The 107,233-nt window shown below is 34.8% G+C and overlaps 15 protein-coding genes and 2 long non-coding RNA genes across 38 annotated transcripts in view; 8 read left to right on the top strand and 9 right to left on the bottom strand.

The window, feature by feature from the left end:
• The first annotated feature begins 10,221 nt into the window (after nt 1-10,221).
• On the top strand, nt 10,222-13,616 carry LOC138942419 (uncharacterized). The gene is made up of 3 exons (XR_011448311.1): nt 10,222-10,439; nt 10,692-11,453; nt 12,416-13,616. It is a non-coding gene; the product is annotated as an uncharacterized lncRNA (long non-coding RNA).
• On the bottom strand, nt 11,943-12,732 carry LOC138942420 (uncharacterized). Its single transcript, XR_011448312.1, has 3 exons — nt 12,412-12,732; nt 12,109-12,301; nt 11,943-12,027 (listed from the first exon to the last, which is right to left on the bottom strand). It is a non-coding gene; the product is annotated as an uncharacterized lncRNA (long non-coding RNA).
• Nucleotides 13,617-25,511: 11,895 nt separating the features above from the next.
• Nucleotides 25,512-28,292, bottom strand: Ykt6 (YKT6 v-SNARE). The gene is made up of 4 exons (XM_070312637.1): nt 28,069-28,292; nt 27,068-27,263; nt 26,695-26,966; nt 25,512-26,561 (listed from the first exon to the last, which is right to left on the bottom strand). The coding sequence occupies exons 2-4, from the start codon at nt 27,255-27,257 to the stop codon at nt 26,421-26,423; spliced, it is 603 nt and encodes a 200-aa protein (XP_070168738.1). The 5' UTR covers nt 27,258-27,263; nt 28,069-28,292; the 3' UTR covers nt 25,512-26,420.
• Nucleotides 28,293-28,804: 512 nt separating this feature from the next.
• On the top strand, nt 28,805-31,392 carry Ing5 (inhibitor of growth protein 5). 2 transcript variants are annotated; one of them, XR_011448314.1, is made up of 5 exons: nt 28,805-29,040; nt 29,347-29,796; nt 29,904-30,082; nt 30,392-30,549; nt 31,041-31,389. XR_011448314.1 is itself a non-coding variant. In XM_070312662.1 (4 exons), the coding sequence occupies exons 1-4, from the start codon at nt 29,004-29,006 to the stop codon at nt 30,491-30,493; spliced, it is 768 nt and encodes a 255-aa protein (XP_070168763.1). In that variant the 5' UTR covers nt 28,805-29,003; the 3' UTR covers nt 30,494-31,392. The 2 variants fall into 2 exon arrangements, 1 of the variants encoding a protein (XP_070168763.1); XM_070312662.1 differs by having other exon boundaries at nt 30,392-31,392.
• A 42-nt stretch (nt 31,393-31,434) lies between these two features.
• On the bottom strand, nt 31,435-34,505 carry LOC138942430 (beta-1,3-galactosyltransferase 6-like). 2 transcript variants are annotated; one of them, XM_070312660.1, is made up of 3 exons: nt 34,028-34,505; nt 32,350-32,862; nt 31,435-32,146 (listed from the first exon to the last, which is right to left on the bottom strand). In XM_070312660.1, the coding sequence occupies exons 1-3, from the start codon at nt 34,051-34,053 to the stop codon at nt 31,861-31,863; spliced, it is 825 nt and encodes a 274-aa protein (XP_070168761.1). In that variant the 5' UTR covers nt 34,054-34,505; the 3' UTR covers nt 31,435-31,860. The 2 variants fall into 2 exon arrangements, with proteins under 2 accessions (XP_070168761.1, XP_070168759.1); XM_070312658.1 differs by lacking the exon at nt 34,028-34,505 and having other exon boundaries at nt 32,350-33,564.
• Nucleotides 34,506-36,143: 1,638 nt separating this feature from the next.
• Nucleotides 36,144-38,688, top strand: LOC138942427 (facilitated trehalose transporter Tret1). Of its 2 annotated transcripts, none has more exons than XM_070312655.1 (4): nt 36,144-36,350; nt 36,709-37,276; nt 37,348-37,546; nt 37,886-38,688. In XM_070312655.1, exons 1-4 carry the CDS (start codon nt 36,287-36,289, stop codon nt 38,504-38,506), a joined length of 1,452 nt encoding a protein of 483 aa, XP_070168756.1. In that variant the 5' UTR covers nt 36,144-36,286; the 3' UTR covers nt 38,507-38,688. The 2 variants fall into 2 exon arrangements, with proteins under 2 accessions (XP_070168756.1, XP_070168757.1); XM_070312656.1 differs by lacking the exon at nt 36,144-36,350 and adding an exon at nt 36,371-36,448.
• An 836-nt stretch (nt 38,689-39,524) lies between these two features.
• Nucleotides 39,525-71,037, bottom strand: LOC138942429 (WW domain-binding protein 4). Its single transcript, XM_070312657.1, has 8 exons — nt 70,876-71,037; nt 69,814-70,067; nt 42,150-42,357; nt 41,968-42,069; nt 41,671-41,742; nt 41,243-41,480; nt 40,455-40,794; nt 39,525-40,033 (listed from the first exon to the last, which is right to left on the bottom strand). Coding segments are annotated over exons 2-8 (1,182 nt in total). The 5' UTR covers nt 69,816-70,067; nt 70,876-71,037; the 3' UTR covers nt 39,525-39,813.
• On the bottom strand, nt 55,311-62,336 carry LOC138942431 (calmodulin-lysine N-methyltransferase). Its single transcript, XM_070312661.1, has 2 exons — nt 60,737-62,336; nt 55,311-57,760 (listed from the first exon to the last, which is right to left on the bottom strand). Exons 1-2 carry the CDS (start codon nt 61,388-61,390, stop codon nt 57,401-57,403), a joined length of 1,014 nt encoding a protein of 337 aa, XP_070168762.1. The 5' UTR covers nt 61,391-62,336; the 3' UTR covers nt 55,311-57,400.
• Nucleotides 71,038-72,058: 1,021 nt separating the features above from the next.
• On the top strand, nt 72,059-75,410 carry LOC138942324 (post-GPI attachment to proteins factor 2). Its single transcript, XM_070312477.1, has 4 exons — nt 72,059-72,582; nt 72,879-73,125; nt 73,222-73,434; nt 73,522-75,410. Exons 1-4 carry the CDS (start codon nt 72,391-72,393, stop codon nt 73,647-73,649), a joined length of 780 nt encoding a protein of 259 aa, XP_070168578.1. The 5' UTR covers nt 72,059-72,390; the 3' UTR covers nt 73,650-75,410.
• Nucleotides 73,485-78,442, bottom strand: L2hgdh (L-2-hydroxyglutarate dehydrogenase). 4 transcript variants are annotated; one of them, XM_070312459.1, is made up of 9 exons: nt 77,882-78,434; nt 76,990-77,134; nt 76,177-76,372; nt 75,629-75,841; nt 75,198-75,389; nt 74,851-75,122; nt 74,503-74,682; nt 74,154-74,436; nt 73,491-73,652 (listed from the first exon to the last, which is right to left on the bottom strand). In XM_070312459.1, exons 2-8 carry the CDS (start codon nt 77,073-77,075, stop codon nt 74,241-74,243), a joined length of 1,335 nt encoding a protein of 444 aa, XP_070168560.1. In that variant the 5' UTR covers nt 77,076-77,134; nt 77,882-78,434; the 3' UTR covers nt 73,491-73,652; nt 74,154-74,240. The 4 variants fall into 4 exon arrangements, with proteins under 4 accessions (XP_070168562.1, XP_070168560.1, XP_070168559.1 ...); XM_070312458.1 differs by having other exon boundaries at nt 76,990-77,119; XM_070312460.1 differs by lacking the exon at nt 77,882-78,434 and adding an exon at nt 77,377-77,667 and having other exon boundaries at nt 76,990-77,119.
• Nucleotides 78,443-78,895: 453 nt separating this feature from the next.
• Nucleotides 78,896-82,448, top strand: LOC138942323 (protein-L-isoaspartate(D-aspartate) O-methyltransferase). 9 transcript variants are annotated; one of them, XM_070312473.1, is made up of 6 exons: nt 78,896-79,452; nt 80,100-80,210; nt 80,318-80,474; nt 81,027-81,252; nt 81,598-81,689; nt 81,813-82,448. In XM_070312473.1, the coding sequence occupies exons 2-6, from the start codon at nt 80,161-80,163 to the stop codon at nt 81,993-81,995; spliced, it is 708 nt and encodes a 235-aa protein (XP_070168574.1). In that variant the 5' UTR covers nt 78,896-79,452; nt 80,100-80,160; the 3' UTR covers nt 81,996-82,448. The 9 variants fall into 9 exon arrangements, with proteins under 9 accessions (XP_070168574.1, XP_070168572.1, XP_070168576.1 ...); XM_070312471.1 differs by having other exon boundaries at nt 78,897-79,452; nt 80,311-80,474; XM_070312472.1 differs by lacking the exon at nt 78,896-79,452 and adding an exon at nt 79,546-79,944.
• A 751-nt stretch (nt 82,449-83,199) lies between these two features.
• Nucleotides 83,200-86,408, top strand: LOC138942325 (protein-L-isoaspartate(D-aspartate) O-methyltransferase). 2 transcript variants are annotated; one of them, XM_070312479.1, is made up of 6 exons: nt 83,200-83,761; nt 84,143-84,282; nt 84,545-84,770; nt 84,877-84,962; nt 85,038-85,235; nt 86,324-86,408. In XM_070312479.1, exons 1-5 carry the CDS (start codon nt 83,701-83,703, stop codon nt 85,212-85,214), a joined length of 690 nt encoding a protein of 229 aa, XP_070168580.1. In that variant the 5' UTR covers nt 83,200-83,700; the 3' UTR covers nt 85,215-85,235; nt 86,324-86,408. The 2 variants fall into 2 exon arrangements, with proteins under 2 accessions (XP_070168580.1, XP_070168579.1); XM_070312478.1 differs by lacking the exon at nt 86,324-86,408 and having other exon boundaries at nt 85,038-85,525.
• A 141-nt stretch (nt 86,409-86,549) lies between these two features.
• Ent1 (Equilibrative nucleoside transporter 1) lies at nt 86,550-92,817 on the bottom strand. Its single transcript, XM_070312457.1, has 15 exons — nt 92,319-92,817; nt 91,076-92,208; nt 90,681-90,996; nt 90,301-90,588; nt 89,717-90,206; nt 89,289-89,440; nt 89,108-89,189; nt 88,861-89,033; nt 88,407-88,501; nt 88,242-88,292; nt 87,901-88,133; nt 87,267-87,504; nt 87,071-87,156; nt 86,792-86,991; nt 86,550-86,710 (listed from the first exon to the last, which is right to left on the bottom strand). Exons 6-15 carry the CDS (start codon nt 89,429-89,431, stop codon nt 86,599-86,601), a joined length of 1,413 nt encoding a protein of 470 aa, XP_070168558.1. The 5' UTR covers nt 89,432-89,440; nt 89,717-90,206; nt 90,301-90,588; nt 90,681-90,996; nt 91,076-92,208; nt 92,319-92,817; the 3' UTR covers nt 86,550-86,598.
• Nucleotides 90,205-100,869, top strand: Dpa (disc proliferation abnormal). 2 transcript variants are annotated; one of them, XR_011448289.1, is made up of 8 exons: nt 90,205-90,600; nt 90,685-91,001; nt 91,072-91,964; nt 92,086-92,408; nt 92,506-92,783; nt 99,759-100,159; nt 100,268-100,493; nt 100,627-100,869. XR_011448289.1 is itself a non-coding variant. In XM_070312456.1 (8 exons), exons 1-8 carry the CDS (start codon nt 90,441-90,443, stop codon nt 93,802-93,804), a joined length of 2,679 nt encoding a protein of 892 aa, XP_070168557.1. In that variant the 5' UTR covers nt 90,241-90,440; the 3' UTR covers nt 93,805-94,006. The 2 variants fall into 2 exon arrangements, 1 of the variants encoding a protein (XP_070168557.1); XM_070312456.1 differs by lacking the exons at nt 99,759-100,159; nt 100,268-100,493; nt 100,627-100,869 and adding exons at nt 92,867-93,267; nt 93,368-93,578; nt 93,709-94,006 and having other exon boundaries at nt 90,241-90,600.
• Nucleotides 94,931-98,749, top strand: LOC138942322 (chromosome-associated kinesin KIF4-like). Of its 4 annotated transcripts, XM_070312463.1 has the most exons (6): nt 95,357-95,713; nt 95,872-95,979; nt 96,503-96,934; nt 97,025-97,290; nt 97,368-97,477; nt 97,550-98,749. In XM_070312463.1, exons 3-6 carry the CDS (start codon nt 96,576-96,578, stop codon nt 97,718-97,720), a joined length of 906 nt encoding a protein of 301 aa, XP_070168564.1. In that variant the 5' UTR covers nt 95,357-95,713; nt 95,872-95,979; nt 96,503-96,575; the 3' UTR covers nt 97,721-98,749. The 4 variants fall into 4 exon arrangements, with proteins under 4 accessions (XP_070168563.1, XP_070168564.1, XP_070168566.1 ...); XM_070312462.1 differs by lacking the exons at nt 95,357-95,713; nt 95,872-95,979 and adding an exon at nt 94,931-95,103; XM_070312465.1 differs by lacking the exon at nt 95,872-95,979.
• On the bottom strand, nt 95,024-99,650 carry LOC138942326 (chromosome-associated kinesin KIF4A-like). Of its 3 annotated transcripts, none has more exons than XR_011448291.1 (4): nt 99,082-99,650; nt 98,299-98,412; nt 96,501-98,108; nt 95,024-95,900 (listed from the first exon to the last, which is right to left on the bottom strand). XR_011448291.1 is itself a non-coding variant. In XM_070312480.1 (4 exons), exons 2-4 carry the CDS (start codon nt 98,410-98,412, stop codon nt 95,896-95,898), a joined length of 321 nt encoding a protein of 106 aa, XP_070168581.1. In that variant the 5' UTR covers nt 99,082-99,650; the 3' UTR covers nt 95,024-95,895. The 3 variants fall into 3 exon arrangements, 1 of the variants encoding a protein (XP_070168581.1); XM_070312480.1 differs by having other exon boundaries at nt 98,019-98,108; nt 98,187-98,412; XR_011448290.1 differs by lacking the exon at nt 99,082-99,650 and having other exon boundaries at nt 98,187-98,431.
• Nucleotides 100,870-102,933: 2,064 nt separating the features above from the next.
• Nucleotides 102,934-107,233, bottom strand: part of LOC138942447 (uncharacterized) — a 7,880-nt gene continuing 3,580 nt past the window's right edge. The window contains exon 4 of the mRNA XM_070312684.1: nt 102,934-102,998. Coding sequence (XP_070168785.1) covers nt 102,934-102,998 — 65 coding nt within the window. The remainder of the gene's footprint in view (nt 102,999-107,233) is intronic.

Raw genomic sequence — 107,233 nt, 5'->3', positions numbered from 1 at the left:
TAACCTAACCTAACCTAACCTAACCTAACCTAACCTAACCTAACCTAACCTAACCTAACCTAACCTAACCTAACCTAACCTAACCTAACCTAACCTAACCTAACCTAACCTAACCTAACCTAACCTAACCTAACCTAACCTAACCTAACCTAACCTAACCTAACCTAACCTAACCTAACCTAACCTAACCTAACCTAACCTAACCTAACCTAACCTAACCTAACCTAACCTAACCTAACCTAACCTAACCTAACCTAACCTAACCTAACCTAACCTAACCTAACCTAACCTAACCTAACCTAACCTAACCTAACCTAACCTAACCTAACCTAACCTAACCTAACCTAACCTAACCTAACCTAACCTAACCTAACCTAACCTAACCTAACCTAACCTAACCTAACCTAACCTAACCTAACCTAACCTAACCTAACCTAACCTAACCTAACCTAACCTAACCTAACCTAACCTAACCTAACCTAACCTAACCTAACCTAACCTAACCTAACCTAACCTAACCTAACCTAACCTAACCTAACCTAACCTAACCTAACCTAACCTAACCTAACCTAACCTAACCTAACCTAACCTAACCTAACCTAACCTAACCTAACCTAACCTAACCTAACCTAACCTAACCTAACCTAACCTAACCTAACCTAACCTAACCTAACCTAACCTAACCTAACCTAACCTAACCTAACCTAACCTAACCTAACCTAACCTAACCTAACCTAACCTAACCTAACCTAACCTAACCTAACCTAACCTAACCTAACCTAACCTAACCTAACCTAACCTAACCTAACCTAACCTAACCTAACCTAACCTAACCTAACCTAACCTAACCTAACCTAACCTAACCTAACCTAACCTAACCTAACCTAACCTAACCTAACCTAACCTAACCTAACCTAACCTAACCTAACCTAACCTAACCTAACCTAACCTAACCTAACCTAACCTAACCTAACCTAACCTAACCTAACCTAACCTAACCTAACCTAACCTAACCTAACCTAACCTAACCTAACCTAACCTAACCTAACCTAACCTAACCTAACCTAACCTAACCTAACCTAACCTAACCTAACCTAACCTAACCTAACCTAACCTAACCTAACCTAACCTAACCTAACCTAACCTAACCTAACCTAACCTAACCTAACCTAACCTAACCTAACCTAACCTAACCTAACCTAACCTAACCTAACCTAACCTAACCTAACCTAACCTAACCTAACCTAACCTAACCTAACCTAACCTAACCTAACCTAACCTAACCTAACCTAACCTAACCTAACCTAACCTAACCTAACCTAACCTAACCTAACCTAACCTAACCTAACCTAACCTAACCTAACCTAACCTAACCTAACCTAACCTAACCTAACCTAACCTAACCTAACCTAACCTAACCTAACCTAACCTAACCTAACCTAACCTAACCTAACCTAACCTAACCTAACCTAACCTAACCTAACCTAACCTAACCTAACCTAACCTAACCTAACCTAACCTAACCTAACCTAACCTAACCTAACCTAACCTAACCTAACCTAACCTAACCTAACCTAACCTAACCTAACCTAACCTAACCTAACCTAACCTAACCTAACCTAACCTAACCTAACCTAACCTAACCTAACCTAACCTAACCTAACCTAACCTAACCTAACCTAACCTAACCTAACCTAACCTAACCTAACCTAACCTAACCTAACCTAACCTAACCTAACCTAACCTAACCTAACCTAACCTAACCTAACCTAACCTAACCTAACCTAACCTAACCTAACCTAACCTAACCTAACCTAACCTAACCTAACCTAACCTAACCTAACCTAACCTAACCTAACCTAACCTAACCTAACCTAACCTAACCTAACCTAACCTAACCTAACCTAACCTAACCTAACCTAACCTAACCTAACCTAACCTAACCTAACCTAACCTAACCTAACCTAACCTAACCTAACCTAACCTAACCTAACCTAACCTAACCTAACCTAACCTAACCTAACCTAACCTAACCTAACCTAACCTAACCTAACCTAACCTAACCTAACCTAACCTAACCTAACCTAACCTAACCTAACCTAACCTAACCTAACCTAACCTAACCTAACCTAACCTAACCTAACCTAACCTAACCTAACCTAACCTAACCTAACCTAACCTAACCTAACCTAACCTAACCTAACCTAACCTAACCTAACCTAACCTAACCTAACCTAACCTAACCTAACCTAACCTAACCTAACCTAACCTAACCTAACCTAACCTAACCTAACCTAACCTAACCTAACCTAACCTAACCTAACCTAACCTAACCTAACCTAACCTAACCTAACCTAACCTAACCTAACCTAACCTAACCTAACCTAACCTAACCTAACCTAACCTAACCTAACCTAACCTAACCTAACCTAACCTAACCTAACCTAACCTAACCTAACCTAACCTAACCTAACCTAACCTAACCTAACCTAACCTAACCTAACCTAACCTAACCTAACCTAACCTAACCTAACCTAACCTAACCTAACCTAACCTAACCTAACCTAACCTAACCTAACCTAACCTAACCTAACCTAACCTAACCTAACCTAACCTAACCTAACCTAACCTAACCTAACCTAACCTAACCTAACCTAACCTAACCTAACCTAACCTAACCTAACCTAACCTAACCTAACCTAACCTAACCTAACCTAACCTAACCTAACCTAACCTAACCTAACCTAACCTAACCTAACCTAACCTAACCTAACCTAACCTAACCTAACCTAACCTAACCTAACCTAACCTAACCTAACCTAACCTAACCTAACCTAACCTAACCTAACCTAACCTAACCTAACCTAACCTAACCTAACCTAACCTAACCTAACCTAACCTAACCTAACCTAACCTAACCTAACCTAACCTAACCTAACCTAACCTAACCTAACCTAACCTAACCTAACCTAACCTAACCTAACCTAACCTAACCTAACCTAACCTAACCTAACCTAACCTAACCTAACCTAACCTAACCTAACCTAACCTAACCTAACCTAACCTAACCTAACCTAACCTAACCTAACCTAACCTAACCTAACCTAACCTAACCTAACCTAACCTAACCTAACCTAACCTAACCTAACCTAACCTAACCTAACCTAACCTAACCTAACCTAACCTAACCTAACCTAACCTAACCTAACCTAACCTAACCTAACCTAACCTAACCTAACCTAACCTAACCTAACCTAACCTAACCTAACCTAACCTAACCTAACCTAACCTAACCTAACCTAACCTAACCTAACCTAACCTAACCTAACCTAACCTAACCTAACCTAACCTAACCTAACCTAACCTAACCTAACCTAACCTAACCTAACCTAACCTAACCTAACCTAACCTAACCTAACCTAACCTAACCTAACCTAACCTAACCTAACCTAACCTAACCTAACCTAACCTAACCTAACCTAACCTAACCTAACCTAACCTAACCTAACCTAACCTAACCTAACCTAACCTAACCTAACCTAACCTAACCTAACCTAACCTAACCTAACCTAACCTAACCTAACCTAACCTAACCTAACCTAACCTAACCTAACCTAACCTAACCTAACCTAACCTAACCTAACCTAACCTAACCTAACCTAACCTAACCTAACCTAACCTAACCTAACCTAACCTAACCTAACCTAACCTAACCTAACCTAACCTAACCTAACCTAACCTAACCTAACCTAACCTAACCTAACCTAACCTAACCTAACCTAACCTAACCTAACCTAACCTAACCTAACCTAACCTAACCTAACCTAACCTAACCTAACCTAACCTAACCTAACCTAACCTAACCTAACCTAACCTAACCTAACCTAACCTAACCTAACCTAACCTAACCTAACCTAACCTAACCTAACCTAACCTAACCTAACCTAACCTAACCTAACCTAACCTAACCTAACCTAACCTAACCTAACCTAACCTAACCTAACCTAACCTAACCTAACCTAACCTAACCTAACCTAACCTAACCTAACCTAACCTAACCTAACCTAACCTAACCTAACCTAACCTAACCTAACCTAACCTAACCTAACCTAACCTAACCTAACCTAACCTAACCTAACCTAACCTAACCTAACCTAACCTAACCTAACCTAACCTAACCTAACCTAACCTAACCTAACCTAACCTAACCTAACCTAACCTAACCTAACCTAACCTAACCTAACCTAACCTAACCTAACCTAACCTAACCTAACCTAACCTAACCTAACCTAACCTAACCTAACCTAACCTAACCTAACCTAACCTAACCTAACCTAACCTAACCTAACCTAACCTAACCTAACCTAACCTAACCTAACCTAACCTAACCTAACCTAACCTAACCTAACCTAACCTAACCTAACCTAACCTAACCTAACCTAACCTAACCTAACCTAACCTAACCTAACCTAACCTAACCTAACCTAACCTAACCTAACCTAACCTAACCTAACCTAACCTAACCTAACCTAACCTAACCTAACCTAACCTAACCTAACCTAACCTAACCTAACCTAACCTAACCTAACCTAACCTAACCTAACCTAACCTAACCTAACCTAACCTAACCTAACCTAACCTAACCTAACCTAACCTAACCTAACCTAACCTAACCTAACCTAACCTAACCTAACCTAACCTAACCTAACCTAACCTAACCTAACCTAACCTAACCTAACCTAACCTAACCTAACCTAACCTAACCTAACCTAACCTAACCTAACCTAACCTAACCTAACCTAACCTAACCTAACCTAACCTAACCTAACCTAACCTAACCTAACCTAACCTAACCTAACCTAACCTAACCTAACCTAACCTAACCTAACCTAACCTAACCTAACCTAACCTAACCTAACCTAACCTAACCTAACCTAACCTAACCTAACCTAACCTAACCTAACCTAACCTAACCTAACCTAACCTAACCTAACCTAACCTAACCTAACCTAACCTAACCTAACCTAACCTAACCTAACCTAACCTAACCTAACCTAACCTAACCTAACCTAACCTAACCTAACCTAACCTAACCTAACCTAACCTAACCTAACCTAACCTAACCTAACCTAACCTAACCTAACCTAACCTAACCTAACCTAACCTAACCTAACCTAACCTAACCTAACCTAACCTAACCTAACCTAACCTAACCTAACCTAACCTAACCTAACCTAACCTAACCTAACCTAACCTAACCTAACCTAACCTAACCTAACCTAACCTAACCTAACCTAACCTAACCTAACCTAACCTAACCTAACCTAACCTAACCTAACCTAACCTAACCTAACCTAACCTAACCTAACCTAACCTAACCTAACCTAACCTAACCTAACCTAACCTAACCTAACCTAACCTAACCTAACCTAACCTAACCTAACCTAACCTAACCTAACCTAACCTAACCTAACCTAACCTAACCTAACCTAACCTAACCTAACCTAACCTAACCTAACCTAACCTAACCTAACCTAACCTAACCTAACCTAACCTAACCTAACCTAACCTAACCTAACCTAACCTAACCTAACCTAACCTAACCTAACCTAACCTAACCTAACCTAACCTAACCTAACCTAACCTAACCTAACCTAACCTAACCTAACCTAACCTAACCTAACCTAACCTAACCTAACCTAACCTAACCTAACCTAACCTAACCTAACCTAACCTAACCTAACCTAACCTAACCTAACCTAACCTAACCTAACCTAACCTAACCTAACCTAACCTAACCTAACCTAACCTAACCTAACCTAACCTAACCTAACCTAACCTAACCTAACCTAACCTAACCTAACCTAACCTAACCTAACCTAACCTAACCTAACCTAACCTAACCTAACCTAACCTAACCTAACCTAACCTAACCTAACCTAACCTAACCTAACCTAACCTAACCTAACCTAACCTAACCTAACCTAACCTAACCTAACCTAACCTAACCTAACCTAACCTAACCTAACCTAACCTAACCTAACCTAACCTAACCTAACCTAACCTAACCTAACCTAACCTAACCTAACCTAACCTAACCTAACCTAACCTAACCTAACCTAACCTAACCTAACCTAACCTAACCTAACCTAACCTAACCTAACCTAACCTAACCTAACCTAACCTAACCTAACCTAACCTAACCTAACCTAACCTAACCTAACCTAACCTAACCTAACCTAACCTAACCTAACCTAACCTAACCTAACCTAACCTAACCTAACCTAACCTAACCTAACCTAACCTAACCTAACCTAACCTAACCTAACCTAACCTAACCTAACCTAACCTAACCTAACCTAACCTAACCTAACCTAACCTAACCTAACCTAACCTAACCTAACCTAACCTAACCTAACCTAACCTAACCTAACCTAACCTAACCTAACCTAACCTAACCTAACCTAACCTAACCTAACCTAACCTAACCTAACCTAACCTAACCTAACCTAACCTAACCTAACCTAACCTAACCTAACCTAACCTAACCTAACCTAACCTAACCTAACCTAACCTAACCTAACCTAACCTAACCTAACCTAACCTAACCTAACCTAACCTAACCTAACCTAACCTAACCTAACCTAACCTAACCTAACCTAACCTAACCTAACCTAACCTAACCTAACCTAACCTAACCTAACCTAACCTAACCTAACCTAACCTAACCTAACCTAACCTAACCTAACCTAACCTAACCTAACCTAACCTAACCTAACCTAACCTAACCTAACCTAACCTAACCTAACCTAACCTAACCTAACCTAACCTAACCTAACCTAACCTAACCTAACCTAACCTAACCTAACCTAACCTAACCTAACCTAACCTAACCTAACCTAACCTAACCTAACCTAACCTAACCTAACCTAACCTAACCTAACCTAACCTAACCTAACCTAACCTAACCTAACCTAACCTAACCTAACCTAACCTAACCTAACCTAACCTAACCTAACCTAACCTAACCTAACCTAACCTAACCTAACCTAACCTAACCTAACCTAACCTAACCTAACCTAACCTAACCTAACCTAACCTAACCTAACCTAACCTAACCTAACCTAACCTAACCTAACCTAACCTAACCTAACCTAACCTAACCTAACCTAACCTAACCTAACCTAACCTAACCTAACCTAACCTAACCTAACCTAACCTAACCTAACCTAACCTAACCTAACCTAACCTAACCTAACCTAACCTAACCTAACCTAACCTAACCTAACCTAACCTAACCTAACCTAACCTAACCTAACCTAACCTAACCTAACCTAACCTAACCTAACCTAACCTAACCTAACCTAACCTAACCTAACCTAACCTAACCTAACCTAACCTAACCTAACCTAACCTAACCTAACCTAACCTAACCTAACCTAACCTAACCTAACCTAACCTAACCTAACCTAACCTAACCTAACCTAACCTAACCTAACCTAACCTAACCTAACCTAACCTAACCTAACCTAACCTAACCTAACCTAACCTAACCTAACCTAACCTAACCTAACCTAACCTAACCTAACCTAACCTAACCTAACCTAACCTAACCTAACCTAACCTAACCTAACCTAACCTAACCTAACCTAACCTAACCTAACCTAACCTAACCTAACCTAACCTAACCTAACCTAACCTAACCTAACCTAACCTAACCTAACCTAACCTAACCTAACCTAACCTAACCTAACCTAACCTAACCTAACCTAACCTAACCTAACCTAACCTAACCTAACCTAACCTAACCTAACCTAACCTAACCTAACCTAACCTAACCTAACCTAACCTAACCTAACCTAACCTAACCTAACCTAACCTAACCTAACCTAACCTAACCTAACCTAACCTAACCTAACCTAACCTAACCTAACCTAACCTAACCTAACCTAACCTAACCTAACCTAACCTAACCTAACCTAACCTAACCTAACCTAACCTAACCTAACCTAACCTAACCTAACCTAACCTAACCTAACCTAACCTAACCTAACCTAACCTAACCTAACCTAACCTAACCTAACCTAACCTAACCTAACCTAACCTAACCTAACCTAACCTAACCTAACCTAACCTAACCTAACCTAACCTAACCTAACCTAACCTAACCTAACCTAACCTAACCTAACCTAACCTAACCTAACCTAACCTAACCTAACCTAACCTAACCTAACCTAACCTAACCTAACCTAACCTAACCTAACCTAACCTAACCTAACCTAACCTAACCTAACCTAACCTAACCTAACCTAACCTAACCTAACCTAACCTAACCTAACCTAACCTAACCTAACCTAACCTAACCTAACCTAACCTAACCTAACCTAACCTAACCTAACCTAACCTAACCTAACCTAACCTAACCTAACCTAACCTAACCTAACCTAACCTAACCTAACCTAACCTAACCTAACCTAACCTAACCTAACCTAACCTAACCTAACCTAACCTAACCTAACCTAACCTAACCTAACCTAACCTAACCTAACCTAACCTAACCTAACCTAACCTAACCTAACCTAACCTAACCTAACCTAACCTAACCTAACCTAACCTAACCCCAGAACCTAAACCCCCAGAACCTAAACCCCCAGAACCTAAACCCCCAGAACCTAAACCCCCAGAACCTAAACCCCCAGAACCTAAACCCCCAGAACCTAAACCCCCAGAACCTAAACCCCCAGAACCTAAACCCCCAGAACCTAAACCCCCAGAACCTAAACCCCCAGAACCTAAACCCCCAGAACCTAAACCCCCAGAACCTAAACCCCCAGAACCTAAACCCCCAGAACCTAAACCCCCAGAACCTAAACCCCCAGAACCTAAACCCCCAGAACCTAAACCCCCAGAACCTAAACCCCCAGAACCTAAACCCCCAGAACCTAAACCCCCAGAACCTAAACCCCCAGAACCTAAACCCCCAGAACCTAAACCCCCAGAACCTAAACCCCCAGAACCTAAACCCCCAGAACCTAAACCCCCAGAACCTAAACCCCCAGAACCTAAACCCCCAGAACCTAAACCCCCAGAACCTAAACCCCCAGAACCTAAACCCCCAGAACCTAAACCCCCAGAACCTAAACCCCCAGAACCTAAACCCCCAGAACCTAAACCCCCAGAACCTAAACCCCCAGAACCTAAACCCCCAGAACCTAAACCCCCAGAACCTAAACCCCCAGAACCTAAACCCCCAGAACCTAAACCCCCAGAACTTAAACCCCCAGAACCTCTATCCAGAACCTCAATCCAGAAACTCAATCTTAGCCTTAACCTTAACCTGAACCTGAACCAACCCTGCCAACAACGACGACAACGCGCATGCACACTCGTACGTAGCGTACACACACGTACGTAACTTACGTACTCACGCGTAACATGCATGCGCACACATGTACATAATTTACACACACACACATACACACCAATTTTTGTTGATAAAATAAGCTTTATCAATTTGTAGAAATCGTCAGTTGATCACCACTGATAGATCATATGTAACCAGTGATGTCAGTTGTGTGACGCTGTGGCAGCGTCTCGATACTCGAAACTGTCGTCGTTAAAGCGGGGAGCACACACTTTTGCATAAGCGCGTAATCGTAAGCATAAGCAATTTGATTGGTCGATTTCTTTATGCGTAAGAAAATTGACCGATTTAATTCCTTATGCTTATGATTCTGCGCTTATGCGAAAGTGTGTGCTTCCCGCTTAAGGCCAGTTCTACGATAAGTCGTATGTCGTTAATCGTATGGGAATTGACCAATCAATCGCAGTAATTCAAAATGGACTGCGATTGGTCAATTTGCTTACGGCTAACGACGTACGACTTATTGTAGAACCGGCCTAATAGAACTTCGATTAAGGTTACGGTTACGGTCGAGAAGATGCTAGAGATGCTTCCAAGAATTGCGTTTATCCATCGGAATAAAGAAATCTTTACTTTTTGTGTCCTGATTGGTCGATCCAACGCTTCGAAGCGTTTCTAGTGTTTTTTCGACTGCAGCTTAAGGCCGATATTACGTTTGTCGTGCGACCAACTTTTTAAGCGTATTGATTGGCTGCGAAATACAAACTTTCTCGAGTCTCTAGAAAGTAGCTAATCGATGCGCTTAAAGTTGGTCGTACGACCAATGTAATATCGGCCTAACTTCGGAGCTTCCGACTTCCGAGAGTTGGGACTTGCGACCTATGGAAGATACGAGAGACGAGAACGAGTTAGATTAGCGAATCTCGAGAATTTCGAGGAATGTTTCCTTCTACTTCGTAACGAATAATATTTGTTTTTCTTCCTTAGAAATACATTTTTTTTTTTTTTCCTGCCACAAAATGGCATCGATCGCTCGCGTTGCTATCGCGAGACTCGGATACAATAATTATGTAAGGTTAGTATCAATATAGTCTTAACGGATCTTATTTTTAAAACATTCTACGGAATAATTGACATCGATAATTGAATTAGTCATCGGTATAAATGATATTCGTCATAAAAAAAGGAGGTCTCTTATTATAGACGATATAGGCTGTAAAATCTTATGATATCGATATAAATATATACATATTTTCTATCAACCTGCCATGTGTATTATGTAGGTAACAAACAGCAATGTAATCCGATTAATATTCATCTCACATAGGTCAAAACGATTCGATCGACGACGAATTCCACGTCTATTTGACTACTTGAATAAAAACAATATGGTTTCTGGGCTCAGCTCTTCGATCCTATGGTCGATCGATGCGATGAAAATACCAAAGTAATCGTCGTTGAAGATCTCATCACCGCAGGAAAGTCCCAAGTGGCTGCAAAATTAGCCGAGGAATTGGAAATCGTTTATTTACCACCACCGACCTTTGATGAATATTATAATATCGTCAAGTTTGAAAAGATAATAAGCTGCTCCTCGGAACATCCGACGTATCCGGCTGCCAATCTTCTCCAACATTATTTAGAAAATTGGAAGGCTACATGGCGGTGTGCCAAGGCATGAAAGAGAAATGTTGGCCCAAGTGATATTTCAATTAGTTGAACCTTTTTTTTTTTTTTTTGTTACGGAGGGGAAATGCCTTTACGCATTCCCCGCCTCGATGGGGTTCGAGGCGGGGATATGTGGGACTCACCCCTGGCTTAAACAAACAGCCGAGGGACTACCCACTAAAACCCCTCCGAGTGGCCTACCACCGGGCGTTGCTGAAGGCCTCTCCGGAATCTGGCGTTTGCACTACATCGGAGACTGAAGGCCTCTCCGGAATCTGGCGTTTGCACTACATCGGAGAACCTTCTTACATCACGGGAATTGATATTGGCAATTTTCAGAGTTGCGTAGTAATTGGATCTACGTCAGCGTGTTCTTTCCGGAATATGTCGGAGGTACCAAAAATACCTGTAGGTGTACAAGGTGCGTACATTGTGCGTATACAAAGTGTACATTTCCTTACAGAATTTTTTTTATTTATTACAAATATTTTGCTGAACTCTTAATTTTATAGTATAACAAATAACATGAGAATAATAACAATAACATTGTTATTATTCTCATATGTGTAATAATAATAAATAATAACCTTGAAAAGATGATTCTTCGATGTTTGTATTATGTAATATGTAAAGATGCTCCTAATCGTCGTGGCTTCGTAAGATCAACCAATACCTGCAAAAAGATGGGCAAAATTATCCTACCATATATTACTAAATGTAAAAATGCAAACCTTTAAAAAAATGTTATGCATTCATATCTTTTCACATCATATTTTTACATGTTTTGTGCAATACAAAATATGATTGTATTAGAGGCAAAAAAGATGCAAAAATATTTTTAATTTGATAAGGCTTATGAAACTAGGTGAAAAGAAATTGTTTAATTTATTTCTTACTATCAAATTTTCCTCATTTATTTGAGAATTTTTGTTTGTTGATTCATCTATATTATTTGCGGTTTCATCTATATTTTTATTCTCATTATTTGCTGGTTTCTATAACAAATAAAATTAATTTCTATATAGAATATTTTAAGACATTTTACAGATTTTTATAAAAAGAACAATAAATATTACTTCGTTTTTGCATGTATTGTATTTGCAAGTACATGAAGAATTGCAAATAATATTTCTCTTCATGCATCCAGTTCAGTTTTTCTTGTTGTCTTCATTTTGATTGTAGTCGTAATTGAAGTCGTCAATAATTGAATTAGTCAACGGTATAAATGATATTCACCGTAAAAAAAGAGGTCTCTTATTATAGACGACACTGTAAAATGTTATAATATTAATATAAATATATACATATTTTCTGTCAATCTGCCATATGTATTATGTAGGTAACAAACAGCAATGTAATCCGATTAATATTCATCTCACATAGGTCAAAACGATTCGATCGACGACGAATTCCACGTCTATTTGACTACTTGAATAAAAACAATATGGTTTCTGGGCTCAGCTCTTCGATCCTATGGTCGATCGATGCGATGAAAATACCAAAGTAATCGTCGTTGAAGATCTCATCACCGCAGGAAAGTCCCAAGTGGCTGCAAAATTAGCCGAGGAATTGGAAATCGTTTATTTATCACCACCGACCTTTGATGAATATTATAATATCGTCAAGTTTGAAAAGATAATAAGCTGCTCCTCGGAACATCCGACGTATCCGGCTGCCAATCTTCTCCAACATTATTCAGAAAATTGGAAGGCTACATGGCGGTGTGCCAAGGCATGAAAGAGAAATGTTGGCCCAAGTGATATTTCAATTAGTTGAACCTTTTTTTTTTTTTTTTGTTACGGAGGGGAAATGCCTTTACGCATTCCCCGCCTCGATAGGGTTCGAGGCGGGGATATGTGGGACTCACCCCCGGCTTAAACAAACAGCCGAGGGACTACCCACTAAAACCCCTCCGAGTGGCCTACCACCGGGCGTTGCTGAAGGCCTCTCCGGAATCTGGCGTTTGCACTACATCGGAGACTGAAGGCCTCTCCGGAATCTGGCGTTTGCACTACATCGGAGAACCTTCTTACATCACGAGAATTGATATTGGCAATTTTCAGAGTTGCGTAGTAATTGGATCTACGTCAGCGTGTTCTTTCCGGAATATGTCGGAGGTACCAAAAATACTTGTAGGTGTACAAGGTGCGTACATTGTGCGTATACAAAGTGTACATTTCCTTACAGAATTTTTTTTATTTATTACAAATATTTTGCTGAACTCTTAATTTTATAGTATAACAAATAACATGAGAATAATAACAATAACATTGTTATTATTCTCATATGTGTAATAATAATAAGTAATAACCTTGAAAAGATGATTCTTCGATGTTTGTATTATGTAATATGTAAAGATGCTCCTAATCGTCGTGGCTTCGTAAGATCAACCAATACCTGCAAAAAGATGGGCAAAATTATCCTACCATATATTACTAAATGTAAAAATGCAAACCTTTAAAAAAATGTTATGCATTCATATCTTTTCACATCATATTTTTACATGTTTTGTGCAATACAAAATATGATTGTATTAGAGGCAAAAAAGATGCAAAAATATTTTTAATTTGATAAGGCTTATGAAACTAGGTGAAAAGAAATTGTTTAATTTATTTCTTACTATCAAATTTTCCTCATTTATTTGAGAATTTTTGTTTGTTGATTCATCTATATTATTTGCGGTTTCATCTATATTTTTATTCTCATTATTTGCTGGTTTCTATAACAAATAAAATTAATTTCTATATAGAATATTTTAAGACATTTTACAGATTTTTATAAAAAGAACAATAAATATTACTTCGTTTTTGCATGTATTGTATTTGCAAGTACATGAAGAATTGCAAATAATATTTCTCTTCATGCATCCAGTTCAGTTTTTCTTGTTGTCTTCACTTTGATTGTAGTCGTGATTGAAGTCGCCAATAATTGAATTAGTCAACGGTATAAATGATATTCACCATAAAAAAGGAGGTCTCTTATTATAGATGACACTGTAAAATGTGTACGCTTCCGTATAATGAATGGATACGGGCCCCCATCGGCCCACCCCCGGGGGCCCGTCGGGCGCGGTTGCGGCCCCCCGGATGTTCTCCGGGAAGCCGCTCTCGCTCCCTTTCGGCCTCCTCCTTCTGGAGCATGACCGCTTCACAAAAGGAGGAGACCGCCCTCCAGGACTCCTCGCTCTCGAGCATAGCCGCTACGATGCTCGAGAGCGAGAAGTCAGTATCCCCTATTACGTTGACGAGAACACGGCGCTCTTCTGCCTACGCTGGGCACACCTCCAGCGTGTGCTGCGCCGTGTCCTCGTCCCCCCCCCCTGTCCTCGCCCACCCCCCCCCCCGCCGCCTTTACACCTACAGTTATAGCATTTTTCAATAGTACTGTTAAGTTCTGGCGTATAAAATCATATAGAATTACAATCGAATTTATTAGACGTTTTCATATATTGTTTCAGATTGTCAACTTGTAATCGTAAAAGATTTATTTGTTCTTGCAAGTTAGTAATTTGATCATTTTCAAAGTCTGTTTGCATTGCGACATTTTTTGCGCTGAAAAGTAAAATTTCTATTCTTTTCTACTTCCATTAATTAATTAATTAATTAATTTTTTTTTTTGCTTATCTAGATATATTTTCAGTTTTTCTTGTTGTCTTCATTTTGATTGTAGTCGTGATTGAAGTCGCCAATAATTGAATTAGTCAACGGTATAAATGATATTCACCATAAAAAAGGAGGTCTCTTATTATAGATGACACTGTAAAATGTGTACGCTTCCGTATAATGAATGGATACGGGCCCCCATCGGCCCACCCCCGGGGGCCCGTCGGGCGCGGTTGCGGCCCCCCGGGTGTTCTCCGGGAAGCCGCTCTCGCTCCCTTTCGGCCTCCTCCTTCTGGAGCATGACCGCTTCACAGAAGGAGGAGACCGCCCTCCAGGACTCCTCGCTCTCGAGCATAGCCGCTACGATGCTCGAGAGCGAGTAGTCAGTATCCCCTATTACGTTGACGAGAACACGGCGCTCTTCTGCCTACGCTGGGCACACCTCCAGCGTGTGCTGCGCCGTGTCCTCGTCCCCCCCCCCCCCCTGTCCTCGCCCACCCCCCCCCCGCCGCCTTTACACCTACAGTTATAGCATTTTTCAATAGTACTGTTAAGTTCTGGCGTATAAAATCATATAGAATTACAATCGAATTTATTAGACGTTTTCATATATTGTTTCAGATTGTCAACTTGTAATCGTAAAAGATTTATTTGTTCTTGCAAGTTAGTAATTTGATCATTTTCAAAGTCTGTTTGCATTGCGACATTTTTTGCGCTGAAAAGTAAAATTTCTATTCTTTTCTACTTCCATTAATTAATTAATTAATTAATTTTTTTTTTGGCTTATCTAGATATATTTTCAGTTTTTCTTGTTGTCTTCATTTTGATTGTAGTCGTGATTGAAGTCGCCAATAATTGAATTAGTCAACGGTATAAATGATATTCACCATAAAAAAGGAGGTCTCTTATTATAGATGACACTGTAAAATGTGTACGCTTCCGTATAATGAATGGATACGGGCCCCCATCGGCCCACCCCCGGGGGCCCGTCGGGCGCGGTTGCGGCCCCCCGGGTGTTCTCCGGGAAGCCGCTCTCGCTCCCTTTCGGCCTCCTCCTTCTGGAGCATGACCGCTTCACAGAAGGAGGAGACCGCCCTCCAGGACTCCTCGCTCTCGAGCATAGCCGCTACGATGCTTGAGAGCGAGAAGTCAGTATCCCCTATTACGTTGACGAGAACACGGCGCTCTTCTGCCTACGCTGGGCACACCTCCAGCGTGTGCTGCGCCGTGTCCTCGTCCCCCCCCCTGTCCTCGCCCCCCCCCGCCGCCTTTACACCTACAGTTATAGCATTTTTCAATAGTACTGTTAAGTTCTGGCGTATAAAATCATATAGAATTACAATCGAATTTATTAGACGTTTTCATATATTGTTTCAGATTGTCAACTTGTAATCGTAAAAGATTTATTTGTTCTTGCAAGTTAGTAATTTGATCATTTTCAAAGTCTGTTTGCATTGCGACATTTTTTGCGCTGAAAAGTAAAATTTCTATTCTTTTCTACTTCCATTAATTAATTAATTAATTAATTTTTTTTTTGGCTTATCTAGATATATTTTCAGTTTTTCTTGTTGTCTTCATTTTGATTGTAGTCGTGATTGAAGTCGCCAATAATTGAATTAGTCAACGGTATAAATGATATTCACCATAAAAAAGGAGGTCTCTTATTATAGATGACACTGTAAAATGTGTACGCTTCCGTATAATGAATGGATACGGGCCCCCATCGGCCCACCCCCGGGGGCCCGTCGGGCGCGGTTGCGGCCCCCCGGGTGTTCTCCGGGAAGCCGCTCTCGCTCCCTTTCGGCCTCCTCCTTCTGGAGCATGACCGCTTCACAGAAGGAGGAGACCGCCCTCCAGGACTCCTCGCTCTCGAGCATAGCCGCTAAGATGCTCGAGAGCGAGAAGTCAGTATCCCCTATTACGTTGACGAGAACACGGCGCTCTTCTGCCTACGCTGGGCACACCTCCAGCGTGTGCTGCGCCGTGTCCTCGTCCCCCCCCCTGTCCTCGCCCCCCCCCCCCGCCGCCTTTACACCTACAGTTATAGCATTTTTCAATAGTACTGTTAAGTTCTGGCGTATAAAATCATATAGAATTACAATCGAATTTATTAGACGTTTTCATATATTGTTTCAGATTGTCAACTTGTAATCGTAAAAGATTTATTTGTTCTTGCAAGTTAGTAATTTGATCATTTTCAAAGTCTGTTTGCATTGCGACATTTTTTGCGCTGAAAAGTAAAATTTCTATTCTTTTCTACTTCCATTAATTAATTAATTAATTAATTTTTTTTTTGGCTTATCTAGATATATTTTCAGTTTTTCTTGTTGTCTTCATTTTGATTGTAGTCGTGATTGAAGTCGCCAATAATTGAATTAGTCAACGGTATAAATGATATTCACCATAAAAAAGGAGGTCTCTTATTATAGATGACACTGTAAAATGTGTACGCTTCCGTATAATGAATGGATACGGGCCCCCATCGGCCCACCCCCGGGGGCTCGTCGGGCGCGGTTGCGGCCCCCCGGGTGTTCTCCGGGAAGCCGCTCTCGCTCCCTTTCGGCCTCCTCCTTCTGGAGCATGACCGCTTCACAGAAGGAGGAGACCGCCCTCCAGGACTCCTCGCTCTCGAGCATAGCCGCTAAGATGCTCGAGAGCGAGAAGTCAGTATCCCCTATTACGTTGACGAGAACACGGCGCTCTTCTGCCTACGCTGGGCACACCTCCAGCGTGTGCTGCGCCGTGTCCTCGTCCCCCCCCTGTCCTCGCACCCCCCCCCCCCGCCGCCTTTACACCTACAGTTATAGCATTTTTCAATAGTACTGTTAAGTTCTGGCGTATAAAATCATATAGAATTACAATCGAATTTATTAGACGTTTTCATATATTGTTTCAGATTGTCAACTTGTAATCGTAAAAGATTTATTTGTTCTTGCAAGTTAGTAATTTGATCATTTTCAAAGTCTGTTTGCATTGCGACATTTTTTGCGCTGAAAAGTAAAATTTCTATTCTTTTCTACTTCCATTAATTAATTAATTAATTAATTTTTTTTTTGGCTTATCTAGATATATTTTCAGTTTTTCTTGTTGTCTTCATTTTGATTGTAGTCGTGATTGAAGTCGCCAATAATTGAATTAGTCAACGGTATAAATGATATTCACCATAAAAAAGGAGGTCTCTTATTATAGATGACAGTGTAAAATGTGTACGCTTCCGTATAATGAATGGATACGGGCCCCCATCGGCCCACCCCCGGGGGCCCGTCGGGCGCGGTTGCGGCCCCCCGGGTGTTCTCCGGGAAGCCGCTCTCGCTCCCTTTCGGCCTCCTCCTTCTGGAGCATGACCGCTTCACAGAAGGAGGAGACCGCCCTCCAGGACTCCTCGCTCTCGAGCATAGCCGCTACGATGCTCGAGAGCGAGAAGTCAGTATCCCCTATTACGTTGACGAGAACACGGCGCTCTTCTGCCTACGCTGGGCACACCTCCAGCGTGTGCTGCGCCGTGTCCTCGTCCCCCCCCCCTGTCCTCGCACCCCCCCCCGCCGCCTTTACACCTACAGTTATAGCATTTTTCAATAGTACTGTTAAGTTCTGGCGTATAAAATCATATAGAATTACAATCGAATTTATTAGACGTTTTCATATATTGTTTCAGATTGTCAACTTGTAATCGTAAAAGATTTATTTGTTCTTGCAAGTTAGTAATTTGATCATTTTCAAAGTCTGTTTGCATTGCGACATTTTTTGCGCTGAAAAGTAAAATTTCTATTCTTTTCTACTTCCATTAATTAATTAATTAATTAATTTTTTTTTTGGCTTATCTAGATATATTTTCAGTTTTTCTTGTTGTCTTCATTTTGATTGTAGTCGTGATTGAAGTCGCCAATAATTGAATTAGTCAACGGTATAAATGATATTCACCATAAAAAAGGAGGTCTCTTATTATAGATGACACTGTAAAATGTGTACGCTTCCGTATAATGAATGGATACGGGCCCCCATCGGCCCACCCCCGGGGGCCCGTCGGGCGCGGTTGCGGCCCCCCGGGTGTTCTCCGGGAAGCCGCTCTCGCTCCCTTTCGGCCTCCTCCTTCTGGAGCATGACCGCTTCACAGAAGGAGGAGACCGCCCTCCAGGACTCCTCGCTCTCGAGCATAGCCGCTACGATGCTCGAGAGCGAGTAGTCAGTATCCCCTATTACGTTGACGAGAACACGGCGCTCTTCTGCCTACGCTGGGCACACCTCCAGCGTGTGCTGCGCCGTGTCCTCGTCCCCCCCCCCCCCTGTCCTCGCCCACCCCCCCCCCGCCGCCTTTACACCTACAGTTATAGCATTTTTCAATAGTACTGTTAAGTTCTGGCGTATAAAATCATATAGAATTACAATCGAATTTATTAGACGTTTTCATATATTGTTTCAGATTGTCAACTTGTAATCGTAAAAGATTTATTTGTTCTTGCAAGTTAGTAATTTGATCATTTTCAAAGTCTGTTTGCATTGCGACATTTTTTGCGCTGAAAAGTAAAATTTCTATTCTTTTCTACTTCCATTAATTAATTAATTAATTAATTTTTTTTTTGGCTTATCTAGATATATTTTCAGTTTTTCTTGTTGTCTTCATTTTGATTGTAGTCGTGATTGAAGTCGCCAATAATTGAATTAGTCAACGGTATAAATGATATTCACCATAAAAAAGGAGGTCTCTTATTATAGATGACACTGTAAAATGTGTACGCTTCCGTATAATGAATGGATACGGGCCCCCATCGGCCCACCCCCGGGGGCCCGTCGGGCGCGGTTGCGGCCCCCCGGGTGTTCTCCGGGAAGCCGCTCTCGCTCCCTTTCGGCCTCCTCCTTCTGGAGCATGACCGCTTCACAGAAGGAGGAGACCGCCCTCCAGGACTCCTCGCTCTCGAGCATAGCCGCTACGATGCTTGAGAGCGAGAAGTCAGTATCCCCTATTACGTTGACGAGAACACGGCGCTCTTCTGCCTACGCTGGGCACACCTCCAGCGTGTGCTGCGCCGTGTCCTCGTCCCCCCCCCTGTCCTCGCCCCCCCCCGCCGCCTTTACACCTACAGTTATAGCATTTTTCAATAGTACTGTTAAGTTCTGGCGTATAAAATCATATAGAATTACAATCGAATTTATTAGACGTTTTCATATATTGTTTCAGATTGTCAACTTGTAATCGTAAAAGATTTATTTGTTCTTGCAAGTTAGTAATTTGATCATTTTCAAAGTCTGTTTGCATTGCGACATTTTTTGCGCTGAAAAGTAAAATTTCTATTCTTTTCTACTTCCATTAATTAATTAATTAATTAATTTTTTTTTTGGCTTATCTAGATATATTTTCAGTTTTTCTTGTTGTCTTCATTTTGATTGTAGTCGTGATTGAAGTCGCCAATAATTGAATTAGTCAACGGTATAAATGATATTCACCATAAAAAAGGAGGTCTCTTATTATAGATGACACTGTAAAATGTGTACGCTTCCGTATAATGAATGGATACGGGCCCCCATCGGCCCACCCCCGGGGGCCCGTCGGGCGCGGTTGCGGCCCCCCGGGTGTTCTCCGGGAAGCCGCTCTCGCTCCCTTTCGGCCTCCTCCTTCTGGAGCATGACCGCTTCACAGAAGGAGGAGACCGCCCTCCAGGACTCCTCGCTCTCGAGCATAGCCGCTAAGATGCTCGAGAGCGAGAAGTCAGTATCCCCTATTACGTTGACGAGAACACGGCGCTCTTCTGCCTACGCTGGGCACACCTCCAGCGTGTGCTGCGCCGTGTCCTCGTCCCCCCCCCTGTCCTCGCCCCCCCCCCCGCCGCCTTTACACCTACAGTTATAGCATTTTTCAATAGTACTGTTAAGTTCTGGCGTATAAAATCATATAGAATTACAATCGAATTTATTAGACGTTTTCATATATTGTTTCAGATTGTCAACTTGTAATCGTAAAAGATTTATTTGTTCTTGCAAGTTAGTAATTTGATCATTTTCAAAGTCTGTTTGCATTGCGACATTTTTTGCGCTGAAAAGTAAAATTTCTATTCTTTTCTACTTCCATTAATTAATTAATTAATTAATTTTTTTTTTGGCTTATCTAGATATATTTTCAGTTTTTCTTGTTGTCTTCATTTTGATTGTAGTCGTGATTGAAGTCGCCAATAATTGAATTAGTCAACGGTATAAATGATATTCACCATAAAAAAGGAGGTCTCTTATTATAGATGACACTGTAAAATGTGTACGCTTCCGTATAATGAATGGATACGGGCCCCCATCGGCCCACCCCCGGGGGCTCGTCGGGCGCGGTTGCGGCCCCCCGGGTGTTCTCCGGGAAGCCGCTCTCGCTCCCTTTCGGCCTCCTCCTTCTGGAGCATGACCGCTTCACAGAAGGAGGAGACCGCCCTCCAGGACTCCTCGCTCTCGAGCATAGCCGCTAAGATGCTCGAGAGCGAGAAGTCAGTATCCCCTATTACGTTGACGAGAACACGGCGCTCTTCTGCCTACGCTGGGCACACCTCCAGCGTGTGCTGCGCCGTGTCCTCGTCCCCCCCCTGTCCTCGCACCCCCCCCCCCCGCCGCCTTTACACCTACAGTTATAGCATTTTTCAATAGTACTGTTAAGTTCTGGCGTATAAAATCATATAGAATTACAATCGAATTTATTAGACGTTTTCATATATTGTTTCAGATTGTCAACTTGTAATCGTAAAAGATTTATTTGTTCTTGCAAGTTAGTAATTTGATCATTTTCAAAGTCTGTTTGCATTGCGACATTTTTTGCGCTGAAAAGTAAAATTTCTATTCTTTTCTACTTCCATTAATTAATTAATTAATTAATTTTTTTTTTGGCTTATCTAGATATATTTTCAGTTTTTCTTGTTGTCTTCATTTTGATTGTAGTCGTGATTGAAGTCGCCAATAATTGAATTAGTCAACGGTATAAATGATATTCACCATAAAAAAGGAGGTCTCTTATTATAGATGACAGTGTAAAATGTGTACGCTTCCGTATAATGAATGGATACGGGCCCCCATCGGCCCACCCCCGGGGGCCCGTCGGGCGCGGTTGCGGCCCCCCGGGTGTTCTCCGGGAAGCCGCTCTCGCTCCCTTTCGGCCTCCTCCTTCTGGAGCATGACCGCTTCACAGAAGGAGGAGACCGCCCTCCAGGACTCCTCGCTCTCGAGCATAGCCGCTACGATGCTCGAGAGCGAGAAGTCAGTATCCCCTATTACGTTGACGAGAACACGGCGCTCTTCTGCCTACGCTGGGCACACCTCCAGCGTGTGCTGCGCCGTGTCCTCGTCCCCCCCCCCTGTCCTCGCACCCCCCCCCGCCGCCTTTACACCTACAGTTATAGCATTTTTCAATAGTACTGTTAAGTTCTGGCGTATAAAATCATATAGAATTACAATCGAATTTATTAGACGTTTTCATATATTGTTTCAGATTGTCAACTTGTAATCGTAAAAGATTTATTTGTTCTTGCAAGTTAGTAATTTGATCATTTTCAAAGTCTGTTTGCATTGCGACATTTTTTGCGCTGAAAAGTAAAATTTCTATTCTTTTCTACTTCCATTAATTAATTAATTAATTAATTTTTTTTTTGGCTTATCTAGATATATTTTCAGTTTTTCTTGTTGTCTTCATTTTGATTGTAGTCGTGATTGAAGTCGCCAATAATTGAATTAGTCAACGGTATAAATGATATTCACCATAAAAAAGGAGGTCTCTTATTATAGATGACACTGTAAAATGTGTACGCTTCCGTATAATGAATGGATACGGGCCCCCATTGGCCCACCCCCGAGGGCCCGTCGGGCGCGGTTGCGGCCCCCCGGGTGTTCTCCGGGAAGCCGCTCTCGCTCCCTTTCGGCCTCCTCCTTCTGGAGCATGACCGCTTCACAGAAGGAGGAAACCGCCCTCCAGGACTCCTCGCTCTCGAGCATAGCCGCTACGATGCTTGAGAGCGAGAAGTCAGTATCCCCTATTACGTTGACGAGAACACGGCGCTCTTTTGCCTACGCTGGGCACACCTCCAGCGTGTGCTGCGCCGTGTCCTCGTCCCCCCCCCTGTCCTCGCCCCCCCCCCGCCGCCTTTACACCTACAGTTATAGCATTTTTCAATAGTACTGTTAAGTTCTGGCGTATAAAATCATATAGAATTACAATCGAATTTATTAGACGTTTTCATATATTGTTTCAGATTGTCAACTTGTAATCGTAAAAGATTTATTTGTTCTTGCAAGTTAGTAATTTGATCATTTTCAAAGTCTGTTTGCATTGCGACATTTTTTGCGCTGAAAAGTAAAATTTCTATTCTTTTCTACTTCCATTAATTAATTAATTAATTAATTTTTTTTTTTGGCTTATCTAGATATATTTTCAGTTTTTCTTGTTGTCTTCATTTTGATTGTAGTCGTGATTGAAGTCGCCAATAATTGAATTAGTCAACGGTATAAATGATATTCACCATAAAAAAGGAGGTCTCTTATTATAGATGACACTGTAAAATGTGTACGCTTCCGTATAATGAATGGATACGGGCCCCCATCGGCCCACCCCCGGGGGCCCGTCGGGCGCGGTTGCGGCCCCCCGGGTGTTCTCCGGGAAGCCGCTCTCGCTCCCTTTCGGCCTCCTCCTTCTGGAGCATGACCGCTTCACAGAAGGAGGAGACCGCCCTCCAGGACTCCTCGCTCTCGAGCATAGCCGCTACGATGCTCGAGAGCGAGTAGTCAGTATCCCCTATTACGTTGACGAGAACACGGCGCTCTTCTGCCTACGCTGGGCACATCTCCAGCATGTGCTGCGCCGTGTCCTCGTCCCCCCCCTGTCCTCGCCCACCCCCCCCCCGCCGCCTTTACACCTACAGTTATAGCATTTTTCAATAGTACTGTTAAGTTCTGGCGTATAAAATCATATAGAATTACAATCGAATTTATTAGACGTTTTCATATATTGTTTCAGATTGTCAACTTGTAATCGTAAAAGATTTATTTGTTCTTGCAAGTTAGTAATTTGATCATTTTCAAAGTCTGTTTGCATTGCGACATTTTTTGCGCTGAAAAGTAAAATTTCTATTCTTTTCTACTTCCATTAATTAATTAATTAATTAATTTTTTTTTTGGCTTATCTAGATATATTTTCAGTTTTTCTTGTTGTCTTCATTTTGATTGTAGTCGTGATTGAAGTCGCCAATAATTGAATTAGTCAACGGTATAAATGATATTCACCATAAAAAAGGAGGTCTCTTATTATAGATGACACTGTAAAATGTGTACGCTTCCGTATAATGAATGGATACGTTTAATTACTTCTGAACAATATTTTATTATAATCTTGTATACCAAACTCTTAATAAGTCCACGCTCTCAACCTCTTAACTTTAATTGATCCTACTCTTGAACTCTCCTCACACGCTCTGTCCCATATTTCACACACCGCTTTACTTTTCTTTTCTCTCAACTCCCTCTCCTCCCAGACATTGTGTGTATTTTGCGGCAATGGGAAAGATTGTATGAGTCACTATGTAAAAGAATGCGAACGGATAAAAGATTGGTTTAAAGACTTAGGGAAAAATTGTAAGGAAATAGAAGATAGTATTTGGAATGATGAGTTAAATAATAAGAAAGGTAGGATACTGCGGAAATTGTGGCTGGAAAAGGAATTAATAATAAAAAATAGGAAAAGAAAGTAGAGATGTGAAAAGAAAAGGAGATAAGATAAAATAATATGAAATAGAATAAATAAGCTAGTCCTAGCTAGTCTTAGAATTGTAAAAGATATGAATGTGTATGCGTGAGGTATGTGCGGATAAGTAGAATTTGTAAACCAAGTCCACTTCTTGGCTATACGGCTGAAGTTAAATAAATATTATATTAACTCCCTCTCCTCCCTTTCTCTCTCCACTCACTCATCCTATCCCCAAAAGGTAGGTTTTCGATGTCAGCGCGACTCGGTTCGATTCTACTAAATAGCTCCGATTTCCTAACTTATCGGCACGTTTAACTCCCTTCTATTTCAGGCGCGTACAAATGTTATAATGTCGATATAAATATATACATATTTTCTGTCAACCTGCCATATGTATTATGTAATGAATATGCTCTCGGATTCAATGCTTCTATGAGAGATAAAAATATTCTGTGGAAAGCCGATCGAACTCCTTTTATTAGGACTATGAGAATCCATGCGCGCGAATTAGAAATGATAGAAGAAGAAATGAAGAAACTTAAAGCCACTTCGATACAGTAAGAGAGTGGTATACTTAGAAAAAGTAAAAATTGTAAACATTAAATAAGATAAAAATAAATGTAACCTGTAGTCAATAAATTAAGAAATATTGGCTCCCTTCATCCTTAATTTTTATCAAATTACCTCTATTTCATTACTACATTTTTGTAGCAATAATAATTATTAATAACTTCATAATTTTGAAATATAAAGAAATCTATTCCCATAACTTTCTTTGACATAGTTAATAAAAATCTACTTCAAATTTGTTAAAGATTGATAGCAGTGAAATACTATATTATATTTATAAGTTGTATGTTTTAATAATAATAACAACAGTAATAATAATCTCAATAATACACACATTTGAATAAATCTATTTCAAATTGTATGTTGTATGTATAAATTATCTTCTTTTTTATGAATATATCATAATATTAACATTTAAAAATATATTAATTTATATATTTACTGGCTCGCATGAAACTTTTCAACATACATACTACAAAGATTATATGTTACTTAAATATATTATACATATAACATATTTTTTTCTTTTTTTCTTCTCAAGACACATTTCTCAAAGTTTTACTACATTGAAGCTCAAATGACAAGTAATCGTTTTATGATATATTAATCAATTTGGTGAAACTTGTGTAATGTAATAAATGTTAATATAATATTCACTTTTCAAGACAATTAATGACATATATGAGAGAGATAATATATATTAAAAAGAATAAAAAGTGATCTGTACATACATCATTATTAGGCAATATCTTAGGATGTAACATGGATGTGATATATATACATATATATGTGTATATATTATATATATATAAAAGTAAAATCAGTTATACATAAGGTTATACATAAAGATAAAATTGTATCTGATAAATTAAAGAAAAATTATGTTTTTTTGTCAAATACAAAAAGTTTTTTGATTATATATATTTTTATATTGATGATTCGACAATTCTGGAACTTAATTGCTCAAACATTATTCGTCCAGTTCTATCTATTGATCCACGAGATTTTTATGATAAAATTTCTGTAGTTGCGTTTTTTTTCTTTTAGACATAAAAAGGGCACATTAACATTCGGAATGTTACGTTTAAGGCGACCTTTGACACTGTAGAAATTCCATTACAATCATTTGTCTTCGCATAAAGTTCATCTTGGAAATAATTCTCGTATGTAACCACAATTGTATTTAGGACCGTTTCTCGCAAGTAGACAAATTCTACGGGCATATATAACATTTATATAAAAAATTCTATTTAATTGGGAGGAAACCGGCAGTGGTTTACTTTTTGCCTGTTATTGAATTAGAAATTCAACAAATTACATTCCATCAAAGAAATTAAACTGATTACCCTCCATTATATCCCTTCATTTGTTAGCTAAACCTTTCCTTCTTCCTCCCACATATCATCCTTTCCGCGACTCATAAATATCGTTTACGTTTCTATATCGCGAAGATTATAAAGTCACATTTTGTTATCGGAATATCGAAGCAGTGATCGCTGAAGATAAAGAAACATACGTCCTAAGGTGCTAAACTACAGCAGGAGTTGGTTTTCCGTGCAGTCTTGTAAAACGCCTTCGACTGAGCGCTAAGTCCCTCCGACTTGGAGACTAGATCATCCAATTTCTCCCCCCTCTGCAGTACTGCCTCTAAGGTATTGTGCTGATAAAAAGTGTTATAGAATTTTAAATATTTGTATAATATTGATGTTTTATAGAAATGAACATTTCTTATTAGTTCAATGAATCGCTCTTCAGAAATTAAATAAGATATTGCGTAGAAAATTGTCTCTTACCAAAATGATTTTTGTCTCGTCTAGGTCATTTTGCATTTTCGTGAGCGCATCCGCCTCAACTGGATTCTGATACTTGGCTAGATACATATTGATCTGTGGGAAATCAGCAGTGGTCTCCTTGAGCTCAGGCCATGTCGATGGCAGATTCTTCACTGCGAACTCATCCATAATCTTTGTAATCAAGGTATGCGCCACTCTTCTGGGATATTCGTGATCCGAGATGAGTACTGCGGCAAGATTGTCGGCGCGCACATATACATGGCACATGTACTCTGTGTAATATCATAATATGCGTTGTAACAACATTGTTATCTCTTTTGCACACATACACATACACACAATGATATAAAAAATTTATTCCTATTGTGATTACCTCCTTCTTTGACGCTCTGTCTAGCACACGTCTGTGTTCTTTCAACAATAGTTTTACTGACAAAACACATAAATTCCTTAATACTATTTCTTTGAAAAAACGAGAATGACTCTACATCATAAGCAGCTTTCAATGTCAATGCTGATGTAGGACTTTTATACAGAACAGTCAATGCGTACAACTTCACCATCTTAAGCTGCAAAATAATATAAATCCTATATTAATGTATATTTGGCATCTTATAAAAATCTTTTAGAGATAAATATATGTCTATTTTCTATATATCAAATTGTTGGAAAATTAATTAATTAACAAGTTAATGTTTAATTTTGAGATGTCGCCAGTAAATAAATTAATAGACGAGTGTTTATACGACCAAACTGGCAATTTATTGTTGGATTTTTATATCGCAATGTTTTGACCATATGATTTTGGTCCTTATCATAATGTCATTATGACATATTGATTTTTCTGTTTCAACTTTTTAACTATAATGTAGTTCACTTGATAAAGACCAAAATCATATGGTCGAAACGTTGTCGTATAACAATCAAACAATAAATTGCCAGTTTGGTCGTATAAACACTCGTCTATTAATTAACAAGTATTAGCAGTAATTAACTTTATAGAATGAGACTTTATAATACAAATATTTTATTATCTATCTAAATTTATAGCCTTCTTATGTATATATAAGCAATATAATAAGTTGATAAAAACATAGCAAGTTGCTTATATATATAAATCTCATAAATTACGCAATTTGCAATGATTTATTATTTAATTGTCAAATCTGATACAAGTCACGAAATTTATATATAAATCTTAGAAAATCAATATTATCTGCTTGAAGACAAGAAAAGATTTCCATAAATATTGGCTTCAAATTGTAGAAACATTAAAAAATTTTTTTATGTACGTTTTTTATGCTAAATTTACTATGAAAAAAGTAGAGAAATCTGTGTCAAGAGTAGCATTGAAAAGATATGTCAAATACATACCTGTGCTTTTTTTATAATACTTATATAGTTATAACTTGCGCAAGATGTCTTTGGTGATCGCTGTGAACCCTGGCGAATCCTGCCGCTCGTATAACTATCAAGCAGGACGTTTACTCGCCGCGATAATTCATTGGAAAATCATTTCGGTTTTTTTTTTTTTTTTTTTTTTTTTTTCCTCAAGCAAATACAGTCACTTCAATTCTATAAGGTACGAAAGTAGCCATATTGACCCATGATGCATATCATGCAGTGATACTCATTTGCGCTTATCCAAAATATGTTCTTTTCGGATCTTTTTTTCTATTCCTTTCTATTGGTGGTTCGATATATACGAAATTCCGAGGTAAAATAGAAGAATATAATTTCTAAGTATTTTCAAATTTATTAATAACGAATTTATATTCTTATAATATACATATATATATATTGCATGTTTTATATATAAAATCGCAGAATTTATTTTCTAAAGACTTGAATTACACAAAATAATGAAATTGAATGTTTAAATGAGCGGTTGTGCCTACTCTTTTATCTATCCAAAATCTAAGGGTGCGTTCGGGGAGACGCTAAAAGCGTCATTCTATCTTTGTTACTTATTGAAAGTTGAACGAGAACAGAGCACTCTCCTAGCGCTAAAATCGTGCTTTCCGAACGCAGCCTAAAAGTATACACCAATCACGAACAACCGTTCAATAAGTAATTGTATTGAATGCACCATAGACATCTATGGTATGGCATGGTTTATGGTTGGCAGCTTATGGGAGCCATGATGTTTGTCATGTTTTTTTCATTCTCCATTCTCACTTGCAGCCATCGTCATTGATTGTTGTTAAACGAATTTATTTTTGTCTCTGGTTGATATTATATAAAAAAGTTATTCGCGTAATAAGCATCGGATTGTATTGTTTACATGAAGATACAACATTGCAACCACCATGACGACCGCACTGTACTTGGAGCACTATCTCGACAGTGAGTTTTAACGATTGCCAGTGTATTTTTGTAATTTTTTTTATTTCATTCTGTTTTCTTTTATCTTATATTTAAAAGTGCAAGAAAGAAGAATGATCTACGTCTCGTCATTTTTATTTGATTTGCTCCTTTCTTTCTCTTTTTCTTATTTTTCTCTATAGTTTTTACATTTTAACATTTTCCTTCTGTTAACTATCAAATGGTAAATGGACATTTATGTCTTTTTTTATCTGCATAAATAAATTTTAAGCTCGATATTGACATCATTATTATTAGTGAAATAAAATCTGTAAATATATGTTGTAGGCCTCGAGCATTTACCAATCGAATTACAGAGGAATTTTACACTGATGCGAGACTTGGACGCGAGAGCACAAGGTCTGATGAAGGACATCGACAAGCTGGCGGATGATTACTTAAGAAATATAAAGAAAGAATCATCGGAGAAAAGGAAAGAACAACTCGCCCATATTCAGAGTCTTTTTAATAAAGCAAAGGAATATGGCGATGACAAGGTTCAACTAGCTATTCAAACCTATGAATTGGTTGATAAGCACATTAGACGTCTGGACTCTGATCTAGCAAGATTTGAAGCAGAGATACAGGACAAGACATTGAACAATAGTAGAGCACAGGAGGAGAGTAATGCTAACAAGAAAGGTAGGAAGAAACTGAAAGAGAAGGAGAAGAGGAAGAAGGGCAATGCAGTAAGCAGCGAGGACGAAGCCAAAAACGCGAGAAAGAAACAGAAAAAAGGTACAACTATATCAAGCTGCAATTACAGCTTATCATACAATTTTGTTAATTTTTAAATGTTAACTTCATTATTTTATTATGAATATAAATGTGTGCATTCATATCAGGTGGCTCTGTGACTTCAGCATCGTCCACTGGTGCTGTGGGTGGTGGCACCCAAGTGGATTCGACAGCACTCGGACACCCGGCTGATGTTCTGGATATGCCCGTTGATCCTAATGAACCGACCTACTGTCTTTGTCACCAAGTATCGTATGGAGAAATGATTGGTTGCGATAATCCAGATGTAAGTTTTGTCATCTGCAATCTTAATAATTACATTGTTTTTTTATTTTAGATTCACTATATCTTAGAGAAAATTTAATTGCATGCAAGATTTATTTATTATTATTAATTGATTTTATTTAAAAATATTAGTTTTGTTTTTAAATTCTTTTAAAATAAAATTTATTGATTAATCTCTCTTAAAGAAAACTGTAGTTGTTTATTGACGTTTTTAAATATGCATTTTCTTTTTTTGTTTTTATTACAATTCAAAAATTATAGATACTATAAGATTGAGGCAATTAATTGTTTATTTTTTTTTGCTTTTCAGTGTCCTATAGAATGGTTCCATTTTGCCTGTGTAGGTTTAACTACAAAACCTAAAGGGAAATGGTATTGTCCCAAATGTACGCAAGATCGCAAAAAGAAGTGAATATTAGGAATTTTTAAATGTGCTCATTGCTACATTTTTAAAGAGAAGACTATACTGTACGTTATTTCTAAAACTAGAGTACATAACTTTTTTGCATTAAAAGTTAAATATATATATATATATATTTTTTTTTTTTTATATATATATATATATATATAAAAGTACCGTAAAAAAAATTTATAAAAGGAATATAAGAATAATAAGATTGTGCATGATACATTTCCATTACATCTAACACTGATAACGAGACAGTGTTTTCATATTTCTGTACATATAGCATTAAATGTGCGATATGCAAATATTAAAATCGCTAAATATTCGTAACAGTTGTTTTAGAAAATTAAAATTTTTTAACATGAAATTGTTTTTTCCTTTAAGAAGCTGATAAGATCGCATTGTAGACTTTTCCTATGTTAGGAAGAAACTAACAAATTTTTTTATTTTATAATAGCATTGTGAATTGATTAATGCATATATGTACGGAACTTATGTGATCTTATCCTTAAATGTATCAAATAATTCTATTAATATTTATTATCCATTTTAGATATAATGGAAGCACAATTCAGACATAAGTTCACAGACAGAAAACGTTTTGAGAATCGGCCATCTTATCTCTCTGTTCAGCTATATATTCCCTTTACATATGGGAATAGTAATTTATTGACAACTTAAACCGTCGTATAAATAAGAATTGCTTGCTATTGTTTTTTTTTATATGGCCGTTTCTTGAATATATCTGTGATTTGTTCGCAATGTGATCATCTAATATTGATCTAACATATAGTTTTAATTATAGTATTAAAATATTAATGTTATTACTGTTTTTATATGTTATAAATGTAATTCGCAGTATATTATATATATATACACATGGAGTAAGCTTCTGTTGAAGATGAAAAATGTACTACAAAGTACACTATATATATGATTTAAAAAAATATATTTGATTCACCGAAGCTTATATATCTCGTTTATGTTTATCCATTGCTGAATATAAAATATATTTACAAGCGTTTTTTATTAATTATAGCATACTATCGTACAATAATGCTCAAGTAAAATTCAAGATCGAGAATTCTCATTTTAATCTTTCAACACATAAAATCGCGACTGCAATCTGCAACTGTCTCTCCATATTCAGTAATACTGTTCAGAATACGTCCTTAGGAAGATTATATGATGATTTTATGGCATTTAATATTTATGTATAAATATCCTAACAAACATATAAGTCGGAATATAAATAAAATATTCTTATATGGCATATCATTATAAATATGTAAAATAAATATCAGAGTATATTTTTTAAGCAAGTGTCTCAAAAAACCAGACTAGAATATTGCAGAAATTTTCTTTCCTTTGCATTAAGGGATACCGGATTGTCTGTTGCAACACTGACTGGGTGGCGCAGTCCAATTGTACTGATAACTCATGCGATTCCTCACTTCTTTGGAACACAGCACACCAGAAGTTTGGTAATACTCGTGCATGTTCCTCATACTTTGAATAGTTTGCTTGTGCGTGATTATGTATTGATTGGAACAGCCGCGCGATCTGTACTCTGTATCGAAGCGTACGTCGTGTTTCCTTTCAATATTCACCAATGGTGCCAGCCAGAGACCAACAGAGATGTCTTCGGAATTTTGCAGTCTAAAACATTCATATGTAACTTTTCAAATTGAAGAACATTTCTTGCGCTGCATTTCTTCAGAAAAGAAAATGAAGGAAAAGGAATAAATGGCAGAAAACTTAACTAAAAAGTAAATACATAGATTCATAAATTTTCTATATTATATTTAACAAGATGAATATTAAATGTATAACGTATATATTTTATTTGCAACCATACTTACTTTAGGATATCCGCGTTACTGGCGATAAACTTGACAAGATTGTAAGACAAGACGTATCCACCACCCAGGGCATAAGGAAGATAATAATCGCATAGAATCCAATCCGTCTCCTTCCAAGGACCATTCCTCTTCACCAACGCTCGTCCATTAAAGAAGCCCCAATAGAGCTCTCTTCTAGTACCTTTGTTCTGCCACCTGTCCAGTTCCTTCAGGATCGTATGCACCAAGATATAAGAATCATCATTGCATTTCAACAAGAAGTCAAAGTTATAACGTTCATAGATGCCTTTAAAAGCATAAAGGACTTTCTTTGTCAATATGCTGTAAGAATCTTGCAATTTAGGCAGCAACAACAAATCGTCGAACTTCTCCTTCTCCGATTGCAAGGTGTTTCTTTGCTCTGGCAGGATGTCCTGGGTGCCAACGACGAAGAAATGTCTCATCATGGCATCGTGGTTACGATCAGTCAACCAGGTCTTTCTGATGGTATCCCGACGTTCGAGGTTGTCCGGACTGCTGAGAATCAGAATAATGAGCCTGTACTTGGGCTTACTGTCCAGAATCATCTGTTCGTCCGGCGAGCATTCTCGAGCTGGATAACGAGCGCACAAGAAGACTAATATAAGCACGACCGGCACGAAAAATATCATTACGTTTGTTCGAGCGAAAAACTTTCTGCGAGTCATCGATTGGAACTTGGACACAGGATTTAGTCGTAAATGCGTCATGAGTCTGAGTTTGTGCCAACGATAAAGCACTCTCAGATTCCTCTTTGTAAATTCGCAGTGCCGTGATTAGAACGCGCTCGCGTGACATAGCATGTCTTAATTTATAACATAAAAGGGAAATGTAAAAGATGAGGCCTGCTTATATTTCATTTGCATTTTCTGCAATTTGTCTCTTTCCATTTTTGAAGTGTCAATACACATTCATTTCGCTTTAGAAGCGTAATTACAAAAGTATTTAACTGTTTGTTTTCAAGTACACTAAGTTAATTTCTAGATCTGGAATTCTCGTCACGAATATGAATAAGTTCATTCGTGACTAATCTGTGCACATCCGTGCTAATGATCAGCCGTAAACTGTAATCAGCTGATGGACACAATCTTTGAGGCCGTTCAGATAGAGTTATAGGATTAGGTTGGGTTAGAATATTGATATATGATGCATGACGTTATGGTAAGCGCGTAATCTAAAGACGATTATATTTAAATTAGAGAATACAATGTCCAAAATATACACATATACACACGATATAAAATATATCTCAATTAAATCCTAAGATTGTTATTCTTAGGGAGGATTAATTTTGTTTTCATCTTTTTTTTTTTTTTTTTTTTTTTTTTTTTTTTTTTTAACTAGAGAAGCGTTTCTTTATATAGACAAGGTGCAAGGAAATTTTATATAATTGCATTTACAAAAATTCTGATAATTAGACATAACGCCTTTCTATAGAAAATATATTTAAATTGACAGAAAAAAATAAAAAAGCTTTATTTCAAGAATTTCATCGAGATATTAAGCATTTGAAGAAATGCTCTTCTTTGTAATGAGTAATATTTTATTGCTAAAAATTGAATTGATAGTAAAAGTAAAAACAAGCTTGCTCAGGGAGTATAAAATAAATTCCATTGTGCTGACACTCTCGGAAATTTTTAACGGCGTTAAGTACCATTACCTATTTTTAGTTGCGCTGCAGTTCATATAACACTTACATAATCATTATAATAACTTGTAATGAAATAAAGTATAATATTTCTAATTGTCAGAACGACATTTTGATATTACAAATAAATTATCGTTTCCTTGATACACATATTTAATCGCTAAGTATAACACATTTTATTTGGCACTGCTTTAATTGTTGCAAGCAAAAAGTTCCAATTGCAACTTGAATCGTCTCATTGCAGTTCAGTAGCGTTCAAGATAAAAACACAGTATTTCAATATAACCAATGCATTTTTCGGATAAGGCGCATAGTGACGATTACCCAATATAAGTCGCGTTATAAGAATACGTTCGAAAATTGTATCCGTGATGTAGAGTAGCTTCTAATTGACCAATCAGGACAAAGAAATCTTTGCTTTTTTGTCCCGATTCACCTTACGGATAAGATTACCGAACTCATTCTATAAAGTGTTACGATTGGTACTAATGCAACATCAAATACGACGCGCAATATTTGAATTTAAAAAGAGCTCGATAGATCGATCTTTTTTTTTAAAAAAAAAAGACCTGTAAGAAATATGTCTTTCGAACTTTATGTGTCCTCTTCTTGAAAATCATTGGTCCGATTATTATCATTTTTTAATAATCGTTCAGAAATAAATTATAATACGATCGCTTGCGCGCAGTAAAAAAAATTATAATTTTATCAAAAATTTTAAACAATTCAAATTACCCAAAAAATCAACACATTTCATTTTTAATTCAAATATCTATATAATTAAAATTCTCAAAAGGAGCTTATTTTTAGCTCAAAGTATCGACCAATATATAGTCAATATGAGAAAGAAAGTAAAAAAATTATTCAGATATATTAACTCAGTGTTGAGAAAAAGAAACACAATAATAAATAATTTTATCATATGATCTCGCAACTGTACCCATTCTCTTAATAAAGAAACCAATAGTAAAACGTTATCATTCGCTCAATTTAAAGCGGAACAGTAGATTTGTTATGTTGTTTAGTAATAAATATAAAATATTTAATGTTGATTAAAATCTTGCGACAAGTAACGACTAAAATCAATTCCAAATAATTTAAGAAATCTATAAATCTATATGTAATATGGCTTATATACTAGATCCGGTAAAAGTTCGTATTTGCGTTCGATATCATTCGAATCATCAAAAATTACACATTTATCGTACGCGTTATCATGCGAATGCAGATGACACATCTTTCGTATCACAATAAGCTCGCGCCAGTCATAATTTTATCAATCAATTCGAAATCAGTTGAAAAGCGGCGTGAATTCTTCGATATGCGCCGACAATATATCAATATCACATCAAGATCACATTCGCTTGTGTACATTGCAATGATTTAGAACTACAGCGAAAAAGAGACATCATTATCCCCAAATTAACAAATAGCTAATAGACCCTTCTTGAAAAGATACTTTGCATTATCGTGATATAATAAATAGCTTAAGTATAAAGTATCGACAATATCAACATATGAATCTCGCATAAAAAGAAAACTTTTACTTATAATGTAATCTTAATATAAATCTTTTTTTTTAATATATCGTAAGATTTCTCTTTGATTTATAAATACTAAAAAGCTGTCAAATATGTCAAAGATATATTATACAGGTGTCTATATGCATTTGAGATGCATATTTAATGAGTTTTATTCTCTCTCTTATTGCGCTTTATAGCTTGAATTATTTATAGATAAAAGATCATTCGTTTCTTGACTTAAATCTTATACATATTTTCATTTGATAAAAAATATATATGTAAAATTTTATTATGTATAATATTTATATATATATATATATATATATATATATATATATATATATCTTCGACATATTTGACAATTGGTATTTATGAACGTAAAGTATTAAACATATTGCCGATCGGGAACAAGATGATAAATCCGATAAAATAAAGTATTTGCTATGTGCAAAGAATATACGCATGTCTTTTACTCGCATATCATTTATTGTCTTTATTAGCGAGAATGACGAAAAGATAAGGATGTCCCTTGCGACAAGAATATGCGCGCGAATAGCTATCATTATAAATTAAATTATAACACGCATGTCGGTCGAGTACAAGACGTGAGGGGCTACCTTTCTGTTTGTGCTAATTGGTTCCCCGTCGTTCATGAATTCTGTCTCTTCTCGATTCCTGGCTCGAGTCTATCGACAATCTTGAAAGACGCTACCATTATAATTGCACTTTTTTGAAAGAACGACGTGCGATGGAAAAGCATGAGAAGTTGCAGGAGCCAGGCAAGTTGCGGCAGTTTATGTTCGCGGTGATCGGTGAGTTAGAAAGGGAGAAAGAATTCCTTGTTTCTTTCATTTTTCAAGAAATATACCTTGTGACGGATCGACATCTTTCAATAAGGAACACTTGAGCAGTAATGCAAAACTCTATAATTGAAAATTTTCTGTAACGAACCGTAGCCCTTTAAAAAAATAGAAAAATTAGGAAAAAGATAAATATAAAAAACATAACAATACAAATTGAAGAGTTTTATAAATAAATAACTAATAAGTTAGCTAAATAAAAAACATTACAATTCTAAAATATTTATTTCAAGACTCTCTTTGATTAAAGTTTCTATTAAATTTTTGTGTTGATTTTATTTCGTATTGGATAATCATGTATTCCTTGCAGTGAATCTATCATCGGTGTCCTATGGATTCATGATGGGATGGCAATCACCATCAGTTCCGCAACTACAAAATCCATTGCCGGTCGTAGGAAGTGGACCCATGACGGACGAAAATATATCTTGGATGAATGGCATTTTAACCCTGGTGGGCACCTTCATGACTATGCTGCTTTTAGTGATACCCGATAAGTTCAGTCGTAAGAGATTCGGTTACGTGTTAACGTTGCCGATGATGCTCTCCTGGTTGTTGATCATTTTTGCCACCGAACACATGCACATTTACATAGCGAAAGCCCTGAACGGTATTACTGGCGCCGGTGTATTCTTCATAGTGTCGAACTATGTGTCGGAGATTTCGAGCGACAGCATCCGCGGTATATTAGCAAGTATTATAGGATTCTCCCTCAATACTGGAATTTTGCTGGCTTACATCTTAGGCGGCATGATGTCTCTATACAACCTCGCTGTGGTTGGCGCGATAGTGAGCGCGTTGTTTCTGATTACTTTTGCCTTCATACCGGAATCGCCGGTCTACTTAGTGCGTCGAAATCGTATGCATGAAGCAATTAAGTAAGTGGCATGAAGAGAGAAATATTCTCCTTGAAAGCATTCCGACAGAATATTGTTACTCGCTATTCCAGATCGTTGAATCGATTGAAAGCTGGAAATACTTTGGCAGTAGAACAGGCATTGTCGAATCTACAATTGCAAATTAAGGAGGTCGCGTCCATGAGATCCGCCAAGCTGTCAGATTTATTTAAAGACAAAGCGACGATTAAAGGACTGTTTATCATCTTAGGTTTGTTCGCCGGTCAACAATTCGCCGGAATCTTTGCAGTGGTAATTATCGATAATTATTTATACATTCGTTTATATTTTCATCTGTATTAAATTATCATCTCTACTTATGAATTCAGACATTTAAAGCGATACTATTCTTATTCTCAAAAAATGAGAAAATATGATTTATTCTCGTAGCAAAATTTCTTATGATAAAATCAAATTAAATATAGTGATTTAAATCATTTTTTCGCTTTTCTCAATTATTATTGATTTAATATATTAACGGGAAATCACATTGAAAGTTGTACAAATTGTTTCTTTCATTCATTCTCTATCTGCGCAAAAAGTCTTCATTTTTATAAAATAAGCTAATAAATTTCTGACTTTTCCTTCTAGATCAGTTATACGGAAAGTATTTTCCAAATGGCCGGTAGTTCATTATCGCCGAACACGTCGTCCATTATTGTGGGAGTTATTATGCTTTTTGGTTCGTGTCTATCGACATCTTTAATAGAGCATATGGGTAGACGGCTTTTGCTCCTAATATCTTGTATGGGAACGTGCGTGTGTCATTGTGTGCTTGGCGTATTCTGCTATCTCCAGAACTTAAAATATGATACATCCGCTTACGGTTGGATACCGATCGTAGCACTATCCATCTTCGTGATAGTGTATGCTGTAGGAATGGGCAACGGACCCATCGTGATAATGTCCGAGATATTCAGCCGCGATGTGACCAGTATGGCCTCGATTGTGGGTCTCACCATGTGTTGGGCCGCATCTTTCATCATAATAAAGACCTTCGCGGATCTCATCACTCTACTAGGTACGCACGGCTGCTTCTTCTTCCTCGCCATCTGCTGCGCCTGCAGTTTCTTGTTCTGCTTTATATTGGTGCCGGAGACTAAAGGACGGACGCGCGAGGATATTGTGGATGAGCTCAATGGAGGTTTGCAGTATGAAAAGAATAAGAATATTAAGCATAACATCGAAACGGATTTGGTGCATGCAGTATAAAGTGCACGTGTAAAAATGTTTTCCGTGTATATGAAGTGTCCATCTAAAAGTATTCCAACAGAGAGATTTTTAGAAAACTAATATGTTCATTACTCAATTTGTCTGCTCTCAGCGTTTTTAAATGAGAATTTCTGTATAAATAGCTTTACAGAAAAATATATGCTGTCAGTTTTTTAAAGATTATTTCCTATATTGAAAATATGTGTAATGTTCACAATAACTTTTATTTATCTTCATATTGTGCACATATTTTAACATTTATATATTCTCTACTTAAAATTCAGTTATCTGTTTAAGTATTTATTTCATGTAAGTTATATGTGCAATGTTTCTATCTTCTTGATATATCCCAAAAACAAAGTAAATAAATTTGCAAATTGCTTTACATAATTGTGACAACTTTAAAAAGGAAATGAGTCTCGCGTATATATTCTAGCTGCTTTATTTACTGTCTCGCAAAATTTCGTTTTATCAATATTAAATATGTCAGAATGATACGTAACATATAATTTAATGTTATACATTATCTCGTAGATTTGCTTTATAACAATGCAACCATGTGCATATGAGTATATAGATATGATGCAATGTTGACTGATACTGATGTTGATAATATTCAGATAATAATACAAACAAGATTATGAATAGCAATATATTATCATTAAAGATAAGAACAAAAAAAGTTGTATATATATATATTCAATTAGTATTCTATTATTATATGTATATAAATCCCATTGATAATTATTCTTATTATATTAATTAAATTTCTCAAACATGCAAATGTATCTCAACTATTATATTAAAAAATATTAATTAATATTAATAAAATTAATATTATTAAAATAAAAAAAAAAATAAAAAATTTTATATAAAATACAGAATCAGACTTTTTATTTACAATCGAAATTATATTAATGTACACACACACACACATATATATATATATATATATATATATATATATATATATATATATATATATATATATATGTTATATCCCAGCTAACGAGCACATATCATTTTAACATCAAATGATGTCATTTGGATATCAGATAATGTTATTTTGTCATGACGTGCATTTGCTATCTGTGATAAAGTAACATTTTTTTATATCTACATATACCTATGCACAGTTAAGTATATATAAATGAAGAATCTATTATATTTATATGTAAACTTCCAGCTCACAAATATTATGAGCTATCAAAGATATTTGTCCATACAAATTCTCCATGTTTGTTTAACAAACATTTTAACAATTAAATAAAAATATATACAAGAACACCATATTCAGAAAAAAATTGCTAATCATCAGTTGTTCTTTTACGCACGTTTTTATTACCAATTCTTCTTCTCTTAAAAGTGGCCGGTGCACCTTCGTCATCACTATCATCGATATTAATCTGTGTGACAGTTTTTTCCTTAAAAGTCCTTTGCGGAGGCGGTGGTTCTGTCTTCTCAAACATAGGTAGTTGTATCTGTTTCTGTTTCTGCGGTAATTGGAGATCCACTGGTTTCTTTTTGCTAAAATATAAAACATTTTCGCATCTTTTTCTCCGCGTAAAACTGCTCAATCTTCGAATATGGAGGCGCACATTAATATACAATAAATGATACATATAACTATATATTGCAGTATAATTAATTATTAATCAATTAATAAAACAATTAATATAGCTTAAACTCTATAGCAATTTTCATTCCGAGTTTACGAACTTTCTAAATTTTCGATCGATACAAATATAAAAAAAATATAACAAATCTAGTATTTTTATATCTGTTAATTCAGCGACTTGAGAAATTATGCATTTAATCGTAAAAATATAGAAATACTGTATCTTGTATATTTGTATTTGAAAATTAAGAGCAAAGATTCGTCGCCGCGCAATAAATCCCCGTGAAAAATGTCTTGGCGACCGGAATAATGCAGCTTTCAAATATTTACCTTATCTCCACAACTTGCCAGGATCCATAAGGTTGTGGTCTCTCGGGCACACTGTAGTCTCGCCGGTAAGATCGTTCCTCTTTGACTGCCTCCTTCTTTATTCCTGCGCTTTCGTTGTCATCTTTGATATCGTTGTCGTTTCTAGAAAGTTGGGTCACATGTTCCCTCATTTTCTCTCTCTCGAGATTGGCTCGTTGTTCCTCGAGAATATTCGCTTTCTCGATCGCTTCTTCCTTGTCCAATTGTTGCATAAGCTCCTTTTGGAGTATTTCCTCTTTCGCCTCCTCTTCTTGTTCCGCGAGAGTCATATAACCTTCCTCCGGTGATTCCCAAACCGACTCTAATATATACCAAATGATATGCTCGATAATAGATAATGAAGATGTCTCATATCAGGATTCAATAATGTATGATTCAATAATGTAGTTTCAAAAATTTATTTGGTATTAAAAATTTATTTTATAATATTATCTATAAAATACAATATATATAATTTGTAAGTATAAAACAATAAAATATAAAAAAATTTTATAAAATAAATTGGAGAGAGAGAGAGAGAGAGAGAGAGAGAGAGAGAAAATCTAAAAATTGTATAGTTCTTAATAGAAAAAACAAATGCATGAAAAAAATTCATATTATAATTATTTATTTGTAAAACTTGTTTTTGAAACAATTGACAAAGAGAGAGAAAGAGAAAACAAGATAATCAACATAGTGCTAACAAAATCAAATATTTAAGAGGTAGACGGGAAAAAAGATAAAAAAATGTTTGACAAAGGTATACGCACCGTTCGTCTCGATGTGCCAGTAGTAAGTGTATCCTTCGGGACTGAGAGCCTCGTACCACACTTTCCTGACAGGTGCGGTCGGACGATCGTCCTCCTGGGCCTTTCTCCCCTTTCCCTTCGTCTTATTCGCTTTACTCCTCCCGGGAGTCCTGTTCTCGCCGCCCTGCTGCTGGACTCGTGGAAACGACGGAATGGTTTTTGACAAAGTCGGGTCGCAAGGATCTACTTTTGGCGAAAACTGAAAAATCGCATTTGCATTAATAAACTGCGCTCTAATTTTGTTAGGAAACATAGACGTGTGTCAAGAAAAGCTAATCTTCTCATAAATAATTTTTTGATTTTGTGAATAAAAACGATAAATGATTGTTTTTTGCTTAATCATTACGATCATTGAATAATTAGAAAAGTGAATTTGAACATCTACTCACGTGTCCAATGTTATTTTTGAATCTCGGTACTGTCTCCGGAGCAGCTGGTGGCATGCGATTAAAATTCTGAGTCTAGAAATATATACATGAAATATGTGAGATAAAACATATCCAAACATAAACATATTACTTCGAATTATTAGATACCTTTGCATTTGTGCAATAAACAGAAATATATAGTTCTTATCTTCGCATAATTCGTAAAAATATTCATTATATCTAATACTATTAATCTAATTTTTCTCTTAATTTAGCATTTAAAATTAAATATTAAACATTAAAAAAGTATAAGCATACTTCTGTCGTTTCAATCTTGTTCACTTTCTCTTTAATAATCTTTTGAGCAGTCATATCTCGCGTGTTGTTCTCGACATCTTTCATGTATGCAGCCATTGCCGCCTGTATAAAAAAGAATGATTATGTATTAACATTAATATACATATAATATCAATATCTACGATGCAATTCTAAAAACGTACATTTTCCATCTTTTTAATATCATTCTCGAATTTTTTGTTCTGTTTCGCCTGTTTGGCACTATTCTTGTAAATTTCTTTGAGCCGCTTGCTGACATTTTCCTTATGCTTTTTGCCGCCCTCGTGGAAGTCGATACTCGGTTTATTATCGGCGATCCAGCACTTGCAGAAGTCGCAGAACTTGCGGCCTTGGGATTTCCAATAGTCTGCCCTGCAATCCATTATCACATAATCAGGGGGACATATAAATATCGTACGGAATGACATGTCAGCAAAATGTCAAATGTGTCAAATTATGTGTAAATTTAATACGTTAGATATAACATTCTCTTCTCATACTCATTTATAACAACCTACGTTCTTGAATCAATTTCTAATATCAGTTCTAAAAATCAAATTAATTAATAAAGTTCTAAAAATTTTACGAAATTCTTATCAACATTAATTTTAAGAGAGAATTATATTTTTGTGTAACTCCTGCGATTAAAATACATGCGATTCAAAATAGCCAAAAAAGTTCTATTTTTGTCGGCATCGATTAACGAAATAAATTATTCAGCTGTGTGGTTTGTGCTACCTTTTCGTAACAATTATTGGAGAAAACACGAACGATGTTGCTCGAAGTCTAGGAGAAATATTTTCTCCTTCGTACCAAGATGAGAACAAATTAGTTAGCAATTAGTCTCCGATCTACGCAGCCTTGAGCATCACTTGACCTTCGTATTACATCTCCCTTGCGACTAAAAGATTCCCAAGGAGCTCGACGGGGATTCGAAGAATCGTCGAGATTTACGATAAATGGAAACTAAAGAAGACATATATATGTATGTGTCTATCCCTAGAGATTTTTCGTACATTTTATCCCGTTTTCGTATTTAAATTAAAGATATAATAATGAAAATTAGATAAGTAAAAGCAAAATGCGATAAAATTTGGGTAGAATTGCCAGGCATCAGGAATCTTTTTCTGTCTCTCTCCCTTTCTTTTTCTTATACATTTTATCAGAAAATATTCGAATCTTTATTTTACTTACGCGACTTCGTTTTACGCGCGTTACATTTCGTACATTTGCTCGAATAAACTTTTGCACCGCCATCATTCAATCAAACTCAGGATACAAATGAATTCCAACGGAAATGTCGTAGTTGAAGAAACATTCGAATACATTCTTGGGAAAATCGAGCTTCAATTAGAAGCTGCCAATTAAGAGAGGAACTACGTCTCATTATTAGTACAAGAAGAGTTCAGGTTGGGAAGCGAGTTAAAAGTGGCTCCGTAATTTTGCCAAGATGTGCGAACGCGGATATTTTTAAATGGGAATTATTCTAATCACGATCAAATTCGCAATAGCGCCTTTATTCATATTTGTTGTATATATAATTATGTGAACTTTAATTTACAAAATTTTTAAGAGAGAAAACTAGTTGAAATTATCAAAATTGCAAGCCTTTTCTTTACGTTTCTAAAGTATTAATATCAATATTGAAACTAATCAGTTTTATTTAATAAAAGATTATGATTTAATAATATCTTCTGCATAAATGCAATTAATTGTTAAATTAAAAAATTAAAAACATAAACTAAACTTATCAATCTCACGTAAATATTTAGAATCACATGTTTTGTGATAAAAAAAAGGAAGAAATGATAGAAATTATCCGATCACATTAACTGGCGTCAATCTCAATCTTGACATCAATCTTCGATGGTTGAAGAAATTAATTTACTTCGTTTTTGTTTCTGTCGAATTACCTGCCGGAGAGTCACACGAATAAAAGTTCCAACCTGTTGCTGTGTCAAAAGATTTTGCCGCAGAAATTCGCATTGACAATAAACATATCTCAAAGGCATTCGTTTCTATTATAGGTATTCCTTGCGCTATGCTCTATTAATATTTTATCGATATTCTCTAACTGGTATTTTATGCACGATTCAATTCAATTGTAACGAAGCAACAGTAATGAAAACAGCGTCAAGGATAAACGTAGATAATAATAAACAGTGACTTTAAAAAACTTTATACAATATTCCCCTACTCTCCTCTTATTAAAAAATAAAAACTTTCACTTCTATTTTTAAAATTAATAACAACGCAATCCTTCACCGATTATCAAAATTTTCATGAATGATATTATAATATAAAATTATAAGAAATTTGATTAAAACTCAATCTTGTTTAAATGTATCCTAAAATAGTGACTGTATTAATACAAAGAGATTGATGATAATTTTTCTGAACTGTGTACGTAAAATAAGTCGCATCGTGCTATGAGGAAATTTCGGTATCTGTATACCAGATAAACAAATAGATTTCGCCTAATAATATCAATAAATGGTCAATAAATATTCATCGAATTATTGTGGATATCTCAAGGGTGGATTAATCCCCGTGGTGTAAATCGATTACACAGTGTTTCGTTACACATCATTGTTGTCAGATTAACAATAATTGAACCTAAATGACATATCTATCAAACATATTTATCAAAAAGATACGACACCGTATAAAGCGCGGATGTTGTATAATTACATAAGGTTATTTTTATTAATATAAACAAAAAGTATGTAATCTCTCGATATAATTGTTTTCTCGTCATTCCATTCAGATATATGCGTTCCAAAATTTGTATCATATAGAAATAAATTTTTGACAATACGATAATTTTGCGAGAGACTATCTGTTTCTTTTTTTAAATCTTTGCCATACTTATATTGTCATCTTTATTTTCTTAATGATCTTTGACATTACAACAGTCTGAAATTTAGACCAGCGATTTTAATGAGTGATTCCAAACACGTGGCACAACATCGCATGAAATAATCACACATCGCAGATGAATTAGGGCGACGTTAGAACGAAATTAGGTAAGATCAATACATAAGGTTTCAAGGCACACGGCCATTGGCCGATTTCCAATGTAGGAATACACCCCTCCTTTGGCGATCCTCCGTCATCCCCCGAGAGCCGGCGGTCTATCACATCTATCATGCACCGTTGCTTTCACGTGCACGCCGTAGCATAACTTGGACTGATGTACTTGTACATACGTATGCGCGCAGAGGCTGTCAAACGTGTCACCGTAAATCCGCTTTTGTGCGAATGCGGCTGCGTGCATTGTTGCGACGCAACAGGTTCCCAGATTGCGTTCAACGGATATAAATCAATGATTGTCAAAACGCACATTTGGAATTTATCGGCATAAATCTCGTCGCGCGATGTATGATAAATGTATGATCGTTAAAATATCGCGCCGTTATTTATAAAATTATGTAACACATGTTTTCAATATAACAGGCCAGTATTAATCTCTTGATATTTTAGAGACTTAGCTTAGCTCTCTTAAAAGCAGTCTAATTATAATTCTCATGTTTTAGAGACGAAACGGCAATCTTCTCAACGCGTTACCAATTTATTTTACTAAAAGACAGATGCACCGCGACAATCTCAGTTAGATAAACCGTATCAAATTCAACGTCTCATAGAGAACGAAATCGCTATTGCCTGCAACAGTATCGCCGAGATCTTGTTATACGTATCTTATTGTTAGCACAGTGCCCACAAAGTACGCTAATGACGCGTGTCCATAAGCAGCTTGCGGATAACGAGGCAAGTCTAGTTCTACATACAGTCTATACATAGAGCGCGGCGAGTCACTATTAATACGAGCTATTATTAATAGTGGCGGTCGTCGGGACAGTTGTGTGCGCGATTTCCCGACACGATTCCGCATCCCTTCGGAGAATCGCGTCGCATCATTATTTGAGGCGGCCAAACAATCACATATACACAGCAATAGAGAATTCGCCAACATCCTCTCCAACATTCCTTGCATCCTCGCTTCCTTGCATTGTACCAGAATAAAACCGCGTATACTCGATGCACACACTGCTAACATATGTTTCCACACCCCCACTTTATCCTTTTCAAGTTATATTAAAAGTATCGAAATTTATAATCAATAGAAACCACGCATATTTTTGCCTAATAAATCAGAGAATATTATATCAAATAATAAAGTTGATAAATCTTGTCACCTCGATATTTTTCTTATAACATGGAAATAAAATATTACATATAGATGAATAATATTGTATCGTGTAAAGACAACACGATATGGTCTTTAAATAAAATCTGAGGTATACATATTCTTGTAGAGATTGCGTCAAAGTGAATTTATTGGCGATTACGCGTTGGCCAACAACAATTTGGACGAAGCATCGCTCGGATTTATCGGACAAAAACAATGATTTTACATCCGATGCTATTCACGTGCTCGTGCTTATAAATGCCGTTGGTTGCCGACGACAATGCCGAGATTGTGCCCTTGATTTGGCCGCTATGATGCACATTTACAGCCATTATGCGCATAGTTATTTTTATGCGACTCTGTTCTTCGTTTATAGATGAACCGACAAAGTTTAATTGGCTTCAGAATAGCTCAGACTTATAGCTCGGAACAATAGCTTGCTAAAGAACAAGCCCGATTATATAAATATCGCAAAAGCAATAATAATAGGACGAAACAAAAAATCATAAATCGATATACAATATTTAAAGCGACTATCGATATATCATCCTTTAATTAGCGATATCAAAGATCACATACTCTAAAAAAAACATGTTCTATTAATAAGGACGACATTTTCACGGCGGGATGCGATTTTTTTTAGAGCCTATGCGTCGTAATGGCTCTTGAGAGATAAATCGACTCAAGAAATAAATGGAACTTGCTTAACTGCTTAGTTACTTCCAAGTGAACAATGTCGGCTCTGAAACAATCGGCGAGAAGACAAATCACGTTTTCTTACGTTAGACCATGTGAATTTTCGCACGAAGAAAAACTAATTCTTACTCGGTAATGCTGAGTAAGGCTGCGAAATCCACTTATGATTGTGCTTATGGCTTGAAGGCGAATTTCGTACTAACAAAAAACACCGTGAAATTCAGAGCGCGATAGCACCGTAGATTTTATGCAAATGACATTGTCGGAAAAGAGAGAGAGAGAGAGAGAGAGAGAGAGAGAGAGAGGCAATTCTCTTGAATAAAACCCCCATAAATTTCGCTATGCGCCATCGTTATCGAATTTTATGTAAAAAATTCTAACGAGTAAAAACTACATATTATTCTCTCATTTTGATACCCGAGGGTAATTCGAAAAGAGACGCGTTCGTAAATCGTGTAAAACATTCTTTTAACATTGTATATATTTTAACATTATATATTACTATTTTTCTTAGTCTAAAATATTTTGAATGAAATTTTAATACCAAAAATGAGAGATAACCTGAATTTACAAAAATAAAAAAATCTGGAAAAATGATTGATAAAATAAAAATGATTAATATATGATATTTTGCGCCGTTAGATAATAAATCTTATTTGTGACATACAACAACATAAAAATAATTATTAAATCAAGATAGCACTAAGTAATATTATACTGAAATCAAATCTAAACAGATAAAAGTCCACAGACATGGTGAATCTCGTCGGTGTTAAAAATTGAAAACACGTTCGCGAATCCCGGGATCGTGTTGGTCCACTGCTGTTTGCTTTGGCAGCTAGTTAACGTTCGACGCTTCGACGTTTGCCCGCTGTCGTACATCCAGATATTTTCGACAGGTTTACGTTTCGAAATCACTCTTCGCGTTACTCGTTTCAACCCTCTTCTTGTTAGACATGAATTTCAGAATGCTCGTTGAGATCAAGGTTCCCGAAAATTTATAGTTCATTATAGATCGAAGAATAGACTTCTCAAAAGTTTCGATTTTATTACATCGCAGTGTGATCGTAAATTATCGTTCTGAGAAATGTGGCTTGATTAATCGTAAAAAATTGCTTTACGATTATCAAATGATATTTGATAAATAAATATATTGATTCAGATACTCAGATGTCTTTTATATAACTAAATTCGGGGGGAAATTATTTCGATGAGTTTAATTTTTCGTTCTACATACCATGGTAAAATGTATAAGATTATATATGCTTTATGTTTATGTTGGATTTATATTAATATGTGAATTAGTAAATAGTATTTATATTAGTATAAGGCAATATATAGGTTTATCATGGACGGCTAGGGAAGTATGGATGAATGAATAGGAAAAATTATAAACCAAGTCCCTTTCTTGGCGTGAAGCTGAAATAAACTATTATTATTATATATGGTAAAATGTATCTCGCAAAATCTGTATTTATACAGATTATATCAATTTGAACTTTTACAAGCGTAGCTTTTTGCAATAGATCGTACGACAGACATGTATAAATCGCCTCACGTATGTCGGAAAAAAAAACCTTTCTTTTATATCCTTTTAACACATATGCCGTAGCGGCACAGTTTAGCATAGCTAATTTTTCGAAAACGCATACTTTTCGTTTTTCAAATTTTCATTAAAGAATTATTATGAATATTTATTTCCATAACAGACAACGATAAATTATTGTCACATTATGACACAGATCGAGCAAAAGCTCAAATAAAGAAACAATCCTTAATCGTACTAGCACTCTTTCATGTTCGAAATTTACAAGTGACGTTTCATAAATTAAACATCACGCGAAAAAAAAGGGAAACTTGATCTCTTGTAGACACCGTCAGAACTGAAGATTAAAATAGATTAAAAGTTTTTGTGCGTGAAGATAACTCATCCTGCTATATTGCGTCTGATCCTCTGAGCTTTAAGAAGATATACAAACTTGGACAACAAAAGAAAATAAAATTTTTAAAAATTTTAAATTACCGTACAACGAATAAAATTCATCTTTCGCAGATTTATTTGAAATCCGTTATATGAACTTGTTATCATGATGCATACGGATTTTCTATTCTCTTTTTCTCCTGAGGATAAAATAATCTATGTTAATTAAAGTAAAATGAAACAAACGCACAGAGATTATAACCTCGTGCCATTGATCAATTAACAATGTGGCTGCAGATTTCGCGTGACTTGCGGCAAAATACGAAATACGTTATTTTCGTGTGTTTTCGTGCGGAAAATTTACCAAACGACACAATGTTGGCAGAACAATTGTTGCTATGAGACGGCGCAGTATATCATGGTTACAGTAAAAAAGGGGGTACATTGTTCTAATTTTGTCTCGTTCGATAGTAAACAGTTTCCAATTTCTCTTTGCAAAGTGCGCCAATGCATTTGATACACAAGCGTAGACTGCAAAAATGACCTCGATCAACATTGTATTTAACTTGTTATCATTATCAGAAATATATATGTATATGTCAGAATTGTATATGACGTATGGTATACAAAAAGATTGAATAAACATTTTATCTTTTTACTATATATAAATAATTTTTAATCATGAGTTTTGTGTATGTATTATAATATTTTACCAGAATTAAAGTTTCATCTTTCTGTCCGTATTTTTAAAAAGAATTAATTAAACATTTTCACGTAGTTATATGTGCATATACATATGAGCGTGTATCTGATACGCATAACGCGTGCGTCACTATGAGGCATTGTTAAAAAGAGCTTCATGTATAGAAATCGATAAACTATACGACGTACGAATGAAGTTGTCCACCTTATATATATATCGACATCGTTTACTATTATGCGATTGTATATATGGCAACTATATGGGACGTATCAAAAATGCATATTTTGACTGGAATATGAACAAATTAAATATACGTGTATAACAATTGTATCAGTTCATGTTTTTTTCTCAGATACAAAAATAGATAATAAAGTTATTATACTTATCTATATAATTTTTTAAATAGATTTCGATAAAAGAAACTTGCGCTTATTTATTTTCCAGAGTGAAATAAAACACGCCAAATTTTCTAGCGGATAGATTCCGATTTCGACAATGATTTATAAGTGAGAGAAAATTCGTAACTTTTTTTTTTAATGTCCTGTATACATATATATCGTAGCGCATGTGCACGAATTGCACTGTCGTTTCCACACCCGGCCTTTCATTCGGTGTTTTTGTTCTTCGGAACTTTTTCCATGGGAAGAAAGAAAGAAAAGAGAGAGAGAGAGAGAGAGAGAGAGAGAGAGAGAGAGAGAGAGAAGAGCACTTATGGCATATAAATATCTTTATATATCATCGCTACTTGTCAGGAGCAAGTGACTCGGTTAGAATAGAATGCCCGTTAGAATCCGCGAACACATATCTCAATCGGGATGATGCACACGAGAGATAAAGGGATTTCGAACTTCGATTCCTGCTTAATTTAATAGGTACTAGAGGAAAACTTCTCAACAATCCGGATAAATTATTCGGATAAATTAGTCTCGAAAACGAATAAAAGTTCCACACATTGGGTCCTATTTATAAAATGATTTGCATTCATAATCGCGTCTAATTATATGTAAAAAATGTATAAAAGACTTTTTACTCTTTATTATGTTAAAAAAAGATGTGCCGTGATTAAAAAAAGATATGTATATACGTAATTAAGGATGTTGCAGGATGTTGCAGAAAACAAAAGGGAAAAGAAAAATTAAATTGCGACATAAAAATGTCTTTCATTATCATGCAAGATTGTATTATTGAAATGCGTTTATATGCATCCCTTGCGTATTGTAGATAATATGCGTGCATATATGTAGCGCACGTAAATATTAAATCCGCAAGCAATGATAAGCGGTATTTCAGGATAATGTATGTCGTCGATGAGCATCATCGCGCATTCATTGATAACAATCAACGTCACTTAACGTCCCGCGCAATCGCGTTCTGTCGATATATAGGTTTATAGGTCGTAACAATGCAAATAATGACGTATGCACTCGTTGGAAATTGTTCGACGCGAAGAATCTCATTGAAAACGTCGAAAATTACGAATAATTGATCAGCGTTAAGACAATGATAATAATTATGCGGAATAATTGCTAGAAAATAGTCGAAAACCGAGAAAAAGATCGAGAAAATTGAGTAAAAAATGTATCGAAAAATCAGGACAACTGCCAAGTCAGTTCTTCGAAATACATCTAAATAAGACAAAATAATTTCAACGTCACACTTTATTAATTAAGAAACACCGTGTTCACTATTTTTTTTTTTTTTTTTTTTTTTTTTTGCAAATTGCAGTTTGAACGGCATAACGTAATTTTAGCATGCAAATTCAGTTGATCGATTGCTCTGCTTTTTCGCGAAATCGTCAGTGAGTGTAATCTCATATCTGTATAAATTGCGATCTCAGCAGGAATAAGCTAGACGGTTTATCCAATGTCCTGCGACGTTCCGGAATTGTGCGTGGGAACGGAATTTACTGTAATGGTGTATAATTCGAGCGAGATAAGAGACACCCGGGGTGAGAGGGGGGGATGGGGGTGGAAAACGGTTTCGTTCCAAAATTGTAAACTGTACCCATAGAACGATGCGCCTTGAAATGATGCGCCTCGTAACAATGCGCCTGGGAAACGGTGGACGAAAAGATAGTGAAACTTAACTGTATATGATACTAAATTTCTAGATAAAACCAACAACCAGTAATCTTTTAATTAAATTCTATCGCGAGTCTGAACTCAGTCGAATTTTTTATTTCACGTAACTCGATGGGAACGCGGTCATTTGTCGTAAGTTTGTAATTTTTATCATTAAGGGAAAGAACTAAAGTTTTGATAAGATAAACTTAAAAAAAGAAAAAAAACGCATTTGGGGCTCCTTTCATATAAAGGCAGTCCAATTAGTCCCGGCTGCGAGACGAAACAAGGATGGTCGTAAAATAATCGGCAGCCGTTCGTCGAAGGGCCCATGCCGTGTTATTTCTGGAGTATTTCTCGACGTTACGTTTATACATGTTACACGGGCGTTTAAATAAGGGTTCGATGTCGAAATAAATATTATTAACACGTGGCGCCATTCAATTCCGCTAATCAAGTTCCATTTTTTTGCGATATCCCGAAAACATGGAAAGCCGCGATTGTTTTATTTACGTTTTGCATCCATTAGCGTCTGTCTTAGTAATAAATATTAGCGCTGCTTGTTGCCAATCATAAAAATTATTTTCCATGAATCATCATCTCTCCAATTGTTGACGAATTTCAGACATACGGGCGTAGAAGAAATACTGATATTCTAGCAATTTTAAAGAATTACAGCGATAGTGACACTTCTAATCTTTAAAAATTGGCTCCATAAACACTAACTACTTAAAATATTTTAAGTATTAAAATTATATAAATAAAAAAGAGAGAGAGAGAGAGAGAGAGAGAGAGAGAGAGAGAGAAAGAGAAAGATAATCTTTAATTTAATTCCGCTTTTGTTTTAAAGCATAGTTTTAAATTTAAAATTATTATATAAAAATACAATATAAAATAAAAAGATTCATCGCATTAAAATAAAAAGATAAATCTATATTTTTACGAGAGAAGTATAATGTAAGATACAAGTTGATCACACAATATACTGATGAGCTTCGTAAAATATATAAAGCCATACAGAGGCGGCCGTTACTTTGGCCGAATCTGTCGGCCGTAAAATAACCGAACGGTTGTTTAACGTTGCAGTGCCAAGCGCGAAGATACCAGCGGGAAAGTTTCGTGGAGGGAAATTTATGTTGGAAATTATGCAAACGCGCAACGATGGCTGCGAACTTTAAGTTTGTATTATTTGCATCGCGTCGTGCGAGAAAAAAAAACTGATGGTCGTTGTGTGTCCAATAAAACGGCCTTCTTAACGAGCTCGCGACAGAGTCGTTGCAGTTTCCCTATAGACGTTTTGACCTCCTTACAAAGATCTCCTCGCGATATCCCATTTCGCACGTTAATAATCCTCACGTTATATTTTCACACCTCTAGCTTCGAATTTTCTGATGGTATCTTAGCTATTTAATGAATCGAGGCTATGGCGCGTAAAGATGAGCCAACTACTGTTTCGGTAAAATATAATTCCGTGAGTCAACACTCTTGAACAAATTTAAAATTTATAAAGCATACAGATTACATTATATGATTGTATATAAAGATTATTATTTTAATTTTAATTTAATATTATTTCCCAACAGTATATCTCTCTATTGATTTTATTGCCCGAAAAGCAATTATTAGTTATTCCGAAACTGATTTTTCCGTGCATGGTTTAATCCATGAATTTCCCGTTACGGAAAATTTTCACGCGTAATATTTAATTCAAATTCTTTCGCGCTAAATTAATATCAGTAATAATTGAAATATTCGTTCCATTTAAAATTAAATAATCGCTGTTGCTAAATGTGAGATTAAATATAGCGAACGTTGACTAATGACATTGCGATTAATACATTCCGGGGTTTTTGTCGAAGGAATGCTTATAAGAAGCTCTTTAACGTCGATCCCGATCAGCTGTTTCCTTTGTTGGGCGATGCAGTATTTGGGCTTGGGCGGCGAGAGCACTTACGTACTTAAAAATATCGTATAGTCAGGTTAAAAATCTATTCTCAGCGTGGGGGCCACTGTGTGGACGCAATGGAAATTTATTTACCGCAATCGATCAACCCGGATGCACGCACTTATAGTTATATAATTTGATTTTAATGAGGCCGCGCGACGGAAAAAGTATCTAATTATATAAACGAATCGCTGACGCGTGTTCTCCCTTTTTATAGCTCTACCACGGCGGTGAAAATAATTACGAGTGCTGTAAGCGTGACAACATGAAACGTTCAGGCCTAAAAATAGTATGCATCGACCCTAAGATATTACATCGCGATTAGTCGTGACTAAACATCAGTAACATGACAATAGTATCTTAATATCGCACCAGTTAATTACGTATCGATAATGACATATCTCAATTGGTATCTGTTTCGAAATACATTTAAATGAAATAACATGTTGAAATATTTGCATACTTTTTAAAAAATATGTGACTTTATAACGCAGATATAGTCGTCACGCGGAAAAATTGTGCTCTTACTCGAAGATATCTTTTCGTCTCCGACAAGTGTCAATAGTCCTAAAATAAGCAGTAAACGTAAAGATATAATCTAACGAGACGAATTCTGCATAAACACCGAATATAGAGCGAGCGAACTTATAACTTCATATCGCACATTACACGAAATAACATGTTAAGCCAAAATATAACGTACATATAACACATTTCGCAGATGATAAAATAAATTAGCGAACGGTATACTCGACACTCGTTCTTGAGATTGATTTTGCTTTCCCGAGCGATTTATATTCTGCTGTATCATTCGTTACGAAACGCATTTGCTAATCGCAACCATTTATCAGAATTTCCATTTTTATATTTCAGCAATCAGATGTAACTTTTAAATCAGATCAAACCTGCAAATTAAGATCTTTGTACTTATTAGCAAAATTAATAAATGTTCAATAGGTATTATATTTAATTCAGTGAAAATTTTTTTTCCGTTATTAGCTTCGTTTTGTTTCGTCAATTTGGAATTTTATTATAATTATCAATTCCGATACTGAGTTTAATTATAGATTGTGCAAAATATAGAAAGTGCAACGTTTTTATTTCGTTTTAAATACTGAAACTTAAATATTTTACTCTGATAGATGAAAAAAGATTCTCTGCTCGAATATACTGACTAATAATTCTAGAAATCTAGTGATCTATTATTGGATATTTTGCTTTATTCTGGGATGTCTGATACGTTACATAAATCGCAACGTAAATTATCAATGTAAAGTCAAAACTATAGACTGAAAATACGTGCCTTTTAAAAACTTCTTAGAAACACCTGACTCAATCTAACTTGACGCTAGAAACCAAGCGGACAAATCCAGGCGATGATTGCGTCAGATTCTGGCAAATGTGCAGAAAGAGGAAGAGAAGACGAATGTACTTACGTACATAGTCGATTATACAGACGGAATCGAGACGGGCAAATATAACTATTACGCGACAGACAGAGAAAAGCAGGATGTGTTCGACGAGCGTTAAACAATATTATTTATTCTGACATAATCGCATCGTTGTAGATTCGTCAATGGCGTTTTTATCGTCACGCGGCGCAAACATAACGTGACAATTGTATTATCTCCGTAAGTGTATGAGAAAAAAAAACGCGACATTTTATGTGAAAATAATTTATTACTAGGAAGATTCTTCTATACGCACATGTACACAAATGGCTCTCTCGCGAAGATTCCATAAATTCCCCATCTGACCACGCGGATAAAAAAAAAAAAAAAAAAAAAAAAAAAAAAAAAAAAAAAACCACTACAACAATTATAACAATTTTAATCTCTGGAAGATTGCTGGGGAAAGACGATTGGACATTGAAAAAAAACATGATCGATTTTTTCATGAAATTAATTTTTTATTCCGTAATATAATAATTTAATTGCTGCTATTAATTACAATCCTATTTTTATACGAGTAGAGAGAGATTTTATGGACACTAAAACCATGTAAGGAGGTACGTATGAGTGGGAGTTTGGCAATTCTGTTGACTAGATTTTTAACTATGTATACGTATAGATTGGTCCTTTGAGGTAAAATGTTTTTTGTTTGTTTTTTTTTGTTTTTTTTTTTTTTGTTTTTTTCTCTTAGAACGCGAGATATACTTAAGAAATACTTGAGAATTATTTTGTCACAAAGTTATACATACGAGAATTTCTTAATAAATAAATAAATAAACCATCACACATACAATATACAATGTAACCAAGACAAAATCGACCTCTCTAAGAATCACTCTTTTATAAGTCTTAAAATTATCCTGCGATTACATTGTTTCGATTATAACGATCTATGTATATCTGTGTCTACAGTAACAAGCATAACAACTAATATTTTATTTACGTTTGGATCCAGCGTCTACATCGCTGAATTGGCAATCATTAATATTCTGCTTCTACCCGGCTTCGCTTTATTTTTGGACCCAAATAGCGTTAATTCTTAATTGATAATATTGATACTTTTCTCTCTCTCTCTCTCTCTCTCTCTCTCTCTCTCTCTCTCTCTCTCTCTCTCTCTCTCTCTTTATCCAAGAATACGGAAATGTCTTTTGACGCAATTAATAGAATACACTGTGATATAATCTATCAATTATACTTCAATGGTATTCAAATACTTCGATCTCACACGATTGGTCCTGTCAACTGCAAAGAATGAGGAACTCGAGAAGTATCTCGAACCATTTATTTAGAATTGAAATCCTAATCAATGATTGATGAAATTGCCGATATCGCATTGCCGTATTATAAATGACATCAATCGTCTTTCCAATGTTCCTATTCTCAATTCGATATAAAATCAGGTACGTCTAAAAACAGTCTCCCTATTAAGAGTCACATTTCAACCCCCCGGATGAAGAATATTATATAAGATATAATAGACAGTATGATCTATTTTGAAATATTTGTAATTTATAAATACATCTTATTATTAGAAGATTAATATATGTTGCCGATTTAATATCCCTGAATATTATTTAATCTTCGGCCATTTTGACCAATTCCTGGCTCTATTCTATAATATAATCTTTATCGCCCGATGTATGCTACGATATAAATATATTTTAGAGATATAATCGTAAATCTGAATTTTTTTCTGCCCCATTAAAGAATGTTTCCAGATATATGTTGCATGTAAAATGATACCAAAAGTCTCACCCGCTATAAAAATAATATCTGCGGGCCTCTCGCAATATTTTGGATTAATTTAAAGCGAAGGATTATATATAGTTCGTTATATCACACGGCGCATCGTTTATCTTCGCGCTATAAAACACGCTCTGAATAAAAATAAATATCTCTGTTGAAATAATTATGTGCGATTGAGTGCAAATAAATAAACCGATGTTTTAAAAGCACAAATATAATTTCAATATATTTGTACTTTTAGCTATATACGCATTTATCCATAAAATATCGGATATCTACCGCAAACTCTTAGGGGTTAATTAACGAGGGGTCCGGAGGGTAGGTCGGACATCGGTTCAAGCTTGATTCTCGCACGGAAAAATTCTTCCTTAAAGAACTTTCCCGATAACGGCGACGATGCGGAACGATGCGTACCAGCGGAAGATCGATCCGTAAGTGCATGCGAGCGCTAAACGTTTCATCAGATGACTAATAAAAAACCGGCCTTGACATTGTTGGACGACATGGAGGCAGTCTTGTATGCACCTTTATGTTTTATTATAGGATGAATGTGTTCTCTCCTCACGCGATATATTCAATCTTTTCACTTAATTCTATGTACGCGAACAAGGTCCGTATCAAAAAACATGTTAGCGAACGCATTTTCATTCCTCGCCGAGATTCCCGTCCGGCTGGTTGTCCTCGTCATCGTCGATCGAGCTCAATCATCCGGGTGGCGTCTTCTTCTGCTTCGTGAGCTCTAGTAACACCGGATAGTGCAGATCCGGGCAATATTCCGGATTGTTTTCCAGCAGCTCCAGATGCCGCGACCACACTGTATCGTCGTACAATTCCGTCTGTCGTGCTATGAAACCGCGTTTGATCGACGCCTCGGCAAACTTCTGGAATGTCGTGCCACGTCTGGGCGCCATCACTAAAGCGACCCCGTCGTCGGCCAGCCAGCCGTAGATCGTCTCCACCAGGTCCAATCGGGCGTCGTCGAAGAAGAGACAGTCTGCGCTCAGAATCACGTCGTAAAAACCCGAAGGCAGTCGCTCGTCCTCGTCGCCGACGATCGTCCGCGTCTACATTGAAAAATTACAATCAAGAATCCAGATTTCAGTCCGGCGCTAGAAATGAGATCAAGCCGGTATGTGTATTCGAGAATATCGATTCAAATCGGAATACGAGTATCGCTTCCATCAAAATCAAATAATATTTGCAGAATAAGATTCGTCACGTGCATTTGCAAAGTACTTATAAAAAAAGTTTAGCAAACTCATGGGAAATTGGAAACTTTGTATTAAGAAACTTTGTATGTAAGATATGGCTCGAATAAAACAACCTTTCAAGACTTTTGAAATGATTCTTTTCTAAGAACTTTTATCTTTGAAATCTCATTAAAATCGAAAAAGTTAATTATAAGAATTGTTATTTCTTGTAATCTGAAGACAATATTATAATCATGTAAAATATTGTGAAAGAATAACGTATTTTATATATATATATATATATATTTTTTTTATTGCGGAAGAAATAATCCATTGTACGATCGAAAGATCCATTGAAAGATGTTCTTCTCTCGCGTAAAGAACGATTCGAGAAGAGAACGGATATAAATCTCTGAAAAATGTGTACTTTGAAGCTTATCCGCGATATATTTATATTTTTTAACTTGATCAATAAAATAATTAAATTCGCGAATAAAATAACGAAAATCAAATTAATCGAATGAATCAAATTAAACCTCATATATGGTCTTTAATAACTAAACTGAACAAAAAAAATATTAGAGAAACCAATTGCGAATGTCAGATACATTGAAAAAAAAAGTTCAATAGTTCAACGTCAGATTTTTCAGATAAATGCGAAGATAGTTTTCGCGTAGGTAGACGAGTAAAGTATTCAAATATTCGTTTTTGCAATTGATCTTGATCAATCGTTCGAACAATCTTCGATTTTGTTTCGACGGTGCACAATCATGATCGATCCCGGCCAAGCGGAAATTTCCCATGAAAAAGATCGTGCGGAACGTTACGAGCTACCGGAAGAACGCAGAGGCTACATTATGGAGGCTACCGGAAATGGAGCTGAGGTTTAGCCGGAAATGTCCAAGTGGTGCGTCCATATATCCGACCCGGGTATCTCAAGGATCACGCGGGGATTCTACACCTCCATGTGGGTACATTTATACCCGAGAAAGGAGGATACATATATATGAAATATATATTTTCTATCTACCTATATCCATCTTTTTTTACCTTTTTAGGCATATGCAATATAAAAATTTAATAAAATAGAGCGATATTGAAACAGTTTCATAAATATTTTACATAAGAAATACATAGCAAATATATATATATATATATATATATATATATATATATATATATAAATGTATATTGAACATTAATTAAATACAGGAAGATTCTATAATAAAAAACTAATTTCCAATATTAATTTATGATTTAAAAATATGAATGAAACTTTTATCCATGATAAATTAGAAGGATAACTCAAATTTATATTAGAGATAAGTTTTCTTTCTATATATGTTTTCAAAGATACTCCCTAGATAAATTAGGTGACAGGTGTATTATGATATCATGACGTATTTCGAAATATATGCAATAGCACGTGTCTCCGTTACGTGACCCTATGGTCCTAGCACGTGCTTCGTGAAACATTTTATTCGCACGGTATCTATTCCACAATATATTTCACGGAGATGTGATAAGTTAAAAGAGATTACTACAACTTATCACTTTATCAAATTGTCGGAATGTTTCCCGTTTCTTTAAATTTTCCCGACCTCGAGGAAACTTATTCGCGTTGTATGAAAATAACGGACTATTACTCGTCGTCGCGAGATCGCAAATCGCCATCTGTTCTAGAATCGCGATTCTCGATTATTTTACGGCGTAAGACCTCAATTTTTCCATTCATCGACTCGCGATGACCGCGATGATTCATTGGATGACGAGCTGCGTAGGACGTGCAACCGCGAAACCAGGCGTATCGACGGTTAGCGAACTCGTCGTCATCGTCCTCATCACCGATGCGGATCACGTCGAACTTGGGAGTTTACGAGATGCGTTATTCAACCGTAGAGCCGATGACCACGCTGAATTCTGGCGGCCGCGATTAGCAAGGTTGACCCTTCAAATCCCAATGTCACTTGCAGATCCTCGAAACTCATACAAATGCGGATGCTTAATGTTTTTCGCATCTCCATGATACATTCCCAAAATCCGTACACGTTACTTGAAATTTAAAAGATTAAAAATAAAAAAAAAGTATGCGTTTTATATACAAAATTTCGATACGCGATATATATTTTTTATTATAGTTTACGATAATTATTAATTTATTCTCTACTCTTGGTTAACGACGCGATTGGATTTTTATTGAACGTAAATTCTAATACAGGCATAGGCCCGTGCCACGTAATGTGAAAGCTAAAAAAATATCCTCTTCATTAATATCTACAATATTTAATTTCCGGCTTCTTTGTGTAACCGCACGTGCTACTGCTGCAGTATTCTCGTCAAGCTTCAATATCGCTCCGATGTTGCTTTGAGAATATGCTTTTTCCACGCGTGTTTTATTACGCGCTCGCAGCAATCTGATGGAATACGACTTATCGAGAAGCAATGAAAACATGTTTCATATTGAGAAAATAAAGATGTTGAATTAATATTTATGATACTTTAAAAAGAAAATATCGCGCATCATCTATGATCAGAAGAGACATAATCGATAAAAGAGAAGAAAATTTTCTAGATACATAAATTACCAAACTTACCAGAATAATTAAAAAAAAAAAAAAAAAAAAAAAAAAAAAAAAAAAAAAAAAAACACTACAATCTATCTCCTCGAAATAAAGCTTGAAAATTCCTAATGCAATTCTTATTGATTCTCGCTTGTTTGTCGATTTAAGCGCGTTCTAAGCGCGTGCTATTTTAATCGCGCGCTCACAGTTTCGAGAGTAATCCCAGACTAATTCGAGAGAGAGAGAGAAAGAGAGAGAGAGAGAGAGATATCTCGAAGTGGGCATTCACCTTAACGCGGTTGCCATTGACCGCCGCCTGTCTGAGGGCCCTGGCGGCCCGGGCCCATTGCGCGACGCCGCAATCCACCAGATACGTCATGTCATTCCTGGCGACGATGCAGCGCACGTTGTCAACGCTGGTCACGTTGCCGTCCGTGAGCGTCACGGTACTGGGATTGCAATACTTGGCGACAAGGACGCCGGCTAGACAGCTCATCCCGCCGCCGAGTTCGAGGACGCTACGGTTCCGGCAGAGACCGCGGTTCCTCAGCAGATAGTAGGCCAGACACTCCTCGGACGGCCAGACGCACACGTTGCCGGTGTTGTTGAAGCCGATCAGCTCGCTCGCGGTGAAGCACTTGCTTATTCGACGTATCTGCACGTCGTACGACCGGCCGTCCAGACGGACCGAGTACTCGCACCAGCTGGACTCGCCGTCCGCTGGTGCATTCACCAACGGCGCGCATTCCAGCAGACCGAAGCTGGTAAACCGCCTCACCGACACCTCCTCGTCGGACTCGCTGCCGATCGGCTCCGGTGAACCTGTCAATGCCCTGGCCAGGATGCGCCATCGACGCTGAGCGCGAGTACTTTTCTTTGAACTGCGATCGTCGTTCGTCTCGATCGAGGATGCTTCTCGACGGGGTAGAATCTCCCGCGACATGTCGCGATCAAGGGCATCGATCGAAATCCGATAATGTCCACCTCCTGTTCCTTCTTTGACTTGAAACTTCTATCTTCTGTTTGCGAATGTTTACGCGAAAGACAACCTTCGAGAAATTCCGTCGGAGACTTTATTAACTTTGTCCCGATGAGCTCTCACTTTCGTTGCTGCAAACTCGTGGAAGACACGTGGGAGAGACGCGTGGTACTCTTATCGCTTGTCAACGGTTCGCCGGTTCAGAATCGAGCGGAATCGGCGCCGCCGTCTTTCTTCCCACGGCCGATTCAGACACATATCTCCCCTCGGACAATAGTTCGCCCCCGTGGGGCGGCTCTCGCCCGGCAAGGATAGAGATGGACGAAGGGACGAGCCAAGACTAAAAGCACCAAGTCAAGTTCTATCTCGCGCCACGCGGACGACGAGCGTTCTCCACGAGCATTGGATCGGCGCCTGCGCGGCTTCCCTTTCTTTCTCTCTCTCTCTCTCTTCCTCGTGGCTTCGCGCCGGTCCACCTTTTGCAATGTTCGACGTCTCCCCGCGGATGTTCCCCGACGTCGGGGAATCCCCCGACTGCGTGTCTGTCGCGCTTTCGTAAAGGTCTTCTGGCGCGCTGTCGCTTGAGCCGCCGCGTGACTCCGAATTAGCCTGAGCTTTTCCAAGATCCGAATCTCAATGGCTAATCGGATTCAATATAATCTGTAGAAATTGCGGCGTATACCGAAATTTGTCGGAACTTCTTGCGGAGAGGGGTATGATGGATTATACGCTGGCGGACACTCGACAGATTTATCATTCGAATAAACGAGCTACATCGTGAAAATAACGTGAAACGTTATTACTCGCTTTTTCCTCCTCATCTTATTATATGTATACACGGATAGAATTATCAAATCAATTTGACCGAGCAAACAGCATTTGTCGTTTGTAATTTCATTAGTGATGCAGAAAGAATGAGCGAGATCGTAAGACAGATAAATACGAATAATAAAAGATAATAAATCAGCGACAAAAATAGAAACAGGCAATACGGTTCATTTATCATTTCTTTCGCGCGCGCATATCAGATTATTATTATTTTTATATCCTATTAAAGTATTAATGAGTTTAAAGCTTTTGCTGGCACGTGTTCAATGTTACCATTATTTTTCCCGTTATCGGCTATATGTATATTGTAAATCTAATTATTTCCTATTTTTACGACGCTCCTTGTTCCGTCAATCTACCGAAACTACGAGTGGTACAATTTCTCGATAACGAAACACCGGAACAGCGTTGAATATTCGACAGATGTTCCAGTTAAAAAATTTTAACGACGCGTGGGTTTCTGATAACAAACGTATACGACGGAATCATAATCCATCCGCTTTAAATTTTCCTTGACAGCTTAACTTGAACTTTCATATATTCTTGTATGTCGGTTGAATTATTTCGTTTCTATTTTTCATCCGCCCTCGATCGGAACAATTCGAACATGAACATTGCTTTACCTTCGGATATATATATATATATATATATATATATCGGACATATTATTATAATAAAGTTAGAAAAAGGACAGGGAGAGAGAGAGAGAGAGAGAGAGAGGAAGAGGGAGCCTATATTAAATGCTCCGTTATAATATACAGCTCTGTTTATCCGAGCATGTCATAAGCCTGTTTCCAACATCATAACTGGTCGCTTTTCGCGCGTCGTGCCAAGACGCAAACACATCAAACTGTCACTAAATTAATGTTTAAGTCTTGACCAAAGTTTCCCGACAAGCGACGAGAAACACATTTGTTAATTGCTCTTTATTTGTTTATGCGATTTTACGCTTCACATAATCGTCAATCTCAATCTCAATCGCAAACGAATTAAGATCGAAATCTGTGATTATTTTCATCGTCGAAAATACGCGCAAATGTTCAATATTAATCACGTAAATATAAATAATAAAGAACATGATGGAATTTTTATTTATCTTCGGGCTTAATAAAACAAGGTGATCATTAATTTTAAATATCCAATTTAAACAATTCTTCATTCAGTTAAAGCAACAGTGGAATTACGTATTACGTATTAATAAATATCTTCTACAATAACCATTGTCAGTATATCAACGTAGTTTAACGAATCTCCCAATTTATATATTATAAAATGTAAATAATATACAAATATACATTTTATTTATCACGATTTTGATTTAGAATCTTAACTTCAGATATAGAATATAATATAAGCATAAGTCATTAAATTATTAAATCCTCATTACCTGTATATTTTTACAATCGCGAATATTTAAATATTTTCCATCGTTCGATGAACTAGATCTAAGAAGAAAGTTTACATAGAAAATTTTACTCGGTGACAAGATTTGGAAGCGAGCCAAAATTATGACAGCCAAAACAAATAATGATAGGTATGAACATGTGCGCGTAAAAAAAGGCTACGTTTTTTTCGCAATATTAATGTTAATTTACGCAAATATACGATGTATAAAATAAATATCTAAGCATCATAAATACCATAAATATCTAATTTAAAGGCAAGATATGAAAATCGCGCAGAATTGTGAATTCCGAATTATTCCTAAAAAATTCCTATATATTGCGCGAGATTACTAAAAAAGAGAAAAATTAAATCTTCACTACATATAAATTACACACAGTGTAATCAGCAGTTACATTTCCCATCTTGCACGGATCTTGCTAATACGGATGAAATTCAATTTCCTCGGAAATATATTGCTAGGACTAAATCTCGAAAATCGGTTTTACTGTTGCTTACTCAAGCTCCAAATTATTTGTACATTCGCGCCAAGACGTTTTTCTCTCCTTTATTGCGGCAATTATACGAAACACCATCTTATAAACAGATAAAATAATTGATGACAAAAAAGCCACTTCTCCAGAGGTTTCGCAGAGGTAAACATGGGGGACAGAATCGTCTATGGGAAATGCGATACTGGAAGAAGCACTAAATATATTTCTATGTCTACGGTCTTTCACATCTCCGTTATATTATCGCAGATGGCTCGGGTTTCTAGTTCCATTAGCGATTTATACGACGAAGCACACGTCGAAACGTCACCGGTACTTGTCTAGTGGATCCACACGTCCATTAAAGCTCTCTCATGCCCCTCATTTCGAGAGTCAACTTTTTAATTATTTGCGCAATTCGGTATATTTATATGCCTTGGAGAGATATTGACCCCCCCCCCCCACCCCTCCGATACATCTTGTCGTGGCGCGTCGAATCGGTTCTGTCATAATTATAGCGAAATCTAATTTTCAACGGTCAATGACATCGCTCCGAACGAATTCGTATGTGGAAACAGCCGGCGTAATCATATTTTATTTATACGAGAAATTTATATGTTAAAACTGAAAAATAAGCTTTTAAAATTTTCAATAAAGGAAAAGCTTAATATTTTTAACCGTAAGAAAATAATTGATAAGAAATTAACCATGAGATATAAATAACTTAATCATTCATAAATTTATAATATTGATGCGTAAATATATTCATATTTATACAAAATAGTATAAATATATATTTACAATATATTGATTGAATATTTATTGTGCAGGTTTTATAAATACTTAAATTACTAGAAAATCGAGTCTATTTTCTTGATAAATATTTAGATATACATAACAAATTAATTAATAAAATTATTTTCATATTTCAAAAGAATTAGTAGAAGATCTCGAGAAGCAGAAGTTTCTGATTAAATATATTTATCGATTTTTCGTCTTAAAATTTAAAAGAGACGCAACGGTGGGATTTTTTTGCGAGACACGATATTTCATATTGGAATACGAAACGTATAATCCCGTGTACGTCCGGGCACAAATTGAATTTCGTTAAAGCGCAAGGTGGTGATCTCTTCGCGGAGCAGCAGCAATGCTCCCATGTTTCCACACGCGTATCCCCTGCGGCGGCTTATGCAACTGCACCGAGGCTGCGGGCACGTACATGTGCTATCTACTTTATATTGTTTGACACAAATAGGATCCAGTGGCAGTGGTGCTCGTGGTTTCGCTTTCCCGTGTCAAGTCGATAGCCTCTAGGCGCTATGCGACGAATATAGATATCTACTTTCGCATTCCGTGAATGGAAATTTGCATTATTTGTTTCGTACGCTCTTATAACAAAATATATTTTATTATATTTTATATTATATCATTAGAGTGTGTGTGCGTATAAACATTTTTACTGTTAAATATACATAATATGCCTATCAACAAGAGAAAGATAATATAATAGCATATACCATACAATATAATATTATTTAAAGAGAGATAGTTTCTGTAAATGGAATTTTCAATTATAAAAAAAAATTTGCTCATGTATACTATTAATCAACCCTGTGTGTGTGGGTGTGTGTATCGGCGCGCGATTAAATCTCCGCTTTTTTTCCTCTGCACTGTTTTACGTGTACTTGAAATATTTCATCTCCAGCATTCGCGCGCCATGTGCGGTTGACATATAAGATGCGTAGCGGCGATACTATTATTTCTACCTATGCAAATGTGCTCTCGGATAGAAGATGCGGATACAGACAGGCGTTATTCGATTTAACAGAGTCGGCAAACGAAATCGCGAGAGTCGAGAAATCGATCGAGCATTGTTTATATACAGAATTGTGTACGATTTTACGGTGAAAACGATATGTACGCAAATTTACGAGATTTTAGAAAAATGATATTATCGATAAAAGAGATGAACATTTTGTTTTTAAGCAATTTATTATTTATGTTATATATTATAATTATACAATTCTTAATTTTAACTCCAAAGAATAATATTTTTAAATTTTCAAAGTATTATGAAAAACTCTATTGTGTAAAATTCAGGAAATGGTTAATAATCTGTTACAGACAATAATTCTGTGTGTCGTGAAATATCTTTTATAATTGACTTTTTAATTAAGATATAATTTACTTGTGCACGAAAGATCTTTTCTTTTAAATAAATATTTATAATCATATTCGATATCAAACGCTCAAATTTAACGTAAATTTAATTACCTTTATACCTAATGTGAAGACAAGATTTACTTTTAATCCGACTCCCTGGAATTGTCGAGTCTAACCTGTAATACAGCCAAGCGCATAATCTGCAGAAGACGTCTGCAGAAGATGTCTGTAGAAGACGTCTGCAGATCTGCGATTCGCCAAATCGTACGGAAATTGGTTCCTCCGATAATCACAAAGGACCGCAAGACTATAAATACGATGCACAAAGTATCAAATATCTAAGATTATATTTAAAATTATATTTAATCTCATTTCATTTTTATTTTTACGCTATTGTTGATTCTTTAAACGTATATTATATACATATACAATAAAATATATATTATATTTATATGTACATAGAGAGAAAGAAAGGTGCTTTCCTATATCATTATTTAAGAAAAATTAATTTCAAACCGATCATAGAATTTATTAGTAAAAATTATATATGGTGGTTTTACACATGACACCCTGTATAAGTTTATAAAAGCTAGGATAAAAATATTATTACGCGAGTGTTTAGCGGAAACAAACTTGAAAAATTACAAAAAGTCAGCGGAAAGAAAAGTCGCTAGGAGAAGAGAAGGAAGATGGAGGGCAAAATGAAGACAAGCTGTCGCAATGTAGACGCGGTAAAACGGTATCGCGGCGTTTCTCTGGCAAGAGTTAGCGACGCAATGCGTCTAGGAGTCTCGGGTCAGGAAAGTTACGTGACGACGTGAACGACGTCAGCGAAGAGACGTCGTCGTCGCGAAGAGACGTCGTCGTCGCGAAGGCACGTCTTTTCCTTTCGGCGGGCTTCGCTGACAATTCCGCGGATTCATGTAAGCAAAAGCGGCTGTGTTGGCCAATGACGGGCGCCAAATGCCCCACATTTGCTTATTAAGGACAGAAGCAGTTACGATGAAGCGGACAATGGAGCCGCTATCGCCGCCAAGAACAGTGCATCGTTCTATGTAACGCGACACAGTTACAGATGCAGTTATGACAGATGCGTGTAGAAGGACGTTCGAATTTAATAGATGATCGATACTATTCGATACTTCGCGCAAAAATATCGGTATTTTTATATTAATCAAGAAAATATTCTCTAGGAAAGTAAATTTTTAAGGAATGCAAATAAAAAGATAAATTAATTAAAATTCAATTTCTCTTCTTTTTTTCGCCAAGATTAAATAAAATTAAAATAAATTTTATTTCAAATTATAAACTGTACTTAATCTAAAGTCTAGTTTAAAGAAATTTCGACACTCCTTACTGACTTTCGCTAATTGTAAGTCAAAGGCGGTTTATAAAATTCTTCGACAAACACATGCTTCTTATAATTTGTACATTTTTCAAGATCCACCGTGTACACTTTTTAATATCGGAAAAAACTTCGCTCAGATAATCATACGATTCTAATTCCGATATGTGCTTATTGTCACATGGTTTTATTGCAATAGGGCGTCGGGTTTACGCACGTGAGAATCGACAAGATAAGGCCGCACCCGTGTCAAGGAAGTTATATTTTTAACAGATACGGGTACTGTGTAACTGCAAGTTATATGCGCATTAAATGAAGACATAGTATAGAGAAAATGTGAATAGAATACCTCGTGTGCTCGCGCGCGCGCGCGCGTAGAGAAGAAAATAAAGTAAAATAAAAAATTCAGACAAAATCTAACAATCGAAAGAGAAACCGCTTCCCGAATTCTACTCCGAAGTTCTATTTAAAAAAAAAATTAATACTCTCAAACAGAAACGGGCCTAAGCCGTATGTACGTATATATGCGATGGTGTCTGCAAATTTTTCCCCAGTCACGAATTCGCGCACGTGGCGCAGGAATAGTAATTCGCTTTACGGGAATCACATAATGTGGATTATAATAAGCTCTCCGTTATCAGCTAGACCCAGATCATGCTATGCTGTCTGCGGAAAATAAATAATATATAGCATATGCTACTGCGTAGATACTGCGGTAATAAACACGGCGAAGACTATTATATTATTAATTAGATGAGTGATCGTTTCTTTTACATAATAAAAAAATATTTTAATCAATATTATAACATATGGAGATAAGCTGTTGGGGGAGGGACATAATTTCGTTGATATATCGTGTTACATTCCGTTTTAATTCCCTACGAGCTCGCCAGATTATACGAAAAGCGATTTTGCCTAACTATGTAAGTTGAGACGTAAGTTCGACACACAGGACGGCGGAAACACGTGAGACATAATGCTCACATTTCACAACATAATTCTCTAGAAATAGACGGGAAAGTTAAATATTATACAATCTCTCTCCTGTCAATTTTCAATAATTCTTCAAACATCCTAAGCAATTCTTTTTAAATACTTTTACATATAATTAATAATTATATATATGTAATTGTATGTCCGATCTATTTCTTTTATACAATATTGAATAATGTTTTTAGACTGTTAACAGCTTGTAATTGAATTTCCCTGTACGAGAGAGAATATAATTACATCTCTCTTGCAACATAATTATTGAACGCGTAATTTCTATTACAAAATAAGGATTTTTGCACGGCAAAAATCAATTACATATTACGTTATACTTTGCCAAATTTGTACGTGAGTGTCAATATAGCTGAAACTCGCGATTACCGGAAAAAATTTATATCCCGAATATTATATCACGTTACTTGATATTGATTATTCCGATGATGAAATATAACTGATATAAAAGTACGAGTTTTACATTTTTCTTTCAATTTAAAGTGTTTCAATTTAAGCGATAAGGAAAATATCGATATCTTTCGATGGATTCCTTACGAAAGTACTTTTCAGAAAAGGCGAGATATCAGAATATACATACATGATGTCGGCGCGATTGATACACGCTTATTGCGAAATCAGATGCCCTTTATGCACGTTATATGTGTAGTATATGCTATATTTATATGCTATAAACGAAGGGGACGAACATTTTGTCATATCGCCAAATAGCGTTACGATTAGAAATAAAATCTCTCGATATATAAAAGCAGATATATCAATACTCGAGAATTGCTCATATCGTTTAATATTTCTCTCTCTATTCAAAATTTAAAATAAACATCTTTTTGTAAATATAGAGATTTTGACATTGTGCATACATGCGGGATTTGTAAGAAAATTATTAAGTATCAATTTTTCTTTAATTAATTAATTTAATGTATTATTTTTTTATAACCTATAATTATGTGTGAATATATTTATCTCGATAATTTTTTAATTATAACAATTTAATATAATTTAATGTATAATAATTATATTTACTTATAATTATGTATAAATCTCTACAAAATATCGAGCGAGATCTCTATATTTACCCGATTACAAACTCGAGTAATATTTGAGTCTAAAGTGAGGTTAGCGCGAATATATGTATATCTACGATAGAAAACGAGATAAAAAATTGCGTTACTCACATTTTCGAATCCCTGCCGACGATATCTCACAGATGTTTTATGGACGATGGAAGGATCGATCCAGAGCACTCCTCATTAATTTTCACTCATCACTTTTCCAGAAGAAGAAAGGACACAAAACACTTGTTACGTTCAACGTATCTAACCTCGCAGCTCTAAGAATCTTCGCGTTCCCACGGACTTTCGTTTTTTAACTGTCACTATACGTGTTACGAACAAATGATACAGCACGATCGATTCCGGCTCGTCGTAATCTGTATATAGATACGTAAATCGTAAATATATCTTGCGCAACAAAACAATATAATGAATGTATAATGGACATTTGAGATTTGAGTAATCTTCGCGAGATCTCGACTCTCGATGCAACGCGCGTGAACGTTGACGATGTTAACTGTCGCGTTTGACACAATGGCGCCATCTCTCGCGAGACGAAATGTATATCGGTCATAGACATAAAATATATAGATATAATAAATACATACTTTTTATGTTCTATTCTTTGTCGCGATAAACGGGGAGCACACACTTTTGCATAAGCGCATAATCATAAGCATAAGGAATTTGATTGGTCAATTTCGTTATGCGTAAGAAAATAGACCAATCAATTTTCTTATGCTTGTGGTTATGCGTTTATGTAAAAGTGTGTGCTCCTCGCTATACCTACTTCACGCGAATAAAACACACGAAATATTTACTTTTAAACGAAATCGTTGCTTCGATGCACTTATTTACGATGAGTTACTTAGCCATAATAAGTTAAATAATTATGCGAAATGATATTCACTAATCTCATATTTATCAGAGAATGATCCCGTAATACTTCACGCATCGCATCTTGAAAATTAATATGTACTATATGCACATGTGTATATATATATATATATATATATATATATATATATATATATATATATATATGGAGCGCGTTCCATCGCTGCCTATTTGTTGGAATAACAATATGTGAGCGCGTATAAACATCAACAATAATAACACCGCAAATGTCGGATTTATACGCAATCAAAAATTATTAAAATTTGGTTCCAATTATGACTTACTCACCAATTAAATGCGTCGCGATTCAGAGTCGATTCGTCGCGCGTTCGTGACGTTTCGTTACAGACTTCGGTATGATGTCAGCAACGTCACGTCGATTATGGCGGGAAACTGACGCGGGAGAAGCTCCGTGAAGTTTGACACTCACGTTTATTCGCGATTTCTAGAGACTCATTAAGGCCGGTTCTACAATAAGTCGTACGTCGTTAATCGTATGGAAATTGACCAATCACAGTCGATAATTAAAAAAAAAAAAAAAAAAATTGGATTGTGGTTGATCAATTTGCTTACGGCTAACGACGTACGACTTATTGTAGAACCGGCCTAAAAAATTATAATTATGATTTTAATTATGATTCAATCATCAATTAAATACGTCGTGATTTTTAGCATCGATCCGCTGACGTTTCGTTAATGACTCCGAAACTACGTCGGCAGCTTCACGTTGATATATTAAACGTCGTCGATCGTATTAAATTAATGATGGTTATTTATTAAAACTTGACGATGAGCAATTAGAAAATCGCAGACGGAATATAATATCATATGCACAATACATTTCAAACATGTAAACTTCACACGTATATTATTAATAAACGTTCGATATGTTTTACGTTTTTTGATTTATAATTCTATTATCTATAATATATAGCATTAGCCGAACTTACTCGACAAAAACCAAAAAGATTGCATTTTTGTATTTTGCATGCTTTTATAATATTTAATATTTTAATAATTTTTAATATTTTATATGCTCATGATATGTCGGTATTCTTTTGAATTTGAGAATATATAAGAACGAGAAAATTTAGGCTCCAACATAATAAATAAAAAAAACAAGTACAGGAAATATAATGACAAGAAGAATAATGCGCTTTCTACAGTGTTAAAAATTTGTGCTTTATAAGAGAGAAAATATATATCTCACGTATCAAATTGACACGACGAAAACTTTCCATGGAAGGTTTTATATAGGAGGGAGAGAGGAGTTTATACAATATAAATTATATAATTTCGAAAATATATATTATGGAAAAATATACGGCAAAAATATGTATGTATATATTTTTAACGCATCAAAATCTAAGCCCTTCGAGGAGAATTTAGAGTTTTACGTCGTTTTTTTTATGATGAGGAGCCATCTCGCGCGCAAAAGCGAGAACAAATTCGTCGCAAATTCGGCGTTGCGGCTTGCGGCTTGCGGCAACGGCAAACGGCAATGCGTCGGAGCGTCGGTCGAACTCGTGTTCGATCAATTTGATAGCCTAACCTCGCACCTCGCACCAGTGTGTGCAATGCTATATTTCGTTTATCATCTCGCGAGATCGAGCCGATCGTCGTGCACGATCGTTTCCTTCGATCGGGATGCGAATCTCGCATCCGTACCGCGGATATACGTCCAAGAAAATACGAAAGAAGCGCGCTCCGCTAGTGTTTACGTATCGACGCATTAACCTTATTATCGCGTTCACGCGCGTTATGACGTAAAGTGACTGCGGACGGCCGGGAGTCCAATATATCATGAGCAAGCTTAGATTAGGGTCAGATTATATCCCCTTAACCACGGAGGAGGATATGTACAAGATCCGCGTCGTCATACCGTTTTCCAAAGTGGCATGGCTCACCGTGTCACTGCCGTTCCTGGCGTTCGTCTTTTGCGTTGCCTGGTCAGTCCTATATAATTTCGAACATTCTACCTCCACTCATTGCCAGGTACGATTATTGCGCGAAACAGTAATGAATGTCTTTTTATATGGTTCGCGCACTCACCCACTCATACACACAAGGCTGGAACCATCTTCCATGACTTTGCATAAATGACTATTTTTATGATAAATTTCTAGTATGAAGAATATCTTATTTCAACATATTTTGAAGATTAAAGAAACTTAATAGCGTTAATTAAGAGATTTAGCAGATATCTTGAAATAACAATATTTTTGACACATAAGCGGAAAGCTATATTCGTGAAAAATAATTTTCTCTTCCCTGATGTGCAATTCTTATAGGTGTATAATTTTTTACCATCTGTCTCGGCGGCCATTGGTCATTACAGGCCTCAAAGAGATGTCTGGAAAACTGCCATAGCGCTGCAAGCAATAGCGAGAACTTTAGTGTTTATGATGTACTATCGTTACTATAAAGAACATGTTTACATATGGGCGCGATATTTAAGCAATGTCGCGCTTGTTATGTATGCCATTGAAAATACATCTCTCGTGACATTGAGTTTTTGGACTTCCAATGAGAATTACAGTATGTAAGAGTGTGCATATACAAATTTCCATCAATATGCGTACAAGTATTTTATATGAGATATACGATGATTGATTTATATTATTTTTCTTACAGCATTTCATAAAATATCTTTTATAATGTTCTTGTTAACATCTTTTATACACATGTTCTTAGCATATTATATTATGAGGAGTTGTCTGAATATTGCCAAAGACTTTCATGATACTTCTTTGAAATGGAAACGGAGATCAATGATGTTAAATGTATTTTCTACATCAATAGCATGTTATTTCTTTTATAGGCATAATAAATATTGTGAACCTTTAGGTAAGGCAACATTAATAGACATTATTATTATTGCAAAATAATGTTCTTATTATCTTATATAAAAAGTCACATTATATATAATTTCAGTATATTCTATGTTTGCTCTGAGTGAATATGGAGTTGTAATCTCAAATATGGGATATCATCTAACTGCAGCATTGGATTTTGCCACAACACATCTTATGATATCAGGAAATAGACTCAGAATTATCTAAAATCTTTTGATTCACAGTTTGAGATTAGTATTACTATATATATATATATATATATATATATATATATATATATATATATATATATTTGATCTTTATTGTATATTATTGTACATATCGTTTCAATCTAAAGTCTATATTATTCTCAATTTCCATATTAGAAAATTAGTTATTAGATAATTTACATCAGAGAGAATTTATATATTGACTGTAACTTTTCAAGAGAGCATGAATGTATTGTAAATATTAATATCAGAGACATACATCAAAATTTGTATAGAGATAAATTTTTTATAATGCTTTAGATAATGCTAGAAATGATGAGTACAGAATCTTGTATATTTGCTTGTTTTTGCTATTATCTTTTATTACAACTATCATCCTTTATTATTTATCGCAACAAAGAAATATATACAAAAAATAAATAAATATATATATATATAGAAAACAAATTTGTTTACTTATATATAATATAAATTACATAACATGTAAAAAATATATGCGTACCTTCTTTGAATATCTTTTCTCTAAATACCCGTTTTATTTTTAATTTGGACACTTAAACACAAATATATATATATCAATATCAATAGTTTAAAGTTTGAAATCACGGTCGAGTTTATCGGCAATAAATTTTGCTATAGCCAAACAGCTAGTTGCAGCGGGTGACGGCGCGTTTCGGCAATGCAATACTCTACTTCCGATTGCACCAGTGCCTCCGTCAAAGACGAAATCGTCTACTAATTTGCCATCTTTATCTAGCGCTTGCGCTCTCACACCCGCTGGTCCTCTATTAATAAATATTTATAAGAATCGGCGATAATTTTACCGAGATCACAGCACAGAAAATACTAACCTTTTGACATCTTTATATGTAACTTCAGGAATAAACTTTTGTAAGTCCTTCACTGCTAATGGATAGAAAATTGATTTTATAACTTCCTGGCAACCTGGTATAAAATATCGGAAGCATAGTTTGTATAAACCAGGAAATCTCGCCATTTCTATGCAATCTCTCATATTTATATCGAACCAGCTAAAACACAGGAATAATTTTAATATTGTTAAAATCTGGCCTCTATTTATGATTGAATGCATCAATAATTGTATCTAGATATATATTTTACGATATTGCTCGCAAATATTATCATGTTTGATTTTAATAAATAATATATTTATAATAATAAAAAGAAAAAATCGTTACCTATAGCCTTCTCTAGCGAATGCGAGAACAGCATTAGGACCTAGCCAGATCTCGCCCGTTACTCTAGGTGTAAAATGCACGCCTAGAAATGGGAATCTGGCATCAGGCACCGGATACACATTGGTCGTGCAGAGATGCCGCTTGTTATCGTTCAAAAGAAGATACTCGCCGCGGAACGGTACTATTCGCGGACTTACATCGCAGCCTGTCATTACTGCCAGACGATCCGAATGCAGACCGGCGCACGTCAGCACATACTTTGTTGGTATACACTTTAAGAAAAAAATCGTTAAAGTATTAGATATTGTTACATTTAATGAAATATATCTTTAAGGAAAAAATCTTACCCGATTTTTCGATTGAACGGATATGGGGGTCAGTTGGCCTTTTTCTTTCGATTCCGCCATCTCCGCGAATCCAATTACTTCGAAATTGAGGAAAATCTCACCTCCCAATTTTTTAAAATCTTCGGCGAAAGCTTTACACACGACTGCCCAATCTACTATACCTGTCCATGGTGACCATAGAGCCCTTTCTCCCTGAAAACGAGTATAATTTTATCGATTATTCATTATTTTTTATTTAGGTTTTTATTGCAGCCATATCTTTTATCTTCAATGCTAAAAAGGAAATTAAAATATTATGAAGATATTAATATTATATGAGATAACCACAAGTTCAATTTTTATTAAGAAAATATTAACTCTGAATATTAGTACACTGATAAAAAGGAGATTTTAAATATAATCTTTTTTTTTTTTTTTTGCTCGCACTATACCTTGCATTTTGGTTCGTATTTAGATATGCAATCTTTCTCAACGATTTGAAGATCCGGTACATTGTTCTTTGTACCTCGATCGAAAAGATCATCTATTCTCTTGACTTGATTCGAATTTTGGGCGACAATCAACTTACCAACCTTCTTGTGAGGTATGTTGTTTTTGCAAAAGTACTCGTAACAAAGTTTTAATCCTTCGACACAGAGCTTCGCCTATTAACGATCGTTGAATTAAACGTCTTTTAATTCTTTAATTATGTGTGTATTATACATGTACTATGTAAATATATAAAAATCAATTTCAGCAATCTCACATTTCAAAAATAGTAAGCTTATAATTAATTTTATTTATTAAGTTTCAGTTTTTAATCTTAAGTTGCTTTTCTCTTATATTAGATATCGCGATACAAGAAAGAACGATAACGATCAGCAATAATAAAAAAATAATTTAATGCTCTTATCAATTTTCACTTCTTAATTATTCAGATTTGATGGTATTGATCTTCTAGATGGTTGAATGTGAGAAATTACCCTTTATTTCAGTTTACCTTCATACTTCCAGGAGTGTAATAAATGCCGGCATGTATCACTCCGCTATTGTGCCCTGTTTGATGCATGGCTAGGACATTCTCCTTTTCTACGATAGCCATCTTCATATTCGGATGTCTCATGATCATCTCGCGGGCGGTAGCGCAACCGACAATACCACCGCCGACAATCACCAGGTCGTAGGCGCTGCATGTGCTGAAAATTTTATTCATGTTCATCCGAATATTTCTTCTTGTATTTACAACGAGGTAACAATAGTTTCACGAGCTATTTTAAGCAATGTATATATGATACAATATAACTTGTCTACCGAACGCATTTATTTTTCAATACCAATTTTTCGAAGATTATAATTTATATTTATGGATTATTAGAGAAACATTTTTTTTCATACATAGTAAAAATAGTAAAGCATAAAATTATTAATAAAATTAAAAATAGAATCAATCACATTTGATGGACATATTATTCTGTATTATAAGATTTTATGAAATATACAAGATTTTTGCAATAAAAAGAAGAAAGTTTACACATTGAAAAGTAGTGCAGTATCCATATCAATCTGCGTTGTTGGATAGCAAGTTATAATTTTATGAAATATACGTTTATTAATGCTCGACTATAGCCTATTATCAAGTATATTAGCCGGAGAGAAGATTTGGATAAGAACTTATTGTTAACAATTCCGCACTGGATTAAACGGCGTTTATTATTAAATGCTGTCTTTCAACGGGATTTTGCGGGATAACAGTACATTCTATCTGCGATAATAATATCCGATATGTATGTCTCAGAAAAAAAAATAAAGATACCTCGCGGCAGTAGAACCGTGACGACATAAATAATACAGCGGTTTGGTTCTCTTGGTCAGAGACGTTATCAAATTCGTCTTCATCATATGTTGGATATGTCGTCACCTCAGATGATTAGATTATACGTTTCCTACAAAACATATTGCTACCACTTATGTAATTAATTTCTCATATATTAACATTAGTCGTCTCTCGTATTAAAATAAATGTCATCTTAATTTTGACGACTGGCGTTTAATTTCACGATATTTCTCTCTTCTTTTTTTTTGTCAATAATTTGTTAACGACAAGATTAAAGAAATTCTCGATAAATCGAAATATTTTTCGTATACGAAAGAATTAATTAAAATTATATATTATGTGATAATTAAATATACACATACATACATTATAAAATTAATTTAACGTGAACTTTTGATACTAAAGTTACTCGAATAAGCATTCGATTTAATAGAAACTTTTTATCATATTTTTTAATTATATCTCTTCTCTCTTTCTAATTGCTCCATTCATACATGTGTTTATCACGTGGATCGATTATGTAATACACAGGCACAGCGAAATATTATATATATATTTGTAATGACTATACACACTAATCATTGCACAAGCACTGCGATAGATATGTTTTTATCTCGCCATAAAATAGATCTAAAATTTTGAGAAAATGCGCAGCGTCGCGTTATCAATATATGCATATATATATATATATCAAAAGAAAGAAAGAAAGAAGTTATAGCCGCGTCTAAACTAACAAGGAGACGAGATACAGATGACTGTATTTGAACTGAAGCGATATCGAAATCTATAAATAACTCTCGGAGCTCAATGTATTATACTTCGTCGCGTTGTTATCAGATAAAGTTACTCAGGTGACACGAAATTTACGTACTTTATATATGCTCTCCCGTCATATCCACCTGTCAACGAAAATATTTTTCGCGCAACGAAATATAAAACGTCTGGCTCAGAAAAGACCACTGCGATTTTCTGGCATTCTGAGCAAGACGATAAAAGATATACATATATATTCACATTTTACATTCTATTATGAAAGATAACATAAATTAAATGGCTGTCGTCTCTGAGCTTTTAAAGGTTATGTCGCGATCGTTAAAGTCGATAAAGTCGTTACTGTCGACGAAGTGGTGCCGCTCGTGGCAACTATGGGAATCATCTCTACGATTTACTTTACCGACGTTTTCAAAATTTCAGTTACTCCATCGTTCGCGCCGCGTTCGTTTCTGTATCGCGTAAAAACCGGATTTATTCGCATAAATAACGCGAGTTTATTAATTTATTCGCGTTTCTCGTACTGTACAGTGTACAGTGTGAATGCGTGATTAGTGATAAATGTCCAAATTGAATTGTAAGTTTTTCAACGTTTCCTCAATGCAGGGTTATTACTTTTAGCTGCTATCTCTTATTTTCACGCCTTTCTCCATAACACAATATTATGTATTTCTTCCAATTTTAAAGACAGAGAGTATAACAAACGTGTAGCTAAAAAGAATAACTCTGATATTATAATAATTGTAGCTGATATTAACTATATTTGAGATTTATGCGAAATAATAATCTGATATATATTAATTTGTTCTCTCTCTCTGTCTCTCTCTCTGTCTCTCTCTCTCTCTCTCTCTCTCGCCTGCTATAATAAAATAAGAAATTCATGTTCGAATAAAATTTATTTAATGTGGTCTATATTTTCAGGTTGTACTTAACGTTGGATTTGTCGTCTCGGTAATCGCAATATGTATTCTATCTCTGAATTTCTGCTATTCTATCATCGTTAACAAAATGTTTTTGACATCGAAAATTTGTATGCGATTTCTCTTTTCCTTTGCCATATTGCGATACATATATACATCACGTGCTAATTCCGCGACACAAGATTTGCTGAGCAAAATTAGTTGTATAGTAATAATCGAAATATACAAATCTGTCGATATACATGTGATGGTTATATATATTCCAAATTATACATATATATATCAAATCAATTGTGTGGTTTAATTTATATAGGGGAGATACACTTTTTATGCTTGATACGCGAGAAGTAAGCATAATTACTATTAAACTGCAAATGATAATAATCGTATGCTAGTTTAAGTAGATTTTTACAAATAGTTGTATCAATACACTTATGGCACTATATTCTGTAGCACTTAGAATTCTCATGCACTACGTTTCGCCGGCAGAGAATTTTAATCGGTTCGACATATATGTATAGCACGGTTTATTCAGATGTAGCCAATTAGATTTTCGGAGCTATTTGAAGAAGATATTTTGAAATTTCTCTTTCTTTGTCGAACGAAATTCGCGCGGAAAATATTTTTTTATCTATAGCCGACGCGACCAAACTCGCATCCAAAATGCGCAAAATCGATCGACCGCTCGGAATGCCTTATAACAACGACGACGTAAATAGAATTGCAACAGTTATGTAATTGAACTCTCTCGGTAAGTAATCTTTTCTCAAATAGAAACACAATTGAGTATTTATTTCGTTATTCGTCATAGTTATATCCATCATAATCTTTAAATTGATGAAATTGAAAAAAGAGAATTGTTGTTTTTATTTTATTCGATACTTTATCAATGACATGTAAAATAATACTTTACAACTTTTTTTTTTTTTTCCTATTTACGACACGATGTGAGTTCGAATAAGTTGCCAAGTCATTCGTCTCGTAGCATTTAAATGTGCACATATCGTCAAAAATTCGGGATCACATTGCGCGTCACGATAGTTACTTATCTCGCGAACAAGGAGCAAATCGATAAGCGTACCGCATCAGCTGTTTTATAATCCCCACCAGTAATGCTCCCTTAATTTCACTACCTCGCTACCTGTATCCTGTATCCTCAATTCCTCACGGCCATGTTAGGCACGGATATACAAGAGGAATGAGGACGTTTCGCAATAAATGAGACTTTATTGTAGTCTTCGAGGTGCGTTTAATTAATCTTTTGCTTTTTTTTTATTTTTTCATTGACGCTTGCCTTAAAAAATCGTCGCGTAAATTACACGATCGTTAGAAATTTGTTCTGGTAGGTCCTGTTGTCAATCTGTCAGTTGAATCTGTATGTTGTTTTATGTTTAATAGATCTTCTTGGCTACATTACAAAGCCTGTGGATCGTAAGAAAAACAGTCCACAAAGCATGGCATGGCACTGCAACGGCACTACAAATCAAGAGATGGTGACAAAGTTGAAAGGTAAATGATCCTTGCGTGATTATCACAAGGTTGGCTTAATTTATGCGAACAAGAGTGTTGAGTGTTTCTTTTTGTTGGACACAATCATTTATCTGTATAGCAATTAGGGACAGATTATTCACAGATGCTGGCATATTGGCAACGGATAGGGCAGAAGCTGCAATGCTTATTGTTGACAGAGCAAAATATTGCCACGAATCAGATCCTTACCTTGATCGTCCTAGAAGAATTGGTTACAACGTGACAATCAGTGCACCACATATGGTAAGCATATATTTTAAATTTTACAAGGCCCGATATCTTTTTGTACAATGAAGAAAATTGTACACATATAATTATCCTTTTAATACTTATTACATTACTTATTACATTAAATAAAAAAAATGTATAAAAATCATATAATTTTTGTAAATATAGTTATTAATCTAGAGAAAGAGAGAAATGATTAAGCTATCTCAATACAATTTTTACAAAGCTAAATAAAATTTTAATATATAGATTTTTTTGCTTAATACATTTTTAATATTTTTTTATATTGATATTTCTGATTATTGTATAAAATATGAATTGATTTTAATACACACGTAAAATGAGGATATCAAAGAATATACTCTCCTTTTATCTCATCTTTATATTATTGTATTTACCATATGTTAAGTTCATATTTAGTTTGAGATAATCAGAGATTTTCCAAGCAACAATATTGGCATATTATACATAGATAAATGTCACTGAAGATAATATGTACATTTCTCGAAGTGTTTAATCCACTCGATAATAGTTCGATAAATCACTCGTGTATTATATCTTTTGCAGCATGCATACGCGTTGTCAATCCTTTCCGATCAACTCTTTGATGGCGCCAAGGCACTTGATGTCGGCTCAGGCTCGGGATATCTATCAGCCTGTATGGCATACATGGTAGGCTCGAACGGACATGTAATCGGTATCGAGCATATTCCCGAGCTCATAGAAATTTCTACTAGGAACGTACGCGAAGACAATCCGGATTTTTTCAAGGAAAACCGCATCAAATTCATCGGTAAGCTGCCAATACTTTGTTAACATTATGCCTCACTGTTATCGACCTTGGAATTCCATTTGACAATCGAAACTCTTTCCTTTAACGCGTCAATATTACGCCATTCCTTCGTCTCTCGTTTTATTATAGAAATTTATTGTACAATAAAAAAAGAAAACGTTCAAAAAGTATTACATGTTTGCATAATTCGAATAAAAGATACTCGTGATCCATCCACGTGGAGTAGGTATGTACGTTGCCGTGAAGAGTCAAACGGAACACTGTCCACTGACTGTATGGCTTTGCTGTAAAGGTAAAAGATAAAGACTGTGCCGACTAACAACAGGTCATTATGAATGCGCCTAGTGGGAGACGGCAGATTGGGACACGCTGCTGACGGCCCTTACAATGCTATACACGTTGGAGCAGCGGCCGATACTTTACCGCAAGAGGTAAACGTAAGCAGTATATAAAGTTTATGTAGCAGTAGTAAGTAAAGCACACAGTATATAGAAAATTTATACGAAAATGTACGAAGGCTATAATCGATGCGACAATGTAAACGGTACCAATTATTACAGTTGATAAACCAATTAGCTCCCGGAGGTCGACTGATATGCCCAGTCGTGGCTATAGAAGGTTTTCAAAGGTTTCAAAATCTGCTGCAGGTGGACAAGAATACAGACGGCACGATCGCGAAGAAGAAACTAATGCAAGTTTCTTATGTTCCTCTAACAGATCCTACTACTCAATTACGTAATTAGAGTTTTTAGAATGAGGTCTCTTTTCACAGCGAACGCGTAATTTGAGCAAGCAATTAAATAATCGTCGATCAACGATAATCGGAATTTGTATCTATGAACCAATTCTTTTCATGCATGCATAAACATGAAACATGTTCCGTTTTCGACAGATTAGGAATATAATAAATTATATTTTACATATGTATTCCCCCTCCCCTATTAATTTCTTTATATAATCCACTTAAGTTGACATTTTGCGAATTGTAGTCACGAATCTATTTATTGATTATTTATGTTTAATGCAATTCGCGCGCGATTATCATATTCTGTAGTCATAAAAGTCAAAATTTGCCGCAGCATGAAGATTCATGCTATATTGTTTTTTTGTAGATAATATATATTAAATATTCCAATTCTTATGCAAGCAAAGGATTGTAACGAATTAATAATAAAAAGATAAATCTTTATATATAATGAGAGATAAAATACAATTTTATATATACTATTGTATATTTTGTTTCTAACTCTTGCTCACATGTATCGTGTACGATATCGAGTCCGAAATATATTTCTATGTTCAAAAATTATATGATATAATTTACATAAATAAATGTTGTACAAGGAAAAGCTAAAAGTTAGCTCACAAAGATATAGCTTATCAAACAATTGTGATTTATGCAAATAAGTATCGTACGATTCTAGGAAAAGCTAAATTAACACAAAAATATAGCTTATCAAACAATCTTCATTTTAAATTTTAAACTTTATTACAACAATAAAAGTATATAGATGTTTGATTATATATAATGTATATAGGTATATATATATATATTAATTTGTATATAATAATTTATGAATATAATAAATTAATATGAATAATTTGTGCTGTTTTCATCAGAGATATATATATATATATATCTGATGAAAACAGCACAAATTATTCATATTAATTTATTATATTCATAAATTATTATATACAAATTAATGGGCAAACCGTTCAACGGAAAAAAGCACTGGGAGAAGAAGCGATCCCGCAACCGTTGTATTGTGTGCGCTAAATGCAGTCAATAATTAGATAACCGCGTGCGTCGCATATCGAAATGATGGAGCATCATTTCGATATCGAGCGAAATTCGCGAGGGATCGATCAAACGTGCATGCAGCGATGCAGCATCCGCCAATCGGAAATTGTTACCCAATCGCATCGTCGGTTGCTTTCTATGCGTTATAGATCCGCGACAATCTACGACGTTTCAACATCTATTTTGAAAAACGACGTGCGCAACGAGTTCGCGCGATTGCTCAACATTTCCCGACAATCTCGCAATCCACGTCGATCCGGTCGAACCATCGCGAGACTGTCGGTGAAGCGATACAAAGCGATACTTTGTCACATCGTGTCCTAAAAATCCTACAATTAATTCGAATCAACTAAAATAAAAGAGCAAATTAGAATAAGCTCGGTCGGCGAGTATGTTTTAAGGAAATCGAACCATTTATCGAGAGCTAGCGGATAGCGATAGGTGCGTATCGAATATTCAAAAAATAACTTTGGGGCGTGCGACGATTGACCGGGCGAAGGGAGGTGACAGATCGCCGGTTGGAGTGTTTGTTTTGACCCGACAAGCCGGTCACCGCCACGCTTCTCCCCAAAATTCGGACCCGTGTCGTCGAGTATTCCTGCTCGACGCTCGCGATCTTCTCCTCTGTCGTGCTCGCATGCAATATGGCTATGTACGGACGTTATCACGGTAGGAACAATCAAGAGCTCGTCCAACATCTCAAGCGTAAGTGTCGCGACTGTTATGCAATGTTATGTCACATCGTCCCACATGCCGATGTTACACCGCTGCACGCTTTGACGTCAGTTTTTTTTCCAATTTAGGATTAGACGTCAGTTTATTCCATGAAAAAAAGAAATATTTACAATCTACTCTATATTTGAAACTTGCTTTAAAGTCACTCAAATTTTAATTGAAAGACTAAATATACTAAAATGAATAATTAATCCTCTTTATGTTTTAATCCAGAATAATTTAAAGTTCGGTTATGATAAGTCGAAAATATATGGATATTTAAATTTCATAAAATTCTGCTTACATCAGTTTACACATTCTTGCAAAATATTATTGACGTTATATATAATAATTAATCAAAATTATTTTTAGGATCCAGAGTGATTAAAACTGATAGAGTGTTTGAGGCAATGAATTCTGTGGACAGAGGAAAATATACTCATCCTAACCATGCTTATATAGATGCTCCGCAAGGGATAGGTTACGGCGTCACCATTAGTGCTCCCCATATGGTATAATCTTTTAATTTCATTTTTATTTTGTTTTTATTACACATAAAAGTGTGTCAATAAATTATAATATATGTATATTTAATATTTATTGATCAAGAGATTATAAGGTCGAATGTGATATGCAAACAAATTTTATTTAAAAATGAGGTATCGCTCAGTGACTCTCAATAATAATAAATAAATTAATATACATACACACATACAAGTGAAAAAAACGATAGAAATAAAATTACAAGTTGGAAGACAAATGGAAATTCTTTAGCATGCGTATGCCCTGGAATTGCTTGAAGAGAAACTGCATAATGGTGGAAAGGCATTAGATGTTGGTTCTGGTTCAGGATACTTGACAGCATGTATGGCCATTATGTTAGGAACACATGGATTAGCTGTTGGAATCGACCATATTCCAGAGCTTCGAACAATGGGTGAAGAAAACATTCGACATGACAATCCAGAACTTTTGCGCGATGGACGTGTGGAATTAGTTGGTACATAAAATTCTATTTTTAAACAATTATATACATTACTTGTTACACAAATCTACTTGTCTTTTTCATATAATAAAATTATTTAATTATGATTGTAATTGTTTAGTCGGTGATGGGAGATTGGGATATCCTGATCGTGCACCATATAATGCTATTCATGTGGGAGCAGCCGCCAAAGAACTGCCGCAAGCGGTAAGCGAAATGCTTGAATTGTTCTCAGATGTGCTGGGATAAATATTGGAGAGAAATATTTCTTGCGATTTATAGTTGATAGATCAATTAGCACCTGGTGGACGCTTAGTAGTGCCAATGGGCCCCGAGAACTCGGATCAAACCTTAGTGCAAATCGATAAGACTATGGATGGCAAAATCAAGCAGCGACCATTAATAGGAGTGATGTTCGTCCCACTCACCGATAGGGAACGACAATATCGTCGATCATGAGATACGTGTCGGCTCCAATAAGTGAGCGCCGCTTTATTATTTATAATTACAAGTATTATTTTATTATTCTAACATTGTGCACAACTTTACTCACATAAAACGTGTTAGAAAAGCAATTCAACTGCATCAAATACATAATTTTGTTAAAAATTTTTATGAATATTAATCAAAATCTATAGGATTAGAAAATATTTCTTTATCTTTGAGATCACCAACACTTAGAATTAAGTTTTTATTTTTTAGTATCATATTTTATTAAATGTATTAATCTTTTTAATGAGAGGACAACTAGATATTGTTGTAATTTTTGCTTCCAGAAAATTTTGCTTTGTATCTAAGTATGCAATAATGTCGATTGGTGATATTATCTAGTCTTTAGATATTACATAAATATAATATATATATGAATAGTAACTGTGAGAAAAAAAGAACTAGATTTAAACTAATGGCTATGATATTTAAATTATAATGTTAATGGTAAACTTATATAATTTGCAGTTGGTTTAATAATATTATTATAATAATATAATAGCTGTGTTTAATAATAATAAACATAAAACTTTGATTTGCATGATATAAATAAGACATAAGAAATTCTTTTCGATTTAAACTAAAGTCTAAAGTAATTTTTTATTTGACTTTTTGTATTATCGATAATAAATTTTTATGTTAAGTTTCTTCAAGATCCCATTTTACAAATTAAATAAAAAGAGAATTATATACAATTAAGCAGTTTATTTATTAATGATATACATATATATAACATTGTTTACATTTTTCTGTGTAAGACACTTTTATAAATAATATATGTAATATATAGTATCTTTTCTTTTCTATGATTTAATCGATTTGTGTATTCTCTCCAATTATTGATCTGTATTTTTTGAAGTTATAAGAGTATAAATGCAGTATTTAAAAATAAATATATGTATTTCAAAAAATATACATTTAAAATATACAATAACTATAGAATCAGAGAAATACTTTATATATTATTTTCATGTTATATATATATATATATAATATAGTCAAATAGAATATTGAATGATTATGTCATACAACTATAACAAGTTAACAATTAATCATAAAAAAATTATGTTTATACACAGAGATCCGTTCAAGTTTTAAGTAAAATCATCGAGCAAGAATTTTTATCCGCAGAAAAATGAAAAATTCCCGTAAATCATCAGCAACAGTTTGAGAAAATGGTAATGGAGAATATAGCTGAACAAATATATTTTACATTATTACATTAATATCGTTATATTTAAAAGTTCGAGATTTAAACAGTTTGCTTTATGATGCTATATGATTTGGAATGTACAAAATGGGCAGTGAAATCAAGTATTTTATTTACATCCATCTTCAGTTACATAATTAAACATTAAAGAGCCTTTACCATGTACAAACTAAGCGCTGCACCAGATGCTAATCCTATACCCAGAAAAGCTCCCATCATTGCAGATGCAACTTCTTTTTCTTGGCTATCCACAACTCTGTGTGAAATCGATATATAAGATAATAGCATAAAATATATTATACATAATCAGAACATTTTTATAGTTAATGATACTTACGAGGGCACGAGAATAAACGTTAAATTACAGAGATAACCGTTAGTTATGGCGAACATGATAGTTATCAAAATGTAATATATATCATTGTGAATATAAACAGGCAGGTGGTGTCTCGGTTGCGCGTTGCAAAACATAAGTACAGGTATAAAAACACTTCTAGCGACGCTCATAAACATTACGAGCCATGGATTACCTTTTGGCTACAATGACAAAATAACTGATAGAAATATCTTGCATAAAAACAATGCAAATTTTGCAAACTATAACGCAAATTCTTACCCATTGAAAAATACCGGATAATACTCTTCCAGCATAATCGCCAGTGCTAAAGATGAGATACGTCACCACAGGTACAAAATATATGTCTAAAAGAATCATTTCAGATTTTTCATTCGTAAATTTATTTGTTTCGCGAGAAAATCGCGCGAGATATGGAATATTATATTGAAACATATTTGCAGAAGTTTCCGCTTACCATTCCATGCATGGCCTTTCCCCTTGTATTGACTCTCCACTAATACAGTAATCGCCGGATACACAGCTAGCGATATGAAAAATACAAGAAATATGCTAGCGCTGTAATGCCAGATTCTTTTTATAATCCGCGTATAGGACACATTTGAATCTGCTGAGAAACTAACTTCTCCATTTATCAAGTGATCAGATTTCAAACGATCAGGTACCATTTCTATCATTTGATGCTTGAAAAATGGCTAAAAAGGAAAATAGAAAATTGTTTTTATTAGAGCAATGATTCTTAAGCTGGACTTCGCGAATCCAATTGATAGAGTTTAGAAAATTTCTACAAAGTTGATAAAGCTTGAAAGTGAAATCCTCGAGTGAATCATACATAATTTAATTCTATTTCTCGACAAATAAATTGTGCAGTAATACAATATGCTGCTGCGACACATATATAATGCCTTTTATCATTTTATCATAAGTAACCTAACTTAGCATACATTATAGAACACCTGTGTCGCGATGCATCATTTCGATATAAATACAATGACTATTAGTGATGATCTCATTTTGCATATGACAATGGCTAATAGGATTGAAAATTCGATGGCAAGTTAATCCCGGTATGTTTGATAAAATTAACTTACCGCTCTTTCCAAAACGATGTAAGCGATCAATGATAACAAGAGCACGATATCGCCGATAATGAAATATACCAAGCCGGAAAGTGCCGGACTGGCGCCTACCCACAAAGAGCAAACTTCCGCTAGAGCTGTAAATATTCCACCAAGGGCTTGTCCGCCGGACATAGCAGTTATATATTTCGGCGAAAATTTACCCACTATACCCATTAGACTCCCTCCAAAAATGGCACTTGCAGCTGGAATTTTATATTATTAAGTAACAATATATTCTTATAGCAAAACTACAATCACTGGAATTATTACATTTTTGTTACAAATTTAATTATTTGAAGATACACACATACCATTTACAAGTGCAACTGTCAGCAAAGTAACAATTAGGAATACATTTTGCCCTAAAAATGAAGTTTTATTTTATTTTTAGGGTATGATAAAGTATTATAAAAGTAGTTCTAATTATTACAAAAGATATAACAGATATAAAGATAAAATAAACTGTAATTGCTTACATTTATCAGTGTCCATTTCAACAAATATAGTCGTTATGATAAAAAGCAGCAATATTATACATTGAGAACCCACCATCCTTACAGTTAGAGAGATTCTGGGTATTTAAAGATTTTGATTATTAAACATTATGTATACTTTCTAATATGGTTCAAAGTTATTTATAATTTTTCTAACTTTTCTATACGATACATTAATACAAATAAATTGCAACAAGATAATTAGTTATGTAATGATAGAAATTTTATTATATTTTACACGTTTGTAATTTTTTGTATGCAATTTCTTTCAATTTTTCCCAACTGATTTCAATTTCAATAGCGCTTTTAAGTCCAAAAGAATAATCAAGAATGGATCTTAACTTTAAATCATTCTGTATAGATAAATATTGCACACATAGATATATTTTTTATAACAATTATTTTATACTATTTTATATTACCACTTTTCACCCACCTCTTACTAATAAATGCGTTTATTATTAAAAAAAGAGTACTTGGTAATGCACTGGCAACGCTTAAATAAGATGTAAAACTAGCTTGAAGATCCGTCTTTTGCTCAAATAATTCTGCATATGTATGAGTAAGATTTGTTACATTATGAATTTCTCTGAATTTATACATCCAGTACTGAAAGAAAGAACATTATATAGCCAACAATATTCCAATCATAATTATGAAAAAAATGAAACTCAGTCTCTTACATCATCAGCAGTAATAAAAAAACTCCATGGGATTAATGTATTTATTCCAAGTAAGTAAAATACAATATATGCAAAATTATATCTAAAATATGCAAAAAGAAAAATTATAGATACATACGTGTAAATAGACTTTAGCAATAGATCATTTTTAAATTAAATCTCAATGTTGTAAAAAACGTACTTGTCATACGGTTCATACAGCTTTAAAAATGGTTTTTCATCAGGGATTGCAATATTAGAATCGTCTACCTCAGTCTCTAAATCATCCTCAAATTCACTATCAGATGCGCCCCCCAATAAAGGTCTTCTATTGATGGAATACATGACTCTTTCCTGATAGATAACAAATTGTACAATGCTTCATAAAAGAATTTAAAACAAGAAAATGCATGCAGTTTCTTTGCATCACTTTGCAATATAAATCAGTGCACATTATGAGCATGCAGTACATAATAATATATGACAAATAAATGTGACAGTTTTTAAACATTAAAGATTTACATCGATATTTTTGATTATCGACAAAATTTTATTGTTCACGAATTTACAAATGGACAAAGCGCTCTTCAAACTAAACAATCATATGGTGTTATAGGAAGCAGTACTCACGGAATTTGTAACAAAGGTGCTTTACACGCAAAGAATAGACGTTGTGGTTCAAGTGCGAAGAAACTTATAAAGAATCACGTGCGATCGTCGAAAGCAACTAATATCATCTCAGACGAGATCACGAATGAATCTGAAACACATGAGGGACCATGTTCCGAGAGTGAAAAACTCGGGTGGAAAAATTTAATTTTTACGTAGCATCATTCGCTTTGTCTGATTACGTTTGTGACTCGTGTCTAGCCAATCGCTCGTGACGTCTACGAACAATTGACATATTTCGACTATATTATTGGACTGCATCACACATTGTGTATACCACACCACTCCGCCTACCTCCACCTACTACAATGGTACGCTTTGACACGGGTTGACACGAGATTTGTATTGTTAAAAGAACTTTTAGCACTCTTCTTGTTTTTCCTCTCTTTCTCTTCAATTTGTGAATATATATCTATCTCATTTTATTCCGTTCCAGTTCAGCTAAAAAGACCTATTCGTGAGGCGCGCGCGTGCGCGCGTCGATCAGCTGATTGATGGATACACGAATGAAGTATAGAAAATATAGCCAATACAGAAAAACTCACATCTGCTTACACTAGCGTCCTCTTGATGAATTTAGTCTTGCAATTGCGCGGGAAATTGAGCGGCAGGTATACAGGTTACCCGCGTCTGGAGTATACTTTGGAATAAGAGTATAAAATTGTCGCACGTAATCTTATCAACTATGTCGAGTCCTATGAGACCGCCTCGGACCCCTGTTCCACAGGATGATGACGGTTCGATGAACGGCACGCCGAGGCGGCAGCCTCGGACTCCGACTTCTGTCAGAGCTTCTTCGGTTGCTGGTACACCTAGCACCATTGGTTCCGCGTCTACGAGACAAGGTTAAAGAATACTTTTTAATGGAATATCTGTATTGAAAAAGAGATGTATATAAATTATAATATTTGTTTTGCATCATTACATAGGTACACCTCAGAGGAGACCAGGCAATAATCCGGTAGACACTCCGTTACGATGGGGCAGCCGTCACGCACAGGAGACCATTGCGCCATCATCGGAAGGTCTTTCCTCTGTGCCATTGTCTTCTCCGAATCGATTGGTACAAACAAGCCCTCTTGCTGCGGGTATGAGCGAAGTAGAGTTATCTTCTCCTTTGAATTATGGAACACCTAGTTCTTTGGCATCAGTTCGCACTCCTCGCAGTGGTATTAGGGGTACACCAGTGCGACAGAGGCCAGATGTTCAGTCTGACAGACGTATGCGACAAGTTAACTTGGCTGAAGTAAGTTAAAAAATATTAATATATAGATATTATTAATTAAATTATTAATGTAATTAAATTTTATTGATAGATACCAGAAGAACCCAATGTTCAAAGAACATCAGAAACTGAAAATGGTCCGCAGTTAGTTATTTGGGGTACAAATGTTGTAGTAGATCAGTGTAAAGAACAATTTAAACGATTTATTTTACGATTTATTGATCCGGAAGCAGAGAATGATGAATTGCCTGAGAACATGAATCTATCAGATCCACTTTACTTGCAAAAGCTCGAAGAGATACATACGCTCGAGGAACCTTACTTGAATATAAACTGCGCTCATCTCGAGGCATTCGACGAACAACTTTACAATCGATTGATATGCTATCCACAGGAAGTGATACCAGCTTTCGACATGACTGCAAATGAAATGTTCTTTGAGAGATACCCTGCGGCAGTGTTGGAGCATCAAATTCAAGTACGGCCCTACAATGCTACCAGAACCAAAAGCATGCGTCTCTTGAATCCTGAAGACATAGATCAATTGATCACTATCACTGGTATGGTTATTAGAACATCAAACATCATGCCGGAAATGCGAGAGGCATTCTTCAAGTGTATCGTGTGCTCTTTCACGACGACCGTGGAAATCGATAGAGGTCACATAACCGAGCCCACAGTGTGCACACATTGCAACAACAATTACTGCTTCAATTTGATACACAATCGCAGTCATTTCTCCGACAAACAAATGATCAAACTGCAAGAATCACCGGACGATATGCCAGCTGGTCAAACCCCTCATACAGTGGTGCTTTTTGCACATAATAATTTAGTTGACGCTGTCTCACCAGGTGACAGAGTTTCCGTCACCGGTATATATCGCGCGTTACCGATACGCGTTAATCCGCGACAGTCCAATGTACGCGCTATCTACAGAACACATGTTGACGTTGTCCACTTTAGAAAACAAGATTCAAAGCGGTAAGATACATCTCAGATTAACACTTCTTATTTATATTTTATTAAATTGTATATATTATAGTTTAGTACTAATTATGTATAAAGTATGTATGTTAATTTTGATTATTTGTTACATATATAGACTATACGAGCAAGAAGAGGGCAAGAATCATGCATTTCCACCGGAGAGAGTGGAATTATTAAAACTCTTGTCACAAAAGGAGGATGTGTATGAACGATTGGCACGGCACATTGCTCCCAGCATCTACGAAAACGAAGATGTAAAGAAGGGAATATTATTGCAATTATTCGGCGGGACAAAGAAAGAACAGAGTAAATCGAGTAAGAAATATTTTCGATCCGAAATAAATATACTTTTGTGCGGAGATCCAGGTACGAGTAAATCGCAGCTGTTACAATTCGTCTTCAATCTGGTACCGCGCTCGCAGTATAGCAGCGGAAAAGGTATAAATATACTTCTTGATAGCGATAACATCACATGTAAATTTAGTATTTGCTTTCGTATATCTCATGCTCGTAATCTTTTTTTTTTTTTTTCCAGGTTCCAGCGCTGTCGGCTTAACTGCATTCGTAACGAAAGATCCTGAAAGTCGCCAATTAGTACTGCAAACTGGCGCCTTAGTTCTCGCCGATAACGGTATCTGTTGCATTGACGAGTTCGATAAAATGAACGATAGCACACGCTCAGTGCTGCACGAAGTTATGGAGCAACAAACAATGAGTATTGCGAAAGCGGGTATTATTTGTCAATTGAATGCGAGAACGAGTATTTTGGCAGCGGCTAATCCTTGCGAGTCGCAATGGAATAAAAATAAAACAGTAAATATCCATTAAATGATAATCAATATTGAATATCAGTCTGATATTATCGAATTGTTACAAATCTTTACATTTGTTTTTAGGTTATAGAAAATGTTATGTTACCACATACACTAATGTCACGTTTCGACTTAATTTTTCTCATGCTGGATCCTCAGGACGAGATATTCGACAGGAAACTCGCCAGACATTTGGTATCATTATATTATAAATCTGATCTAGAGGAAGAGGATGATATTGTGGATATGAGCATTCTACGTGATTACATAGCTTATGCCAAGGAACACGTTCATCCTATTCTCAATGAAGAAAGCCAACAGAGGCTGATTCAGGCTTACGTCGATATGCGTAGAGTAGGAAGCGGTCACGGACAAATTACAGCCTATCCGAGGCAATTGGAGTCGCTGATAAGACTTGCTGAGGCACACGCTAAGATGCGATTTAGCAATGTAGTGGAAATTGTGGACGTTGAGGAAGCTTGGAGGTGAGAGTAGACAAAACATGGCTAAATATGATAATACCTAGATAACGCAATATTTTTGTTTTTAATGATGCAACTTATTGTAACATTTGTATATCGTCAGATTACATCGAGAAGCGTTGAAGCAATCGGCTATTGACCCACTAAGTGGCAAAATCGATATTAGTATTCTAACGACCGGTATGTCATTAGCTGCGAGAAAACGTAGGCAGGAACTAGTGGAGGCGCTGAAAAAGCTCATCAAAGGCAAAGATAAGACACCGACGCTAAACTATCAGAAAATTTTCACGGAATTGAAAGAATCATCCAGTATGGTGAGTTTATTCATTATACATATATCTTATTTCTGCATTTTTTTTTTTATATATATATTATTTCAGTTTATTTCTAATGTGCATTTATCCAGAGAAAGCATGCTTGGTTAATTCTATGTTTTTTTTTTAGTTGGTGACGCGTGAAATGTTCGAAGATACTCTGAAAGATTTGCAAGATAACGGTATTGTAATTGTAACTGGCAAAAATACTATTCGTGTTTGTTAAACTTATTTACAATTTTTGTATCGCTTTGCTTAGGATATTTTTGAACGATTAATAGAGATATACAGATAATTTATTCATTGGTGTATTCTATAAAAAGTTTGCTAAATATTTTTATATATGAAAGAGATTATTATAAAAATTTATTTTATATCCCATTATAATTGTTACAAAATCCCTTTTAATCCGAGACTAGCACAGAATAGATAATGACAAAATTTTAAATAATTAACATTACAAAAAATTATAAACATTATAGTTTACAATAAGTTGCACCATTAATTTTTACTTGTACACATATTTTGCACATGTGTATATGCGTTTCAATGAACAACGTTCTTTCCGTTTAATTATATATATATAAAAAAAAAAAAAAAAAAAAAAAAATTTAAAAAATTAAAAAAATCATAATGCATATGTGACAGCTTAGACTTAGACAAAGTCTAATTAACATCAGTATTTATATAATCATTTAATAAATGCTTTTGTGTTTTTGCAAGTCATATATAACTTTGACATTACAAAGTGGAATTTCAAATGCTTTTTGCAAATAGATATAATAAAGAGAAAAAGAAGAAAGATCGTGAAAAAGTAATGTCGCTGATTTACGATTACTAAAATGATCTTCAAGCGAGCGCTCGTTTCGCGATATTGTAAAGAGAACAGAATTTAATCTTGGTTTTAATACAGCTTCGGCGGAACGAAAGGACATGAACTTTATGATTTTGGGATTAATCCAGAGAATCATATGATAAATACGAACTTGTTGCTTGTTATGTTTATTACGTTGGAGAGTGAGTGAACTTTCTCGCGTATACACGATCTGATATGTGGAATCTAATGACAAAATATTATCTTTATATAAAACGGTTATACGAAAATATAATCTATTAAATAATTCTTCAATTTAATAAATTATTTAATAATAACTCAAAGAATTTTTTTCAGTGCAAAAGAGGAAATGACAAAAGTATATTTTTTAATTAATTTAATCTAAATTTTAAGACAAGGCTTTGAAAAATATATAGTAATATTTGAAAAATATTTTCTAATAATATATGAAATATTTTTATTTAAATAATGGACGCGCTTGTTATTATTAGCTAAGGAAAAATTGATGTCAAGTTAGTCGAGAAATTTACCACTAAAAAATAATGCGTTAAAACTAAGATACACTGTATATTATTATACAAAGTGACCTCGTAGCGATCTTGAAACAGAATTTTGTCAACAAGAGACTCTCGATGATCAGTTAGTTCGATGCGAACGACAGGCCGTAGTGGTTTCAACGTCAACGATCAGGTATAAATTGCAGAGTTGATTGTTTATACTTATACGATTTGAACGGAATTTTCACGTTTATTAATTTTTATATATCGATTAAATTTATTTCGGAATTTCGGTCAAATAAGTCTCGCGATCGCGATAAGATCACTTCGTGCATAATCCGCATTATGCCTATATTTGCGTTTTTAACGCATTAGTGTTTGAGTTAGATTCCTTGACTAATATATAAAATCGAACTTTTAGGCAAAGATATCAAAAATATCGTGAATTTTTAATATTATATCTTTTCAATATTGAAACTCTCATTCGAAATAACTCTTGATTATAACGATCGAGTGTCATCGCCTCGATAAGCGAAAATGTCATTCAGTCAGTGCGCAGATTCGCGAACAGTACAGCTTTCTATGCGTAATAAAAGAAGTCGCGAAAAACGATATTTGCGAGATAAAACGCCCTTTTTACAATATCGTATAAATTGATACGTTTGATAAACAAGCTGATTTTGCTAAAGGTTGAAATCGTTATAACTTCGAATTGAATATTTCTCAGTGTTGTGAATATGTATACGGAAACATGTATCGGGAAAGAGGTCGTCGTGTTTTCTTTATCACCAATAAACATGAAGGTCATTTCGATATCTACAGTTTTACTCTGCTTTCTATTAGATGTTCTCGATAAAGCAGAGATACATTTTCAAATAATAGAATAAATTTGAATGATTATTTTTGTCAATCTGATGTCAAGTCTCTTTCAAAATCACAATTTTTGTTCGCTTGGATACAGGATTTCACACTCCTTCCGGGTTTCTCAAACTGAAAATATCAAAGCTCAATTAAATTTACAAGACGAGAGCGGAGCATAATTAATTGAATCCGATTCTCTTTTGCATAGGTAATTTGATTTCGTGATATATTTGCACAAAAGCAAAAAAGTTTGCTAAATATTTTTATATATGAAAGAGATTATTATAAAAATTTATTTTATATCCCATTATAATTGTTACAAAGTCCCTTTTAATCCGAGACTAGCACAGAATAGATAATGACAAAATTTTAAATAATTAACATTACAAAAAATTATAAACATTATAGTTTACAATAAGTTGCACCATTAATTTTTAAACAATTCTTTTCAAATTAATTCAACTTTTCAAATAAATATCGCATAAAATAGACTTATCGCAAAAAATAGACTTTTTGATATATTGCATCTAAGCAACGATAAAAGCGACAGATAGTCACTTTTAGAAGTTTGAAAATCTTGCGACTCTCAAGAATATTTCATTCTATTTTAAAATGGTTAAAATAAAAATTCTTTGTTTTCCATTCTTCTAATTTAATTGAAACATGTATTTCTTTTACTTCTCATTTTAACATATACTGTTCATTAATAATAAATCTATTTATACATACAGATTATAACTTGGATGAAACTCTTATATCCGAGATATGCGGATCGCGCACGTAAGATAAAAAATAAGTAGAGCTATGGGAGAGAAAGGTATAATACCGAGAGTGTGCCATGACATATTTGAAAGAATCAAATTGAAGGAAGACTGGAGTTTTAAAGTATCTGTGTCGTTCATGGAATTATATCAAGAACAACTGTATGATCTATTATCTGATAAGCAGAGAAACCAGTCCATTGTAGATATCAGGGAAGATGGAAAAAGTATAAAAATTGTTGGCGTTACTGAAAAACAAGTTGCAAATGTTCAAGAGACACTAAAATGTTTGACTCAGGGTGCTATGGCTCGTATAACTGGCGCGATTGCTATGAATGCACATAGCAGTCGTAGTCACGTTATATTTAAAATTTGCATACATCAAAAACAGAAAAATGATCCGTAAGTTTTATACTTGTGATTGTTTATTGCATTTTTTTGTTATCTTATGTTGTTCAATTTATGAAAATAAAAATCTCTTTCTTTACACAGAAATACTGCAACAGTTGCAAAATTTCACCTAGTCGATTTAGCAGGCTCAGAACGTTGTAAAAAGACTCAAGCCACTGGAGAACAATTTAAGGAAGGAGTCAATATAAATAAGGGATTGTTTGCTTTAGGCAACATAATTTCCCGACTTGGTTATCGTACTCCTTCAGCATATATCGGATATAGAGATAATAGATTAACAAGGTTATTACAGGATTCTTTAGATGGTAATTCCATGACTCTTATGATTGCTTGTGTCAGTCCTGCTGGTAAATATTTATATATATAGATATATCTCATTTTAACATATACTGTTCATTAATAATAAATCTATTTATACATACAGATTATAACTTGGATGAAACTCTTAGCACATTGAGATATGCGGATCGCGCACGTAAGATAAAAAATAAACCGATCGTAAATCAAGATTCGAAGATGTTGAGACAAGCGGAAGTAAGTAACAATGTTCAAAATATTAATAAGGAGCTAGCGCTGAAAAAAGATCTTGCATCTGAATTTTTAAAGAATGCTGCACAGCAAACAGCAGAGAGCCAAAAGAATGTTGAGAGGGAACAAGAAGTTAAACGGCTATATGCGGAAGAAGAAGAAGCAGTACCTGCGCGATTGCTACAAAAGTTTCAAGCAGAGCTTATGAGACAAATGTTTACAAAGTGGGAGCTTATAAATATAACGTGACTACGACTGCTATGTGCATTCATAGCAGTCGCGCCAGTTATACGAGCCATAGCACCCTGAGTCAAACATTTTAGTGTCTCTTGAACATTTGCAACTTGTTTTTCAGTAACGCCAACAATTTTTATACTTTTTCCATCTTCCCTGATATCTACAATGGACTGGTTTCTCTGCTTATCAGATAATAGATCATACAGTTGTTCTTGATATAATTCCATGAACGACACAGATACTTTAAAACTCCAGTCTTCCTTCAATTTGATTCTTTCAAATATGTCATGGCACACTCTCAGTATTATACCTTTCTCTTCCATTCCTACATAGTTGGTGCCCATAGAATGAGTTTTACCACTTGTATTTTGTCCGTAAGCCAATACTGTTACATTATAGCCTGATAAAGATATAATTTATTTTTAACATAATAAAAATATATATCTTCAAATTATAAAGAATATATAGAAATATTTACCTTGAAAAATATTATTTATCAATCGTTTAACAGCTATATTATAAAAATCTTCCTGTTCAACATCAGGTGGAAAAACATAATTATATGTAAATGTCTTATCAGTATTACATACGTGAATTTGTGGTTCTCCAGGTACAACATTCAAACACATTTGACATCCTTTTTCAATTTTAGTTTTTATTAATGGACGAATACGCAGAGCAACGCAAACGATATCGTCACACATCTAAAAAAATATTACACACATATTCAGTTTATCAAGAATATAAGACAATAATATTAAATAAGATAATTTTTATCATTATTTGATATATTTGTATTCTTTCTTGGTTTGTCAAAATAATTTAAGCATAAATAATTGTATGTTTATAAATAGTATTTATATTTTACCAGTCAACATTAAATAATCAAAGATAGTTTTAAATTATTTTGATGAAGAAAGAACATTTATCTTCACTATAATAATCTAGCAAATACAAATGAGTCTCACTGCTTAATATAATTTATTTACATCTAAGAATCTTTGTATATCAGTGCATAATTTTTAATATCTCTAATATGAAAAGCATATATCTGTATATCTACAGGTTTATACATTTTATCATAAAGTAAAATATATAAGAGAAGATAAAAATGAAGAATCTTTTTCACAATGTAGAGAAATATTATTAAATATTTCTAGAAGTAAAAGAAATGCATGTTTCAATTAAATTAGAAGAATGGAAAATAAAGAATTTTTATTTTAACCTTTTTAAAATAGAATGAAATATTCTCGAGAGTCTTAAGATTTTTAAACTTCTAAAAGTGACTATCTGCCGCTTTTATCGTTGCTTAGATGCAATATATCAAAAAGTCTATTTTTTGCGATATCGCTAAAAAAACTATTTGTACTTACTTTTAATACAATTTTTCAAAATTTTACAATTTATAAAAATATACTTTGAACAGCGCGAGAATATATGTATACAAACGACAAGTCTCTTTTACCCTTCTAGATTGTTCTGAAGTGGATACAGATAACAGAGAGCAGAGAGACGTTAAATTTCAACCGATTTGAAATTTATCCAGCAGCACCGACGAGATACTATTAAAGACCGTCAGCCGTCAGCCCTGGGTAAGTTTTTGTGACCGTCAAACCGGATATATTTAGTCTGGACTCAAACCAGGGACATAGTCTGTCGGTAAGGGGCATAGTGAGTCGATAATCTGAGCACGAAAATGGCAGTCTCACCTTAACCTAGGCCATTGGCTGTCTGGTACTGTTTATTTTCAGCGCAAGTTCTGATTGGCCTCTGCTTTTCTAGCACGAGTTCTGATTGGCTTCTGCTTTTCTGCCAAGGTGTGAATCCGGCCTTATAGGCTGTGTTCCGATTCCCCACCTGGATGCACCCGATATTATAGTATACGTGACACATACTATAAAATTGGCAGCGGCCAATCCTTGCGAGTCGCAATGGAATAAAAATAAAAGTAAAAGTAAAAGTAAAAAGTAAATATCCATTAAATAATAATTAAAATTGAATATCAGTCTGATATTATCGAATTGTTACAAATCTTTACATTTGTTTTTAGGTTATTGAAAATGTTATGTTACCGCATACACTAATGTCACGTTTCGACTTAATTTTTCTCATGCTGGATCCTCAGGACGAGATATTTGACAGGAAACTCGCCAGACATTTGGTATCATTATATTATAAATCTGATCTAGAGGAAGAGGATGACATTGTGGATATGAGCATTCTATGTGATTACATAGCTTACGCCAAGGAACACGTTCATCCTATTCTCAATGAGGAAAGCCAACAGAGGCTGATTCAGGCTTACGTCGATATGTGTAGAGTATGAAGCGGTCACGGACAAATTACAGCCTATCCGAGGCAATTGGAGTCGCTGATAAGACTTGCTGAGGCACACGCTAAGATGCGATTTAGCAATGTAGTGGAGATTGTGGACGTTCAGGAAGCTTGGTGGTGAGAGTAGACACAAAACATGGCTAAATATAATAATACCTAGATAACGTAATATTTTTGTTTTTAATGAGAGAGATGCAACTTATTGTAACATTTGTATATCGTCAGATTACATCGAGAAGCGTTGAAGCAATCGGCTATTGACCCACTAATTGGCAAAATCGATATTAGTTCTTTATATTATATTATTCTATCGACCGGTATGTCATTAGCTGCGAGAAAACGTAGGCAGGAACTAGTGGAGGCGCTGAAGAAGCTCATCAAAGGCAAAGATAAGACACCGACGCTAAACTATCAGAAAATTTTCACGGAATTGAAAGAATCATCCAGTATGGTGAGTTTATTCATTATACATGTATCTTATTTCTGCATTTTTTTTTTTTTTTTTTATATATTATTTCAGTTTATTTCTAATGTGCATTTATCCAGAGAAAGCATGCTTGGTTAATTCTATGTTTTTTTTTTAGTTGGTGACGCGTGAAATGTTCGAAGATACTCTGAAAGATTTGCAAGATAACGGTATTGTAATTGTAACTGGCAAAAATACTATTCGTGTTTGTTAAACTTATTTACAATTTTTGTATCGCTTTGCTTAGGATATTTTTGAACGATTAATAGAGATATGCAGATAATTTATTCATTGGTGTATTTTATAAAAAGTTTGCTGAATATTTTTATATATGAAAGAGATTATTGTAAAAATTTATTTTATATCCCATTATAATTGTTACAAAATCCCTTTTAATCCGAGACTAGCATAGAATAGATAATGGCAAAATTTTAAATAATTAACATTACGAAAAATTATAAAGATTATAGTTTACAATAAGTTGCACCATTAATTTTTAAACAATTCTTTTCAAATTATAATTTTTGCCTACAGTAGATAACGAATATAATTCAAAGCTTGAAATTCGTATATCATTTTAAACCTAATATGTTAATTATATGATCTTTTATATCTTTATTTTTATAATTTATAATAGTATGTACACAGGAGTTTTGATATCTATGAATATTAAATTTGTAGTGACCAGAATTAGAAAAAGATTATTTTTGTATTTTTATTTTATTTTGTTTCTATATTTTTTTATATATAAATAGCTAATATTTATAAAAGCTTCTTGAATTAAAAAATGAATCCTTCCTGATTCTCTTTTCAATATTATGTTAAATTCTGTCACAATTCTCAGTTTTTAATAATTTAAGAAACATTTTTTTGCGTGCTTTCCATACGACATTTTATATTTTAGATAATTGCCAATTACAATAAATGATAAAACGCACAAATAGACCGCGCATGTTTTTTTATAAACACGATAATTTCGTGATGCTGACGCTTGATGTTCGCACATATTGAGCGCTGTTACTAATATATGCATTTATTTTTATAGAGTGACCATATGTTTTATTATCAATGAGAAATTATTTTCCTGTCGTTTATTCGATTTCACATATATTAGTATCGTATATTCGCCATAGTTATACGAAATGTCGGGTTAAAATGCAATGGCAAATAATTGTCATTGATAATTTAAATTGTCTTATAACTGACGTGTACGTATGTTTTACGCCTACGCCTTGTGCGCGGGCGTCGCGACGGAGGCGTCGTACTACGTAGTTTTGCTCTTGTGATGACCTTGGAAACTCCTACGCTCCTTTAAGCACCGGGTAGTTTTGGTGGGGACATTCGTTCATCGACGTCCTACCCACTCACGCCGGATAACTTCCGCCCCTCCGAATCACGATATTCGCTACGCATCGATGCCAGGAGAACCTAGGTATCTTCGAATTACCGTTTGGAGCATTAAAACGATATTCGATTGAATTCAGATGTCATTTTCTAAAAGCTTCCGTAATTAACTTTTCGTTGATAAAATAAACTATATTAGAATTTTATGCTAAATCCATTAAATTTACTATCAAAATAATTACTATTATGGAAAAAAAATTTAATAAAGAATAAATGTGTATGAAAGCATAATAACTGGTATATATTATACATAAAAAAATGATACATATATATTATATATAGCAAATCAAATTCATATAAAAATATTGTATTATATATCTTAAATTCTCTAACAATAAGCTATCTGCTTTAAGAATTTTTTCAGTTATTCTTTATTCACCAAATTTTAGCTCAAATTACATTAACATTTTGTTTAGTTTTTATGACAAATTATTTGCGTTTTTCTTATATATCCTGGATTGTAACACTGGATTAGATTAAATTGTTAGTTACGAGAGAAAAATTCTTAACAAATGTTCGTAATTATCTAATCGAGAATTAATCCTTTATATCATCATCTTTTCTATCATAATAATTAATAATAAAGTAAAAATAAGCAATACGTATGGAAAAAGTCGAGGAAAATGGCGGAATGTAGAAAAATTTTTTGCGTATATGCTTATTATTACTATAAGATCTATCCTAATACATATATATATAAACATATTCCATACATATATATATAAACATATTCCATACATATTTATATTTATATATGGAATTTTATGTGTATATATGGATTTTTTTTCTTAGGTGTTTATGAGTTGTACATCGATCATTTGTGAAAATTGAGAGATGAATTATAAGAACAATTAATTTGTAGATAGTAATTTTTAAAGAAAATAAAAAGTTAAAATTCTTAAAATTTTAAATTTAAATGATTTTATTTGTATTATCTCTCTTGTCCATCATGTTCTCAATATCCTAGAACTTAAATTTGTGTAAATATTGGCGACAAGGTTGATCCTGAAGGCAGAGTTTTTTAGCCAGGGGCGAGTCCCGCATATCCTACCGGCTGATAGGAATGCATAATGCATTTTTTCCTTCCTACGCAAAAAAAAATCTGATAATTTTGCAGATTTCGAAGCTTTAAATTTCACGCTTTTTATGATTTAACTCTGCGCGACCTCTTTGCTTATTGTGTTATCCTGATACTTTTGCGGATTTTGAAGCATTAAATTTCCCGCTTTCTATAATTTAACTCTGTGCGACAGTTCTAATAAGACATTAACATAAATTATATACACACAATATACTCTCTCTTTCTCTATCTCTTTGGCATATAATACAGTTATATATATATATATATATATATATATATATATATATATATATATATATATATATTTATATACATCATGATATATATGTATATAATTATATTATATGCCAAAGAGATAGAGAAAGAGAGAGTATATTGTGTGTATATAATTTATGTTAATGTTTTATTTTATTAGAACTCTGTCGCACAGAGTTAAATTATAGAAAGCTGGAAATTTAATGCTTCAAAATCCGCAAAAGTATCAGGATAACACGATGAGCAAAGAGGTAGCAAAGAGGTCACTTATAGAAAACGGGAAATTTAATGCTTTAAAATCCGCAAAAGTATCAGGATAACACGATAAGCAAAGAGGTAACAAAGAGGTAAATTATAGAAAGTTCTTCACGTCTAACATATTCTTCGCTTACATCTCGTGTACCGTTAAAGATATCGATATTATTCAAGAAATACATTGTTCTACATGATCTCCGCTACATGGATTGACGCATTAGATTTTTAATATTAATAAGATGACGATTATTAAAGCGATAAAGCGAGGTGAAATCGCGACGCTTTTGCCGAAATCATTTGCGTCAGATACATTATTCGCTTTGATTTCGATTACCGTTAAAGATATCGATATTATTCAAGAAAGACATTGTTCTACATGATCTCCGCTACAAGAATTGACGCATTAGATTTATAAAATTAATAATATGACGATTATTAAAGCGATAAAGCGAGCCGAAATCGCGACGCTTTTGCCGAAATCGCGACGCTTCTGCCGAAATCATTTGCGTCAGATACATTATTCGCTTTCATTTCGATTACCGTTAAAGATATCGATATTATTCAAAAAAGACATTGTTCTACATGCTCTCCGCTACAAGGATTGACGTATTAGATTTTTAAAATTAATAAGATGACGATTATTATAGCGATAAAGCGAGGTGAAATCGCGACGCTTTTGCCGATATCATTTGCGTCAGATACATTATTCGCTTTGATTTCGATTACCGTTAAAAATATCGATATTATTCAAGAAAGACATTGTTCTACATGATCTCCGCTACAAGGATTGACGCATTAAAAAATTTTGAAATTAATAAGCTTACGATTATTAAAGGGATTAAGCTGGCGAAAATCGCGACGTCTTTTCCTGGGTCATTCGCGTCTAATAAATCTATCTCGTAAATCACAGTAATTTTTTAAGAAATTAACGCGTCGTTCGGAACTTTATTATATTATATTATTCAAGTTATAGCGTCTTTAATATTAATTTTTTCCTTAATAATTAATAATTTATTTTTTAACAATTATGACTTTTTTATTTTAAATTTTATCATATCTTTAATATTAAAATTAAGAATTCCCCCTTTTCATTTAAGAATATCTTTAATATCTTTAACTATGCCATGAAATATACATTGTTTATCTTATTAACTATTCAAAAAGTTACTCCATTTTATATATTTTCAATTATTGAAATAAATAATTTATTCATATATTTTTTAATTCTTTCATCTTCATATATCTCTACCATTAAAATAATTAATTTACTTAATTTTAGAATATTATTAACATACTCATCAATTAACCAAACCAGATGAATATTAATATTAATTTTTTTTTTAAATTTATTATGATTAATTTACATATTTATTTATAGGCTAATCTTATTTATTATTTCTCATTTTAAATTATTCTCTAGTTTTTTTTTTTTTAATAATTACTCCTATATTAATTTTAATTTAATATGCCTAATATATTATCTCTTAATCTATCTAGAATCCCTAAAATTCTTTTATTTTAATGTATACTTATACATTAATTTAATAAATATAACTATATTTTTATTTATTTTAAAATCTAAACTTTTTAATAATATTTATTATTTTAAATTTAATTTTATTAATTTTAAAAAATTACCATTATTAACATATTTTAGAATAATTATATCTTTAATAACTTTACTTATTTAAATTATTTTAAGATTTTAAGTTAATAAAAACTCTAAACCTCCAAAGTTTAATATATGATATATATTTTATATAATTCTTATATTTTAAATTATTATCTTTTAAAAAATTTCTTTAAATTTGCAATTTAATATTTTTATTTAAACTATAAAATAATTTATTAGTATTAGATAACAATTTTATAATTAATTAATTTAATGATAAAGTTATAAGTCACTTGGTAATAGTATCAAAAATTAGTTAGGAATAATAAGATTCTGTATAGAAAATAATTACAAGTCATACTTGTGACAAATAGAAAATCTCAGAGAAATACAATTAATAAATTAAAATTTAATACACGTACGTATATATATATATATATATATATATATATATATATATATATATATATATATATATAATTATATTATATGCCAAAGAGATAGAGAAAGAGAGAGTATATTGTATGTATATAATTTATGTTAATGTTTTATTTTATTAGAACTCTGTCGCACAGAGTTAAATTATAGAAAGCGAGAAATTTAATGCTTCAAAATCCGCAAAAGTATCAGGATAACACGATGAGCAAAGAGGTAGCAAAGAGGTCACTTATAGAAAGCGGAATATTTAATGCTTCAAAATCCGCAAAAGTATCAGGATAACACGTTAAGCAAAGAGGTAACAAAGAGGTAGCAAAATGGTAAATTATAGAAAGTTCTTCACGTCTAACATATTCTTCGCTTACATCTCGTCTACCGTTAAAAATATCGATATTATTCAAGAAATACATTGTTCTACATGATCTCCGCTACATGGATTGACGCATTAGATTTTTAAAATTAATAAGATGACGATTATTAAAGCGATAAAGCGAGCCGAAATCGCGACGCTTTTGCCGAAATCATTTGCGTCAGATACATTATTCGCTTTGATTTCGATTACCGTTAAAGATATCGATATTATTCAAAAAAGACATTATTCTACATAATCTCCGCTACAAGAATTGACGCATTAGATTTTTAAAATTAATAAGATGACGATTATTAAAGCGATAAAGCGAGGTAAAATCGCGACGCTTTTGCCGAAATCATTTGCGTCAGATACATTATTCGCTTTGATTTCGATTACCGTTAAAGATATCGATATTATTCAAGAAAGACATTATTCTACATAATCTCCGCTACAAGAATTGACGCATTAGATTTTTAAAATTAATAAGATGACGATTATTAAAGCGATAAAGCGAGCCGAAATCGCGACGCTTTTGCCGAAATCGCGACGCTTCTGCCGAAATCATTTGCGTCAGATACATTATTCGCTTTCATTTCGATTACCGTTAAAGATATCGATATTATTCAAAAAAGACATTGTTCTACATGCTCTCCGCTACAAGGATTGACGTATTAGATTTTTAAAATTAATAAGATGACGATTATTAAAGCGATAAAGCGAGTCGAAATCGCGACGCTTTTGCCGAAATCATTTGCGTCAGATACATTATTCGCTTTGATTTCGATTACCGTTAAAGATATCGATATTATTCAAAAAAGACATTGTTCTACATGCTCTCCGCTACAAGGATTGACGTATTAGATTTTTAAAATTAATAAGATGACGATTATTAAAGGGATAAGCTGGCGAAAATCGCGACGTCTTTTCCTGGGTCATTCGCGTCTAATGAATCTATTAATAATTAATATAATTTTTGCCTAATTTCTCTAATAAATTTATTATATTCATATAAATAAGTTATTTATTTTTATTAAGAATATTTATATTAATTTTATCATAATTAATCAATAATTTTTATAATTATAAATATTTTTTTAATTAATTAAATTTTTAAATATAATTCAAATTATTAAAATTTATAAATAAATTTATTTTTAATTAATATAATTAATAATCAATAATAAACATAAATTATTAAATTTTTTCAAAAAATTTTAAATTATAAAATATTTGTACTACTTACGATTTAATTTATTTAATATATATTCATTTAAACTAACTCACAGATTATCCCGTAAATTTAGTACTCTGCGTTGATACCACTGCTT

The sequence above is a fragment of the Polyergus mexicanus genome, unplaced genomic scaffold (assembly GCF_030449975.1).
Source record: "Polyergus mexicanus isolate NDT 795.1 unplaced genomic scaffold, iyPolMexi1.0 SCAF_22, whole genome shotgun sequence".
Taxonomy (NCBI): domain Eukaryota; kingdom Metazoa; phylum Arthropoda; class Insecta; order Hymenoptera; family Formicidae; genus Polyergus; species Polyergus mexicanus.
The sequence above is the reverse complement of the archived record's forward strand: the minus strand, read 5'-3'. Positions and strand labels throughout refer to the sequence as shown.

Excerpts from the sequence above, each read along its gene's own strand:
- LOC138942322 (XM_070312462.1), top strand. The coding sequence starts at position 96,576 with ATGGGAGAGAAAGGTATAATACCGAGAGTGTGCCATGACATATTTGAA. Across the intron at positions 97,291-97,367 it reads TGCTTGTGTCAGTCCTGCTG|ATTATAACTTGGATGAAACT; the intron begins GTAAATATTTAT and ends TTATACATACAG. Across the intron at positions 97,478-97,549 it reads AGATGTTGAGACAAGCGGAA|AATGCTGCACAGCAAACAGC; the intron begins GTAAGTAACAAT and ends GAATTTTTAAAG.
- Ykt6 (XM_070312637.1), bottom strand. The coding sequence starts at position 27,257 with ATGGTGAAGTTGTACGCATTGACTGTTCTGTATAAAAGTCCTACATCA. Across the intron at positions 26,967-27,067 it reads ACAGAGCGTCAAAGAAGGAG|AGTACATGTGCCATGTATAT; the intron begins GTAATCACAATA and ends GATATTACACAG. Across the intron at positions 26,562-26,694 it reads ACGAGACAAAAATCATTTTG|CACAATACCTTAGAGGCAGT; the intron begins GTAAGAGACAAT and ends ACTTTTTATCAG.
- LOC138942326 (XM_070312480.1), bottom strand. The coding sequence starts at position 98,412 with ATGTGTGACGATATCGTTTGCGTTGCTCTGCGTATTCGTCCATTAATA. Across the intron at positions 98,109-98,186 it reads GATAAATAATATTTTTCAAG|GCTATAATGTAACAGTATTG; the intron begins GTAAATATTTCT and ends TATCTTTATCAG.
- LOC138942325 (XM_070312479.1), top strand. The coding sequence starts at position 83,701 with ATGGCTATGTACGGACGTTATCACGGTAGGAACAATCAAGAGCTCGTC. Across the intron at positions 84,771-84,876 it reads TGGACGTGTGGAATTAGTTG|TCGGTGATGGGAGATTGGGA; the intron begins GTACATAAAATT and ends GTAATTGTTTAG. Across the intron at positions 84,963-85,037 it reads CCAAAGAACTGCCGCAAGCG|TTGATAGATCAATTAGCACC; the intron begins GTAAGCGAAATG and ends TGCGATTTATAG.
- Dpa (XM_070312456.1), top strand. The coding sequence starts at position 90,441 with ATGTCGAGTCCTATGAGACCGCCTCGGACCCCTGTTCCACAGGATGAT. Across the intron at positions 91,002-91,071 it reads GACAAGTTAACTTGGCTGAA|ATACCAGAAGAACCCAATGT; the intron begins GTAAGTTAAAAA and ends TTTTATTGATAG. Across the intron at positions 93,268-93,367 it reads GACGTTGAGGAAGCTTGGAG|ATTACATCGAGAAGCGTTGA; the intron begins GTGAGAGTAGAC and ends GTATATCGTCAG.
- LOC138942431 (XM_070312661.1), bottom strand. The coding sequence starts at position 61,390 with ATGTCGCGGGAGATTCTACCCCGTCGAGAAGCATCCTCGATCGAGACG. Across the intron at positions 57,761-60,736 it reads TCAATGGCAACCGCGTTAAG|ACGCGGACGATCGTCGGCGA; the intron begins GTGAATGCCCAC and ends TTTTCAATGTAG.
- L2hgdh (XM_070312459.1), bottom strand. The coding sequence starts at position 77,075 with ATGATGAAGACGAATTTGATAACGTCTCTGACCAAGAGAACCAAACCG. Across the intron at positions 75,390-75,628 it reads AATACGAACCAAAATGCAAG|GGAGAAAGGGCTCTATGGTC; the intron begins GTATAGTGCGAG and ends ACTCGTTTTCAG. Across the intron at positions 74,437-74,502 it reads ACATATAAAGATGTCAAAAG|AGGACCAGCGGGTGTGAGAG; the intron begins GTTAGTATTTTC and ends ATTTATTAATAG.
- LOC138942323 (XM_070312467.1), top strand. The coding sequence starts at position 79,920 with ATGAGACTTTATTGTAGTCTTCGAG. Across the intron at positions 80,211-80,310 it reads GATGGTGACAAAGTTGAAAG|CAATTAGGGACAGATTATTC; the intron begins GTAAATGATCCT and ends TTATCTGTATAG. Across the intron at positions 81,690-81,812 it reads CTTTACCGCAAGAGGTAAAC|TTGATAAACCAATTAGCTCC; the intron begins GTAAGCAGTATA and ends CAATTATTACAG.
- Ent1 (XM_070312457.1), bottom strand. The coding sequence starts at position 89,431 with ATGTATTCCATCAATAGAAGACCTTTATTGGGGGGCGCATCTGATAGT. Across the intron at positions 89,190-89,288 it reads CTGTATGAACCGTATGACAA|ATATAATTTTGCATATATTG; the intron begins GTACGTTTTTTA and ends TGCATATTTTAG. Across the intron at positions 86,992-87,070 it reads TATCCGGTATTTTTCAATGG|CCAAAAGGTAATCCATGGCT; the intron begins GTAAGAATTTGC and ends TTGTCATTGTAG.
- LOC138942429 (XM_070312657.1), bottom strand. Across the intron at positions 40,795-41,242 it reads CTGGCACATCGAGACGAACG|AGTCGGTTTGGGAATCACCG; the intron begins GTGCGTATACCT and ends GGTATATATTAG. Across the intron at positions 40,034-40,454 it reads TGGCAAGTTGTGGAGATAAG|CAAAAAGAAACCAGTGGATC; the intron begins GTAAATATTTGA and ends TTTATATTTTAG.
- LOC138942430 (XM_070312658.1), bottom strand. The coding sequence starts at position 33,077 with ATGACGCATTTACGACTAAATCCTGTGTCCAAGTTCCAATCGATGACT. Across the intron at positions 32,147-32,349 it reads AGTAACGCGGATATCCTAAA|ACTGCAAAATTCCGAAGACA; the intron begins GTAAGTATGGTT and ends TGAATGTTTTAG.
- Ing5 (XM_070312662.1), top strand. The coding sequence starts at position 29,004 with ATGACGACCGCACTGTACTTGGAGCACTATCTCGACA. Across the intron at positions 29,041-29,346 it reads CTTGGAGCACTATCTCGACA|GCCTCGAGCATTTACCAATC; the intron begins GTGAGTTTTAAC and ends TATATGTTGTAG. Across the intron at positions 30,083-30,391 it reads TTGGTTGCGATAATCCAGAT|TGTCCTATAGAATGGTTCCA; the intron begins GTAAGTTTTGTC and ends TTTGCTTTTCAG.
- LOC138942324 (XM_070312477.1), top strand. The coding sequence starts at position 72,391 with ATGAGCAAGCTTAGATTAGGGTCAGATTATATCCCCTTAACCACGGAG. Across the intron at positions 72,583-72,878 it reads CTACCTCCACTCATTGCCAG|GTGTATAATTTTTTACCATC; the intron begins GTACGATTATTG and ends CAATTCTTATAG. Across the intron at positions 73,435-73,521 it reads TAAATATTGTGAACCTTTAG|TATATTCTATGTTTGCTCTG; the intron begins GTAAGGCAACAT and ends ATATAATTTCAG.
- LOC138942427 (XM_070312655.1), top strand. The coding sequence starts at position 36,287 with ATGGAAAAGCATGAGAAGTTGCAGGAGCCAGGCAAGTTGCGGCAGTTT. Across the intron at positions 36,351-36,708 it reads GTTTATGTTCGCGGTGATCG|TGAATCTATCATCGGTGTCC; the intron begins GTGAGTTAGAAA and ends TATTCCTTGCAG. Across the intron at positions 37,547-37,885 it reads TCGCCGGAATCTTTGCAGTG|ATCAGTTATACGGAAAGTAT; the intron begins GTAATTATCGAT and ends TTTTCCTTCTAG.